This window comes from Haliotis rubra, unplaced genomic scaffold (genome assembly GCF_003918875.1).
Source record: "Haliotis rubra isolate DU_JTF1 unplaced genomic scaffold, ASM391887v1 Scf278, whole genome shotgun sequence".
In the NCBI taxonomy this organism is placed as follows: Eukaryota; Metazoa; Mollusca; class Gastropoda; order Lepetellida; family Haliotidae; genus Haliotis; species Haliotis rubra.
The window spans coordinates 46,815-188,478 of record NW_025766869.1 but is presented as its reverse complement, the minus strand read 5'-3'; the positions used below and the strand labels follow the sequence as shown (position 1 = coordinate 188,478).

Sequence of the window (141,664 nt, the reverse complement as noted above, 5' to 3'; positions counted from 1 at the left end):
TGTAAAATTGGTAATAAGCAAAACAATGGGCGAAGTTTAGGTAAAAACACAAGATTGAACAGTTGCAGAGCTCCTCAGAAAGAATGTACACCACCAAAGGCAGCAAATGGGTACAGGTAAACTACGCGACAGGGAGCTAAAGTGTTAGTTGTACGAGAAGTGAGCTGTAAGAGAGCTTCAACCAATCAGAGGCTGTTACATACTACACCCGCGTTATCATTGTTCCAAGGCTGTACTGAATATAGTAATTCTATCATTTATCAGAGGCAAGTATAGATAATCGGACAGTACATCTAAGGACGCCAGTCTGTTAGCGAAATATTTATTGTTTTTAGAAATTATCACATAAACTATTAATTATTACCTTGGAGACTTGTGCAAGTCTACACGGGAGGCTAAATGCTGGTTTGTTGTCTCAGAAAACCTGCAAATTCTCCAACCCAAAGTCCCATGCGGCCATCATTTGTCAAATCTTACAGTCCATACATTACTTTGTATGTGGTATTTTGAACTTCTTTGCTTTGAAAGGGCTACGTATCGAATAAAACACCTTTGATAAACCAGTTTGATTTTACTGAGAAAATACACTAAACACTATTCCGATTTGTGTAGCGATCCTTTGTTTACAGTGGTTGTCTGGCTTCTTGTGCTGTAATGGAAGACCTAAGAACAAGCTATACAGTCATTTGGATTTATAAATATGTATTGTCATCCACCTTATTGTCGCAGCTGTAGAAAAATATTTACTTAACTATGAAAACAGTCGGAAGAGAGCATCGGAAATATTGGTATAAGTTCAGTGTCCTCTAATACACTTATGCGCGTTTGTCTGCAAACAGGGGAAAGGTCTGGTCACGTGATATGCAAATTAGTCTGTGGTAGTAATGCTGTGCTAAGTCACCTCTGCGCCATTTGTATCTTTCACAAATATAATCCTTTCAATTCGAGCCAATTACAACCTAAAGCATTTTATAAAACATAGTTTATATCTACATCCAAATATATATCGTTTCATCTGGTCATAAAATAAAACCAGTGACAGAGGCGCCGTGGCACCTCCTACGGTCGGCAGAAATCGGCCCATGTGGGCACAGCCAGGCATCTTGATTGCATTCTCATGAGTGCTTTTTTGAAAATTTGTTGGCCATAATAGATGTTTTAGTAACTTCCATATTTATGCATCAGCGCGATTATCTACCCATGTAGTGAGTGCCATGTAGACGTTTCTCATTCTTACCACCTTATCATATGTTTTTGTTCAGTTCTTTATTTTGGTACCCAAATCTCCCCAAGCGAATTAATGGTAAGTGTGCTACTTGTGTTCACTACTCTTGTTTTCCTTATTTTAAAAAGAGGCGATTCTGGTTATTCCTGGGACATTTAGAAGACCTTGTCAATCGCAGATTGCTTTCTCAGATGTCCGTTCGCCGGGTGTAAGAACATTGGCACATTCATGGCGTATCTATGCCTCAACAATTCTACACGCTACCAGTCATATTGTTACTGACTGACTGAGTTTGGTCTTACGCCGCTTTTAGCAATATTCCAGCAACATCACGGCGGGGGACACCAGAAATGGGCTTCACACATTGTACCCATGTGGGGATTCGAACCCGGGTTTTCGGGGTGACGAGCCAACGCTTTAACCACTAGGCTACCTCACAGCCCCTCATATTGTTACTGTGTGGTCAGGTCGAAGTTTAGTTTCCCTTAGGAGATAAACATCATGTGTTGGCCAATTCCCGGGTGTTATTGAGTATTTGCAGCACGGGAATTCATTTGGAACCGACCGAAATTGGCCAACACATGATGTTTATCGACATTGTAAACACAAAAGTAAACCGAAAGGTCCACACACGTTTTTTTGTCTGCACTCATTGACATCGAGTACGAGTACAGCAGTTTCCCTAGTGAATAATTAATTGGAGCTTTTGATTTTGTACGGTAGCTGGCCTTTTTTTCTGTAAAAGATATATCCACATAACAGACTATTTGTGCACTGTATGTAATCTCTTCGAAGTTGAAGACGAGAATCATGTCTTTTTTTAATGTAAATGTTACGAGTATTGGCGTGAAAAATATTTGGTTCAACTTCGAAAAGTGTGTAGAGGTCCATTAACCTTAGAATCTATTTTCAAGTCAAGAAACAGTCAGGTAACATATTTTACTGCTTTGTTTCTGCATTATGTATTCCAAACAAGATCTGGATCCAGTTGACCACTGTACATCGATTTACACAACTGTATAACTGTATTATAGGCCACTAGGCCGATATTACGCAAATAAGTTGTCTGTCTGTCTTTTTTTCCACACTTCTCGTCGCTTTACTCTCATTTGCTGCCGTAAAATTATTGTCCCCCTTAGAAAAGGTATGTAAGACCACATCTTTCAAAGTAATTTAATCTCACTTCACTTTTCACCTTAGAATATATGTTCATTGAAATTAATTGCTAGAATTGGCCAAATTGCCAACAGCTGAAGGGGATGATGCAAACCCAGCTAGGGTCCATGCAGGTAGCAAAAGTACTGTAAGTCCCCATGGTCCCTAGTATGGTGATTTACTTCCAGTTGTTGGCGATTTTTTTATATTGTATTGTCCAAAAAATGCTATTTGTTTTAGCTTAACGTACTAGTTTTAATTCAACTGTGATAATCCATGTGTTTTACTCTCCTTTGACGTCAAGTTTCATAATACACACATATTCGTTATCAACGTCAAAATTGTTCTCGTCACGATATGGCTGAAACATTGCCGATGTGACGTTAAATATTATCTATCTCACTCACTCACTCACTCACTCACTCACTCATTCACTCACTCACTCAATCGCTCACTCATTCACTCAATCAATCATTTGCTGCCACGTTGGCTTCTGTTAGTCCGGACTTGCCATGTCGCAGTCTAGATAACAATTTCTTGCTTGATCCAATTCATGCGGACCATCATGCAGAGCAAAAACAAAAACCTTTTACACCTGTATGACGAGGGAATCGAACCGACGACTTTCCGCTTTGTTGGCAGACATTTTATTCACTGGGTCAAAGAGGGATTCTCTATGGTTTACAAACGTTTAATCGACAGTATCCTTTAACAAACATTTACCTGATTTTCAATTCCTGTATGCACTTGGTTGTTACTACATTAGTGAAGGCAATTTGTCTTTCAGCTTTAAACGCTACTGTCAGCAGTTTGTTAGATAAAAGACGGCGGCTAACTGATCGAGTCTGGATCAGATAAACCATTGCTTCTTTCTGGCTTCAGTATCTCAAAGATAAGCTTGCAAGTTTCATTTATGCAGCTTCGTGTAGTTTAAGGGCCGTAACGCTAAACAATATTTTACTGCTCCAATTTTCGTCAGTTTACAAGTATCTCTCAGAAGGAAATGCATTCATTCATTTATGCAACTTTGGTAGTTTTCGAGAAAAATTTGACACCATTTCACTCAGTATAACTTTCGGATTTTTAATTTAATCTTGTTCGCGTTTACAACAATCTCCTTCGATTCACGAATTTCATTAGCGGTATGCATTCTCCGGTGTACTGCAGCCGTGCTACTACTAGAATCTAATTCTATGAAGTCGACTGTCGACAGGAACTGAAATATATGAAGATGCTGAATTGACATTTATGACATGAAGTTTGAAACTAAGAAACCAATGACGAAAACATGAAACAAAGGTACCTAACTGTAAAGAATGAATTTAAGACACTGATTTACGATCGTGACGAGCAACATCTGTGTGTCAGATTTCATTTAAGTAAATACAACAGTTTTGTTTCCAAAGCATGGGGGGAGATAATGATAAATCAGCAATCTTTTATAGTCAAAATAGACCACTAACAGCAAGACACAAATTTTGATTCCACTTAACTACAGAGGTCGTAAATATCGGGCATAGTACAAATAAATACAGCAAAACACTTTCTTAACCATATGAAATCGTTGGCAATTCTGAGGTCAACGATTGATCATCACCGTCTCAGATTTTGCCGACTTTGTCTAACAGTGTCAGTTGAACGAAACCTGCACGTTGAGGTTAAAACTTATTTCACCTTGCATTTATATTTATCTAAGCTAGCATCGGAGATTGCAATTGGGCCGTTTGTATATTTTGTGAGTTTCTCATTTCCTGACTAACCGTCGGTTGGACAGATACGTGACGGCGGGCGAAAAATGTAGATTGCAATAACAAATATTTTTGAGTAATCGTGTAATTTATTTTAAGAAATCACAATAGATGTTTGTGTACTTCAATCGATTTGTTTTGAATATGATTGTGTAATAAATGTAGATTAAGACAGAAAGATCAAGTTGACCTTATTTTTATGAGCGTGCGAAGGGATAATAGTATGTTTATATTACAACAGGGGATAGATTCCCTGATGAGAATTGGAAATTGGGAAACGTTTAATTATTTGATGAACATTCGGGTCATGCGGGAGATGAGAAACGAAAATCATCCAGAGAGCCAGACGTACGGGATTTGCGCCTGGTTGTAAAATTTGAGTGCATAATAGTTCTTGCAAGTAAAAAGACGTCTGAGATGAACGTCTTCGTCGACTAATTGCTATCAACACATAATGCAAAACAGCAACACCACAGCGAAACAGAGAGAAAACACATAAAGAAACAGAGATCAATTCTTTAACAACAAAGACTGTTTGATCCAGCAAACCATAGCCTTTGTTGTGCTTTCCTTTATGTATAAGCCAGTTTACTGGTTAACGGGGAGGGATAAGTTACACATTGTATTACTGAAAACAAACGAGAAGCGATAGAGTCTGCTTGCTTTCATTGCTTAGTGAGATAGGAAATCAATTCATTTCGTGGAGGCATTCGTCCAACCTATTGCTTGGTACACGTTAGGATGACGCAGGCATAAGCTGCTGTAACATTCCGTGTGGAAGTATGGCTTTCTTCAGTTTGGTGTTGGTGTTTACAGGGATAGTTTGCAGGTGAGTGATATTTGTCAGACGTTGCGCTCTTCAATATCTAGTAATATGACTTTATTCTGTAAATAATCGATTCTGGAACAGGCAATCCAGTGATTGACATCGTGAGTATTGATCTTCGCATCTGGGATTAGATGACATTTGTCACCCAAGTCACAGAGCCGGACCACCCGATAACGTTTGTTGCGTCTTACGATCAGCAATGGTGGCTAAAGACCTTCAGTCTTTTCACGAAGCAACCTTTACTAAGGTTAACCTCAACTCCCATTCTTTAACATTGCACTAAGGTTACCTTAGTTACTTACGATCACCTTAGTGCTTTGTGAAAGGAGGCCCAATTCTGTTCTGGAATATCCCCGGTCTTTGGATAAGATGTGAAAATATAGCTATAGAATATGCCACAGTGTCATGTTAAAGTATTCTTGAACGTTATATTTTATTGAAACAAAACCAAAACAAAGATGACAAATAGAAAACCCACACTGTTGAATTATACCACAGTTTTATTAAGAATTGAATGTCAGTTTGTGTTTTTGCACTGAAAAATGAACGATGTCAAAGCGTTGTTCAAACTCGCGTGAACGAGCGAGTTTTAGAGCGAGTTCACACGAGAGTTTGTTATCCAACAAGCATTATCTTTTAGTGGATAGCCTAGTGGTTCAAGTGTTCACTTTTCATGTCGAAGACACGTGTTCGGTTCACGACAATGTACAAAGTGAAAAGCTCTTAAGGGTGCCCCTACACTGCACCTGCACTACAGATCGTACATCTTCATTTCACACTTTGGGATGCTGTTTTTTGTTAAGAGCTGCAGCTGACCAAAGAATTTGCCTTATGGTCGTATTCAGAAACTATTTTTATCATGCGAGATTTGAGCTGGTGCCAAAACAAGGTTCTTTTGCAGTCGACTTACAGAAGCGCATCTACACCAAACCACTGTCCGTCGATCGGCAGAGATCGCCATCTTCATTCTCATTGGGCGTCATTTGAGAATTGCCTTAATATATATTTAGCCTGCGACCTCGTTGCATCGCGGTACTTGACATATCCATAATCGTAAATAAAATTGTGAACTTATAAGGCCTATTTTATTATGAAATCCGATTAACATGACATTTAACCAAAACATTTGTGAAAAACATTATAATTAACTTTGATCGTGTTTCAGGGGGAGCCATTAAACGAACGAAGCCGGTTAATATTTACCAAAGGAGAGAACTCGATGCCATTGTGGTAAACAATACAATTTAATCCCCCGGGAGATAAAAATAGCTCATGGCTTCACTTCCGCTATCTTACATGGCAACAATGATATGCTGACAACCTAGTTCAGATGGCGTAGGGAGGGTCCTATATGAAACGTAAATATTATTGCAGGTACTTGCTGGATGGGGGTCATACTGATTCCAAAAGATTCCAGAGTTTAATGTTAATATTTCTGCTGGATAACACTTACGAAGATTCGATACATTCTGATGGTTTCCCAAACGAAAACAAGTGACTGACATCTAGCAGTCGATTTACATATGCAAATCACCTCTAGGAGGCATGTCTCGCTCGAAGAACCGGAAATACCACTTGCCACAATACCATGAATGCCGAGATACAACGTGGTCCGAGCGTTTTATTCGCATGTTTTCACCATGCATAGATTTGATGTGGTTATCTGGTGTGTACGCATACGTATCCATATTCTGAAGGTGTTTCAGTAATTTAGTCTTCCAAATAAAGTCAAGAGCTTGATATTGAATTTTATGACTTGCACCCCAAAAAGAGAAAAGATCCCAAACCACTCGAAAGAATGATTGGTTACTTTTACTGTAATTCACCACTCCCGTGCCTATTGTTATCCAAGTATCTCACCATTTTGTTAACATAGGTGATGACGGCCCTGTGTCTCACCATGTCTACCACTTGTTAAACCATGTGATAGGGCTCCCTGCTTGTCTTTCAGTTTCTCACGTTCCGTCAAGCCAAGTAATAGCAATTCCACTTTTCCTATCACCCAAGTGTAGGGGGCTCCAAACATTACAAACATTTACAGACATTTGTTGTTACAAACATTTACCTGATAACATCACCTGAATTTCAATTCCTCTATACACATTGCTATAACGGTATTAGCGAAGACAGGTTGTCTTTTTGGTTTAAGGCCACACTCAGTAGTGTGTGAGATACAGAGCGGAGGCTGTGTGGTCGAGTCTGGGTCAGATAAATCACTGATTTGTTCCGCCTCATGACCACAAAGACAAGTTTGCAAAGTTTCATTACTATAGCTTCTTGTGCATTCTGAAAAAGAGCCGTAAAACTGTCAACATGATTTATTGTTCTAATTATGTCAGTCTTGACAAGCATTTTCATTCGTTCATCTTTAGCAGTTTTTAAACAAATCGTGCCACCATCTTTTGCAGTATGAAAAGCAGGAAATGAGGTGCCAAACTGTCAAAGATTGACACCAATCTGCGATGGCAACAAAGAAAGTCAGTCTGTAAAATTTCATTTCTGTAGCTACAACAAAGTGTTTTTAATGGGGGACTAGGAATAACAAGTCCAGTGAATAGCCATCGTTTCGACCGATGTCACGTGAACCTGATGTTAATGATAAAGTGTTTGTAGTCAAAATCGACCACCAACCTCCAGAGACAGGCCATTGTACGAACAAGACTATGTTCTACGCATAAGGTGCGTAATTGTGCAGGTTGAGATTAAACCTCTTTTCGCATTTATGCTGGTCTATTCTAGCAATGGATCTTTTGATGTGGGAATGAACGTTCGCGGGAGATGCGAAACAGAAATTCAACAGAGAGCCTTACGTGATTCGGGTCTGGCAGTAGAATTTGAATGTATGGTAAACGTAATAGCTGAGGTGGTATATTTCATAGCCGTTATTTCTAGGAATTACTCAGTAACCAATTTTTCCGGAATTGCCGATTTTGGGCAGTAGCTCTGTATTGACGTGATTTAAGTTACAATTTTGGGTAAGTGCCTGTATGTTCTAGAAGTCTGGAATTCCTGGTTTAGTGGAAGCGCCTGAATTCTTTGGTAACAGCGGTTTTACCGTGTTAATTGGGGTATTGATCCCTTAGAACTTAGGATTTTTACATTCAGCTGCCAATGATAAAACTGATCACTTTTACTATGTTTCCTGGTATTACTTTCTGTTTATTTATTGAGTGAGTGAGTGAGTATAGCTTAACGATACTTTTAGCAATATTCCAGCAATATCAATGCGAGATAAATTGAATGGCATTCTGATCACATGTCGCATATCGTTCACACAATCATGTTGTTTGCTAAAGTGGACTTCACAAATCATGACATTCAATGGATTTTGTATTAGATTGCACAATTGAACGAGTGTTCCAAATATAGCTTTGTTGTTGAATGAGTCCAATAAGTTTGCTGCTGAGAATCTTCAGGCCAAGAACAGTTTTGGTGTGATATTCATTATGACAGTTAAATAAGAGACATGGGGATATCGACTGAGATGAAATGCACCTGAAGACATACAAATATTTTGATAAGCCGGTACTAGGGACATTGACTTTTGAGAAGCACACCGCATACTCTATTGACGTACAGGGCAGATGTCCCAGACTCGAGATGCAAGATGCACTCTGGTGAGTGCTGCAAACATTGTGTAGTCAAGTGCTTGATACTGAATTTTATGACTGTGGAGATTTTGATTGATCTAAAAGGCAAGTTCAATGGAGCTTTGAGTAGACAAAGTATACAGACTAGCGAAAAGATTTATTTGTGTAGTTTTCGAGAGGATGAATAACTTATGTCTTCATGGACTAATTGCGATGAACAAATAATACAAAACACAATCATATGGCACAACAGAGAGCAAACACAGAACGTTTTTAAAACAGTAATCAATTCTTTATCAGCTTTGACTATGTTATCAATAGAGACAGGACACGGATGACAGTTTTTTTAACGGTGCCGTGATCATAAGTTCCATATTGTGGGCCCCTAACAAACAAAAAGCAAAACAGAAGCGACTCAGCTCGTTGCATTCTTTCTTTAGTGAGATGGGAAATCAATTATTTACATCCTTGGATCTTAGAGGAAGTTAGGGTGGCGCATAAGTCACTACAACAGTCCGTTTGGAAGGATTCTGTGTGGAGAGATGGCTTTGTTCAGTTTTGGTTTGATGTTTGTCTGCCCCTACACTGTACCTGCACTATACATCGTACATATTCATTTCACACCTTTTGGATGCTGACTGAGTTTTTTGTTAAGAGTTGCAGTTGACCAAAGAATTTGCCTTATGGTCGTATTCAGAAACTTTTATTATCAAGCGAGATTTGAGTTGGTGCCAAGACAAGATTCTTTTGCAGTGGACTTACAGAAGCGCATCGACACCAAACCACTGTCGGTCGATCGGCAGAGATCGACATCTTCATTCTCATTAGGGCGTCATTTGAGAATTGCCTTAAAGGTCACATGCAACGTAAAACACAACTTTGCAGATTCTGATCCTTTACGGTATGACTTACCGAAACAAATCGACAAAAATGCAAATTCAACTTATAAAGTTAAAAAATAACGCGATGAAAAAAAACGCGCGAAATCGGAGTTCAAACGTTTCACTAATTTTCCCCCGACTTTTCTGGGGAAAACAGGTTTCAACAGCTGTGCTGCGCTCATAGCACGTGCGCAGTGAAATAGGTTCGCGCAGCTTGGAAGCGGGTTGTCGGGTGAATACTCGGTGAAGGCTTTGGTGTGAGCTATTTTTCTAATGTTTTGTTGATATCTCACAGGCGCGAGCTTTTTATATGTTATGACAGTAAATTAACTGTTTATATATTTTCATTTGTCTATTTCACCACACGTTCTTCTTACCGAGTCACTTTCTCAGTTCGATACTTCAAAGCAATGTCATTATTTAGCGTTGTACAGAATTTCTAACTGTGATATAGATATGTCATTGTCACAGACAAAACTCAATGTCTTGTTTTATTGACACCTGTGTGTCTGCCTGCCTGTCTGACAATATTCAATATACAGCTGACACACTGACTACATGCAATTTGAACTTAACACCAATCAGGCTATACACCATAAATAAAATGCATTGATTTATGGCCCGAGTTCGGTCTCTGTCACATTATGTAATTACACAGACAGGCAGGTGTGATACTTGAACACATGACATGTTATGATGTCTGTTGATTGCAAAATGTTATACACAAAAAATGAGCATGTATTTACAAAACCCAACATCTCTATATATTCACACACAATGAGCCGTGAAGACATCTGCAAATGAACCAGCCGTTACACTTGAGTGCACACCCACCCGCTCTGACTGGGTTCGGTATCCCGGCTGCTTCATTTCTTGGGAAGTAAACCGAAGTACACAATTTTGCACTTTTAATTTGCGATTGTACGCTCATAATTTTGTTTATATGTTTTTTCATTTCCAGCAATGTATATTCTATGTCATGAATAAGTGATAATTGTGTTTTAATTATGTTTGATTTTTTGGTTGCATGTGACCTTTAATATAGCTTTAGCCTGCGACCTCGTTGCATCGCGGTACTTGACATATCCATAATCGTAAATAAAATTGTGAACTTATAAGGCCTATTTTATTATGAAATCCGGTTAACATGACATTTAACCAAAACATTTGTGAAAAAAATTATAATGAACTTTGATCGTGTTTCAGGGGGAGCCATTAAACGAACGAAGCCGGTTAATATTTACCAAAGGCAAGAACTCGATGCCATTGTGGTAAACAATACAATTTAATCCCCCGGGAGATAAATATAGCTTATGGCTTCACTTCCGCTCTCTTACATGGCAACAATGATATGCTGACAACCTAGTTCAGATGGCGTAGGGAGGGTCCTATATGAAACGTAAATTGTATTGCAGGTACTTGATGGATGGGGGTCAGACAGATTCCAAAAGATTCCAGAGTTTAATGTTAATATTTCTGCTGGATAACACTTACGAAGATTCGATACATTCTGATGGTTTCCCAAACGAAAACAAGCGACTGACGTCTAGCAGTCGATTTACATATGCAAATCACCTCTAGGGGCATGTCTCGCTCGAAGAACCGGAAATACCACTTGCCACAATACCATGAATGCCGAGATACAACGTGGTCCGAGCGTTTTATTCGCATGTTTTCACCATGCATAGATTTGATGTGGTTATCTGGTGTGTACGCATACGTATCCATATTCTGAAGGTGTTTCAGTAATTTAGTCTTCCAAGTAAAGTCAAGAGCTTGATATTGAATTTTATGACTTGCACCCCAAAAAGAGAAAAGATCCCAAACCACTCGAAAGAAAAATTGGTTAGTTTTACTGTAATTTTCCACTCCCGGCCTATTGTTATCCAAGTATCTCACCATTTTGTTAACATAGGTGATGACGGCCCTGTGTCTCACCATGTCTACCACTTGTTGAACCATGTGATAGGGCTCCCTGCTTGTCTTTCAGTTTCTCACGTTCCGTCAAGCCAAGTAATAGCAATTCCACTTTTCCTATCACCCAAGTGTAGGGGGCTCCAAACATTACAAACATTTACAGACATTTGTTGTTACAAACATTTACCTGATAACAGCACCTGAATTTCAATTCCTTTATACACATTGCTAAAACGGTATTAGCGAAGACAGGTTGTCTTTTTGGTTTAAGGCCACACTCAGTAGTGTGTGAGATACAGAGCGGAGGCTGTGTGGTCGAGTCTGGGTCAGATAAATCACTGATTTATTCTGCCTCACGATCACATAGACACGTTTGCAAAGTTTCATTACTATAGCTTCTTGTGCATTCTGAAAAAGAGCCGTAAAACTGTCAACATGATTTATTGTTCTATTTATGTCAGTCTTGACAAGCATTTTCATTCGTTCATCTTTAGCAGTTTTTAAAACAAATCGTGCCACCATCTTTTGCAGTATGAAAAGCAGGAAATGAGGTGCCAAACTGTCAAAGATTGACACCAATCTGCGATGGCAACAAAGAAAGTCAGTCTGTAAAATTTCATTTCTGTAGCTACAACAAAGTGTTTTTAATGCGTGACTGGGAATAACAAGTCCAGTGAATAGCCATCGTTTCGACCGATGTCACGTGAACCTGATGTTAATGATAAAGTGTTTGTAGTCAAAATCGACCACCAACCTCCAGAGACGAAGATGACTATGTTCGTCGGTGCGTAATTTAACATCGTGAAGAAATTTTCAGGTTGAGATTTAACCTCTTTTCGCATTTATGCTGGTCTATTCTAGCAATAGATCTTTTGATGTGGGAATGAACGTTCGGGGGTCGCGGGAGATGCGAAACAGAAATCCAACAGAGAGCCTTACGTGATTTGGGTCTGGCAGTAGAATTTGAATGTATGGTAAACGTAATAGCTGAGGCGGTATATTTCATAGCCGTCATTTCTAGGAATTACTCAGTAACCAATTTTTTTCGGTATTGCCGATTTTGGGCAGTAGCTCTGTATTGACGTGATTTAAGTTACAATTTTGGGTAAGTGCCTGTATGTTCTAGAAGTCTGGAATTCCTGGTTTAGTGGAAGCGCCTGAATTCTTTGGTAACAGCGGTTTAATCGTGTTAATTGGGGTATTGATCCCTTAGAACTTAGGATGTTTACATTCAGCTGCCAATGATAAAACTGATCACTTTTACTATGTTTCCTGGTATTACTTTCTGTTTATTTATTTATTGAGTGAGTGAGTATGGCTTAACGATGCTTTTAGCAATATTCCAGCAATATCAATGCGAGATTCATTGAATGGCATTCTGATCACATGTCGCATATCGTTCACACAATCATGTTGTTTGCTAAAGTGGACTTCACAAATCATGACATTCAATGGATTTTGTATTAGATTGCACAATTGAACGAGTGTTCCAAATATAGCTTTGTTGTTGAATGAGTCCAATAAGTTTGCTGCTGAGAATCTTCAGGCCAACAATAGTTTTGGTTTGATATTCATTATGACAGTTAAATAAGAGACATGGGGATATCGACTGAGATGAAATGCACCTGAAGACATACAAATATTTTGATAAGCCGGTACTAGGGACATTGACTTTTGAGAAGCACACCGCATACTCTATTGACGTACAGGGCAGATGTCCCAGACTCGAGATGCAAGATCCACTCTGATGAGTGCTGCAAACATTGTGTAGTCAAGTGCTTGATACTGAATTTTATGACTGTGAAGATTTTAATTGATCTAAAAGGCAAGTTCTATGGAGCTTTGAGTAGACAAAGTATACAGACTAGCGAAAAGATTTATTTGTGTAGTTTTCGAGAGGATGAATAACTTATGTCTTCATGGACTAATTGCGATGAACAAATAATACAAAACACAATCATATGGCACAACAGAGAGCAAACACAGAACGTTTTAAAAACAGTAATCAATTCTTTATCAGTAACGTTGATCGAGCAAGTCATAGCTTTAACTATGTTATCCATAGAGGCAGGACAAGGATGACAGTTTTTTTAACGGTGCCGTGATCATAAGTTCCATATTGTGGGCTCCTAACAAACTAAAAGCAAAACAGAAGCGACTCAGCTCGTTGCATTCTTTCTTTAGTGAGATGGGAAATCAATTATTTACATCCTTGGATCTTAGAGGAAGTTAGGGTGGCGCATAAGTCACTACAACAGTCCGTTTGGAAGGATTCTGTGCGGAAGGATGGCTTTCTTCAGTTTGGTCTTGATGTTTGTTGGGATAGTTTGTAGGTAAGTATTTTTTTTTTGATGTCACACAATATCTTAGTAATGTGATGGTGGTCTGTAAAAATAGTCTGAACCAGACAATCCAGTGATAGAGCATTGATGTACTCAACTGCGATGCAATAGCATGTCAGCGAATCTGACTCCCAGATCCCGTTAGTCGCTTATACCAGGAAAGCATGGCAAGGATTCTAAGTTCACGAACCTGGCATGTGTCTTTGCATTAGATGCTAATTGCAAACAAAGCTTTTACAACTCCACAGTTCATGTACAAGTATCCTATTTCTGATCTCTTACCGTTCTCTGCCTGGCATATTGTGCATGAATGTCATGGGTTGTTTTAACAAGATGTTTCAATAGAAACAAAAACGAAAAGACACCAAAGTAAAACATGTGCCACAATTTAAAGTATCTATTTTATAAGATATATTGCGTCCATCCTGTGGAGATACTGGGCAGGATGTGTAGCAAGTGTCCAGTCAGACCCAACTGGATCTGGTAGAAGGCCATCCAACGTACTCGTCATAATGTCCGTCACTGGATAGCCGAATGTTGAGCAATGCTTGACTGGCTTGATGCATAGTATTGGTGGCGTTTCGTTATTCTTATACGAATCAAAACGTGTTTCCGCGTTCGATGGGGTTGTCATTAATCTATGCATGATCCTGAAAGAGCCTGGAGGTAAGGACCTTTAACGTGGATCATTGCTCTCAATGTCACTGGATTCTTTGGGTGAGTGAGTGAGTTTAATTTTACTCCGCACTCAGCAATATTCCGGCGGTCTGGATTTTGTGGTCCAAACGTGATTATTTATAGGTCTCCAAGTTATACCAAATTCCTATACTTTTACTGACTTTACGAATTGTTTGTATTATTCCTTTGATGATATAGGACAGGTTTCTTACAACAAGCACTTTCTTTAGTAACTTTATGGGGCAGGAGTGGTAGCCTAGTGTTTCAAGCGTCCGCTTGTCTCCTCGAAGACCCTGTTACGATTCACCATATGGGTTCAGAGTGTGAATCCCATTTGTGGTACCCCTTATGTGACTTCAGTGGGTCACTGATCATCGTGGGTGTGTCAGCGATCATTGTCTGACGTCAGTGAATCATATTGCATGACGCAAGTGACTCACTGATTATTGTGTGACGCTGGTGACTCATGGACGACTGTGACGTCAATACGTCACTCATGTTTGTGTGAAGTCAATTACTGATCCTTAATGTGACTGGGCAGTGAGTCGCTGAGTCGATTAACACCGGACGTCGCCTTTGACGCAACTGTCTAACGTTGCGTCAGCCATCTTGTTGGTGCTAATCACTGGGTCACATTCTGATCCTGCTGCTCTGTGATTGATTGCGCACAATTGCTGGCATTATCGCAAGTGGGGAAAGCTCTCTTGTACTGGGTTATGGTTGAGATATGTAACTACCCACCATAGCGCTACTCTTTTATGAAAACCTTCCCGGTGCGTGCACAATAATCATGATGTATCTTCACATCATCGGTTCGCCTATCATACTAAAATGACACTAATGGATATCTTGAGTTAATTAGCAATCTCACGAAGTGATTTTTCCAGCTGCAATTATGCGGAATTTGTTTTGCGAGCCCTTAGGAATGATAAAGAATAGCATTATGTGTAACCTGAACTCCAGAGAATACTCGGTGTTCCAAATATTCAGGAACACTTACGCTGAATGTGACCTCAAAGATTCATGTACCTGAACATGTTACGCTAGAGATAACACATGCTACACTATTATAAAACATAAAGACATACAGAACCACACCACCCACATCGTCAAATTTCCAGTGAAAATACACAACGGCGTTACCCCACGTGATGATATCCCACCCCACATGTAACATTTCGGGCTATGTTTAGTGTGTTGGTAGATAGGTTTCACGGTATCATTTGTCCACATTTTCACACAATTCGGAAATAGACAGACAGAACTTTCATCAGAAAATAAAAAACGTTTAAACGTTTTTCTTTTTGTGCATCTCTTATCAATGGTGAGGGAAAGTTAAAGTCTTTGTAGTTCTTGTCTAAGGATTTCATTACATACCTGAGGGCTTCCTCTATTAATCATCTCATTTCTGATATTCTTAACACTTTTCAATTTTCCCCTACCCACAATCTGACCAAGTCGCCGGTGATACGTACTTACTATATTTCCTTGGCCTCCCTGTCCCTGTATTGTGCTCAATCATAAGTTCTTGCTGAATATACTTCACAGTTCTGTATACTGTAATGTAATGTCATGTCTACCAGCAAAGTCTTTTGCATTACCCACACCCCTTTCGAAATCATCTAGAACCAGATTTTTCTCTGTGTCAAATCTGCCATGTAAACAAAGGAAGCCGTCTGCTACACCAGGGGAGATAATTCTTAATGTCGTAAGGTTCATTCGTAAGCCTACAAAAGTTGCCTCCCATATCGACAACCTTACTACATAATGTAACAAATATTTTAAATTCTAAGATCAGTATTGGGAAGCTAAGATTTTCTCAATACTTTCAGGGAAAACTGTACACATGTACAGAGACATACACACACTCATAATCACACGCTTTGCTATTATGTTATCTCATCAGTCATACAGCAATACATTTATTATTTACTGCAGTGTATATGATGTTCTGCATGTATCCATGCATATCATCGTATCCCAGCCGGTAGATCGATGCTCATGCTGTTGATCACTGGATTGTCTGGTCCAGATTCGATTATATACTGACCGTCACCATTTAGCTGGAATATTGCTGCTTGCGGTACTAAACAATAAATAAACAAACAAAACATTTAGTCTACTCTAGAATAGTTGTAAAATGGAAACACGACTACAAAATAAATGTATCTAAAATGATTTTTTCAATTAACATTAGGCATGTGACTAATTGTTCTCTGTGTTCGTTTCAGCCAGGCTTGTGATCCAAACTTTTGTGTTGGCCGGGTTCATGAACAGACGTACTGTGACCCTGCAGATAACACCTCCTTCTACGTGTGCGACAACGGCGTTGCGAAACACGCCACGTGTCAACCCGGTCTTGTTTACCGCATAGACTACTGTGCATGGCCTCATGAAGGGGCCTGTGTCCCAGATCCCGTGCCAGACACGTCGCAAGGAACAGTGGTAAATGGCGTGTGTGAACCTTCCGTTTCAACCGGAAGCAGCGCAACTACATCACAAAACACGGAAAGTAAGAGCTATGAAGTTATGGACGTGTCATTCATTTCGATCTAACCCTGTTCCCAACTAATGTCGTATTGTAAATTGACGTACAAAAGAAGGCACACACCTGGTGCTTTTGGATTACTTTCCAAAGAGCGACGATAATGTTTTGAAAAGAGTTTTTGCGGTGATATATATGTCACAGACTTTCCTAATATGTTGCACAAAACACCACTGATATCGTGCCTAATTGCGAAGTTGCCAGTCACATTCACAACACTTTTCAAATAATCCCAGGTGTGTACTTTCTTTTGTACGTCAGTATAGTACTGGTATTTCCGGGCGCTCTATCATTTCAGTGTCATTATTCACATTTTGTTTATTAACACCGCACTTAGCAACACCCGAGCTATAAAACGGCTGCCTGTAAATAATCAAGTCAGGGTCAGATCCAGTGTTTGAGGGAAAGACTTTTCATTGAGAAGCGGCTTTAGTTATTATCAGCCCGTTCCACTGAGTCTTACTTTTATGGTTTGTCAAGACAAACTTGTAAAGTTCATTCAGATAATGCCATAGATATTTTTTCTCTTCCACCACGAAACCGCATTTGCTGTATTGCGGCACAGTTGAATCGAGAGCATGCATAACCGTTTGTACACGTGGGACCTCCATAGCATGGGTTCTGAGCTAAGCCGATATAGGGTGTGTGACAATACAACAACTACTACTCCCTCCCTCCCTCCCTCCCTCCCTCCCTCCCTCACTCACTCACTCACTCACTCACTAAATGAAAATGAGAATAGTTCGTCTTTGTTAGGATGATCACTCCTGTCACAAAACTATAGCATCGATGTAAAGAAGATACTGTCAAGACTGTTCACTTTGTTCAAATAACCAAGTTGTAGTTCATTGTAACTTGTCCTGGAGGTTTGTGATGTCCGTTTTAAATAATTAATGAGCATTGCATTACTTTGGATTATTTTAGGAGAGATGTAAAGAGGTAGGTCCAAACCAAACTACAGAACTGTAATATATACTCTTCAAAAAAGTAGGGGAACTTCATTCTTAATTTACGATTGAAACAATTGGGATATATAACGGAGAAATCGCTCGTGAAAGATGATTGGTGCATGACGTAACATTTGCATGTGTACGATTTTCATTTTCAAAAAAACCAAACACACACTAACAACTGTGTGATGCAAGATGATTGTCAAAATTAATGGTGTACATTGATTTATCGACCTTCTTGAGAACCGTCAAAATCAAGAATGGCATATACAGCTAAACCGGCACTCTGTCAAAACCGGCATTTTTATTTGGTCCCGACTTATGCCGGTATTGACAGAGTACACTGTACGTGCATCCCCTACGTTGTATTTAGGGGTTGTGATGAAGAGAAATGGTGGTGCGTTCATAAGATGTCTGTCTTTGAAAAGTTTGTTAACGCTTATACTTCCTATCCAAATTGAAAGTTCAAGTTCCCCCTATTTTATTTACATTTCTAAATGGATACAACAAATATGATACATATTTGACTAAATTAAGTCATGCATCAAAAACACTGAGCATTCAATTCATATAAAGAGGTAGATATTCAAAGTGAAAATAAAATATGTATTAGCAAGTAGGAGACGCACGTTTAAAGCGAAAATGTGAATAAATCCGAAACTATCCGGGTTAAGTTGATCTTTAGCTACCTATGCTTGTCGTAACTGGCAAATAACGGAACCGAGTGGTCAGTTATACGACTATGTTGATGCACATTATCTCATCCCAATTGTGTTCGGCGATGCGCATGATGTCAATCACTGGATTATCGGATCCTGGCTTGATTATTTACAGAAAATTGGGATATTGCTGAGTGCGGTGTTCAACAATAAACAGAAAGCAAAATGTGAATAATGATACGAAAATTACAGAGCACCCAGCAATAGTACAATGCAATATTTATTAGTAACAGCTTCTAATGATGTTATAAGCTGTGAATCTGAGGTTTCAAATCACAATATCACCTCTCTCATTCGAATTCACTGTAAACGTCTTTAATGAGACACATGCCATCACTATTTGAAATCTTAGACAACACAAAATCAAGCCTCCTCAAACCATGATGGATATTTTGGTGACAAGAACATATGGATGATTATGATGATAATGATCATTTTGATGATGGCATAGAAACTGATAATTGTATCCACGGTAATGCTCAAGTTTCAGGTGCAGTTCGCTGGGATCTGTACAGAAGACATCGTCATCAGAAGAGTTCCTGCACGGTCCTCCAGACACTAAATACTGCCTCGGCTATATACTGTGGCTCAATCTGTTCACTAACCAGCGGCTGTACGGACTTCAACTTATCCATCCTCGGGGACAGTTTTGAATGTCAGCTGTTAAGATGCCTGCTAGACTTCCTTCTTAGTAGTTCCCCAGATCACGACTTTTACGAAGAGATATAATACTTGAGTGAATGAGCACTCCAAAACTACCCTTTTTGGTATAAAATATATTCCAAGGAAACAACTCACACTTCTTCGATACACCTAAAACAATGTCAATAAAATGACCCAAACTGTACATATATATTTGGTGTCGTGCTGGTGCGGTGCTCTCCGGGATTCGGGAAGGGAGATGTTCCGCAGAGACTGAGGATATTGTTTGTTTGTGTTTTAACGGTATTGTTGAGTTATATGACTATGAATAATCGAGTCTGGACCAGACAGTACAGTGGTCAACATCATAAGCATCAATCTACGTAGTTGGGAAAATATGACGTGTGTCAACCAAGTCAGCGAGCCTGACCACCCGATCCCGTTACTCGCCTCTTATGAAAAGCATGGGTTGCTGAAGACCATTTCAGGATTCTGGGTCTAAGCAAACCCTGTATCAGGTGCTAGGGTCAGTGACTTGCTGGTCGCTGTATTATCTCATTTAAACATGGTTATTTAAAGGCGGGCAAGATACAACAGGAATATTGCTGAGTACGTCGTTAAAAACCAACAGCGAAATCTGATGGGGCTGCTGCTAGGATACTGAACCCGTGCCTTTAACAGATTGACATACAGGAATGAATCTGAATTCAAGTCACTAGTTCTAAAGTCAGTCTCCTTCAGACACATATGCATTAGCCACGGTTCAGAAATTTCACACAGTCAAACGCTGAAGATGTCTACGGAAAGAAAACCCTTTAGTGAGTTCAATATTTTTATCGATCTGTCCACTGTGTGTGGGTGAAAGGGTAGGAGAGCACAAGACATGTTGTTATATGAATTAGTTACGTAGTTACGTACCTTGGGAATTAGCCAGTACATTGCATTAGCTGCCTTGTTCTAACGTTTATAACGGTGGAGCATGAAAGAGTCTCTTTGTCTGGATGTGCATCTCCCACAGAGAGTTACCTGTTCCACTTGAAGTGTTGTTGAAAATACTAATGATTGAAAACATACCGTGAGACTTGAAAACCAGGCCCCGATTTCTCGAAACAAACTTAAGTCTGAGTTTTGACTTAAGTAAGAGTTTTTACTCAAATTTGAGAAAAAGCAGGAAAATGCATTTCCCAGAATGAACTGAAATCGATATTACACTCAAACATAGTTGACAATTTGAATTGGGTAGATAGGTTACTTAAGTTGTTTGGGCTTTTTTATTTAAAAAAATGCAGTTGAGTTAAAAAATCAGCTGTTTCAAATTGTCAAACTAAGTTTGAAATTTGAGTAAAAACTTAAGTTTTTTCGAGAAATCGGGGCCAGATCTCCAGGCCCTCTTCAGATGCACTGTTTTTGGCTGAAAGTCATGTGAGAAAGGTTCATGTCGGTTTTGTGTTGTATAATGTGAGTGAGTTTAGTTTTACGCCCCAGTCAGCAATATTTCAGCTATATGGCGGCGGTCTGAAAATAATCGAGTCTGGACCAAACAATCAAGTGATCAACAGCATGAGCATCGATGGTGTTGTATAACGTTGTATTGGCCATTGTTGAAGCTCTATGACGTTTAATCGAATCTTAATCGAGTCTGTTTCGGTCTCAGTGGATCCGGTGGTCAGTTTCGGTGACGGCGACGGTGCCCTGCTTACAATATTGATCACTTGATTGTCAGTCCGGATGTCACGATTTTCAGGCCGCTGTCATGTTGTCGACATTGACAAACACACACACACACACACACAAAGATAATGAATGTTCCTCAGAAAGGGAGGTAACGCTGGGTAACCTATTGGTTAAAGTGTTCGCTCCTTACGTAGAAGACCCGGATTCAATTCCCCTCATGGATAAAATGTTTGAAGCCCATTTCTGGTGTCCCCGTCGTGATATTGCTGGAATATTGCTAAAAGCGGCGTAAAACTAAACTCACTCACTCACTCTTGTGAAACACTGCCTGTGAATGTATATTGACGCTCTATTCTGTAAAGACCATTTTCAGGTGTCCCCCGCCGTGAATTAGCTGGAATATTGCTTAAAGCGGCGTAAAACCACACTCACTTACTGTTTTGCAATAGTGATACATTTGCTGAATTTGTATTTATGTGTGAACTCAGTTAATTGTTAAATACAACACAATTCATGGTGAATCACACCTGGACTGCATATAATAACATACAGATAAAATATAACTGGAAACAGAAAACATTTACCATATTCCTCTTATGAGTTACAACTTTCTTTGAATCTTATAAGTTCTTACTGCACTGAAATCTCCCCAATTCTATTCTTGTTGTAGCGTCTTGTAGGCTCTGAAACAATATTGCACCTTTCACCTTCCACTTTTGGGGCGGTGGGGTAGCCTAGTGGTTAAAGCGTTGGCTCGTCACGCCGAAGACCCGGGTTCGATTCCCCACATGGGCACAATGTGTTAAGCCCATTTTCTGGTGTCCCCCGCCGGGATTTTGCTGGAATATTGCTAAAAGCAGCGTAAAACTAAACTCAGTCAGTCAGTCAGTCCACTTTTGACTATAAATGAAACGTCTATTCAACGTCAGGTTTCAACCTTGTTACAACGTTGGTGTTCATGCTGGGATTATACATGTGGATACAATGCGTAACTGATCATGACACTTGGCATTGTATACTCAGTTGCAAAAGTAATGACGTTATGTATAACTCACAGAATATTACTAGTACCTGTAACCTCATAATAATCACTGCTGAACCTCATAATAATCACTGCTGAACCTCATAATAATCACTGCTGACATGCAGTGATTCATATTGTTCAATAGATCAGTAATCAACAATGGAGAGCTGGTATCTGTGGTCTGTATTTACTCTACATTTATTAATTCCAACATAAACCAATGGATGTGCAAATAAAATAGTTTCAGACATTTGTGTTGTTTGTTAATAGATAATTTGTTTATGAGCTTTTCATGGCGTGCCAGCATGTCAGAATACAACGGAGAGTAATTTCTATTTCACTCTATGTATTTATTCATCATCTTTCTTTACAAGGAAGAGTAGGCAAACATTACATATTGGAGGTGTGTGGTCCTGCGCATAGAGCTTAGGTTACAAATCAGTTGAAGTTAAGCAACGTTGGGTGACTGAGTGTGACAATATGACTCCTGAGAGTTTCTAGGACGAAGCACATGTGACACATGTGGTCCCACCTTAGGCAAGTGAGTTTGTTGAAAATTGCCTCTGTTCAACCAGCAGAAAATGGGTACCCGGTGAAATAAGTCGTGAGACTATTAACCTTCTAGCGCGTCACAGGCAGCTTGGATTATCCGGAGTAATAGTCATCAGATTGTGCGCTTTGAGCAGGATATCTAGCCTGGAAAAGTAGCGTTATAATATTCTCATTATCCTCATTATTACATCTTGGGTAACAGTTTAGGGATACCCACCGGGTACACCATTTAAGCATGCTTGAGATCGCTCAATGACAAAACTGCAATAAAATTGAAAAACGTGTGACCAAACCTTCTTCTTGTCAGAAACATCATGCATAATTCCAACACTGTGATAATGTTGTAATACATACTGGACATAATAACTGAGACAGGTTCATTCTGAAAATGTATTCTGTATCACAATTTGCCATTTAGGCAATACCTAAATATTGCCTACTAATCACGGCGACTTTGACATTCATAATGATACCAGTAACACAGAAATCATTTCCACATTTAATGAGGTAGATATTGATTAGACATAAATTCACTTCATGTATCTCGACATAAATATAATCACACAAATAACAACTGTCAGCCGAAACGATCAATCAGGCCTCTGTTGTTAAACTGAGTGAGTTGTGATCGCCTTATTTGAGCAGCATTATATTGATATAACTGCGTGGCCGTTTAATTATTGTCAAAAATAACGACGACTGAGAAGGACGTAAACAGTCCTACTTTGATCGTTATCAGGAGGAAAGTGTGATTCGAACTCACAGCTGCTATGTAAGTCTCGGAGCCCCAATCTCAAGCCAGTTGCCATTAGGAGAGTTATAGGCCCTGATTGAAGATAACCTTTGAACACTTTGTTGTAATCTGAAATATTTCCAGGGCGTCAAGTAAAGATTCTTGACTATTTACGCATGAAATACATTTTACTGAGCAAATATAAATAAAGTCATAAAGAAAATATTTAAAAGAGTTAGTTCAATCCAGTTGAAGATAAAAACTAGTTGGTTTCCCCGAACCTTATCTGTTATCAAAACTCCTCCACGCTCAGATCGAAGTGCTATTTTCGTATGACCCAACATTTGGTGTGTCTGTGTTGTCCTCTGATCCTGTCGAGTGATTCAGTGTTCAGTGTTTGCACAGATTTAGATTGTGCATTATGTAACATAAGGTTATCTTGTTCTGAGAGGGTCTGTCAGCACCGGTCACCGCGAGTTGCGTCCCCTTGGCAGAGTTGCGTCCCCTTGCCATGCCCGATACCTGGCTTCGAATCACTGTTTTTTTCTCTGATATCTAGGTTGTGAGAGTGAGTAAGTGTTGTTTCACGCCGCTTTTAGCAATATTCCAGCAACATCACCAGAAATTGGCTTCACACATTGTACTCATGTGCGGCATCGAACCCGGGTCTTCAGCGTAACGAGCGGACGCTTTAACCATCAGACTACCCATTGCACCACTCTTACGTATGGCTTTCACGTGTGGTAAAATTTAATTGTACGACTAAAGATTGAAAGTAACATGTCGTCACATAATGGAAATATACCGACATGACTTTCAAACAGCTTGGGGGGCGGTGGGGTAGTAAAGTGGTTAATGGTTAAAGTGTTCGCTCGTCACGCCGGAGGCCTGGGTCCGATTCCCCACATGGGTGTAATGAGTGAAGCCCATTTCTGGTGTGCGTAAAACTAAAGTCACTCACTTACTTACCAAACTCAGTCACTCATGCGGGCGGTGGGGTAGCCCAGTAGTTAAAGCGTTCGCTCGTCACGCCGAAGGCCCGGGTTCGACATTGTGTGAAACCCATTTCTGTTGTCCCCAGCCGTTATATTTCTAGAATATTGGGTTAAAACCAACTCATTCACTCAAACACAGGTGAGCTACAGTCATCACTCACTCACTCACTTATTCATTCTAAGGTATATCATTATCAAGCAGAAATGTGTTCATAAGGAGGCGGGGCGCTGGAATCAACCTCTTCGTATCTCGGCGGTTGAGGCACCTCAGCCCTAGGTCGACCTGCTAACAACGATGTCCTCTCGTTCGGGAAACGAGATAATACGTGACGACGAGGAGCTCGGATTTGTCGGAGTCCGTTGTTCTGTGGGTCCTTGCAACATACACACACGAAAATAGTCAAAACACAACCTAAGAGGAGCGGACATGCGCAGAAGGCTAGAACGTAAACACTCGGCCTTGCGTTGCACGTAGTAGTAATGGAAAAATCATCAGGAAAACTGTCATCAGATATATGATACACGATGACCTGGTTTGAGTTCAGGTCAAGGTCAATGTCACAGTCTACGGTGTTCAAGCAACTGTATATGGATCCGTTAGTGTCATACAGCGTCCTCGTTAATGTGAATTCTGCCGTCACCCAAGTGTCGTAGATGTTGTTTTTGTAGACGAAGTAGTAGTCGTCGGACGTTGTAGCGTTCAACGTGTAATGATCCATGGAGTTCTTGCAGTCTTTAGTCACCAGTATCGCCTTGATAAAACAGTCGTTACAATTTTTGTGTTCTTTCCACGTGATAAAGTTGTCTTCACCTTTGATAACATAGAGATCTATGTTTGTGTCGGAGCACGACATCACATTTATCACAGATCCCTCCAGAAGATAAAACTTCCAGTAGTTGTAATCACCATTAACAATATAAATCGATTCTCGCTGATAGTAATTTTGTAACCTATCTGGATCAACGTATGGTTGCGTGTCGAAAAGATACGCCGAAAACTCAGAGTTCGAATCCAGAGTGAGACTGTCACAGAAAAGAGTTGATATCTTCCTGTCAACACTGCGCATGTCAGTGGGTGCAATGTCTTCTTCGTAAGGTCCAAAAATGCCCAGACCACACACAGCCGCCCCAACAATTGCCAGGAGAAAACAATATATCCATACAATCTGCGCACGTTTCGCACGTGTCATCGGTCGTACGCAGAACACGTAACCAAGGAAATAGCAAGCTCCGCAGCAACACTTCAAACAACACTCGTCACATTGCTCGGGGTTGCTGGTTGACCAGTGATACCTTTCGGTGAAGATGGCGTTGTATTCTCCACTGTAGGTGGCGCTGCTTCCGAGAAACATGGAGGAACTGTCCGAGTGGAGCCCGCCAGATTCATTTGAGCTGTTTGCCATGATTGGAAGTTTAACATCGGTGTATGTGTGTTCTGAAATGATAAGAGGGAATATCGAATAATCAGTGAAACATATTGCCATTACCTACTTCAATTTGTCCATACACTGCCCGTGAAGATCCGGGTTAGAATTGATCTTCAGCCACCCATACTTGTTGTAAGAGGCGACTAACGGGATCGGGTCGTCTTATCCCAATTGCGTAGATCGATGCTCATGCTGTTGATCACTGTAATGTCTGGTCCAAACTCGATTATTTACATACCGCCACCATATAGCTGGAATATTGCTGAGTGCGGCGTAAAAGTAACTCACTCACTCATACTCTGTTCTTCTCACGGGAATTTTAGACTAGAGTGGAACCTCAGCAACATGGGGATCGGGTGGTCAGGCTGGGTGTCTTTTGGATTGACCCAGGAGGCACCCGATCGCGGGTCACAATGTCAATCACTTGATTGTCTGGTACACTCTATTATTCTAAAGGACGCTATCATGGAGATTGATGTGTGGGACATAACCATAAATACATGACATATGCTGTGGCCAAAGGAGAGTACATAATCGTCTGTATGCAATGTTACCACAGTATAGAATCGACCCATGTATTAGTCTCGGTACAATATTTGCATGCACCAAATGTAAATTTGAACACGTGGTGAAAGCCCTACATTGTAAACCGTTTCACTGTACAGCGTAACTAGACTCCAGCACATCACCCCTGGATCCATGTATATATAATCTGTACTAGGGACGACACACCTATACCGCTGCACAAAAGGTATTTAAATACAACATGATATAAATCAAACCATGTGTACCGCATGATTGAAATAAAACACCTGTAACAAACACCTGTACCGCTTTGAAAACACTTATCAAATCTAAAACACCTAAGCCACACTTTATCACCTGTGCCTATCTCAAGTACACCTAGTACCGGTGCGATACAACTTGTACCACGATATAACCTGTGCCAAAACACGATCTGTAATAAAGTACAACTTGTGCCATGACACAAACTGCAACATAGCACAACCTGTGGCATGACACAACCTTTAAAATAGCACGACCTGTAACACAATACAACCTTTAATACAGCACAACCTGTGATGCGATAAACCTTTAAAATAGCACAACCTGTGACACGATACACCCTTTAACACAGCACAACCTGTGACACGATACAACCTTCAGTACAACACAACCTGTAACACGATACAACTTTTAATATGGCACAACCTGTGACACGATACAACCTTTCACATAGCACAACCTGTGACACGATACAACCTTTAATATAGCACAACCCGTAACACGATACAACCTGTAACATTGTACAACCTGTAACACGGTATAACCTGTAACATAGTACAACCTGTAACATAGTACAACCCGTGACACTGTACAACCTGTAAAATAGTACAACCTGTAACACGGTACGACGTGTAACATAGTACAACCCGTGACACGGTACAACCTGTAACAAAGTACAACCCGTGACACGGTACAACCTGTAACACGGTACAACCTGTAACAAAGTACAACCCGTGACACTGTACAACCTGTAAAATAGTACAGCCCGTGACACGGTACAACCTGTAACATAGTACAACCCGTGACGCGGTACAACCTGTAAAATAGTACAGCCCGTGACACTGTACAACCTGTAAAATAGTACAACCCGTGACGCGGTACAACCTGTAACACGGTACAACCTGTAACATAGTACAACCTGTAACACGGTACAATCTGTAACACGGTACAATCTGTAACATAGTAACATACAACCTGTAACACGGTACAATCTGTAACATAGTACAACCTGTAACACGGTAACATAGTACAACCTGTAACACGGTAATCTGTAACATAGTACAACCTGTAACATAGGTACAACCTGTAACACGGTACAACCTGTAACATAGTACAACCTGTAACACGGTACAACCTTTAATACAGCACAACCTGTAACACGGTACAATCTGTAACATAGGTACAACCTGTAACATAGTACAACCTGTAACACGGTACAACCTGTAACATAGTACAACCTGTAACACGGTACAATCTGTAACACGGTACAACCTGTAACATAGTACAACCTGTAACATGGTACAACCTGTGACACGGTACAATCTGTAACATATAGTACAACCTGTAACACGGTACAATCTGTAACATAGTACAACCTGTAACATGTTACAACCTGTAACACGGTACAAACCTGTAACACTGTACAGCCTGTAACATAGTACAACCTGTAACACGGTACAACCTGTAACATAGTACAACCTGTAACATAGTACAACCTGTAACATGGTACAACCTGTAACATGGTACAACCTGTAACACGGTACAATCTATAACATAGTACAACCTGTAACACGGTACAATCTGTAACATAGTACAACCTGTAACACGGTACAACCTGTATCGCGGTACACGGGGACCATAATATGAAAGCTGCACTAGGTCACAAAACACATAAACCTCGGAAACACATGACTCACCATCACCCATTGTACAACACACAGAACCCACCTGCACTACGATACAAAAAATCAGCTTGTCAACCACAATACTACAAACCCGTGGCGTAGTATAAAACGATCTGTAACTGTTCTAAGATTTGATGTACTGAATAAAGGACAGGTGTTCGATTAGAACGGGATTCGTCCTCATCTACCTATGTAGCATCTGTACCCTGTTATCTCTATATCAACTGAGATAAAGCAGGTTGCGATATACATATCTACACGTATGTACACGGTGATGGGGTAGCCTAGTGGTTAAAGCGTTCGCCCGTCACGTCGAATGTCCGGGATCGATTCCCCACATCTGTACAATGGTTGGGTTATTGTTAAAAGCAGCTCAAGTATATACAGAATTTCAGTGTCCCTATTATTAGCCTGTTAATATAGCAGTCTCTCACCCGGACACTAGAAAATATATTAAACAGGAATCCTAATCGTATCATTTGCGTAGATCGATGTTCATGCTGTTCACTAGATTGTCTGGTCCAGGTTTAATTATTTACAGATCGTTGCCACATAGCTGGAATATTGCTGAGTGCGGCGTAAAACCCAACTCACTCACTCAGGGAAAGGTTACCAAAACACGGATAGTGAATGTAAAAATTCCTTAGACAGAAAATATTGCAAATGATTAGAACGTGGCGCGACTTCCTAAACGTCAATGTGAACAATCACATCAAACCGAAGTCCATCGCTGAAATCAAAATCCGCTAATAACATACGTCTAAAAGTGAGCGAGTGAGTGTGGTTTTACGCCGCTTTTAGCAGTTGTCCAACAATATCACGGAGGAACATAAGAAATGGGCTTCACACATGTTACCCACGGGGTAATCGAACCCGGGCCTTCTGCGTGTTGAGGGAACGCTTTACCAACTAGGCTACCCCACTGCCCCACATCTAGAAGAAAATTATTATAGGATTGAATATCTCACACCTATAGGAGAGATACAAACAGACACAACAAAGACCAAACGCCGCAGTAGATTATATACAAAACGGTGTTCTGGACCACACGAACCGGTGATTGTTATTGTGACTCTGATTGTGAATAACCCTAAGTCTCTCGAAAACAAATCTATTTCCATTACAATTATCAAGTCGGATGTTTTATTCAGCATGTAGGCCCACATACAATATCTATATATTTACATAATGTAATTTCATGTGCCATTTGTTAGCATATTTGTGAACTGAGGCACAAGGGCTTGATGCGCTAAAACATAGCATCAAGGCTCATATTGTCAATATAGCGCTAACCAGATCCTGTGAACTAATGGACTATTCTCTCTTCTCATATGCATGCAACAAGTATTTAAACGCATTCTGACCATACACCTCTGGAAAATATTTGAATTTTAAATTGTTAGAAATCGCACAAATAATAGTAAAATGGCACTTGTCTCTGGCAAAGTTACACAGTGGAGATAGATGTTGTGACACATAAGGTAACCCCTCGCTTCGTTATTATGTTTTAGGGCGGAGGGGTAGCCTAGTGGTTAAAGCGTTGGCTCGTCACGCCGAAGACCCGGGTTCGAATACCCACATGGGCACAATGTTTGAAGCCCATTTCTGGTGTCCCCCGCCGTGATGTTGCTGGAATATTGCTAAAAGCGGCGTAAAACCAAACTCAGTCAGTCAGTCGTTATGTTTTAAGCAACAAAACACATCAAAATCGGATCCATGACACTCCCTTGATAACAAACATAGACCAATATGTCCGTGTGTGAATATCCTCTGCAGCGGAACGGAACTTTTACAACGAACTTGATTATATTACACGTTGTTAAAATTTGTCTGTAGAAATGAGTGAGTGAGTGAGTTAATATTTAACGTCATCGGCAATATCCCAGCCATATCGTGACGAAAACTGTAGAAATGAAACCGTGATACATACAGTTCACGATCTCGCCTCTATCAGGATGAAGTACGCAGCAGTAGACGAAGTTCCTGTCTCCTCCAATGTGATTAATGCGGCTCCGGTTTCTTCCGCTTGGCGATAACTCCAGGAGTATAGCTGTTACTCAAGGGCCGGTATAAGTGTTATTAATTACATACAGTGATCACGAGACGGTGTTCACGAGAACCGATAAACTCCAGCTGATATGTACACGTGATCAACTCGCTCTACTACTGATATGACGACCACTGAGTTTAATCGTGATATGAACCGCTTGATAACATGGTGTTCCGTATGTGTGTTTAAAACTCCGTATGACGACGTGATTCGACGAGTATAATTGTTACATCCAGTGCGCTGCTACGAAGTTTCTTAGGACATTGTCACGTATGGTCAGCAGTACAATGGGGATGTACTGGTAAATATCGGGCTGCCTAGTTTGAATGCTGGACTTGATCGTTGACAAATAACAATGCAATAGAATATACTGCCATAAGAAATATATAAGTATGTAACTGGTAATAGCTCAAGGCTGAAATATTCCTGCTGTGTCGGGTTGCCTTAAAATAACATTAGTGTGGAAAAACGTTTTCAGATTCTGAATGTATAATGAGTTAGTGAGTTAGTTTAGTTTTATGCCACGTTTAGCAATATTCCAGCAATATCATGGCAGGGATACAAGAAATGGGCTTAACACATTGAGTGAGTGGTTTTAGTTTTACGCCGCTTTTAGCAACATTCCAGCAATATCACGTCGGGGGACACCAGAAATGGGCTTCACACATTGTGCCCATGTGGAGAATCGAACCCGGGTCTTCGGAGTGACGAGCGAACGCTTTAACCACTAGGCTACCCCGCCGCCCCCTTAACACATTGAAGTCATGGGGGCAATCGAACCAGTGTTCAGCGTCTGAATATATAAACGTCTTTACACTGACGCAAAGACCTTGCCTCAAAACGAAATTACCCATTGAAAATTACATTCAAATTAAATTTTAAAAGATATGAAATTTAAATGCAGTCAAACACCGTTGTGTTGAAGTTGAGGATGTTTCAAAGTAAACGCTTGATCCCTGGTTATTCATGTTTTAGTCATTTTGCTGTTGTGTCGAAACTCGGATAACTCGAAGTATAGCTAGGGCCCTTCAAGTTCGATACAACCGTGTTTGATTGCATTCTTTCCGATATATTATGTTCTGTACAGACAAAATCTGCTTCCTGTACCCGTCCTGTCACATCTGAATAAAACAATGGTTCACTACTGATCTGGCAGCAAATTGAATAAACTATGTTTATAACGAACATGCTTATATCGATCTGATGGATATAACTAACCTTGCTTTCGCTCCTGACCTCTAACTGTAGATTTAGTCGAAATGCATATTATCAATATGACGAACTATAGCTTCAGGGAAATAGAGCTAGTGGTACCTTTGAATACGTTATAACCCTAGTTCATAGTATATGCAAAAATATATAAAACATGTGCCTGCAGGGTTGTACTGACTTCTAGCAGGGAGCGCACTCCACGGCGGTCGGCCAACACGCACTTCCTACTTCCTACGTCGCCCGGGACATGAACCAATCGTATAGACTCGTAATATGACGTCACAGGCGGACCTTACCTATAGTCTGTTTGCAGTGAAAACGAATCCTCATAATTCTACCTTGCCAATTAAAAATTAACTCTTAGATTTTTATTCAACTTAGGAAAAAAGTTGTTTAACAAACGATCATTGTTTTAAATCGCTTATATTGGTTTTTATTACAAGGGGGTGAACGCAGTAGTTGGAACAGTGAAACAAACGGTACGTACACGTGCGGTACGTGTTAACTTAGACCAACCCTCCTTGTTCTCGGCGTTTCATATAATGTGCATACTCCATTGTAATACAAACCAATAATACCGATTTGAAACTATGATCGTTTGTTAAACAACTTTTATCCTAAGTTGAATAAAAATCTGAGATTTAAATTTTGAAATGGCAAGGTAAAATTATGAGGATTCGCAATCTTATTTTCTCTTTATTTGATTTACATTTTTGTTTAAAGTAAAATTCATCGGTACGTTTTCACCGCGAACATACTATAAAGCTGATCATATTCGAATATCTGATCGTGTCTCTATTCAGTGGGGAGGGATTGATAGTATCAGGCGAGATTTGTTATTTACAGATTTAAAAAAATGAATGGAGCAAATGGGTTTCAGGTGATCTTTGTACAGAGGGGCTGGTTGGCTTTTGCCTCATTTGTAAACGCTGCCCAGACAGCATCTTGTACTCGCTGGCTGACCAAGAACGTTATCATCATCATCATCATCATCATCATCATCATCATCATCATCATCATCCCAATCACCCCAATCATCATCATCCCAATCATCATCATAATCATCATCATCATCATCATCATCATCATCATCATCATCATCATCATCATCATCATCATCCCAATCATCATCATACCAATCATCATCATACCAATCATCATCATCATCATCACAATCATCATAATCATCATCATCATCATTGGTATTGACGCGGTAAACCATCCATGACTATCAGATTTTCAATGGAAGTTGGTACAAACTATATCAGTTAACGACAAAATAGCAGTGATTGAGTCTATCTGTACGCCGCACTCAGCAGTATTGAAGCTTATTGGTGGCGGTCTGTAAATAATCGAGTCTGGACCAGACAATCCAGTGATCAAACGCATAAGCATCGAGCTATGCAACTGGGATGCGATGACATGTGTCAACCAAGTCAGCGAGCCTGACCACCCGATTCCTTTTATCGCCTCTTAGGGCATTATTGTTTTATGTGTTTCACGTAGCCACCAAATTCTGACCAAGGGACAGTCGGGGAAGAAAAATATATCTGAAAAATGTTCTTTATTCTCATTTATTGTAGTTCGAGTCGGCGGTGTTGGGAACGATCAGCTCTAACCCGGATCTTCACGGGTCTCACAAAACTTCAACAACACATACAACCCGTGTTAGTTAAATCAGAAAACCCGTCTTCCGGACAATGTTTGTTGAAGGCGCCCACGCATTAATACCGGTAAATCCGAATAACCCATGACTCGTTTATCCAGAAGTGTGTAAAGCCGGACTATTTCACGGTGAAAGTTGTGTGCGGATTAACGAGGTTCCAAAGTACGCGTTCTTAATACAAATTCGACAATACGTAAACAGCGTGTTTTTTGACGAGTTGATAGGTACGATTCTACGCCAAAATTAGCATTATTCCAGACTTGTCGGACCGGGGACAAAAGTAACAGGCTTCACTCAATGAGCCCGCGTGACGAATCAGGGGCGTAGCTGCCATTATACAAAAAGAAAGCCCGGGCTTACACATGATTGATGCTAAAACATTTTTTTTCTAATGCCAAAATACCTCAAATGCTTTCTAAATATAAAGCTTTGCAACCCAGTGTGCGAAATCCTGAGTAGCCGGCTACTGGCCCGCTAGGCCGTGGTTAGTAAAAATCCAGTCGGGCCAGTAAATCAGTCATCGGCACGACTGGCTAGTGAATTTTCAGGGGGTCATTTTGTAAATATATCACTCTCCCCGACTTGTTAAGTTATAATACAATTTTAAATCATGCAAGATTATGGCCTGATAAAAACTGTTCATCATATTAGCAGCTTAACGATGAAACCTAGGTCTCCATTCCAATTTCGGGCTAGTGAATTATTTTGTGCGCTAGCAACTTTCAGGCATAGCTCGCCCAACTGGCTAGCAAAATTCGGAAACTATTTCGCACACTGTTGCAACCTATCGGGCTTACACGAACAATTGGCCTGCTACGCGCCTGCGAATCGAACCCAAATCTCATACGTAGCCACCGTGTTCTCGAACATCATGTAGGCCGACTAACAATTTAGCAATGTTCGTTATGAAATTCATCACATGACAACGAATACACAATAAAAATGTAAAAAATATGTTGTAGACTGCCTTCAAGCAAGTAACCCAAACCATGTCTATGTCAATGTTGTCTGTGCCTCTGAACAAACTGACGAGCACAACTAAGTATCAGCAGTGTAATGTTCGGAATAAAAGGGTTATAAAATTCATCATACGGCAAAGAATACATATTAAAAAAAATAAAAACTACTTTTTTGTGCATTACCTTCAAGCAGGCAAGCCCAACTACGACCTATGCCAATATATTATGTACCTTTGAGCAAAACTGACGAACACTGCTAACCATTATCAATGTAATGTTCGCAACGAAAGAATTATGAAATTTATTATGCGGCGACGAATACATAATACATATATAAAAAGATATTTATAGATTGCATAAAAGCAAGCTCAACCATTTTGTCCTACGTCAGTTTTGTGTGTGGCTTTGTACACACAAACACTACTGATAGAGAGGAGTGTTCGCGTCTAAAAACAATGCTAACCTGAATATTGAGGACACGGTGAACTACTGCGATATAACGAACTGGAATCCCCCATTTCCCAGAAGTGAACAGTTCTCGGAAGGGGTTTGTATTTGAAGGATCTATGTACGTGAGCAATGACCCACTTATGGACACAAGCGCGTTCTGCGGCGGAGAATACTAACGGTGGTAATTACGCAGTATTATATATACTCTTAAAATACTCTTTAAAACATTAGGGGAACCTGACAAGCTTATCAAAGAAAGATATCTTATGAGCGTACAACCATTTCACTCCTAAACACAACGCATGAGATTCACGTGCACAACACACAAGCCCCATAAAATAGAGTGTAATTCTTGATTTTGACGGTTTTCAAGGACAATAAATCACCGTAGACTGCATCACACAGTTGTTGGTGTTTATTTCTATCCGTTGTTTCTTATGTTTGAAAATGAAAATGGTACACATGCAAATTTCACGTCATGCATCAATCATCCTTCAAGAGCGATTAGGGGGCGGTGGGGTAGCCTAGTGGTTAAAGCGTTGGCTCGTCACGCCGAAGACCCGGTTTCGATTCCCCACATGGGCACAATGTGTGAAGCCCATTTCTGGTGTCCCCCCGCCGTGATATTGCTGGAATATTGCTAAAAGCGGCGTAAAACTAAACTCAGTCAGTCAGTCAAGAGCGATTACTGTACAAACAACTATGGTCATAAGGAAGTGCAAGTGGTGATGGACTCTCAGCACATTCATCATATCAACATTAACCCGATATTAGACAATGTGGAGTATCTTGTCCAAGGATGCTACGCAAATGTACCCACCTCGAAACCCGAACCTAGGTGCCTCCAACGGGGATCGAACCCGGGCCTTCAGCGTGATAGGCAGACGCCTTACCACTGCACCACTGCGCTCCACAATAACAAAACCGAACAAAACCGCCATTCCAGAACATGATGTCGCTTACTGCCGTGCCGGCCTGTATATGGTCCGTATACAATGAACTACGGTTATCACGAACTCTAGGTGACCACTAATTACAGTTCGATATAACCGTAGTCTGATATAGATGAGCACAATGTCGTTTTATGATGTACAGGGGCACTTCATCACACTCTGATAAAATCACATACTGTACATAATATCTAGATGATAACTGAATGGGGCGGTGGGGTAGCTTAGTGGTTAAAGCGTTCGTTCCTCACGCAGAAGACCCGGGTTCGATTCCCCACATGGGTACAATGTGTGAAGCCCATTTCTGGTGTCCCCCGCTGTGAAATTGCTGGAATATTGCTAAAAGCGGCGTAAAAATGATCTCACTCTCTCACACTCACTCAGTTATGAAGTCCTAGAAACTCTCAGGAGTCAAGCTGCCAAACATGGTCACCCATCCAAGGTTTCTCCGTGCTCGACGTTGCTTAATTTCAAATGATTTGTAACTTGGGCTCTATGCACAGGACCACAGGTGTAGATGTATTTCGCTGGGACGTTGCTGAGGGGCGACGTTAAACAACAAACACACAAACAAGCAACATGGACTGTTCTCAAGAACAAACAAACGAACAAATAATCCCGTAGAACAGTTTCTTCAGGTAAATTTTCAAATTAAATTCTAAAATCATAACGTCATATGAACTCGTGTGGTACGGACAACCTTAACGTTAGCACCATCGATGTAAAATGTTTATCAAAATAATCGAATTATTTCTAGAATAAACAAAATAAATAATTTACCTTGTACCATCATATAGGCTCACCTTCAGCCATAGGAAACAGGTTCTGTGAACCCCGTCTGCGTGCTTTCGCTTTAATAACGATTTAGAATGTGCGCAGGAAGACCTCCGTTTAGCGCGACTTGTATTGTGACGTCACGGTAGGGGAATCCCCGTATCTGGGCTCGGATCGACATTGGACAGAAAGCACTGATTCACTCAATTGGTGACTGTATTATTCAAACCGTAATCCGCTCTGTGTATAAATAATTAATGTTGTTTTGTACTCAACACTTGTTTGATACTATGGTTCAGATATACGGGTTAACTGTGAAATCATAGACTGTTCAACTTAAAATTCTTAAAATTGATAATCATCTTGTAATCTTAAAGGCACAAAGTCAAAATACATTTCTCTTATAATACATAATGCTCATGCTGATGATCACTGGATTGTCCGGTCCATATTCGATTATTTACAGACCGCCGCCAAATAACTGGAATATTGCTGAGTGCGGCGTAAAACAACAAACCAACCAAACATTTACAGCTGGGAAAGTGACACGTATTGTCAAATGTTGGTGTAGATTATTTCAACTTCCCACCCGTGAAAGTCCAGGTTAGAATCAACCTTCAGTAACCCATGCTTGTCGTAAGAGGCGACTAACGGGATCGGGTGGTCAGGCTCGCTGGCTTGGTTGACACATGACATCGGTTCCCAATTGCGCAGATCGATGCACATGCTGTTGATCACTGAATTGTCTGGTCCAGACTCGAATATTTACAAACCGCCGCCATATAGCTGGAACATTGCTGAGTGCGGCTTAAAACTAAACTCACTCACTCACTATTTCAACTTCCACATCATACATTACCATACCAAGCTAACATTATACTAACAGCTCTAGACAGTGGTGGTGTTGGAATTGGGTTTAACGTCGTGCTTGAGAATATTTCGCTCATATGACGACTTGCATGCGTGTGTATGTGTATGTGTGTACGTATGTGCGGCTGCTTGTACTAGCCCAGACTGAAGCTGGTTTTATAGAGCTAGCCCACTGAGATACCAGGCCGCAGTGAGGCATTAATATCCCACTCAGACACATTATACTGAATCCGAGCCGACCAGTCTTTGTTGTACCCATGAATGCCGAGCGCCAGGCAGGGATCAACAAGTACCATATTTTAACGTCTTTTGGTATGACGCTGTCGGGGACTGAAGCGGCGACCTTCCGCACTCCGGGCGGACGCTCTAACCACTACACCACGGAGGCGGTAGTGGGGGCACAGTAGTGGGGGCACAGCATGAGTAACAATGATGTAAACAGATTATATTTTCTCATGTTTTTTGGTTTGTTTGCCAATGGCAAGATGTAAATATGTTTATCGACCTGTTGAAATAAAGGTTGTCTGATACTTTGCAACATTCCTCTGTAACTGAATATTCGAAATGTTATTGTGAAGGGCGATGTAGTAAGCTAGTGGTTAAAGCGTTCGCTCGTCACACTGAAGATACAGGTTCGATACCCAACATGGGTACATTTCTGGTGCCCCCCTCTGTGATATTGCTGGAATATTGCTAACAGTGGCGTACAACCATACTCACTCACCCACGTTATTGCATACATTTAAATTAACGTTTTGATGCTGAAAGGTATCTGGCTAAAGATGTTTCTGGCCAGTTTAGGACAATTCATTCACAATTTAGATGTTTCAATTGAAACTAGTCGTTATAATAACACCGCATATAGTCAGAAACTGTGAACGGTTCGCTAAGGGATCAGGTCGTATAAAGGATGAAATTCGTGTACTTTTTATCTGCGAATTGTAATCAACATTAGGAGACAATATATTACTAAGTATGCCGAGAAACCATACACCATTTACACTTATTCACGCACGCACACTCACATATATGTGGCATAGATAGACACATACATATCCCCATCCCTCTACACATATATATACATACAAATACGCACGAACGCACTCACGCACGCGCGCACACACACACATACATACATACATACATACATACATACATACATACATACATGCATAAGTGAGGCTATATATGTTCAGCAATGACCCTGCCACATCACAAAGTCGTTTTAGTACCGTTGTTCACCTATTCGACGACTCCGACGAGGGTATTTGAAGTGAAGGGTTGTCGATTCACACACCTGAGCAGTGAAGTGTCAAAAACAGATCAATGCACGTTAGAAAAGATTCAAAATACCCTCGATCTAACAATTCTATCATTAAGGATTCCCCATGTTTTGAACAATGTCTTTTATTGAATGAAAACGTTTCTAAACCAATAGTATATTTTAGAACAAGCAACCACAATTTATCAGTAGAAAAAGGACGATATTATAATATCCCTCGTCAAGATAGATTATTTACTAAGTGTAACTCAAGACTTATCAGAGATGAATTCCTCTATCTATTTCATTATACTACTTTATCAACTCAACGTACAAGTTATCACCAATGTCCATCTTTAGTAAATTATAAGAAACTGTGTAATGGGAGTATCAAGATTATTAAGAATTGGTCACATTTAGAAAACAAAATCTTTGCCATCTTGTTGTAAATATTATGTTTGTTCTATGTAACGCCTGTACAGCTGTTGGCGGTAACTCTGAGTGAAGAAAGATTGATTGGTTACGATTCATGCGGTAATGTAACCGATATCAACATGAATCCGCCGTGACGCATTGTCCTGATTGTCAACAGAAGATCCTGTTTCTCTTAATCTTAGTTTTGACAACGCATGTTCTTCAGCCAGTGGTATACTTCCTTGTTGTCACAAATATCGCATCTCATCTCATCGTATCGAATAGCACCGTGTCGTTTCTTATCGTTTTGCATCGTATCGCATCGTTTGTTATCGGTTTCTTATAGTTTAGTATCGTATTGTAATGTAAATACATTAATTTTGAATTCCTGTGTTATTTTAGTATACCGGACAGGTTGCCCCTTTACTAGACAGAGTGATTGAGGTTTTACGTCGCCTTTTGCAATATTCCAGCAATATCACGACGGGGGACACCAGAAATGGGCTTCAAACATTTTATCCATGAGGGGAATTGAATTCGGGTCTTCTACGTAAGGAGCGAACACTTTAACCAATAGGCTACCGATCGTTACCCCCCTTTCTGAGGAACATTCATTATAGTTTTAATCGAATACCTCGTCAAAACCAGGACAACTGAATACAGGCTAATGAACGTTTGTAAACACACCGGCAGTCACGTGTCACGGACGGATCTCAGGACAGGGAAGTAGAACTACACAAAAACTTCCTCAACAACCCACAGAATCTATTGCAGGGACTGAAATGATAGGACTGACTACATAGCAATGTTACAAGGTCGTGTCGTCCTGTTTCTGTACCGTTACGTACTATTGATAACGTTATTCGCGGGGGGTGTGCTTGTTGGGCCAGGAAGTAACACAACTTGAAGCACTCAGTCTGTAATCACAAACATTGTTTGTACAAGTAGAGGTCACCTGGTAAAACAATGGGAACCAGTCCAAAGTACGTCATGTCAATCTCAAGTCAAAGTACGTCATGTCAGTCTCAAGTCAAAGTACGTCATGTCAGTTTCAAGTCAAAGTACGTCATGTCAGTCTCAAGTCAAAGTACGTCATGTCAGCCTCAAGTCAAAGTACGTCATGTCAGTTTCAAGTCAAAGTACGTCATGTCAATCTCAAGTCAAAGTACGTCATGTCAGCCTCAAGTCAAAGTACGTCATGTCAGTTTCAAGTCAAAGTACGTCATGTCAGTCTCAAGTCAAAGTACGTCATGTCAATCTCAAGTCCAAAGTACGTCATGTCCTTCTCAAGTCCAAAGTACGTCATGTCCTTCTCAAGACCAGAGTACGTCATGTCAGTCTCAAGTCAAAGTACGTCATGTCAGTCTCAAGTCAAAGTACGTCATGTCAGCCTCAAGTCAAAGTACGTCATGTCAGTCTCAAGTCAAAGTACGTCATGTCAACCTCAAGTCCAAAGTACGTCATATCAGTCTCAAGTCCAAAGTACGTCATGTCAATCTCAAGTCCAAAGTACGTCATGTCAGTCTCAAGTCCAAAGTACGTCATGTCAATCTCAAGTTCAAAGTACGTCATGTCAGTCTCAAGTCCAAAGTACGTCATGTCAGTCTCAAGTCCAGAGTACGTCATGTCAGTCTCAAGTCAAAGTACGTCATGTCAGTCTCAAGTCAAAGTACGTCATGTCAGCCTCAAGTCAAAGTACGTCATGTCAGCCTCAAGTCAAAGTACGTCATGTCAGTCTCAAGTCAAACTACGTAATGTCAGTCTCAAGTCAAAGTACGTCATGTCAGTCTCAAGTCAAAGTACGTCATGTCAGCCTCAAGTCAAAGTACGTCATGTCAGTCTCAAGTCAAAGTACGTCATGTCAACCTCAAGTCAAAGTACGTCATGTCAGTCTCAAGTCAAAGTACGTCATGTCAGTCTTAAGTCAAAGTACGTCATGTCAGTCTCAAGTCAAAGTACGTCATGTCAGTCTCAAGTTCACTATCCATTACTGAAATTGGCGTTACATAACAACTTCTGGCAAAGGACGGCTGATTTGTTGTCCAAAACATATTTTTGAGATTCACAAGTTGCATTTTAATATTAAAAATACAACAACGTTTTAATGTAAGTTACAAAAAAGTGAAGATCAACATATTTCGTTTCATATTTGCGATATCCTAAATATAAAGTAAATTATCTGACAATGATCGAAACCGATTTTTGAATGCTAATCTCAACGGCTACATTGAAAAAGCTAAGTGTGGTAACTGAATACTTTGGTACATAACTATATAGTATGAGAGCTAAACATGCCTGTACTATTGTTGTATAAAGTGTTGTCAATAATGAACGTAGAAAAAATCAATGCCAACAACAACTACGTTTTTAACGGCTTGTCTTTTCCGACATTTAAAAATGTTGCCTGCCAACACAGGTGAGCAATGGCGATGGGGTAGCCTAGTGGCTCAAGCGCCCTCACGTCACGCTTAAAGCCCATGTTCAATTCACCCTATATATAATTACAATGTGTGAAGCCCATTTCTGGTATCCCCTGACATGATCTGGATGGAATATTGCTAATAGCTACGTAAAACCCAACTCACTCACTCATTCACTCTATTAACCGCACCCTGGAATCTTACATTCGTGCTCTTAACAAAATGCCAGTTCTCACACTAAGTCTTGACGGCGTGTGTCTGATACACTTCGGAAATTTGTAATTGATTATATATTTTCCTTATAGCAATTAAACGAGCGGTCTCCCAATAAACATTTGTCTTCGCTAACAGTAAACAAAGGTTATAGCTAACCCAAAGTAACCGGTTATTTCTAGTGATACCTACAAGGGAACATAGCTACAGGGAATAACAGCTACAAAGTTTGTTGCGACAGCGATAAAAATACCTGAACACAAGTGGACTGTTTTAATAAGTGTGGACTAATGCCTACAGGTGAAGTGAGGTGAAATTGGGTTTAACGTCGTGCTTGAGAACATTTCGCTCATATGACGACGTGCATGCATGTGTATGTGCGGCTGCTTGTACTAGCCCAGACTGAAGCTGGTTTTATAGTGCTAGCCCACTGATATACCATGCCGCAGTGAAGCATGAATACCCCACTCAGACACATTATACTGAATCCGAGCCGACCAGTCCTTGTTGTACCAATTGATGCCAAGCGCCAGGCAGGGACCAACAAGTACCATATTTTAACGTCTTTTGGTATGACGCGGTCGGGCATCGAACCGGCGACCTTCCGCTCTCCGGGCGGACGCTCTAACCACTACACCACGGAGACGGTCGTTAATGCCTACAATGGGATTAGGGAAGGAAAGAGTAAAGGGCAAACAGCAATTGTCCAGTTAGGTTTTGAAAACTTTACATGCATTTATTTCTTTAGCAAAATGTTTCCTCAATCTCAAACAAGGAGATTGAAGAGTAGAATAATTTATTGAAAGAGATTATTCAATGCGAGAAGGAAAAGCATTGCTTTAAAGTGGTTGTTACCAAATTTGTCGTTGCAATTCATGGCAAATCCATTTGAAGTCGCTGCCATCAACGCTGATGAGACCGTCTTCCCTAACTGTGACGTCCGACGATTTTACTTCCACTACACTCCGGCTCTCTGGATGAAGGTTCAGAACCTCGGCTTCAGTGAAGCCTACCAGCAGGATCCTGAGGTACACGGATGGGTACGAAGAGCAGAAGCACATCCCCTCCTCCCAGAGGCCATGGTGCAAGGAGCTTGGATAGAGGTCATGGGCGACTGCCCTGCTATTGGACAGAGGAATGAATCAACGACTACGCCACCAGCACTTGGATGGACGATCATGCCAAGTTCCGGGCAGGATTATGGAATCACCATGAGACCAACGGCCCAAGGACGAACAACCATATCGAGGGATGGCATTTACACCTCAACAAGATCATTCAGAGAGCACCCCTTAAAGTGCTGCAGAAGATGTAGAAGGCTGAGAGGAACAAGCTGGTGCAGATGGCACATGGCGCCCGCCCCCCACCCAGGAAGAAGACATACACAGAAATCGACCAGAGAAGGCCCAGCTGACATTTGGAATGAACACACCAATAGAGTTCCTCTCAGTTGCTCGACGCTTAATCAAGTTAGCTTGAAAACCCATGTCAAAAGTGACTTTTGGTGACTACAGTGGACTCTGTCAATACCGGCCTCTGTAAACACCGGCACTCTGTCTACATCGACACAAAGTTTCAGTCCCGGCAGAAATGCACGTTATTATCATTTAGAAACTTCTGTAAACATCGGCATCTGTCTATTCAGGATATCGGCATTGTTTTTCAGCCCCAACAAACAAGTTGTTATGAAAACGAATCTGTAAAAACCGGCACATGAAAGACGGCGTAACCCTTTGATGCAATTGGGTCCAAATGATGTAACAACACAATTCGCTGTGACTCCCGAGATTATTCAGAAACGGGAAGTGTTAATCAGTATCTTGTTAATCAGTGAGTGGTACGTAACACTTACCCTGAGTAATTAATACATGTAGTGGGCAGTTTGACTGTATAAACAAGCAAGTGTTTACATTTTGTTGATTCGCGGGTATTGACTCCCGAGATTATTCAGAAACGGGAAGTGTCAATCAGTTTCTTGTTAATTAGTGAGTGGCACGTGTCACTTACATAGAGGCGAATCGTTTGATGGTGGGTATCGTTCGAAAGCTCTGAACATCAACAATATCACTGTACTCTTGCCGAGAGTATTTTCACATTTGTAAGAAGCGATTTTATTGGATAAAGATTGGTTTCTAACGACGCTTTTTCACTACACTCTGCTTATAAGGGTCGTGATTGGTCAAATCAGACACGTGACCTAAGCAGCCAATCATATTATGGACATGGATACCGTCCCCGTAAACGAAAACTTTTAGATTAAGACGAAAGGTTTTGGGTAAAATAAGGCTATTCTGAACATATTAAGAAAGACATCGCTACCTATACGTAAATTATGGAACGTATTGGACATATCGTGCTAGGTAATGGCCTATGACAAAAATGCTTCATGCATATATTTTCACATGTATGTGAAAAGTGTGTAAAAATTATGTTTTATTTCATAACCATCATGTAAGAAAAGTAAGAAATTCGTATTTTGTATTATATAATCATGAATTAAAGGAATGTTCGATTCAATCTCAATATAAGAAAATGAACAGTGTACGCGAATGAACAATGAAATGGGACATACCACTTTAATAAAAGGTTGAAGGCAGTAAAATTCAAACCAGTGTCCGTCAGTTCATTATAAACGTGTTTTCTTCCAAACGGACAGGACTGTACTTGCTGCAACTATACTGGTCTTGAAAGAGGAAATTTCAAATTTGCACTTTTACTTCTATAACAGTACGTTTTGTGATAGACAACAATTATGCCCAATGTGAAGGCTACATTATCCTGACTCCGAGCGGAATACTTCTTGTTTATCCAGATAATGCCAAACGCCAGGGTAACAATAAGTACCATATCTTAATATTTCTAGCGGGGACCTTTGGCTTCCATGTAAGACTCAACCACTGGCGTGTTTAAATGGTAAATGACATTCTTCTCAAGTCGGTATATGATCAAGCTCACTCACTCGACATATGGGGTTGTGGAATAGCCTAGTGGTTCAAGCGTTCGCTCGTCACGCCGAAAGCACGGGTTCAGTTCCCCACAAGGGCTCAAAGCCCATTTCTGGTGTCCCGAGCCGAGATATTGCTGGAATATTGCTAAAAGCGGCGTAAAATCATATTCATTTACTCACCCAACAGTTTCCGAACCTTCCAGGGAGATGGCTTACACAGAACTATACTACCCACCAAAAGTTTAGACTCACTTAAAGCACTCACTATATATCATGTATATGTATATGGTTACATCGAAGATGAATTTCTCTGCTAACTTGGGGAACCAACTGCAAACATTTATTTATGCAGATGAATGGCACGAGGATCATGCATCAAATTGCTGAAAAGCTTGTGCAAACATCGTGCATGTGCACAGCTGCTTGTAGGTGTAAAGTTTTGTTAAGAATTCGCCACTTTTCACTGAGTTTCATCATTTATTCAACTCATGACAATAATCTTTTCAACGTTGCGAATTTGTTTTACAATACATCAGTTCATGTGTAAACAGTATCTTTAATCAGTATGGAATAGTTTGCAAAATCTAGTTTAGAACAGTTGACTGAAGTGAGCGGCTACATTTACACTAGTGAGTCTAAACTTTTGATGGGTAGTATATAAAACGTCAGGCACAGTATTTGTATTGATTAGTCAGTGCACACATCAATTAGTTATGAGCACAGAACGCACACAGTGTAATGCTGCATTGAACTGGATACAATGCGCCTCGGAGATTGCTCCACATACAGACATTTTCTATTGTGTAAATTATAGTGCCGGTAGTAAGGTGATACTAAAGCTACTCTGTTCAAATATGACTCGCAAAAAACCCAATGTCGTACAACTGAAAGTATTCTGCCTCGATGCATATCCAGAGGTGTTGTAGCCTAGTGGTTAAAGCGTTCGCTCGTCACGCAGAAGACCCGTGTTCAATTCTCCACATGGGTACAATGTGTGAAGCCCATTCCCGGTGTCCCCCGCCGTGATATTGCTGTAATTCACTAAACGCGCGTAAAACTAATCCTACTCACGAAACCTAAACTTATGTTAGGTTTAACATGAACGCCTAATTCAAGTGCCGAAAATGGGTAATGAAGTCTCAAATGTCCACAATATGCAAATCAGTCTCGCTGCCGTTCCATTAGAATAGATTACATTATATTTGGTATTATTATTAGCGCGTGGTTATGCTAGTAAGTTGTTTTATGCCGCACTTAGGCGTATTTCAGCTGTACGTCATCAGTCGAGTGACTGATATCATGAGCATCGTTCCAACTAGTTTGGATTCGGCGATATGCCATTAACCGAGTCAACGAACATGATCATATTCAGTTTAAGTCCTATAGTTTAAGACTTGTGTGAAGGTCTGTATATTTCGCTTGCCTTAAGAGGGAGGAAAGGTTTTAGAAAAGGCGACTAAGTGAATCAGGTGACGCTGCCATGAATATACAGAAGTATCCATCAAGAACAAACATAGTATGAGTTTCAGCAACCTGACTGTAATAGGCGACGAACAGTTTGGGTAGTCAAGCCCGCTGATTTCATCGGAACATGCCATCGTATCTCAATGGATGTTCATAGTTATAGTCACTGGGTTATCTGGTCCAGATCTGGTCCACCATCATAGCCGCACTGTCGATGAGGCCTCCGATCAACAACACATATATCTAGTCTATGCTCATGATGTTAATCACTGGTTTATCATGTCCAGACTCTAATATTCACATGTACTATTGCTGAGTGCGACGTTACACAACAAAGAAACAATCAAACATATCTTGCTGAAGACATCATGCACATAAGGTCATTAACTGGTACACCGTTTACATACATACAGTTATAGGGTCGTTACCTCGGCCACGTGCATCCCACTTTCAAAGAGCATGACCCATGATTGAACAAAGAAGTCGAGGTGCGGTCGACCAATATGTGAACGTGAAACATCCTTGCACTGTGATTTTTGAGACGCTTCCGTGACCTTGTTCGCAATGGCGTGGAGTACGACATAATGACGATTTTGTTGTAATCAGTTCCACTTCGCCCGTACCATTACGAATACGTATAATTGAACAGCAACCGCAGGATCAATCCGTACCCGAATATATATCCATATAAGGAATCATCAGGGAGATCTACTCAACCGAGGAGTGAGTGATTGAGTGAGTTTAGAATGACGCCGCTTTTAGCAATATTCCAGCAATATCACGGCGGGGGACACCAGAAATGAGTGAGTGAGTTTAGTTTTATGCCGCACTCAGGAATATTCCAGCTATATGGCGGTGGTCTGTAAATAATCGAGTCTGGACCAGACAATCCAGTGATCAACAGCATGAGCATCGATCTGCGGAATTTGGAACCGTGTCAACCAAGTCAGCGAGCCGGACCACTCGAACCCGTTAGTCGCCTCTAACGACAAGCATGGGTTACTGAAGATCAATATTCTAACCCGGACCTTCACGGGTAGACACCAGAAATGTTCTTCAAACATTGTACCCATGTGGGAAGTCTAACCCGGGTTTTTGGTGTGACGAGCGAAAGCTTTAACCACTTGGCTACCCAGCCGCCCCCAGTCTGAGAAGGAAGATTTTGACTGGTGTTGGTGCTAAAAGGTTTAGTTTGGTTGTCGTTTAAAGTTACACTCAGCAATGCTAAATCCAATGGCGGTAGTCTGTAAGTACTCGAGTCTGGACCAGACAATCCAATGATCAACAGCATGAAGTTCGATCTTTGCAATTATGATACGATGACATGTGTCAACCAAGTCAGCGAGCCTGACCACAGAACCCGGAAGTCTCCTATTACGACAAGCATGGGTTGTTGAAGACCATTTCCCGTTACCTCCACATGTCATATGGAATCCACCAAGCAGTGTGTGTTGAAATTAGGCTTGTTGATCCAGGAGTATAGTCTCGAGATAAAGCACAGTTTATTTATCATATAAATGATATATCGCAATACGCAACTTTTGGCAATACCCAACCCTATTACAGGTAGACGTACATCAGACCGCATTACGCGAGGGAAAAGCATACAACGTATTTATCTTACTGCCATGTTAAATGTACAAAATATCATTTAATTTTATTGGGAAGATCGCTACCGACTATGTGACTAAAGCAGTGAAAGTCGGTGAAATAAATGTCTACATAGTAAACTCAAAAACCCGAACTCCGGGCACTGCATGCGTCATATTATGACGTCATACGACTGTTAGCGATACAAATTTCGGCGGAGATTTGGCGGTTACCACGGCAGCGGGTAACTTTTTTTCCAGTTCTCACCCTCCTAGGAGGGGTGACACGGGGTCAAGCGTCATTGACCAATGGAATGAAATTATTTTACATGAAGGTAAGATACACAACAGCTGTCTTTATTGTGTTTCTGTTTACTTGAGTCCACAAGATGGCGTCAACGTCAGTACCATTAGCAGCAATTCCTGCTCGGCACCGTCTCGGCCCAGACTGGATAAGTCGACGAAGTCGCTTTTGCGGGTTTCTTCCCCACTCTTCCTGCAATGCGATGGTCAATTGTGGAAGTGTTTGGGGTGTTTTTCGACGTTGACGTACACGTAGATCGAGTTCATCCCATAGGTGTTCTATCGGGTTTAGATCTGGTGCTTGGGAAGACCATGGCAATGAAGACACTGACGTTAGAATTAATACAATAGATACAATTAACGAACCATAGGCAGTGTTTAGACGAGGTTACAACCAAACTGATAACATGTCTTTATCGCAGAGTACTTATGGGTCTATTTTGGTTTTGATTTGGTTAACACAGCACTAAGCAATTATTTAGCTGTATGAGTCTTGACCAGACAATTCAGTGATTGACGTGGTATTGATCAACGCAACTGGGATGCAATGTGTTAACGAACCTGACCACCCGATCCTGTTAGTCGCCTCCTATGACAAGCATGGGTTGCTGGAGACCTATTCTAACCTCGATCTGCACGGGTAATTTACCAAATTAAGAAACCTGAATAAATTATGTACCCTCTCAGAGACTAATACGCATAACGTGTCAGACACCTTTGATATAAACTGGTGTAAGATGGGGTTCAGAACTGCGGCCCTGTATTTTTTTAGCCATTTGAAGATGATGTTGGCGGTCTGCAAAAAAAAATAAATCAAGGAACTGGAAAATTGTTCCTTAAAATGGAAATTCACGTTTCCTGTGAACAAACAAGTGTAATTGTTTCTGTAATGGTGCGGTCCCAGTGCCGACCTCACGCTACTCGACCTTCTCGACCTGAAGGTCGAATGAGGGGTCGAGTTGGTCGAGTTTCAGAACGAGTTAGGTCGAGTCAGGTCGAGTCAGATCGAATCAGGTCTACCAAGTTTTTGAATTTTTTTTGACATGTCAAAGATTTTCCCCGACTTCCTCCTCGACCTTCGGTCCGAGATGGGGTCGAGAATAGGTCGAGGTAGGTCGAAAAAAGGTCGAGTTTAGGTCGACATTAGGTCGAGTTGGTCGAGTTGAAGGTCGAGCTGGCCTGACATGCCGATCTGTGTTCGTCTTAGAGTCGATCTGTACTCGGCCTCGACTCGACCTCGACTCGACCTTGAGTCGACCAACTCGAACTGGACTCGACTTGGACTCAACCTGGAGTCGACCGAGTCGACCTGAAGTCAACCTATCTCGACCTCAACACGACCTAATCGAGTCCGCGCCGACCGCATAAATGGTCGCCATCTTCCCAGATGCTTCATAAAAGCCAAACGGCAGCCAGTGGTAGCACATCATCTCCACACCAACCTGCTGCCACCCAGAGGTCCACCCTGAGCACACCACCCTCTCCAACACGCCGCAAAGCAGCGAAACAGGCTGGTATCTTCCCCAGCTTTGACTCCAGTGCTGCAGCAGGTATATCTCTGTACCTACCAAGCGGTCTCTTGGACCCTACACACACCTCAGAGGATCAGTCACATGTTCAGGACTCTCAGCAAAGACAGTGAAACTGATAAGTAGAACTTGGTACTCATATATTGTCATGAGCACTTTATACTGATGTGAAATGTTACCTTCAGATTATTTAAATGAGTTTCCAATACAAGATTTAAAAGCTTTTTTATCGGATATTTTTTTGTATTTTCCATCCATTGCTAAGTGTAAATGTAAATGCATCTTGTACGATTGTAATAAAGTTTGTTCTTTTCATCATGTATATAGTTAGTTTTCATTGTGTGTTTTTTTCGCATTTACCAATTGTAAATAGTGTAAATAAAATACAAACAAGAGTTCCTTTGTAAATGAAGTAGTCCTAAATAATAGAGTACACTTTAGAGTCATTTGGATATCATCTTCTCTTGCCAATGAACAGCTCCTGGGCCCATGAAATAGTCCTTCAAATAGTTTCTTTGGTTGGCGCCATCTAGTTGGGTAACGTTCCTCGTACCCCGGTTATCCCCATCAAGCAGCTGTGTGTAGGAGCGCCACTTGCCTGGGGTGAGTGAACAGTCCCCATTCCCCGGTCTATTAGGTTCATCTGACTGTTCCGGTTCCTCGTTCTCAGCATGTTGTGTAAAGTGACGCAGGCCTGGGATATCTGTTTAGGGAGCCGAGGAAGATCTGGAACCTCATAGCCAGAATCCCGAAGGTATTCTCCACCACTCGTCTGGCCCTAGACAGTCTGTAAAAGTCACAAATCAAACATTTTTTAAGTCAAATGCACTCAAAATTCAAAACCTTTGAGATAATATTGCAGACACCCAAAGATGCTAAGTTATAATTTGATTTAGGTATTTATGGAAAAGAATAATTACCTGCAGTTGAAGATCTGCTGATCGGGGTCCATCTGACGCATGGAAAAGGACCTCATCATCCAGGGGCGGAGTGGAAAGGCATCGTCTCCGATGATGAAGTATGGCACACCATACGGGGAATACAAGGTCATCGCCCTCCATCCGATCTCGTGAATGGTTGAACACCATCAGCGTATGATGCTGATCCCTTGGCCCCGACGTTGACCCACGGGAACTTGTAGTCGGCATCCGCGAGTGCCAGCAAGACAATAGAAAAGAAGTTCTTGTAGTGGTAGAAGAGGGACCCGCTTTTGGGGGGGCTTCTTGATGCGTATGTGCTTGCCATCAAACGCACCGGTGCAATATGGAAATTGCCACCTTTCCTTGAAAGCACGGGCTACGGTATTCCATCTACTCTGATCCCACTCATCTGACCAATACTCAGCTTTGAAGGCTTCAATGATAGGATTGATGTGCTTACGGCTGAGGCTTTGGCTTTGGAGGAGGGTTGGCATTCTTCAGGTCATCCACCAGTTCAAGCAGGTGCCAGGCTATCTGCACCCAAATGGTAAGCAGTCTTCACTTCTCGGGGCTCACCAGGTATACGTCAAGGTTCCTGATGGTGATGTTACTACTTTGCAGTCCTCTAATTGAATGGGTACCTGGTGACAATGCACCCTGTAATTTATACAGTTTGGAAACCAAGGGTCTACTCGGCCGAAAAACGGAATTTCCTTCGAGAACCAGTCGCTCCCGTTGAACACAGGTCGCGGTGAAGTCGGGCCGGTCTACTTAGGACGAAATTAATTCGAAATTAGGTCGATATACGGGTCTAGCTGGTCGAGTATAGGTCTTCTCAACTTAGCCGACCTAAGTCGAGAAAGGTCGACTGAAGTCGAACTAAAATCGAACTAAGGTCGTAAAGGTCCTTGCGAGGTCGTTATGAGGTCGTTTTTGGGTCGTTTTGAGGTTGAGATAACCCCCAGGTCGAGAATGGTCGAGCTCCCGAGGTCGCCACTGGGACCGCACCATTAAGTAAACGGTCTGAAAGCATCCAAGGGCAATATTCTTCATGTACTGAATAGAAGATTAAACCGTTTTGAGTTCACATGTCTGCAAGTAGTGTCATTACTGATACAACGGATTTCTGATCGGGTTGTCTGTTTTTTATCTCAAGGAATAACTGTCTCAATTTTTCATCCTTAAAGGATAAATTTGATATTTAGAGAATAACCAACGAGGTACGAGTGATTACGGGAAATATGCCCGAGTTGAAATAATGTTCACAGTGCCAAGCCTTGGCCAGGCACTGATCATTATTTTAACGAGGGTATATTTCCCGTAATCACTTGTACCGAGTTAGTTATTCTATTTATTACCCATAATGCAATTTTACGGAAGCGCTGAAGGGACCTGATGGAATATAATTTATCTTGAGCGTACAAGTTAGAATATTGAGCGCACAAGTTAGTATATTGAGCGCACAAGTTAGTATATTGAGCGCACAATTAAAAAGCTGAAGGGACCTCATGAAATAAAAATTATCTTGAGCGCACAAGTTAATATCTTGAGCGCTCAAGTTAGTTATCTTGAGCGCACAAGTTAGTATCTTGAGCGCACAAGTTAATATCTTGAGCGCTCAAGTTAATATCTTGAGCACACAAGTTACTTATCTTGAGCGCTCAAGTTAATATCTTGAGCACACAAGTTACTTATCTTGAGCGCACAAGTTAGTTATCTTGAGCGCACAAGTTAGTATCTTGAGCGCACAAGTTAATATCTTGAGCGCTCAAGTTAATATCTTGAGCGCACAAGTTAATATCTTGAGCGCACAAGTTAGTATCTTGAGCGCACAAGTTAGTATCTTGAGCGCACAAGTTAGTATCTTGTGCGCACAAGTTAATATCTTGAGCGCTCAACTTCGTGTTTAGCATCTAATGGCATTAATGGAACGCACATTTGTTTGACTGCTGGCTAAAATGTACAAACTTATATCCTTTTGGAAGATTTCAAACGATGCAAAGTCGGAGTTAACTATAGGTGTTTATGATGAGACTATGTAAAAGTATGCAATTGTATCATGAACATTGATAATGTTTATCATGTAAACGTTCATCGTCTTTATGCTTGTCAATACTATTCTTTGTATCTGATTTTACCACTTTTTGCTTTATTACATAAAGCAGGCCTAGGTTTGTGTAATGTCATAATAAGAATTAAAACATAAACATGAGTAGGAGTTTATTGCAGGGATGAATAGTGGTTTTACTTACTTCTTATATTGGTACATAGTATTATGAACACTAGCGTAAAGCTTGGATAACTTGTTTTTTGCTACGGCTTTATTATGTATATATAGTATTACATGACCATGAAAAATGTAAACATGGAGTGTTATACTTAATTATGTTAATTATAAAACTAATGTCTGATGTATTGGAAGTAAAGTCGACCACTTTCAGGGAACTATAGTCTGTAGTCTTGGTTTGCATGTATCAGTAATGTTTCCTAACGTGAGTACAATGGCAGTTTAACTCTGTACAATATCATATAAAACCCGCCTGATTTATTTGATCCATTAGTATGTGCACGTATAGCATATATACCGACTTTATTTCTTACTAAAATACCGTGTTCCCCGTTTCACTTCTTCCGTATCAATCCCTTATGTATACGTATGTGTGTTGTAGTTTATTTAACATGTTTTAACAACACAGGAAGTTGAAGAATAAATACGTCGATGAAGACAGTGTCCTGGGCGAAATTGAACACCATTCGGGTCCAACAACGACCGTACAGTATCCTGTTTCACGATTAAACCGCATAGGGTACATTTTGATGCATCAACGATAACCATGTCTTTGTTCAGATCGTCGAAGTTGTCCGCAATAAAGTATGTAACATAAGCGGGGCGGTGGGTAGCCTCGTGGTTAAAGCGTCCGATCGTCACGCCTGGGTTCGATTTCCCATATGGGTACAATGTGTGCAGTCCATTTCTCGTGTTCCCCACCGTGATATTGCTGGAATATTGCCAAAAGCGGTGTAAACCGTACTCACTCACTCACTCACTGTAACATCAGCAAATCTGGTATCTGGTGCGAAAGAGGGACATACACCTCAGAATACGCTTCGTATGGCGTACTATACTATACCATGATTTTTGACAAGAAGATGTGTTATGTGTTTGTATTGGAACCCAAGACCGAAATAAGCATGAATCAGCTCGCCTTTCCACTCCTCCTTGCTTCCACATGAACTGCTTATAAAGCAGTGTATCTCAATATACTAAGTTGAGCGCTCAACATACTAACGTGTGCGCTCAAGATACTAACTTGTGTGCTCAAGATAACTAACTTGTGAGCTCAATATATTAACTTGTGCACTCAAGATAACTAACTTGTGCGCTCAAGATATTAACTTGTGCGCTCAAGATACTAACTTGAGCGCTCAATATACTAACTTGTGCGCTCAAGATAAATTATATTTCATGAGGTCCCTTCAGCGCTTCCGTACTTGTGACCTCAAACAGTTGATTCGTATTCCTGCCCGTATTAAACTCCAGCGGTATTAACATAACTACGCTATTGTCAAATAGTACCACGTAAAATCGCTTTAAAATACAACAAAATATTTTTTTTGTGGAATAATTTTTTAACATTTGTTAATATGATAAAATTGATCTTTTAAATTAAATGCAACATCATTGAACGTAATAACAGCTAAAACGATATTTGATGAAGTCAGTGCGCCGGAACATCCTTCATTCACGACTGGCGTGTGTCTAGTGACAGGGTGACGGTGTAGTGTTGAAACACACTTTGGCAAAAACCTGTCAATTTTGGGGAAAGTCAACGGTTAATGCAACACGCACCCAATCACCTGTACATACAATCAACCTCCCACATCTCACTCACTCACTCACTCACTCAGAGGAATACAATATGCACCTCGGTATTCCCTTGCTACACAGATTCATTGTGTCTGTGTTATTCCTGTTTAACGATGTACTATGCGACACAGCGTTCCTGCTGTATGACACCGGTCTGTCAATAATCGAGTCTGGACCAGTCAGTCCAGTGACTGACATTTCCAGCATCCATCACAGCAGTCGGTATATGTTGGCAAACATCAATAAGTCAACGAAAATGACCACACTATCCCGTTAGTCGCCTCTTAGAACAGTGACAGAGTGAGTATGGTTTTACGTCGCTTTTAGCAATTCTAGTATTCCAGGAAATCACTTCGGGGCACACCAGAAATCGGCTCCACACATTGAACCCATGCCATGTGGGTAATCGAGCCTGGGTCTCCGACGTGACGAGCGAACGCTTTAACCACAAGGCTACCCCACCGCCCCTGAACAGTAATAAGAAAGGTATGACACTTCATGGATGACATCTTCTGTATTATACAGCGATGCGACGTTTCGGTATAGATTCGCGGGGACGGGGAAAAGAAGTGAGAAGGTTAATATCTTATTCATAATATGCGTGAAGCAAGAGTATAGCTTATGAATTTAGTAGTACAGTTAAGCTGTAGCTGATTAACACGGAGAAGCACCTTGCCGACACACAAACTTGACCTAGTAGTTCTCGTTATAAGTCACAGGAGGTTCTTGGAAAACCTGCGTCTTGCCTTGTCTGATAACAACGTGGCTCGCTACTACTGAGCAAAACGTTTCCAGCCGCCAGAACCAACTCGCCAGAACACAACCCTGACTTCCTTGTTGTTATCAGTCAAAGGGGGCCCTTTTCTGACAGCTAAAGTAAAATTTATTATCTTTGGTTACCAGTGGTAACACGTATTAACTGATTTCTGTTGACCTTAGTTGCTGATACCAACACGGTACAGAATACCAAGCTATCCACATAGTCTCTTCACTGTGGTAAAAGTGATGCAGAGTATTCAGCCTGGTCTCCGAACAATATGATTGTAAACTGTTAACTGCACTCACATGAGGAAGTTATTATGCCTTTCCAGGTTCAGAATTAAATTAACATTAAGCAGGTTATTGTGTGTTTGAGTATTCACTATTTTGTCATTATGTAGATTACTTTATATGATGATAACGTGCACTGAAGTATACAGGCTGAAAACGTACAGTATAGTATACATGTTGATAACGTACAGTAAAGAAAACAGGCTGATAACGTACAGTAAAGTATACAGCCCGATAACGTACACTGAGGTATACAGGCTGATAACGTAAACTGAAATATACAGGCTGATAACGTACAGTAAAGTATACAGGCTGATAACTTACAGTAAAGTATACAAGCCGATAACGTAGAGTAAAGTATACAGGCTGATAACGAACAGTAAAATATGCAGAGTGATAACGTAGTGGTAAAGTATACAGGCTGATAACGTACAGTAAAGTATACAGGTCGATAACGTGCAGTAAAGTATACAGGCTGATAACGTACTGACGTATACAACCTGATAAAGTACAGTAAAGTATACAGGTTGATAATGTACACTGAAGTATACAAGCTGATAACGTACAGTAAAGTATACAGGTTGGTAACGCACACTGAAGTATAAAAGCTGATAACGTACACTGAAGTATACAAGTTGATAACGTACAGTAAAGAATACAGGCTGATAACGTACAGTAAAGTATACAGGCTGATAACGAGCAGTAAAATATGCAGGGTGATAACGTACACTGATGTATGCAACCTGATAACGTACAGTAAAGTATACAGGCTGATAAAGTACAGTAAAGTATACAGGTTGATAACGTACACTGAAGTATACAAGCTGAAAACGTACAGTAAAGTATACAGGCTGATAACGAACAGTAAAATATGCATGGTGATAACGTAGTGGTTAAGTATACAGGCTGATAACGTACACTGAAGTATACAGGCCGATAACGTACAGTAAAGTATACAGGCTGATAACGTACACTGACGTATACAGGGTGATAACGTACAATAAAATATACATGCTGATATCGTACAGTAAAGTTTACAGGCTGATAACGTACAGTAAAGTATACAGGCTGATAACGTGCAGTAAAGTATACAGGCTGACAACGTACACTGATGTATACAACCTGATAACGTACAGTAAAGTATACAGGCTCATAAAGTACAGTAAAGTATACAGGTTGATAACGTACACTGAAGTATACAAGCTGATAACGTACAGTAAAGTATACAGGCTGATAACGAACAGTAAAATATGCATGGTGATAACGTAGTGGTAAAGTATACAGGCTGATAACGTACACTGAAGTATACAGGTCGATAACGTGCAGTAAAGTATACAGGCTGATAACGTACACTGAGGTATACAACCTGATAAAGTACAGTAAAGTATACAGGTTGATAAAGTACAGTAAAGTATACAGGCTGATAACGTACAGTAAAGTATACAGGTCGATAACGTGCAGTAAAGTATACAGGCTGATAACGTACACTGACGTATACAACCTGATAAAGTACAGTAAAGTATACAGGTTGATAACGAACAGTAAAATATGCAGGTTGATAACGTAGTGGTAAAGTATACAGTCTGATAACGTACACTGAAGTATACAGGGTGATAACGTGCAATAAAATATACATGCTGATATCGTACAGTAAAGTATACAGGCTTATAACGTACACTGACGTATACAGGGTGATAATGTACAGTAAAGTATACAGGTTGATAAAGTACAGTAAAGTATACAGGTTGATAACGTACACTGAAGTATACAAGCTGATAACGTACAGTAAAGTATACAGGTTGGTAACGTACACTGACGTATACAACCTGATAACGTACAGTAAAGTATACAGGTTGATAAAGTACAGTAAAGTATACAGCCTGATAACGTACACTGAAGTATACAAGCTGATAACGTACAGTAAAGTATACAGGTTGATAACGTACACTGAAGTATAAAAGCTGATAACGTACACTGAAGTATACAAGCTGATAACGTACAGTAAAGTATACAGGCTGATAACGTAGAGTAAAGTATACAGGTTGATAATGTACATTAAAGTATATAGGTTAATAACGTACACTGAAGTACACAGGCTCATAGCGTACACTGAAGTACACAAGCTGATAACGTACAGTAAAGTATACAGGCTGGTAACGTACACTGACGTATACAGGCTGATAACATACAGTTAAGTATACAGGTTGATGAAGTACAGTACAATATACAGGCTGATGACGTACAATAAAGTATACAGGCTGATATCGTAGAGTAAAGTATACAGGCTGATAATGTACATTAAAGTATACAGGCTGATAACGTACACTGAAGTATACAGGCTGATAACGTACAGTAAAGTATGCAGGTTGATAACGTACACTGACGTATACAGGCTGATAACATACAGTAAAGTATACAGGTTGATAAAGTACAGTACAATATACAGGCTGATAACGTACAGTAAAGTATGTGTGCTGATAACGTACAGTAAAGTATGTGTGCTGATAACGTACAGTAAAGTATACAGGCTGATAAAGTACAGTAAAGTATAGAGGCTTATAACGTACACTGAAGTATATAGTCTGATAACGTACTCTGAAGTATAGGGGCTGATAACGCACAGTATAGTATACAGGTTGATAACGTACACTGAAGTAAACAAGCTGATAACGTACAGTAAAGTATACAGGCTGATAACGTACACTGAAGAATACAAGCTGATAACGTACACTCAAGTATACAAGCTGATAGCGTACAGTAAAGTATGCAGGCTGATAACGTGGAGTAAAGTATACAGACTGACAACGTACAGTAAATTATAGAGGCTGATAATGTACACTGAAGTATACAGGCTGATATCGTACACTAAAGTATACAGTATAGAACAAACTTTATGGATAACAACTTCTTTTTATTCGTGAGTGCGACGTTTCGATACAGATTCTTGTACCGTTGTCAAGCATGTACAAGAATCTGTATCGAAACGTCGCACTCACGAATAAAAAGTTGTTATCCATAAAGTTTGTTCTATATTGTACTTCCCAACTTCTAAAATGCCACTCAAAGAAGTTAAAGTATACAGGCTGATAACGTACAGTTAAGTATACAGGCTGATAACGTACACTGAAATATACAGGCTGATAACGTACAGTAACGTATACTGGCATGACACTCTCGTACTTCATGATACTTGACATCCCTGGCATTGAAATGACACAAGTGAGCAGTGCTTGATTCACAAACATACTGGCATATATGTATGTGTGTGTGTGTGTGTGTGTGTGTGTGTGTGTGTGTGTGTGTGTGTAATGTATATATATATAATATATAATCGTATAATCGTGCAATCTGCATTGAATGTAATATGGTGTCTGTGATGAGTCAATCGACAGTGTCAGGTTCGTGCAACTGAATTACTTGCCTGTACGTCAAGATAGATAAAGAACTCCTGAGAGAACGTTATCAGCTTCGTTTCACTGTTTGTTCCTGTAGCAATAGGTTAAGATCTTGATAGTGTTCTGACACTCGTTCTTTATCTATTACTTCGCAGGTTATGTGGCATTGCCAGGCTACAGTGTGTACATATCTTATTATCTTATCAGCTCACTCACAAATAGCAGGTTATTATGACATAACTTTGTGTCGTACCACATCAGGCTGTGCATTTATGTTGATTGGCGTCGTACAACCATATAATCTGTGATGCTATAATTCCGTTAATCGTAGGTTTGAATCCAATATTATGATACTCAGTTTGTCACCAGTATAGACAAGCCTATGGGTTTCACAAAACTATGTAAGACCTGGCTGTCCTTCCTTCCACACTGACCTAGCATACTGTGATATAAGTGAACATGAATAACAACGCAGCATTATATCCACTCCCTTCATTCCTCTCACAACCACCATGACTATATTGCTGATATCAATGTGCGAACCTTTCTCGGTTGTGAATGTATGCTGGCCATAATACGATAGTGACTACCATTGTATACGGGAGATAGTAGATGGGATGACGATATCAGATGTTAAGAACACCTTGCCACGTCAACGTCAGTGTGTCAAGCATGGAGACTGCAAAAAATAAGGCTGTCGGTGTTGGCAATGTCAGATATACACACATGAAGACTGCAAAACACAAGCACAGTTTATCGGTATTGTCAAAATAAGTGTTTTATTCAGGACTATATAGGTGTTGTCATAGTTATTGCTTCACACAGGAAGACTGGACAAAACAGGCTTTAGGCTATAGGTGCTGTTAAAGTACATTGTAAGTGTTTCAGACAAGAATACTGGACAAAACAGGCTTTAGGCTATAGGTGTTGTCATAGTAAGTGTTTCACGCAAGAAGAGACACAACAAGCTTTAGGCTATAGATGTTGCCAAGGTAATTGTTTCACACAGGAAGAACAGACCCAACAAGCTTTAGGCTATAGATGTTGCCAAGGTAAGTGTTTCACACAGGAAGAACAGATCCAACAAGCTTTAGGCTATAGATGTTGCCGAGGTAAGTGTTTCACACAGGAAGAACAGACAGAACAAGCTTTAGGCTATAGATGTTGTCATAGTAAGTGTTTCACACAGGAAGAACAGATCCAACAAGCTTTAGGCTATAGATGTTGCCGAGGTAAGTGTTTCACACAGGAAGAACAGACAGAACAAGCTTTAGGCTATAGATGTTGCCAAGGTAAGTGTTTCAGACAGGAAGAACAGACACAGCAAGCTTTAGGCTATAGGTGTTGTTATAGTAAGTGTTTCAGACAGGAAGAACAGACACAACAAGCTTTAGGCTATAGGTGTTGTCATACAGGAAGAACAGACACAAGAAGCTTTAGGCTATAGGTGTTGTCATGCAGGAAGAAGAGACACAAAAAGCTTTAGGCTATGGATGTTGTCATACAGGAAGAACAGACACAAGAAGCTTTAGGCTATAGGTGTTGTCAAAGTAAGTGTTTCAGACAGGAAGAACAAACACAACAAGCTTTAGGCTATAGGTGTTGTCATACAGGAAGAACAGACACAAGAAGCTTTAGGCTATAGGTGTTGTCAAAGTAAGTGTATCAGACAGGAAGAACAGACACAACAAGCTTTAGGCTATGGATGTTGTCATACAGGAAGAACAGATCCAACAAGCTTTAGGCTATAAGTGTTGTCAAAGTAAGTGTATCAGACAGGAAGAACAAACACAGCAAGCTTTAGGCTATAGGTGTTGTCATACAGGAAGAACAGACCCAACAAGCTTTAGGCTATAAGTGTTGTCAAAGTAAGTGTTTCAGACAGGAAGAACAGACACAAGAAGCTTTAGGCTATAGGTGTTGTCAAACTAAGTGTTTCAGACAGGAAGAACAGACCCAACAAGCTTTAGGCTATAGGTGTTGTCAAAGTAAGTGTTTCAGACAGGAAGAACAGACACAACAAGCTTTAGGCTATAGGTGTTGTCAAAGTAGGTGTTTCAGACAGGAAGAACAGACACAACAAGCTTTAGGCTATAGGTGTTGTCACAGTAAGTGTTTCAGACAGGAAGAACAGACACAACAAGCTTTAGGCTATAGGTGTTGTCAAAGTAGGTGTTTCACACAAGAAGAACAGACCCAACAAGCTTTAGGCTATAGGTGTTGTCAAAGTGAGTGTTTCAGACAGGAAGAACAGACACAACAAGCTTTAGGCTATAGGTGTTGTCAAAGTAAGTGTTTCAGACAGGAAGAACAGACCCAAAAAGCTTTAGGTTATAGGTGTTGTCAAAGTAAGTGTTTCAGACAGGAAGAACAGACACAACAAGCTTTAGGCTATGGGTGTTGTCAAAGTAAGTGTTTCAGACAGGAAGAACAGACACAACAAGCTTTAGGCTATAGGTGTTGTCACAGTAAGTGTTTCAGACAGGAAGAACAGACACAGCAAGCTTTAGGCTATAGGTGTTGTCAAAGTAAGTGTTTCACACAGGAAGAACAGACACAACAAGCTTTAGGCTATAGGTGTTGTCAAAGTAAGTGTTTCACACAGGAAGAACAGACCCAACAAGCTTTAGGCTATAGGTGTTGTCATAGTAAGTGTTTCACATAGGAAAACTGCACTAAACCCAATCATTGGGCTCACGGTAGGGTCAAAGTCAGAGTCTCAGACATGGAGAAAGCAAAACACAAGCATTAAAAGTCGGTTTCTCGCATGGTGAACGCAAAACTTAAGCATAAGGCTCTCGGCGTTGTCAACGTCAGTATTTCGCACATGAAGACTTGATACACTAGCAAACTGCATTTCATATTGATTACGCTGACCTACTCCCTTATACAACTGATAACAACTGCAAACTGTAAAGCATGTCTGGCTGCACGGAGGCGGTATATTTCCCAGAAATGTAATGCGCTGTCACGTGGCATGTATTAAGAGTTCACCTTCAAACAGGATATTTCATTCTGGCTGGACTCAGAGGACCTGAAGACATTACCGACAAACACCGTCTCCCATTCTTGCTGGACACAGAGGACCAGAAGGCCTTACCGACAAACACCGTCTCCCATTCTGGCTGGACACAGAGGACCAGAAGGCCTGATCTCCCATTCTTGAGAAATCAACTAGCCTGAAGAACGATTCAACTGAGTGAACCTGCCGCACACGACAAACATAGATCAGGTGGGACTCGGTTGACTATTTATTTTCTCATTTATTTTTGTTAATTGGTTAAGCTAGAGTTAAGTAATTTGCTTAGGACTGTTCCCTCTGTGTAATGATGCGCCATGAACTATACGTTGTTGTACATACAGCTTACATGTGGAGTTCACTGCTGTGAAGCATGCTGACTGTGTGGTGGTGTCCTCTTGTGCCATATCCCAAGCTCCAGGGCAGGGCGATACAGATATGTGCGTCCTGTACAAACGTAATGAATAGGCACGGAAAAGATATGCAGACCACGAACCTACTAACTGGAAAGAGTCTGACAAACACTCCCTGGGGAGCATCTCCAGAAGCAAACCCTGGATTTCTTACATGTGCAGTTTGCGCATGTGCCACAAGTCAGTATTTCGTGGTTCAATCGTTTTTCTGTCTCTATGGTAAGAAAAGATTATCAGATGACCAGTGATGACATAGTGTGGTGTACATAACTCCGGTATGTCCTTTAAAGCAATTGGTTGGGAGACCGGTGACAAACAACGTACACTTGGTTCGGTCTAGTAAAGTCATATTTGGAGGTGGCGCAATTTGGAACCAGAACTGGTTCTTGAATATACGCTTGTCACCGGAAATCTTTTACCGGAAGTAAGCTAGGACCCGTCTCGCGTATCGCCGGGAACCAGCTTAGTACCGGAAGTAGCGCCTCGCGAGACTTGCCGAGCCTATATCCATTAATATAATGTTGAAGGAAACTGTCTGCGGTTATTTGTGTTTTCTTGTTGTCAAGACATAATTTTACAGAAAACATGCAGTTTTACCAACGTAATTTGCACACCACTGATGTTAGCTGAAATGTACAACTTTGTGAAAGGATTTTCTTTAGTTGTATATGTTGTGTTCCGTGCAAACAAATATCTGATATAAATGGAGGATATTATATATGTGCCCATGTCATACTATGTTTACGACACGAGTGCCTAAATGTTGATATTTCTCGAGCGATATACCGATATTTAGGCACGGGGGTCGTAAACATAATATTGTATGGACACAAATATAATGTTCTATCTGTTACCAAAGTTGTCAAATTGAGGAAAATGAATAGAGATTATTACACGAGCAGGTGTGTCATATGATTTATACGAAACGAGCGTGAAAGTTCCTGATTTGCACGAGTTTCGTATAAGTCATATGGCATACTTGCTCGAGTGTAATAACTTCTTTATTATCTAATTTATTGATGTACATTTGTGCAGTAAAACACTGTAGGCAAGTGTGACAGCCCTCTTCATTGGCCTCACGTTAAGTTGTTTGATGACGTCATATACGTCGAAATACAGAAACAGTGGTTGCTAGGCAAAGGTGATATGTGCACATATGATATATATGACACTGGTTATGTTTCACCATATGGGTAATATAAATAGTTATTAAATCTCAGTGTGCAGTACACTACGCTAAATCATTACTCCTATAGGTATCCTTGAAATTAGTTATTAGTGCTCCTCTGGACTCCTAGTATTGTAGGGCATGTTTGACCTCTTCAAGAACTAAGCCATGGATGTATTCACAGACAGAACACAATTACTCTGCCCATGTGTCTTACACACCCGTGAGTGAGAAACCCATGTGAGAAAACTGGTATCACACATATGTGTGAGATCGATTTCTAATCCCGTGATTTGCTACTCCATGGTGATGACCCAGGGTCAGATTATGGCGGACTACTTCCCTTACTACAATTCATTGGTAAGTTACTCGTGCTTCAGTCGAACGGAAACCTGTTACTCGTGACAAACACCTTAACACCTACCTGTTATTTTCTCTATTGCAACATAAACAGGTATTTATACAATAAAACACAATAAGAATAAGAATAAATATAACACGAATGTTTGTTTTTTAATTCGTTTATTAAAACTTTTGATTCTAGTTATGGCTTCAAAGTGGCTTGAACATGCAGTCAGTGATACCCGCGTAAACAACTATGTGGCCGTTAGAGATACAGGCTGCGATTCCCTTCGAATATTCCAAATGTACAACATTGGTAATTTTACTGGAGAGATGCAACAAGTGTCATGCATTGTCTTACAAAAATATCCGACAGGATGACTTGAGTCCATTGTGAGATCGATTTGCCCCGTGGTTTCTCTGATGACGAAGATGACATGTTTCACTGAAACACACGATGATTCTTTCAATAAAGATCCACTTCCAGCTCCTATGTGATTCATGACAATGAGAACCAAAATCTCGTTGAAACAGTGTACAACATAAAGCGTTTGCAAGGGTTCATGAGTGCAAGTTGCGACACACGTCCTTTCGATTCCATCGAACATGCACAGTGAACGGTTGATCAATGTTCAACATAAGTCATTGCTTAGATATTCCTCCGACGCATGATAATGCAAAGTTCATGGCTTAATAACATTATATGATGTTATCAACTCACATTTCATACTGACAACTCCGTAAATTCTGTAATATTCCAAGTGGCAGTTTGTGGCTCGGGATAACGGGAAGGCTGTGGCGAAGAAGGGTAGTCCCCCATTCATAGTGAACGTAACCTCAGCAATGTCAGGCTACAAGTAATTACACACACTCAATAATTTTGGCTCCAGTCGATAGGAGAACATTGAACGTAAACTGGTACACAAGTACAAGTCCCCAATGTGCAGAGATATCCAAACTATCTTCCGATGACGATAATGATGACGTCACACGTTCAAATATTTTATGCTCGCAAGAATTAAAATCATCTACATTTACATTGTAACATTATCGTTACAGAGTGTTTAATCAATTTTCTGTGATGTTATTTAGTTTGCATTGCCATTATCGCCTTGATGACGACAAGATGTGGCAGAAACCTCTTCTGTGGAGGGTCACCTTGGGAATGAGTAGTGATTAGGAAGCCAAGTGACGTCACTCATTCATAAACGTTGCATTGTGTATTATTGCGCAACTACGATGAGAAAATATGAAAATTAAATCTATTCGACCATAAAATGGTGCGATTGTATGGTGTGATAGAAACAGATTACTGTACTCGTGTCTGTCAGATACCATTTATCTTACAACTCGTTGTTTCAAAACGTATTTAACTCGCTTTCGCTCGTTAAATACGTTCGTAAGATAAATGGTATCTGACAGACACTCGTTAAGTAATCTCTATAGATACAAGGAATTGTAATGGGAGGGGTAATTGTCACCGATCGTCTCTTTTTGGGGATGTGAGCGTTTGGCAAGCTGAGTTCGAACTCAAAAATTCCAAGGCACCAATTTGTTTTGAATGAACTCGATTTCTGGTAACTGATTTGAGTGAACGCGGACTATATTGTGCCTGTATATAAAGAATGTAGAAATGGTTCCCTCATTGCAAAATGCCAAAAGCACAAGTTAACATTCAGTTCTTTCCACATTCAAGGGGAGGTAGACACCTTATCTATCTAGGTCACACGTTTAGGGGTATGACCACGAAAAGGGACCGAGTTCATTGGAAATGTTGTAAGACAGGTTGTATCGAGCCATTGATGATCGTATTGCAGTGTTGAAGGTGAATCTCTTGAATTGGGCGTACACCTATGAGGCAATTGGGGATCTTGTCTCAGACCTGGTTAATGTCCCTGTGTTGGAATAATTTATGTATATTCATGTATATTTATTAAAATATAATGTATGTATATTTATTTATGTCCTCAGTTACCAAGTGTCTATTTATGAATTTTATCATGAAGAGAAAATATATCATATTGCTGAGATACAAAAAGTCGAGATGAAGTTATAGTTTGTACTTTGTTAGTCTCATTAAGACCATAAGTTAATCCCCTATTGTGTAAGGGATTAACGCACATCAGTGAAGTTTTGTCGACTGTTTATTTTGAAAAAAGCGTCCGGCAAACACAATGTACCCATGTAGGGAATTGAACCCGAGCCTCAATTGTGCTGAGCAAAGTTTGCTGGTTTATCGCAAATATAAATTAAATATTATTGCTTATATATATTTTATCCTTCCCAACAGGAGCTTAGCCCGCCACAATTTGTACATGGGAGGACCTTTGCCCACAACATAAAGTTTTGTCAACCTTAATACTCACCTAACTAATCACACTGCTTAGGGTATATTGTTTTATACCAGATCAAACATTTATACTTACCTTTTTTCTCGCCCACTTTAAAACCCTGTACAGGTTATGTTGTGTTACAAGAGATCAAATATTAATATTTACCTTTCTTCTCGCCCACTTTAAAACCCTGCCCAGGTTATGTTGTGTTACAAGAGATCAAACATTTATACTTACCTTTCTTCTCACCCACCGTAATACCCTGCCCAGGTTATGTTGTGTTACAAGAGATCAAACATTAATACTTACATTTCTTCTCACCCACCTTAATACCCTGCCCAGGTTATGTTGTGTTACAAAAGATCAAATATTAATACTTACATTTCTTCTCACCCACCGTAATACCCTGCCCAGGTTATGTTGTGTTACAAGAGATCAAACATTAATACTTACCTTTCTTCTCACCCACCTTAATACCCTGCCCAGGTTATGTTGTCTTACAAGAGATCAAACATTAATGCTTACCTTTCTTCTCGCCCACCGTAATACCCTGCCCAGGTTATGTTGTGTTACAAGAGATCAAACATTAATACTTACATTTCTTCTCACCCACCGTAATACCCTGCTCAGGTTATGTTGTGTTACAAGAGATCAAACATTAATACTTATCTCTCTTCTCGCCCACCGTAAAACCCTGCCCAGGTTATGTTGTGTTACAAGAGATCAAACATTTATACTTACCTTTCTTCTCACCCACCGTAATACCCTGCCCAGGTTATGTTGTCTTACAAGAGATCAAACATTAATGCTTACCTTTCTTCTCGCCCACCGTAATACCCTGCCCAGGTTATGTTGTGTTACAAGAGATCAAACATTAATACTTACATTTCTTCTCGCCCACCGTAATACCCTGCTCAGGTTATGTTGTGTTACAAGAGATCAAACATTAATACTTATCTTTCTTCTCGCCCACCGTAATACCCTGCCCAGGTTATGTTGTGTTACAAGAGATCAAACATTAATACTTACATTTCTTCTCACCCATCTTAATACCCTGCCCAGGTTATGTTGTGTTACAAGAGATCAAATATTAATACTTACCTTTCTTCTCACCCACCGTAATACCCTGCCCAGGTTATGTTGTGTTACAAGAGATCAAACATTAATACTTACCTTTCTTCTCACCCACCTTAATACCCTGCCCAGGTTATGTTGTCTAACAAGAGATCAAACATTAATGCTTACCTTTCTTCTCGCCCACCGTAATACCCTGCCCAGGTTATGTTGTGTTACAAGAGATCAAACATTAATACTTAAATTTCTTCTCGCCCACCGTAATACCCTGCTCAGGTTATGTTGTGTTACAAGAGATCAAACATTAATGCATATCTTTCTTCTCGCCCACCGTAATACCCTGCCCAGGTTATGTTGTGTTACAAGAGATCAAACATTAATACTCACTTTTCTTCTCGCCCACCGTAATACCCTGCTCAGGTTATGTTGTGTTACAAGAGATCAAACATTAATACTTATCTTTCTTCTCGCCCACCGTAATACCCTGCCCAGGTTATGTTGTGTTACAAGAGATCAAACATAAATACTTACCTTACTTCTCGACCACCGTAATACCCTGCCCAGGTTATGTTGTGTTACAAGAAATCAAACATTAATACTTACCTTTCTTCTCGCCCACCTTAATACCCTGCCCAGGTTATATTGTGTTACAAGAGATCAAATACTAATGCTTACCTTTCTTCTCACCCACCGTAATACCCTGCCCAGGTTATGTTGTGTTAAAAGAGATCAAACATAAATACTTACCTTTCTTCTCACCCACCGTAATACCCTGCTCAGGTTATGTTGTGTTAAAAGAGATCAAACATGAATTGCATCTCACCCAAGCTTCTCGGCTGCTTTGTATTTCTTTTTCTAATTACAGTTAATACTTACCTGATTGCTGGTGCCACTATGAGACTGAACTAAATTGGTTAGGTGTATTAGAATATGCTAACAGTGTTAAAGTGCTATTCAAGTTGTACTCTATCAATGTGCTATATTGTATGCTGTTTCTGTGTAGTTCAATAAACCCTATTCATTTTTCACTCTACCAATGTGCTATAACATATGTGTAGTTCGGTGAGACTTCAGCCCGTATCCCCCCTAAATTTTAACGATGAGAAACAAATTCTTTGAGTAGCAATTTTAGAAGTTAGATATGTCTTTCAGTATGTTCAGATACATTTAAAGAAACATTTTAAAATTCATCCTTATCAGATGAGGAATATATTCAGGTGATATGATTTGACTAGAATGACATTTAAGGGGGGGGGGGGGATACGGGCGAACGTCTTTCCCGTAGTTCAATAAAATAATGCATAAGTAGATTATATAATGTTGTATTATTATGGTGGGCAATGTCTTTTCCCCTGTCAAAATTATTGTGGGCAAAGTTCTTCCCCTGTCAAAATTGTGGTGGGCAAAGTTCTTCCCCTGTCAAAATTGGACAAAGTTCACAGTACAACAACACATTCAACCAGCTTGTGTATGTTATCATCCAATCCCAAGGATTGAGCAGACGTTAACACTGCTCACTCCCTGGAATTAGATCGCCAATCAGCGAGATTAAGCAAGCCACCGGCCATTAACGGGGATTGGGCAACACTCTTACCCGAGCCCTGGAAATGAGCAATTCCGGGAGTTGGGCACGTCATGTATACTACAACCAAAAACGTATGGGAACACCCTAAAATTTGATAGTCAAATGTAAACTTAAACATGGTGAGGTCATTTATACTGTAAGAAAACGCAACTTTTTTGTGCTTAAGGGGCACTTTAAACGACACGTTAGAACATGCAGTGAAGCAACAGATTCAATATTCGTTGAGTTTGAGTGCAATGAAAAATTGTCAAAAACAGCGAAGATCAAGGGTGCTGAAACACATCAGCACCATGTTGTATTCAAACACCCAAACACAACAGCTTAGTGCATGTGGAAGACAGACTTTCCATGGAGCCTGTGGCAACGTTTCAATCCAACATGGTGCTGGTGTGTTTGATTTCACTCAAACTCAACGAATATTGAATCGGTTGCTTCACTGCATGTTCCACATATATGTGTTACTGACGACATGTGATTTTCCTGTTACAGACATACAAACCACCTGACATAACAGAATGGACCTTTCCCACGTTGCTGTCCTTCAGAAGAACCACACATTTCTGAAGGAGAACCTTCAGGTCGACCCTGTGCTGGACGCCTTGTATGAGAAATGTATCTTCACACAGGCAGACTATCATAGGTGTAGACAAGCTGGGTCAGAGAAATGTGAGCTGGTGTTGGAGACGCTTAAAAAGAAGGGAGTAGAAGGTTACAAGACGCTCTGTGCTGTCCTCGACACTACACAGCCTTTCATCAAGGAGAGACTCGATAAGACCTCAAATGAAAAAGGTAGGCAATCCTTCTAAGGGTTTCTTGATGTACATACAAATATTTGCTAATCATTTAAGCATCATAGACAAGGAATTGCTAGCTCATCAAGTGAAGTAAGGCATGGAATTTGATAACTACATATATATACTTAACACTTGTGCATTAATATGGTTGTGAAATTAATGTAGTTTACTTCATTACATAAGGCCTATTTCTGCTAAATGCTACCATCCATATGTGATTATCCAGAGTTATCACAATAATTTCAGTCACGTTCTTTCCCTCCTCTTCATGTCGGTTCAATAGCAACAGACAAAATACGTGTCATGTGATATGCATAAAATGGATACCTTAGGTCTGTCAGTCTGCAAATTAAGACCTGTTGTTATGACCCCTGCCCTGTCCTAAATACACGCGGATTGGTGACAATGGCGTCTTCATTATTGACTGCTTCTTCTATACATTTGAGCATTTGGGCATCAACGTGTCATCCACAAGCATTTCCCTTCGTGTTTTGTCGCGCCGCCTGCTTTCTATATAAATACTTGTGAAATCCTGCATGCAACAACCCGTTTGTGACCTGCGATCCACCAACGATTACCTCTTCACTGTTGATCAGTGTGTTTCCTGGGACAGGCGGTTGCTCATTAATTGGCGTTGCTGACCTGCTTGGAGAGGCGGTTCACTACGTATGACTATAATGCATACCAACCGTTCCTTTTGTCTTCCTGCATTGTTGGGGCTGTGGGATAGCCTAGTGGTTAAAACTTTCGCTCGTCACGCCGAAGACCCGGGTTCGATTCACCACATGGGTACAATGTGTGAAGCCCATTTCTGATGTCCCCCTACGTGATATTGATGGAATATTGCTAAAAGCGGCGTAAAACCCAACTCACTCATTCACTCACTCCTGCAATCGTCAAAGGATGAGATAAAGCACATCAACGGTCTTGAAAATGCTGGCTGTATCTGGGTTTTTTAGCGATGCTTCACTTTATGTACACAAAGAATACAAATGTCAAAGATCTTCTGTCAAGGCGACAACAGTCCACCCCAACAGAATGACAATGCCAGTCGGGTTTCCTGCCCTGGGCCACAAGTGCACCCGCCCAACATCCTCAATGGCTGCATCAAGCAGTATTTCATAATCGCTGGCTGAAGCTACCAGAAGAGGTCATAATGTCAGCATCATGTGCAGCCACTACACACTGGGATGACTGATTGAAATGCCATGTCACAGACAGAATCAGACACTGTTTCTGTATTTCAGGCTGTCTGTTTCACTCCATCGAGCGCTTGTTCCTTATCAGCATGACCCCGTACAGCGTAACTCTCTGACGTAAACAACGTCCTGAAATGTTCCAAACATACCCAGTAAGATTCTGGTCTTGACTTTGTGTTGGCCATGGTAGAGATGTCATTGACTCCAGACGTAGGCAACCCATCACTGCACTTCTCTGGATCCTAGTGCTCTCATGTAAACCGGCCTTGTGAGCACAGGATATTCTATTTTACAGGTAGCCCAGGTCTCGTCTATGTTAACAAGGACAAACTGGCAGCTCAGTACAAAAAGGAACTTGCTAAAAAAGATGGAGAGATAACTGACTTGAAAGATGTAAGTTGTCATGATACATTGCAATTTGGCATTCTTATAAGGCTTAAATGTCATTTGTCTTGCGAATAATTGATAAGATTATGACTGGACACACGTTTAGTGTTTCCCAACGGTAGTAAACCTAAATTTTACCATGACTTCAGTAAACACTGGATTGTGATTGGTTAATTAAAGTCATTCAGAGGTATATAATCACGTTATACAGGTCTCTGTTTTCCGTGCGCAATCATACATAGTTTACGGTAATGCACTATTTTTGTCAGCCCACTAACATGGCTGACACCAAACAACCTACCGATGCATCGATAAACTACGGCGAGTTTACTGTCGGAAATTACACATATGTCTTTAAAGATGGATTTAGCGATGACGGGCTCGACTCACTACTTGCGTAAATCACAGCAATAGGTGTTTATACATACAAATGTACTTCGAAAGCATGGAAACAAATATTCAGTCGAACAAGATCAAAACATCGTCTACTTTCCGAATAAAATTTCAGCAAAAACAAATATGTTTGCGTTGATTCTATGTTATGTCAGAATAGATCCAGCAATAGACTGCTACATAATTTCCGTGTTAAATTTATTATCAGCTTTCGTCAACGATATCGCCACTGATCTTGATCCGGTAACGGAGGATGCATTAATATCGAACGCCGAAGAAATTTTAATGCCTTCCGTCCACATAAATAAACAGTTGGGTTATCAATTCAAACAAAATGATATTTTGAAATTTGTACTGTTTCAAATTTAGCGGTAGTAAAACACAATTACAGAATCTGCAAACCGTTCTGTTTAGCCCAACATATTTTTTTTCTAAATGTATAATATCGTTGAAAAAGTTATTTAGCTTAGTCATGATCCCTCTTATCCATTACACTGCTTGATCTAAAGTAGTCTATTAAAGTATGCCTTACCGTGTTTATGCCAGAGGTACACCCTCGTGTCCTGATCCATCCTTTCGGAAATATCACCACAAATCTGGCTCTTTGTCAACAGACTCGCGAACGTGCCAGCGAATCCAATTCAATTTGAATTCACTACACTTTGAAGCCACTAGGTCACAAAAAAAATTCCCAAATGTAGAAAATAATATCCGTAGAATCGAATTTGAGCACAAAGTACACAAATGAGTGTGTAAGAGTCACCACAGCTGTCGCACGCAGACGTAGAGGTGCGTGAAATCGTCAAGTTGACAGGGCGCAAAATTCAACAGTATCTAAAATCGGTACAACACGGACTTCTCGTTACAGCAAAAGCGCCCCTACTCTTAAATTGTGTACCAGTACCAGTAATTAGAAATTAAAAAGACTATCTCAGTCATACAATCAGGTTAACCTTGCGCAAACTGTCAGAGGCTCGCCTGTCGCATCTTTCCAAATTTCAACGTAAATGTAAACAATGACTTCGAGAAAAGGTCAAGGCCATGAGGTTGCTGCCACTATTCTGGTGGGGAAAGGGTCTACGGTGGAATTTTCAAGTGTGGACCAAGCTTTTAAAACTTATTTGATATGTGTTTTCCAACTTATCAGTTAATGATTGGTGACTGATGCATTGAAAAAACAAAACGTGATTTGTTATTACTGGATCTGGAGTTTGTTAGTCATTGACGGCTTGCCACCAAACACCCCGTTTCGGGCGATGCCACTTGAGATTGGAATGCGAGGCCGATTCACGTCTTGACTCGTAACCAAAGAAAGAGCTCCACCTGAAATTGTTCATAAAATTGTCATGGTAGAATGGAGATAAACCTACTGTGTTGGAAAATCAGAGGTATATAACGAAATTATAATAGCTCTAAATTGTTCATTTAAAACCTCACGCTACGCGTTCGGTTTTAAATGAAATTTAGAGCTATTATAATTTCGTTATATACCTCTGATAATAGCTCTAAATTGTTCATTTAAAACCTCACGCTACGCGTTCGGTTTTAAATGAAATTTAGAGCTATTATAATTTCGTTATATACCTCTGATTTTCCCACACAGTAGGTTTATCTCCTAAACATACTCTGTCAGCAACTTTGAAGGTTATATATTATGACGTCTAATCTGATAAAATGTCAGGTGGTTTGTTTACAAGAAGTCATTTTTTGCTTACAATGCTTTCATGTTTGTTTTCAGGCAATAGAAGGACTTGAGCAACAAATTGAACAAAACAACATTGATCACGCTGAACTGGAGGAAAGAATGAAGAAAGAAGGTGATGAACACATGACAGAGATAGAAAAGAAGAACGGGGAAATTGAAAATCGTAAGCTGATATATAATATCTATATATATAATTTATAATATATATAATAATATATATTTCCAACAAACAGATATGAAAAATAATTACCTGGATGTACATGTAGTTGACATGTATATTTACCTTATCAAAGTAGTGTATCTGAACGCAGCTTATGAAGTGTGTGCACTCAGAAGCCAAAATATGTGCTCCCAGAGAGAAACTCACAATCCTAAAACGCAGGTTAAGCGAATCAGAGACATGACCAGTCACAATCGCGAATTGTGAGAAGGCCTGTGCTAGAATGACTTTAAATGTTTAATACGAAAATGCCTGGCTTTCACCACTGGCAGAAAAACGTTAGCGACGTAGCGAATATGTCACCACGCTATAACCAATTCTTGTCCATGATCTTTATGGGATGTTTAGAGTAATGGAGTGCGGTGATAACCCACATGACAGTCCAACTGAGTTGGCTTTTGTGAATAGAGATTTGTTTCGCTGGGAATATGTTGTCAGAAGAATACATCGACGACGATGTCAAACCTAATCGTTTGTATGTCGATACCCATTATCTCTGACGATATTGGATACTGATTTACCACTGGCCGACTCTCGTGATGTCACCTTTACTATGATCTCAACATTTACCTTTTTTCGTCTATATAATAAAGTAAATAATGTTTAACATAATTGTTATTAGCCATTTCGATAATATAGTTTATATTGTCGATGGGATACCTGTTATATTGCTGTTTGTCATATTTGGGGAAGATATGACGACTATATTTACATGACAATCAATATCTGGAATGTGAAGAACTGATATCTAGTTCAATCCTCGCATCTTTGTCGTTTCAGTGAAGACAGCATTGTCAAAGTCAAATGACGAGTTGCAGCAGTCTCAAGCAAAATGTGAGAACGTGGAGAAGGTGGGTAGATGTAATGCTATGTGTTGTAAGTCTTAATCTGGACAACACCTGAAACAAAGAGGAACAATTACATGCACAGCATAATAATAAAACGACAAATGAGATGCAGCGATATCTGTCGTTTCAGACCCTGCTGGAAGAACAGGAGGCATACGATGCTTTAGTGGGTGTTCCAAGGTCACAGTCTCAAGACAGGATAGACAATACAGAGCAAGTCCAACATGGAGTGTAAATTAGACAGACCAAGAATCCTTCATGTATGCATGAGATCTGGCAGAAACCTTTACGTGACAGTGTTTTGTCACTTTACTCAAAAACTACAAGTACAATCGTTTTCTAATTTAGCACATTTGCATGGCCAGGTGGCTGTTCCGATTAGTCGCCTTACACCCTTGACAGTTAAGATGTTATTGTGTCTTGACACAATGATAGCTTATATAGACAACTGTTTTATTACAAAATCATAGTTCATGAAATTCAAAATTCACTAGAGTAGAGCAATTATAATGCATCATGCTAAATTAAAAAACGATTGTACCTGTAGTTTTTGAGTAAAGTGACCAAACCCCGTCACGAAAAGTTTTTTTGCCAAATTATAACATAATTTTAACAAAAGTTTGAGTGGATGTGTCTAACTTCGTTTCGTGATATTTTTATGCTGTTAGGTTCCACTGAGACAGTGTGCCAGTTTTCAACTCAGTCCTGTTGTGATGAGAGTCAGCTTCGTCTTCTTCCATGCCTTCATTCTGCCTGCAAGCCATGCCTTGATCACCAAGCTACACAGGCGGAAGAGACCTACATACACTGTCCTTCCTGTGGTCCTGACTTCACCATGGAGCAGACAACAGTAGATCATGTCAGACGGAATGAAGCTGCCTATAAAGTCAACGCTGATGGTGAGATGAAATGCAGCTACATCGATGAGGATCATGATGCAAAGGCTGTGGTCTACTGTCACGAATGTGATGACAAGCTCTGCTCTGACTGTCATAAACTCCACGACAAACCGAAACGGAATCGAAATCACAGAGTAACTGAGGTCAACCAGTCAAAGAATATCCCCATGAAGCAGTGGCTGAAGGAACATAATTGCAGAGACCACCCTGCCAACAAACTGCAGCTGTATGACCACACCTGTAAGAAGGCAGTCTGTCGTGTATGTGAACTTGGGGCCCACAACAAGCACAAGAATGAAGACTTGAATCAGGCCTATGACGTAGCGAAGGGTCAGCTGGAGAAGCAGGTGAAGAAGCAGCAACATAAACTGAAAGATGTCACTAGCAGGATGAAAACTGTCACAAGTCACCAAACTGAACTGGGAACTACTCAGAGAAGACTGGAACAAGTTGCTACTAAAGTCTGTAAAAGTGTTGCTGCAAGGTTCCTTCATCGACAGAGACAACTCATGGAGGACATTCAGGTGAGTCTACAGTCCCCATACAGACTGGTTCAAGAGAAACTTGACACCTTACATAACGTCCATACTTCAATAGTATCTGCGATAGACTACACCCAGAGAACACTTGAATTAACAAGACGAGAGGAGCTCATTACTCTCACAGATGTACTTCAGACGAAATGCGATGACAATCTGAAGAGGGGGCTTCCAGAAGATGACACACAAGATACGAAGATCCTTCTTACCTTTCAAGGTCAGAAAGCTCTCACGGAACTCATCGACACATTTGGTGGACTTGTCCCCAGCCTCAACGTGGATCACATACCAGATAAACAACCTACTTTACAGGGTAACGAGACTTTTCGAAAAATGTAACATACAAAGCACTTTTCCTAATCTTAAGAAGTCTCTTCTAAAAGTTCTGCTAAGAGTTCATTACATACAGATAAAATATAACTGGAAATTGAAAACATTTACCATATTCCTCGCATGAATTACAACTTTATTTTAATATTATGGGTTCCTACTGCACTGACAATCGGCGTGCGTCGTGTACAACACCCTAAGACGTTAGTTTGAAAGCAACTCCTGTGTCATTCCCCACAAGCAAAGATAGTATCTTCTCACAGTCGAAAAGCAAAAGAAAATGAGTTACATGATCATGTGTGCAATTCTTACATCACGTTAAGTTATTATATCTTTCATGTTTTAATATTATTGCTTATCGTTTTTGGAAATCTCTTGTAATTACATGTTTAGTGGCCTTCATAAAATGGTATTGTATTTGACTTGACGAGATTCTAATCAACATGTGTTTGTATTTTCCTCTTCAGAACTCCAAAAATGGAATATGCAATTGACCGTAAAAGAGGAAGACACCAGGAAGGTAATGTTCTGCTTTTATAAAAGAATATATCTAAGACACTGATGAAAAAAAGGTTACTGAGAAAGTGTTTTTAAAGGCTCTTAACACTGAGCACATTTATGATTTGTATTGTGAGATACATTCAATATACACAGCTACTGTATGAAGTCGAAGGTTATATTCTGATATTTATGATGCAATCATCGTTGTTTCAGGTGCATGAAGGGGTGGTGGCATCAGCTTGGGAGATCATTCATCGTTTCACAGGTACAAGATAATAAATGAATAAAGGTCGGGAAAAGCAGATCAAATGTCGAATGAACCACATCATCTTTCTACTTCCATTTGAAATATCAGAGCAGTCGTTGATATGAAAATAAGAACTAATGAGACGTTATTGACTTTAAATTTTGAAATTCAGTTCAAATATTTGTTTCAGCAGGAACCGTTCCCCCGATATCGGGATCACAAAGACTCCGACCTGAACAGCTGGCGTCACAGGAAGTCGCACCTGAACCGCTGACATCACAGGACGTTTTTGAAGCTGCTAAACATGTACGCTGAATGTCATACAAATGCCCCGAAATCAGAATATAAGCTCCATATTATAAAATGAAGTGGGATTCAGTTCAGTTCTTCTTTCCATTTAGATTTATGCATATCACTAATACAATCTGACAATCTTTCATCGTTCATTTTCAGTTCATAATCGGGAGCAATCATCCCTTCAGAGTCACCTGAGCGTAGTCTATACCTGAAAGGTTTGTACATGGGGATTTGTTGTTTAGTTGTTGGAATCTTCTCCAAGTAAAGGTTACAGATACTAACATTTTCAGAAGTTTCGTAGGATGTCATCAGTTAATTCCATTGACAGATAACAGATGCTCCTATAACTGTTATTTTCAATTGGAATTATTTCGACTTTGGAATTATCACGCATTATCACGTTAGCTATCACGTAGTTAAAAGCGTACTCTGATATGTAACAGTGTAGCAAGGACTCAGAAAAGACTTTTGTGTTATTCGGGATGCATAACAATTTAACACCCATGGTGTCTACCTTCTGGCGTGTGAGATAATGTGAAAAGAAACAGAGTTGAAAACATTGAATAAAACAGTAAATGTAGTTGACTGCACTGTATAAGACAATATGATCTGTGCAGTTCATTTAATTTTGTGTTTCCTAATTTTCTGTTTTAACATGGGTTGCCAATGTCGACTACAGCACCTCCACTGCTTGAGTAGAGTTGCGACCCTTATATGTGTCATATTCCTGTGATCCTACCCCAACAATGTTCAAAGCGACGATAATCAAAACTCGCTGATTCGCTAACACTTTATACTGTGGAGTATATGTGATATCAGTCTACAGAAACAAAGCCATGTGTTACCTTGACAACTATGTTTCAGGGTATTCAGGCACGATGCACATCATCAGCGGGAAAAAAGGTTCTAGACTCATCACATGTAAGTAAACTTTATTCTTTTATGCAGTTGTTGTTTTTTTTTGGTGGCGAATTCTAGGCGTGGCAGTATTGTTCATCTGACGGGACCACAGCATATAAAACATCATCAGTGGTCTTATTTGGAGTTACAATGTATTTGTAGTTCGTGTCATCAGCAACTGATAGGCTGACTTCACAATTATCACACCGCCAAGATGAAGATGGAACGCTGCTGCAAATGTCCATGCCTAAGTTAAGGAACGTACCTCCAATTTGACTACCCTTCCAATACACAATCTGTTCCAGTCAAATAGTTTTTAATTACTACTCACTTCCCTCCATCAGGTAGACTATTCCACCATAATAATAAATGTATAATAACAATTACAATATTGTACCAGATTTATGCAATATTTATTCAGCTAATTACATAACACTGTATACTTCAACTACTAAATCATATGAATATGATCACAACAATAGGAGGTAATCATGTCTTCATGACAATAACATGTCCAGCTACGTTAGGTCAAGGTGGAAGAGTTCAAGGGAATTTACAAACACTGTTTTGCCAAACAACTTGTAGCCTGTATCCCTAAACTGTACCATTCATTCTCATTGATCAGTTTAAGCAGCTATGGTGTCGCTCTGCTGCTGGCTCATCGAAGGGTTATTACTGTATAATGTATAAGCATTCACTATTTTCAGAACCTTAGTTGTTACAATTACCTTATTACTATAGACGCAGGTTTAGTATATTTAGAAGAGATCTGATTGCATGGAATGCAGTATACTCCAGTGAGACTCGAGCCGTTGTATTTTTTTAATTATTATTTTTTACTTTAATGCCGCACTCAGCAATAATCCAGCTATATGACGGCCGTCTGTAAATAATCAGTTCTGGACCAGTGTTCAACAGCTTGAAAATCAGTTGAGGCAAAAGAGATACAATGGCATGTGTCCACCAAGTGAGCGAGCCTGACCATTCGATCCCGTAAGTCGTCCCTTACTGAAGATCAATTCTAACCCGGATCGACACGGATACCCAAGCCCTTTTACTATTCAGTTAGACATGTATGGTGGCGTGGACAATTGTTATGCTTTATGCATTCTGCATACATTCAGGTAGCACAAGTACTGTGTGTCTCCAATGTGATCCAAGCCGTTGTTCTATCCAGGTACATTAACACCTAGGCCGATCTGTGACATTAATGAAAAGGGTTAAATGGAATAGGTTCACGATGGCCTGAAATTTCATTATTCAGTATATTTATTCATATACTAAGCACTGTCCAGTATGGAAAACGTTAGAGAATAAGTAAAAGTCGAGTCACTATATTTCGATCAAGACGATGATAGTATGTTTCAACATAGTGCAAATCATCATTAAATATCAGGTGGGATTATTGTGGATTATTGTTAGAATGAGTTATTTCAAATTTCTTAAGAATAATAATAACGTAGCGGTTATACATACGCAGTTCGTTTACAAATATCTGTCCCCCTCGAGACACGACACTACCTCCCCACACAGCGAGTGTCATGAAACTGTGTTCAGTGATTGAAGTGGACGTAGAAGTTCCCGGTTCACGTTATGACTCTTTAACACTTAAATGTAAAAACATCGTCAAACAGCAATACTATCTGTCTCACTCTTTACTATGTTGTATAACAAGAGGTTAGAATACCCATGATGACAGTTTTATTGTGATAGGATGCTGAAATATTTCCGTAATAAGCTGTCATGGTGTCATTTTCTGTGATTGCAGTCACAGCAAACAAAGTCAAATGTAACTTTGTAAAAAGTATGTCAGACAGAGTTTATGTGTTTACCAATGCGTGTAGAAATGTATGGCAAACAATTTAAATACCCATCTGGATAGTATCATGTCGTTATTATTACTATCTAGGGCACGAGTATCGTTGTATTTACAGACGGACGAAAATGGCAGCCGATCATTTAGTGCGCTGTTTTGGAATCACTGACACGGGACAAACAATACAATGATATATTGTAGGAAATACAGATGCTAAACTCAATAAAATAACAATTGTATATTTCCAGGTCCTAAACTCCAACTGGACGCTGGTCGAGCCAACCCACTCCGGTGCCATGTTACTACAGACGGTGAGCTCGTCAACTCGCCGCTCGCCACACAACACACGGACAGAGGCAGACTACGGGAATTGTTTGGCACGTGTAGCTCCACCCCCATCCCCCTTCCTCCATCCCCCTCTAGTGTCACCCCTGTCCCCCACACAACACGATACTGGGAGACCAACACCAGGGTGGGTGTGGTGGATAGAGTGTGGTGGCCTGTCCTGGAGGTGGGTGTGGGGGAGCAGAGCCAGATAGACAGTGAGGTGTATGTTTGTGACCAGCCCCGCTCCTGGTGTGTCAGTGTAGGGAGCTGTTACACACACCGGGGGAGTGTCTGTACCATGGTGAGTCTGGCGGGGAAGTGGGGGAAGTGTTACAGAAACACAATGTCTGACACACCCGGCACACAGGCCACCCTCCACTATGGCGTTGTGTTGGATGTCGGGAGGGGTAGAATAGGATTTATTGACGTAGACAGGTCGGTTGTTTTAGGGAAAGTTGATGTGGAGTTCAACGAGGATCTTCTCCCTGTGTTTGCTGCCGATCCGTTCAGTGACTGCACAGTAAACATGAAGGTGGTCAGTGGGGAGGAGATCCTCATGTCTGACATCAAGAAATCACTCATTAATGAAGTCCTGGCCTAAGAAATAAACTACACATGACCCAGTGTAAACCTGTAAATATCACACATCAACTTTATCAGAAAAATTCAATACAACAGAACTGAAAGAAGCGGACATAGAAGTTACCTGTTCATGTGTTGTATGTTGTGTACAACAATGTTAGCTAAATATTAGCTAAATATGTCCGTTTTCTACAGGACAGTTTTCATTTGTGTACTAGAAGCATTTTACATCCACACAAGAGTATTGTTATGATTATTATTATGCGATACCTGATCAGTTTATGAAACATTTCATACATTTCTGGGGCATATCACAACTAACAACTAAGTTGATGATTGTGTAAAAAGTTGTTTCAAATCATGAATATCTTGACATATTTTGTTTCCACTCTGTGAAATAAATAATTTAAATACCCATATGTTGAGGCTATAGATTGAAATATAATATTTGTAGCTGTAAAATAGACATGTTGATGTCAGTTCAGTTAGACAATGAAAGTGATTGAAGCGGACATATAATGTCCCAGTTTTAATGTGCCATAGTACTTGTGTCAGGAGAGAAATGAAGCTACGAAACTGTCCGTTTCTTTATTCTATCAGTCCTGTTGTGTTTGGAAATAATTTCAATTTCCCACAGGGTTTACTTTGTGTTTTTTTTCTTGGTCCGTGTATCTACACAAATAATGTCAAAAGTACAATCCTGCCATGTTACAGAGTTGATTACAACATGGCTCCCGATGTACATTTACATGTGTGTATAAAATTGAAAACTGAAAGTTGTGTGTGAGTTACTGTCTAATTGAAACACTGGGTCTACCTCTGACAATGGGGTGTGTAGAGATGGATGTGCCACTCTAAGAGTTCCACGCCAATTTTAAAATATCAGGCTTTAGTTTTGGTCAGTATGACATGAGTTGATATAAAACATCTACCGTCTGTACCTGTTGTGATTGACTCCGATCTGTCTACTCCTCCAGTAAATTACAAGGTTTAACTAGGGGATAAATTATCACCAGAACCCCGCTTTAGAGAACTGTTTTTATCATCCAAAACTGTGTTCCGCAGGAGATATCGCTTGTGTGAGATCAAACGATATCTCCTAGATTTTGTACAATGCCCTGACAATGCTATGACGTCATGTACTTGATAACGTCACAATGCTATGACATCGCTGCACTGCAAGTGTAATGGCAGTACCATGTTCAGAGATGCACTCGTTGATAAAGTAAAAATATCCTCGGCAAGCCTCGGATATTTGTAACTTTATCAACTCGTGTTGATATAATTGATATCAGAAGACACTTGGGTGAGATTCTCTATGTATTCAACTACTTTGCGATGTCATGTGGACTGGTTGACTTATCTGATAAATGCATGCATTGACTTTCTATATTTCTATATTGTATGTATATGATAACATGTCTGATGTTCATTGTGTAAGATATGCTAGGTATTAGCTGATGTTATTTAATATGCATTGGAATAAATACTGGTATCAATCCTGTCAGGTTTTGCTGTTTACTGTGCACAGAAAACTGCCCACCTGAACAATTCTGTTGTAAATTAGCTTTATCAATTAGGTTTTGTGGTTGCCAGAAATATGTCAACTAGGTGATTCAAATATATTTTATCTAAGTCCGCCGAGAAGCTAGATAGTACTGTTCTTTGTAGGACAGTAGTGATATTGACATTCTTTTTAATGTGAGTTTATAAATATCAAAACATCTAGGCGGACCTGTCACAAATGTAATCTACCTTATCGATTTGGTTTTGGTGTGCCTGCCTTTAGTTTTGTGTCAGCTGTAGGTGACCCGGAAGTAAAACTGTTGCGAGGTTCAGTAAGAGTTTTTTTTCTGGGACTACGTAGGATCTATATATTTCATTTGATTGTCATTTATATATCTAAACCAAATCTAATTTACCTGTGATAAAATATGCTCTATTTAACATAGATTTTCAATATAGATGGCTGTTAACAACGTTTAGGGGTGGTAGTAATAATCGAGGTATATAGTTAGTTGCAAGCAGTTTTACCACTTACACTGATGAAGTTATTCTATGCAATCACAATGATGCTATTGAAAATGACGTGCACGTCGTGTATCATGAAATGAGGATGAATTATTAATGACACTTTAAACATGGTCATTAATGTTCACTTAAGATGTTTCCGCATATCTCCAGGTGTTAATGAAATTGCAAATTGTAACCTGTTCTGTAACGGGTATTTTCTTACTATATGTTACTGTAACTGCCACTTCATTCCTTATGCAAGCAGCAAACAGACTTTGTACCATGGGTCTTGAAGCCTTTATACAAAATAAAACACCATCTGTCTGTCCGTGTGACTGTCTGTCATTACTATATCATGTCAAAATATCCCAGTCAGAATAATAATGTGCAGTTGGATGCATAATTATACGTATGACAAACTCATAATGCCCGTTCTTATTCCCCGCAACGCTTTTCCGGGGATATTTATATGCACTCCGTCCGTCCGTCCGTGCACATTTGCATTTCCCGGAGCTGAACTTTAAAACCGTTCAATATTTCTTCACCAAACTTGGCACTTAATTGACTTGGTCAGTCTACAAAACACTTACACACATGACGTAGTGGGTCAGTCTACAGTACACACTTACATACATCAGGTAGTGGGTCAGTCTACAATACACACTTACATACATGACGTAGTGGGTCAGTCTACATTACACACTTACATACATGACGTAGTTGGTCAGTCTACAGTAGACATTTACACACATCAGGTAGTGGGTCAGTCTACAGCACACATTAACATACATGACGTAGTGGGTCAGTCTACATTACACACTTACATACATGACGTAGTGGGTCAGTCTACAGTATACACTTACCTTACATGATGTAGTGGGTCAGTCTACAGTACACACTTACATACATGAGGTAGTGGGTCAGTCTACAGTACACATTAACATACATGACGTAGTGGGTCAGTCTACATTACACACTTACATACATGACGTAGTGGGTCAGTCTACAGTACACACTTACACACATGAGGTAGTGGGTCAGTCTACAGCACACACTAACATACATGACGTAGTGGGTCAGTCTACAGTACACACTTACATACATGACGTAGTGGGTCAGTCTACAGTACACAGTTACATACATGACGTAGTGGGTCAGTCTACAGTACACACTAACATACATGACGTAGTGGGTCAGTCTACAGTACACACTAACATACATGACGTAGTGGGTCAGTCTACAGTACACACTAACATACATGACGTAGTGGGTCAGTCTACAGTACACACTAACATACATGACGTTGTGGGTCAGTCTACAGTACACACTAACATACATGACGTAGTGGGTCAGTCTACAGTATACACTTACCCTTACATGATGTAGTGGGTCAGTCTACAGTACACACTTACATACATGACGTCGTGGGTCAGTCTACAGTACACACTTACATACATGACGTAGTGGGTCAGTCTACAGTACACACTAACATACATGACGTAGTGGGTCAGTCTACAGTACACACTTACATACATGACGTAGTGGGTCAGTCTACAGTACACACTAACATACATGACGTAGTGGGTCAGTCTACAGCACACACTAACATACATGACGTAGTGGGTCAGTCTACAGTACACACTTACATACATGACGTAGTGGGTCAGTCTACAGTACACACTAACATACATGACGTAGTGGGTCAGTCTACAGTACACACTAACATACATGACGTAGTGAGTCAGTCTACAGTACACACTAACATACATGACGTAGTGGGTCAGTCTACAGTACACACTAACATACATTACGTAGTGGGTCAGTCTACAGTACACACTAACATACATGACGTAGTGGGTCAGTCTACAGTACACACTTACATACATGACGTAGTGGGTCAGTCTACAGTACACACTTACATACATGACGTAGTGGGTCAGTCTACAGTACACACTTACATACATGACGTAGTGGGTCAGTCTACAGTACACTTACATACATGACGTAGTGGGTCAGTCTACAGTACACACTAACATACATGACGTAGTGGGTCAGTCTACAGTACACACTAACATACATGACGTAGTGGGTCAGTCTACAGTACACACTTACATACATGACGTAGTGGGTCAGTCTACAGTACACACTAACATACATGACGTAGTGGGTCAGTCTACAGTACACACTAACATACATGACGTAGTGGGTCAGTCTACAGTACACACTAACATACATGACGTAGTGGGTCAGTCTACAGTACACACTTACATACATGACGTAGTGAGTCAGTCTACAGTACACACTAACATACATGACGTAGTGGGTCAGTCTACAGTACACACTAACATACATGACGTAGTGGGTCAGTCTACAGTACACACTAACATACATGACGTAGTGGTCAGTCTACAGTACACACTAACATACATGACGTAGTGGGTCAGTCTACTGTAGTACACACACTACATACATGACGTAGTGGGTCAGTCTGCAGTACACACTTACATACATGACGTAGTGGGTCAGTCTACAGTACACACTTACATACATGACGTAGTGGGTCAGTCTACAGTACACACTTACATACATGACGTAGTGGGTTAGTCTACAGTACACACTTACATACATGGCGTAGTGGGTCAGTCTACAGTACACACTCACATACATGACGTAGTGGGTTAGTCTACAGTACACACTTACATATATGGCGTATATAAGACAAAATCTTATGGATGTCAACGTTTTCTTTTTTTTATACACAACGTTTCTTGGCTATTCGTTTCCCTTTTGTCAGGTGGATACTAACTAACAGTTATACAGGATATATATACTAGTAAAGTACATTACGCCAGAGTGATGATTTTAATCAAGTATATATACTAAACATCAGATCATAAGATAAAAGAGAATGAAATATACAAAAGCAGGTATGGTGTTGTTACAGCTGATTAAGTGGGTAAGTGATAGAAGCCAATGATATACAGAAGATGGGATAAGATACAAAAGGTAGGGATGAAGCTGTTACAGAGGATTAAGAGATGAAATATTGGACTGTTACTCACTATATATTAAGGCCAAATAGTCATTATGCAAGTGCGCTTTCCAAGAAGTGTCAGTTTTGTTAAATTGGTAAACTGATAATAGCGCATTAGATAGTATGTTGGTTTGTTTGGTTTATGCCACACTCAGTATTTTTCCAGCTGACGGCTGTCTGAAATCAATCGAGACTGGAACAGACAGTCCAGTGATTGACCACATGGATATCTATCTGTGCAACTGGGATACCATGACATGCATGAAGCCGCGTCTGAGCCTGGCTACCCGATCCCATCAGTCGCTTCTTGACAAAAGCATGAGCTGCTTAAAACCTATACTGGCTGGGATCTTCACTGATGCTTTAATGTTACATTTGCACGGGTTTTGTTTCTTTCACCTATTCTGGTAATGTTCTTATGTGACACACGTTTCTACGCAACCACCCATCCACCGATTCTTACCCGAATTGTAAACATGTGATTAGAACTTAACGATGATGGTTTGTCATTAGGAAACGATTCCTTTGGATTCTTTACCTCAAATAAGTAGTTTTGCTGTGAACAAGTAAGGTTAAGAGAGAGCGAGAGTTTTTTATCGCCCATTTGAACAGTATTTGAGCTATTTCAGGCGTGTCAGCTTAATGTGGGAATAAAGCCCGAGGTAGTACAGGTCTCTGACGTTGACCGCTTCCATGATATCTGCGAGAGTGTATGGTACTGGTACTGGCAGAACTTGAAACATAATCGGATGAACAGGGATTTACATAATAGAAACGTGGCATGTTCAACTCTCTTTCTTTCTTAAAATATTGACATTCAAAGAGGTAATGAAATTCATGAGCAACATGTTGTGTATCACACAATTCACATAGTCTGTTTTCAAAAGGAATATTTGAACATATATTTCCAAAGGCAAATGATGATTACTGGTACGGAATTTAATGGGACAATATTTATGAAAGAAATAGGTATTCCTCTAAAGCGAACATAGGTTTTATACAGGTAACCTTTATGCGAAGCTGACCGATCAGCCCGCTATTTCTGTATGAACTGATCAGACAATCGTTTAAAGCTGTGGAAATCAACCATTGGTGTTCGACAATATGTGGGTTAAACCATACATACGATAGACCACAATCATCTTGAACAGATTTGACAAAAACAATCCATGGCGATAGGAATATATTGTAAGAAAACTTATGTATAATTGTGTCGTAGATAATGGCTGTCACTTTATTTCTATTTGTATTTGTAGCAGCTTTGAACCAATATGATTCCAATCATTTTAATATATATAGAAATAGGTAGTCGTCCTGTTTCACCATAGAGTATATAAGCTGGGGTGCTTTCCGTAATTTCAAAATAGTTTTTAAAAATAATCGATGTACATTTTCAAAAATATCGACGTTTGTGTAACCCAATACTTCGCAGCTATACAACATCACTGGTAAAACCATACCATCAAAACAGTTAAACATACAGTCAGTTGGTAGATGAATATTTCTGGACTTTGATAATAAAGCGAACATAGCTTTTAAAGCTTGGCCATGTAATGTCTTAATAGCAAAATTAAATTTACCATTTATTTGAAATTTAATACCTAAACATATATAGTCGTCAACAATATCAAGCTGCTTGTCATATAGTGTAAAAACATATTTAGTCTTTTTGCTGGTCCTGATCCAAAAATAATGACCTTATTCTTTTAAACATTTACTGTCAATTTCCATTTTTTGCAATATTCATGAAAACATTTATACAATGCTGTACATTTTAAGAACTGTCGGACAACAAAGCTGTAACATCAGCATACAACAGCAGTAATATATTAATAATACCTACTGTCGGACAACAAAGCTGTACCATCAGCATACAACAGCAGTAATATATTAATAATACCAATTGTTGTTTCAGTGGTGAGTCCTTCACAATGAGAAAAAGACATATGTGTTTCAACATCATGTAAAAGTAAAGAAAATAAAAGTGGTGAGAGACTTTCGCCTTGACGGACACCTTTTTCACAGCGAAAATATCCGGAAATATCATTATTGTATTTGATGCATGATTTAATAGTATCGTACATATGAAATATCCTGAAAAACTTTCCGTTGATGCCATAGGACAGAAGCTTTTGCCACAAACCTATTCTCCAAATGTTTTCGAATGCCTTTTGAAAATCGATAAAGACACATTATAATTTTCTTTAAGCCGATTTAAGAATATTCACTAAGTTGCTTAGGACAAAGATATGATCCACTGTCGAATAACCTTTTTCTGAACCCAGCCTGTATTTCAGAGAGAATGCTATTTCCTTCAACATACTTACTAAGTGTTGCATTGAGTACAGGGGTAAACAGCACAACTTTACGGTATGGTAAGTAATATTTCTTATCCTTGGAATGTCTTGCTGACACTTGAAAATTATCAGAACACATTAAGGTAGATATGGCCGAGGTATACTTTCTGTAGCTCCTCCGTTCAATATGTATGTAGCTAGTGAGAGTTTAGAGAGAGTTTATTGACAGTATGGGGGGCCACTGGCCCATTATACATACAGAAGATACAGTGCATTACACCACCCAGCGCCTGCGACATATACATATATACACATACACATATATAAATTATATATATATATATATATATATATATATATATATATATATATACATACATATACATACATACATACATACACATATACACACATATATATCATTTATGCAATGACAGGAAACGTGCTCGTAGTTTGAACGCTAAGAATACATACTTTGCAAGCAATGATAACACATGGACATTTTACTTGCTATCAACTGTTTAAATTTGTTTTCCGAAGGGAATGTATGATAATAAGCAGGAATAATAGCTCGTCTCAGTCCATCATAAAATGGGCATACTAAACAAAAAGTGATATTCTGATTCAATATTTCTAACCACACACAAAGGACATAACCTTTCTTCCCTAAGCTAAACCTAGTTTCCTACCTTGTTCAATTAATAATATATGACTGGAGCAGCGGAGTGATGAAAGGGCAATACAGTAAACTTTCACTGGTAAACACGAGAGGTAAAGTTCAAAATTTGCGTCATGTTTTATAGAACGGTACAGAGTTAGTTTATTATACTTACGGAGGGCTTCGAACCAACGTTGTTTATCGATATCTATACATCTTTGTTTGAAACACGAAATAAAATGGTTTATAATGCCTACATCCTGATTTATCCACACTTCCCCGAATCCATAGTGAAACAATAATGATTTGACTTCTAATGCCCAACAACTCAAGCCCTTGTTTGCTAGAGACAGCTGGTAAGAATATGCTTTCTTTAGAATAACATTATCTTCTTGATACAACAGTCTTACCCAAAACTTTACAATCCTTATGTAACAATTGACTTTAATTGAATGCCGTCCTAGTTCACCACGTGCCACAATATTTGGTACTGATCTATGTAAAAATAGCATGTCCTTACAGAAACGATCATGAACTCTTTCCACATCGGGTATTGAGTGAAAACCCCACACCTCGCAACCATAGATAAGAACTGGCATGATTTTGGCATCAAATATGTGGCATAGCATATGAATTGGTAAGTTACGGTAGTTATTTACTTTAGACTTCAAACACTGAATAACCTTGGTGGCTTGGAGAGCTAATGTTTTCTGAGCAACGTACCACGACCCAGAACTTGCGAAATGCACTCCGAGGTATTTATAAGTAGGGACAATGTCTAGGGTTCGACCACTGAAAAAAAAAATTTCATAAAGCTTAAGTCTTCCTTTTTTCTGAACACAATGACTTTACTTTTGTCTATATTAACCAATAGCTGCCACTTGTCACAATACTTTGACAACTTATCTAATCTCTTTTGAAGACCTATAACTGTACTATCCATCATCACTATATCATCTGCGAACAGAAGCATAAACACTTGCAGCATACCGATACTAATAGACCATTGATTGTCCTGTCCTACAAACTCGGCTATGTCATTTATAAAAAACGAAAACAAAAAGGGAGACAACTGACAACCTTGCCGGACTCCAAAGTTGCAATCAAAGAACTCAGTACAACCATTCCCAACAAGGACACAAGATTTTATATTAGCATACATATTTCTTATAAATTTGAAAATACGACCCTTAATGTTACCAATCCATAATTTGTACAAAAGACCAGTATGTGTAACCGAGTCAAACGCAGATTTTAAATCTATAAAAGCACAGTATAGTCTGCCCTTATACAATGACAAGTATTTGTTTATTACAGTATTCAAAATGAAAATATTATCTGTAGTTTGAAAACCTTTTCTGAATCCAGCCTGCTCCGGAGCTAAAATATTTTCTTGAGTGGCCCAAAGTGTTAACCTATTGCAAATAATTTTAGAAAATATCTTTCCTGACACCTCAAGGAGTGTAATTGGTCTATAATTACCCGGCTCATTGGGATCACCCTTCTTATATATAGGGAAGTATAACTCCCAACGTCCACTCTGTAGGGTAAACACCTGTCTGGAGAATTGAATTAAACAACAATCTTAGCATTTCATAACACTCAGGTGGAGCATATTTGTAAAACTCCAGGGGTATTCCACTAAACCCTGGGGATTTCCCTAGCTGCATATCATTTATAGCTGTAACGATTTCTTCAAACGCAATGTCCTTATCCAGATAGTCATTATCAACTGTACTGTCCATGAGTTCATCATCAATAGAATCGATAAATTCAAACACAGAAGCATAAAATTCTTTTTCACAATCTGCCATGTTCGTTCCTTGAAATAAAGAATAAAAATGTTCAGTCCAGCCTGAGGGTGAAATACTATTACGCTTGAAATTATAGGACTTAAAATGTGACCAGAACAGTTTACTGTCTTTGGAGGTTAAGGCATCATTCAAAGTTTGTACAAAGTGTCTAAACACATTCGCTGACTTCTGCTTACACGTTTCCTTATATAACTTAAATGATTCACGGTATTTATGTCTGTTCATTTCAGTGTTAGAGTTACGTAGTTCACGAAGTGATCGTCTCGCTGCTGCACGTGCAGCACGGCACTCGTTGTCATACCAGCTGTTGTTATTGTCCCTACTGACAGCAGGCTGGGTAGAAATACCGTTACCCGGCCTCTTAAACGGGTACGCACAATGTTGAATCACTTCCTGAAAACATAAAGAAGCGTTATGAGTGTTATTACAGTTTATATGGTGTTTGAAGGTATCCAGAAGAAGCGTTGTACTTTGGTGTTTCCAATTGTCTAAGTATAATCCCTGTTGCTTGTGGTTCCATGAATATCTTGAGCGTGGTTGCAGTTCTCCCCGAGCAATGTTTACATCTCCAAGAGGCTTTGACAGTCTCAATGAATAGGCCAAGGGCATATGGGTGCTTTCTACCTCGTTGTAAATAACATCAAAATTATCAAATAACAAAAATGTTTTTTCTAAGCATAACACATAATCTACAACACTACTACCATTATTTGCAAAGCATGTAAAGCGTCCACAGTCGTCATGTAGCTAGTCGTCATGCGAGAGACCGACTGAATTGAAATTTCAACAGAAAGACATTTATGGTCGCACTTACCAGATGTTTCAAGTTTCTAGTTATGTCAGTTGGGCTATGGGCTTTAATTGGAAATAAAGTTTTCAGGACCATTTCAAATGAAATTGAAATATCCTTGTCCAATAGAAATCGTACTTCAGTCATCATAATGCTACCATTTGAAAGAAGAATGTATTCCGAGCTGACTTGCCCCAGTGGTACAACCAGCATTATCTTTCTTGACATTGGGGAACACACTGAATTTCGTACCATGCTCTTTGAAATGTAGCATGGTCTCAACTATACACATGTTGAGGCTATTCAAACACTTCATGAAAGTAGACAGTATTGCCAGTAGACGTTGATAATGGGTTTTGAATACTCAGTGTCATTTTGTTGTTAGCGTCACTTTGGCTGCTGTGACCTGCCCACTTTTACAGTATAATGTTAAGAATAGCCATGTTTGAATGTTTTAGGCCATCATGCGGGATCGTCTTGTTATTACACTGTCCATTGTTGACAGGTTTACAGTTATGTTAAGTATACATATTATTCATATAAAAATACACTGACGTGACAACCTGGCCCACTTATATATTTAGCAAAGGTAGGGAATTGTTTGAGTTATCGATCCCTTTCCTGCATACCATCGTGTTGTTTTTGTTAAATCCAACTTAATATATTAGTCTGTCCTGTGCTGTAGTATTTCACTCTTGTAGCACTGCAACGTCTCATCATAATATTCTTGTTACTGACCAACTTCTAAAATGCCAATTGAACGGATCGTGTCAGCTCTTGATCAGGTGATTTCCGTTTATAAATAACTTCTAAGGACTTGTCCTCCCGTTCACATGGCTTCACACTGCAGACCAGTCATGTTTGTTTTGTGATTATTGCAAGTGAAGGTCAGGGTGACAAAACTGTCTAATGCTTGTGTGTAGTTGAATTGTGTCCACAAAAAAACAAACAAACCCCAAAACACCTCTCTTGTCTTCCATAACAGGCTGAAAAAACAAACACATTAACAACTTAACCTACTTAAACTTAACCTATTTTGTCAGGCTGCACAACTGCAGCTTTATATTCACGCAATGGATACAATTGAACCTGTGGCAACATACTTCCCTTCACAGGATGGCTTGGTGCGCTTGTGCGCATTCATACTAGTCATCTTGTGGATATTTTCAGAATAACGAGGTGTGTTTTCTTTTAGTTGCTATGTTATCATTTGACTGCTGTCTCTCCAACATGAAACATGGCATCCTATGATAGCTTTACTTCAGAATGCATCAATTCCAAGATCACTTCACTCTAGAGAGATTCTGCCCCAGAACAGTACTTGAAGTCGTCGTGGACCCATATGTAGTATTATGTGGTTGTTGATATACAATTTATGATCGTTTGAGTTTGAGTCAACCCGGTGATTTACCTATTCTGCATGTACTGACGGACACATATTTGTTTGTTGTTAATGCTGCTCTCGGCTACATTCCAGCTATATGGCGACGGTCTGTAAATAATGTGGACCAGACAACCTAGTGATCAACATCATGAGCATCGATCTACGCAACTGGGATACGATGACAAGTGTCAACCTAGTAAGCAAGCCTGATCACCCGATTTCGTTAGTCGCCTCATACGACAAGCATCAGTTACTGAAGACGCATTCTAACCCGGATCTTTACGCATTTGAAGTCGATTGGGACACACCCCATTGCAATATTATGTGGTTGATGGTAAACGAGTTAAAACATAACACCCCTCAGTATCATAACACTCTGCCTTTCAAGAATGACAACGCCCCGCAAAACAGAGGCACTCCTCTTATACATCCTGCATATTGTATTATTTCTAGTTGTAGTTTAAATATCGTTTCTTCTGTTAATTATATTTTATAGACACATTTCCCGTCACATAGTATCTAGTCTTTCGATAAGAAACTACCGATTTCAAAAGGACTATTACGTTATAGGCTTATGTATTGCAAAACAGTATTGTAATATTGTTAGGATTGTATTGATATGTGTTCTTTAAGATTCCGTCGAGGGCAATGGGGAGCTGTCTGCTATACTGAGACTTGGAGTCAAGTGTAAATGTGAACTCGTACGTGTATACCACTAATGTTTAACCAACCCACACGGCGTTCCAGTTATATGTCTACCCCCTGACACATACTGTGTAGATCTGGTCCAGCATGTATCAGCTGTCAAACTACGACATTGGCATATTTCTCAGTCACTCAGCAGTTTATGAAATAAGGCCCGTCCGACCGCCCGAGACGGTCTAGATTTCTGACGCACGGTCTAAATTTACAGATAGCCAGCCCGAGGGTCTCGTAAAAAAATTAGATTTTCCATGCATCTTCACCATATGTGGTCTGGTTGATTCCATTTTGGGCTGGAAACATTTTAAAGTTACCAGCCCTGATGTCTGGTTGGATTTTGGCTTATTTCATACACTGTACTCACTCAGTCAGTTACTCGCTCAGTTACTCAGTCACTCAGTCAGTTACGAAATCAATGACCCAGTCACTCGCTCAGTCACTCAGCCACTCAGTCAATCACTCGCTCAGTCACCCAGTCACTCAGTCAGTCAGTCAGTCAGTCAGTCAGTCAGTCAGTCAGTCAGTCAGTCAGTCAATCAGTCAGTCAGTCAGTCAGTCACTCACTCACTCACTCACTCACTCAGTCAGTAACTCACTCACTCACTCACTCAATTGCTTAGTCACTCAGTCAGTCACTCAATCAGTCAGTAACTCACTCACTCACTCACTCAATTGCTTAGTCACTCAGTCAGTCACTCAATCAGTCATCCAGTTACTCAGTTAGTCACTCGCGCAGTCACTCAATCACTCAGTCACTAAGTCACTCACTCAGTTACTCAGTCACCCAGTCACTCAGTCAATCAGTCAATCACTCAGTCAGTCACTCAATCAATCACTCAGTCAGTTACTCGCTCAGTCACTAAGTTACTCACACACTCACTCACTCGCACAGTAACTCCGTCACTCGGTCAATAACTGATACTCGGTCAGTCACTCACTCACGCATGCACGAACGCACTCCTACTCAATCATGCACGCACGCACTCCCGCACGCACTCTCTGGACTACAACACACACATCGATATTCCCTGCTATACGTATACAATGCTCTATGCGACACTAAATTCCAACTTTATGACACCGGTATGCCTATAATTGAATTTGGACCAGTCAGTCCATTGACTGACATCTCCAGCGTCCACCAAAGCAGTCAGTATATGTTGACAAACATCAATCAAATTTGCGAAAATGACCACAATATCCGGTTAGTCGATTCTTAGAATATTGAGTGTGTGAGTAAGTGAGTCTGGTTTTATGTCGTTTTTGCTAGTAATATTCTAGCAATGTCACACCAGAAATGGGCTTCACGCATTGTACCCATGTGGGGAATGGAACCCGGGTCTTCCTCAGCATTCACCACCAGGATACCCCGTCGCCCGTAGTAGAACAGAAGTTCATAGGCTAGGTGGCGAAACGTATTTCAAGTTAAGTTTCTGTCTGTGAATATAGGGTGTATTCACAATTCTTGTAAAACTTGCAGCCATTACCATTTCAGTGTTTTGTCCAGTTACGTAACGTGACCCATAAAATTAGTTAGGGTTGAAAGTTAATGGTGGTGACGATGATTTTTGCTTGTTTGTTCGAAAATAATCGAGCCTAAACAAAGCAATTCAGTGATCAACAGCAATTAATAAATGAGGGCATGAGATAATTGTAAGTATGACTAAACTGACAGCAAGAAGTATAAATAAATAATGGTTAATGTTTGTAGTTAAAAAGAAAGGCAATAGGTGGGGTCGGGGTGTGGGGAAGGGGAGACAGGGGAAAAAGTGAGAAGGTTATCTTCTCCATTATATGCATGCATTTGGAGTAAGAGTAGAACTATGAATTTGGTAGTACAGTTAAAGGCCAGGGTTCACACCTATACAAAGATAGGTGTGGCCTCATTGCCTTGTTAAAGATGTCTTTCAATGCACAGCAATGCAGTATTCAAGTACATTCCATGAAGTATCACAAAATTGACTTACCTGTTCATAATGAAATTAAGCCATAGTGTAAAGAAGTATGTTATGAAGGTTCACTGTAAAATGTATGTATGCAGACAGACTAAAAGAGATATAGTTTGATTTTTTCTTTTCAAATCCAGATTTGAATTTCCCACTGTATCAATGAGGTGGCCAGGGGAGGTGCGTTTCCATAGAAACAAGCCTGTGAGTTGGCTGAAAGTTTCATTCAGGGTTTCATATTTCAGGGAGACTGATAAAATTATCCCCTCCCCACTCCTCTGACTCCATGCTGTGCTAGGTTAGGCCGTACACCTATTTTATGCTGACATCACCATGTTGAAGATTTTACTTACAGATGTCTTAACAACGCAACTCCATCATATCTCTCTAGTCTTGTAAGGGAGTATGTTCCAACCAGGACTCTGAGATCAGCCAATCAGTCGCTGCTCATCATCCCAAATGCACGTCTGAAGACATATGGTCACCGACGTTTTTCCTACTTGTCAGCTATCCTCTGGAACAATCTGCACGTGTCTCTCAAAGAATCCCCCTCAATAGCCAGCTTCCAGTCTAACCTAAAAACTTTCCTGTTCAAGAAGCACTATGACTTCTAAATGAACTCCTATTGTAAATATGTATATAGTTAGCGCCATGGGCAACCAGTTGGTGATTGGATATAGGGCGCTATACAAATGGACTTATTATTATTATCATTATTATTATTTTCAGAAAATAAGTAAATATTGAAATTCCATACATGCTAATCAAATTATTCTCTTTATACATCAAAATATGTTGTGAAAGGGTTGTCGGACGTTAACTATAAGGCACATGTTCATTTAGTAGTAAATTCATAGGTTAATCTTTGACATCGCCAGGCTCTTGCCAGACACCCATAGTCGGTACAGTCCTGTTACTCATGGGCAGATAACATCTACACTGCTGATGGGTAGCCAATGGGAAACTAATTGGAAACCCATGTGGGTTTGTTTAGGTTTGCAACCCGGCCTTGTCTTGCCTTGTCTGAAAACGCGACTCGCTACTGAGCAACACGCTTCCAGACTCGTTGTTGTTATCAGTCAAAGAGGCACTTCCCCGAATCCGTATCTCCCTGCTGAACAAAACGTTTCCAGATTTTACCACCACCTCACACTAATACAACCCTGTCCTGGTTGTCGTTAGTAGGCCCTCGAACAATGTGCGTCTTACCTTGCTCGACTTCCCACTGAATTAATTCTCTTCTTTGTCCCTGATAAGTGCAGACAGCCTCCCTAAAGTCAAAGAATATTTCACGATAACACAAGAGCCCCATGGGAAGTTTTTGTAATGTATTTGTATACATTATTTGGCAGTCCAAATTATTCGTTCCTTCAGGCTCTTGCTCAGGTTCTACACAAACTCCAGTCAACCAAACGAATTCATCCGATCTTGGTCGTGCCCTTCGGGATGTGTTTCGTAAATCACACATGTCCCACAATCCTCTGTCTTTACCATCAAGTGACTATCAGTTGATCCAGCCATAATCCAACCTCCTCGACTGACATCCAAAGACTCTGCATACATGGTTGGTGTATCTTCAGAAATCTCTCATAGCCATGGAGTTAGTCCAAGATTGTTGCTAAACCTATTCACTTCGCACATCCTTTATACGCTCTATCAAGACGTTCAAGGAGTACTGCAAGTGCGGGTATTTCCCCTGCCTACCGACTACACTTTCGGTACCCATTTTTGCTAATTACTTACACCTTCGTCATATTTTCAGGAAAACTTGTCTTCTTTCTGATTATCTCTCAACCATCAACTCTGTCCTGGCTGCGGCCAAAGAAAACATAATTCCTGCAGTTCCTGAACTTCAGTGTCAACTTCGATCCAACAAGCCTACTGACCAGTCTGCCAAATTTAGAACTCCAGCTCGGGACCTTTTAGACTGTCTCACAGTCCCTGAAACACATTATTTTCCCAACTACTTAGCCCTCGCTGCAATGCTAAATTCTTAAACGAAGCAAGTCTAGATTTCCCCAGGTTCTGAGTATCTGGTGTCCCTTGGGATCTTTTCAATTTAAATGGGTTTTGTTTGTAACTAATTTTGAACCAGAAGAAAACCTTCTGATGCCAAGGCTTTCTGAAAATGAACGGTGGCAAGCACTTGGTATGCTCCAAGCCGGAACCGCACAACGGGAAGTTGCTCGTTGATTTAATGTCCATGGGAACACTGTACGGGACTTCTGGCATCGGGATCAGCAAACCAATCACGTCAGAGACAATCCCCGCAGTGGCCGTCCACCACTGGTGGTCATACCCAGTATTAGAGTGTAAACTGAGTTTTTAGCCTGACAACATTCACATGGCCATCTTATCATTTACAAACGTGTCTAATGCAAGAGTATGATTAACATTCACAGGCCAGATGTCTGTTCTGTACATTAAATGTATTTGTCTTGCATTTGGTTTCGTATTATTCTGCTAGATCACTTTGAATGGCCTCTTACGACAAGCATGGGTTACAAGAAGCATGGGCAAGCATGGGCAACAAGAACGTTTGTTGCTGAGTGTATATAAATTCAGAGACTATGCCTTAGTCTAGGCACCTTTCTGTGGTTCTCAGTCACCTGATCTCCCCTGGAAAAAAGTTCTCGCTTCAGTTTCACGCATCTCTGAGATTCAGGCCTCGGATCTGAACTAGACGCGCCTTGAAAGAAAGCGTCATTGGCATTCCACTGCTTTCATCTACCCATTCTTGGCCCAGGCGATTTGGAAGATATCTCTCTCTGTATGGCATTATGCAAGAGTCAGACCGCATGCCTGATTTCTTTTTCACCCGTGAAGATCCGGGTTAGAATTCATCTTCAGTAACCCATGCTTGTCGTAAGAGGCGACTAACGGTATCGGCAGGTCAGGTTCGCTGACTTGGTCATCGTATCCCAATTGCGTAGATCGATGCTCATGCTGGTGATCACTGAATTGTCTGATCCAGACTCGATAATTTACAGACCACCCGCCATATACCTGGAATATTATGAGTTCGGCGTAAAACTAAACTCACTCCCCCGATTTTAGCTATGTTTTTAGAAGGCAGGAACTTTAAAGTCAAAGTCAAAGTCCAAAATGTCTAATGTAGCCAAAAATGTTTAAATGGGAATCCCTTAAACTAACGTTTTATCAGTTACTCGTCTTAGGGATTGAATAAATAGCCTTCAAAACGTTTATTGAAAATATTGTTGGGTCATTTGGTGTTGGCCATAGTACAAAATTGTATGGTCACAGTATGATCTTACCTGCCACTATGCCAGACTCTGACAGTGTGGATCTGTACTTCGGCAGTCAATATTCTACTTACGATTCCAAATTCAAGACGAATCTTTGCTGACCCAAGTAAAACTCTCTAAACTGAGAGTTAAGTTTATTACCTTGGTTGGCCAGTGGTAATACATATTAACTGATTTCTGTTGACTTAAGTTGCCGATACCAAAACGGTACAGAATGCCAAGGCTATCAACACTGTCTCCTCGCTGTGGTAAAAATGATGCAGAGTTCTCAGCCTGGTCTCCGAGTAATATGAATGCATAATGTTATATGCACTCACATGAAGAACTTATTATGCCTTTCCAGATTCATAATTAGATTAATGTTAAGCACGTTAGTGTGTGTTTGAGCACAAGCAAACACTATGGACTTATGGGTGGTCTCTATTTTGTCATCATGTGAACTACTGTATATGCTGATAACGTATATAGGCACAACATTCTCATACTTCATGATACTTGAGAACCCTGACAGTCACATGACAAGTGAGAAGCGCTTGATACAGAATGATACGGGCATGTTGGAGTAGTTACAGATATAATATACAGTTATAGATGAAATCGTGTAATCTGCTGTGGATGTAATTGGGCGTCTGTGATGGGTCAATCGGCAGTTTTTAGTTCGTGCAACTTGATTACTTGATATACATAAATAAACTCGTGTAAGAACGTTATCAGCTTCGTTCGCCCTTTGTTCCTGTAACAATACGTTACGATCTTGATAGTGTTCTGACGCTCGTCCTGTATCTATTACTTGGCAGGTCATGTGGTATTTCCAGGCTACAGTGTGCACACATATCTTATCAGCTCACTTACAAATAGCAGGTTTTTATGACATAACCTTGTGTCGTACCACATCAGGCTGTGTATTTATGTTGATTGGCGTCGTACACCCATCTAATCTGTGATGCTACAATTTCTCTAATCATAGGTTTGAATCTAACATTATGATTCTCAGTTTGTCACCAAAATACCCAAGCTTATGGGTTTTTCCAAAATGTGTAAGACTAAGCTAGCATACTGTGATATAAGTGAACATGAACAACTTTTCAAAGCAGCATTATATCCAGTCCTTCATTTTCTTTCAACAACCATGATTCTGTCGCTGATATGAATGTGTGAACCTTTCCAGATCGTAAATGTATGCTGGCCAGTAACTACGAATGAATACTCTTCACAATAGGAAACGCATAAGCCATTTTAGAAGAATTTATTGCGTTAGTTTAAGAGCAATTATTCCATGTAATTTCAATAGTAAAAAGGTGAAAAACACAGCAGCAGCTTTTATTGTTGTGTTTCAGTCCACCAGATGTCGTCAAAGTCAGTATTTTGTATAGTCACCATTGGCAGCAATTACTGCTCGGCACTGTCCCGGCATAGACTGGATAAGTCGTAAAAGCCACTCTTGCGGAATTCTTCCACACTCGTCCGGCATTGCGATGGCCAGTTGTGGAAGTGTTTTGATGTTGACGTTCACGTCAATCGAGTTCATCCCGTAGGTGTTCTATCGGGTTTAGTTTTGGAGATCGGGAACCCATGGCAAGACATTGACGTTAGAATTGGCAAGGTAGAGGACTGTGACGAGTGATGTATGTCGGTCCATAAATGGAAGCATGTGACGTGCAAGGACTTCATTGATATACCCATTTGCTGTCAAATTCCCCTGAACCACCACTAAATCAGATGTTTGTGCGCTGGGTATCGTACGCTACACCGTGACACTGCCTCCACCGAATCTGTCGATGTGTCGAATGCAATTAGGGGCAAAATGTTCATTTCTCCGACGTTAAAACCTGCTGCCTCATCTGGCCAGTGAAGAAGAAATCGTGATTCATCACTGAACCTGACTCGCCTCTAGTTTTTAAGGTTCCAGTTCCAGACTCGACGACACCACCACAAGCGATTGCTCAGGTGGAAGTCTCTGAAAACAGGGGCGACATCTGGCCTCCTTGGTTAAATCCCATCTTAACGCAATCGATTCCTGATATTTTTGCCGGAAATTCTTCTCAAACCAGGGATGCGTTGTGCAGTCTCCATGGCTGTGGCAAGACGATGACAACAAATGAGCAGCCCGGATGTAGCAATCCTGGGCTTGGGTGGTAACCCTGGGAGGGCCGCTTCTCAGGCGATTTGGGGCGGAATTGGTGTGCAGAAAACGACCCCAAAGGTGAGATACGGTACTTTGATGAACGTTGAAATGTCGAATAATAGCAGATTGTGACTCCCCAGCTTCAAGGCGGCCAAAGGCGATGTTTCGATTATCGTGGCATGAAGATTTCCTCTTTTCCAGGTAAAAACAAAAGATAAAAATTAAACACAACATTTGACTTTTTATACTGATCGATACGGCATACTTTTCCGTTTATTTGCACGTATATAGTAGTAGTAGGTGACATTGCAGAGCATGACTTCGAGCTGACCCAACATGTTATCAATCACGTGCAGCAGTTGAACTGACTCTCCGCTCGGTATTCCCGGAAGCGTCAGGTACAGATTGAAAATATATGTATACAAAATAATAATAATTCAATATGTAACAAACCGGGAATGTTTTATTCTAAAAGCGATAACGTAAACGCTTTAGATTTCACGCAAATGAAAATTTCGTGGTCGATGCAAGCTCGGTTCATCATTATGTTTAAAAATTACAGGTTTTCGGTGGCGAATGTGAAAACGGTGCACGCTTGGTTTAACAACCCGATGCAGTTCTGGCAGAATCAATTTAATTTCACCGTGTGGTGCGCGATGACGGGATATGGCATGACCTTGAACGACCCTCGTCGTGATCAGCTGAGTTAGTCCATATTCTTGTTTCACGTGTACTATCAGATCAGACGCATTTTGATCAGCGCTCCGATTCCGCAGGACAAGGCGTGGAATGCAGTAAACAATCCGCACGGTTGGCGTGCGTATGAATTTGGGTGAATTCAAGCTAGATCCGAAGCGAGGATGCCATCGCTTCTCTGGTCGATCTGCGAAGTGCCATCGAGCGCTATGAAAACGCACTGGAATACACTCCGAACATCACGATTTGGCCATGGAGAAACTGCAGGCAGCTCAAGCCGATTACGCCAAAAAACGTGTGCAGAGAACCGATTTCATCCACAACCAACTCGCGCCGTGAAAACGTTTAAGAACGTCGACGACGCCATGCTAGAATTCTACCTGCTCACCGGAAATCAAAATCAAACTAAACATGGATTTACGCTGGCCACCAGCGATTTTGAGAAAAACTTGTACAAGCTCATGTACAACTCGGTGTTTGCCAAGATGATGGTGACTTTGAGAAAACATGTTAACGTGAAGCTAGTAAGATCGAGCGAGGAAGAAAAACAGGAAACTTATAGCCAGCCCAGCATTCAACCGAAGCAAGCTATTTGATAATGGCTTGGCAGCGCTGCACATGAACAAAAGCCACATCAAATTCAACCGGCCCGTTTTCTTAAGAATTGAATGTCAGTTTGTGTGTTTGCACTGAAAAATGAACGATGTCAAAGCGGTGTTCAAACTTCAAGGATGCTCATTCCCACATAATTTCGTGCTTTCAAGTTTACACAGATTCCCGAACGTTGGTTGGTTGAGAGAGCGGTCATGTGATCTAAATTTCAAGGTTCATTACTCTTGAACCCCTCTATTCGTTCATACTTGTGTAAACAAAGTTCATACGTGTGTGAACGTTTTTCGCTTCGGTTTCAAGGACCCCCAATAATTGGTGATGCAAATTTCGCGAACGAACCTGTTTCAAGTCACCCCAAGTTTGGCAATGTCACTACCAAACGGATTGCCGAACATTATTCCTTTTCACAGGAGTTTAACGTCTCGCAGTTTGAGGGTTCATCCGGCGGTTTTCTGTCACGGGTTCCGTTTAACAACTGCTCAATAAATTTCACAATAAACAATAACAAATAAATAGAATACAACAAGATTTGTTACCTATTCGCCACGCCGCACAACTTCGAAGTCGATCAGTGTATTATTACGCGGTCAAACAAGGTATTTACAAGTGAAAAGGTACAATGCCAGTTTGTTAAAATGGAATTGTTATTGCTTCTGATGTTTGTTTCTGTTTGATACTGTTACTGATTATACGTATTAAAGCAGTTTCAAACCTCATAACGAATTTGTTGTTATATTTTAAAGATCGAATACTTTGAGAACTATTTCTTCAAGGGTTTTGGGATACATGTGTAAAACAAAATCGCTGTGTATACAAACATTTCTGCAATACGTACGTTCTTGAACCAAATGGCATTACAACATTTTACAGGTATTAAAACACACTAAACAATGATCATCTACAAGTGGGTGGAAAACGTATGTGTAAACTTCAAAGTGCGAAATTATAAGAATTGAAACTCGCTCGTTCACACGAGTTTGAACACCGCTTTGACATCGTTCATTTTTCAGTGCAAACACACAAACTGACATTCAATTCTTAAATATACAAACGCAGTTGCTTGACCTGGCCTGACGTATTGCAAATCGTTCCCGGACGCGAGTGCATGGGAGCCGTGTCACAGCTGCTGGCCACGCACAATAAAACAAGCTTTTGGCTACAAGTATTGTCAATGTTACAGTGTCACATGTGAAGTTTAGACAAAACAAGCTTTTGTCTATAGGTGTTGCCAAAGTAAGTGTCTCACAAAGGAAGACTAGATAAAACAAGCTTTTGGCTACAGGTATTGTCAATGTTACGGTGTCACATGTGAAGTTTAGACAAAACAAGCTTTTGTCTATAGGTGTTGCCAAAGTAAGTGTCTCACAAAGGAAGACTAGATAAAACAAGCTTTTGGCTACAGGTATTGTCAATGTTACGGTGTCACATGTGAAGTTTAGACAAAGCAATCTTTTGGCTATAGGTGCTGCCAAAGTAAGATTTTCACACAGGAAGACTAGATAAAACAAGCCTTTGGCTATAGGTATTGTCAAAGTCGCTGTGTCACATGTGAAGTTTAGACAAAACAAGCTTTAAGCTATCGCTATTGTCAAAGTCACTGTGTCACATGTGAAGTGTGTACAAAACACGCTTTTGGCTATAGGTGCTGCCAAAGTAAGTGTTTCACACAGGAAGACTAGATAAAACAAGCCTTTGGCTATAGGTATTGTCAAAGTCACTGTATCACATGAGAAGTCTGGACAAAACAAGCTTTAAGCTATCGGTATTTTCAAAGTCTCTGTGTCACATGTGAAGGGTAGACAAAACACGCTTTAGGCTATAGGTCTTGTCAAAGTTACTGTGTCACACAGGAGGACTGCACAAAACACAAGCGTCAGACTCTCAGTGATTTTTATTGTAGCGCCATGAGCTTGCACACGTGCGTGGATACAGGAGCATTATACATGTCCATTATTATACAGATTGTGGTGGTGTGTGGTCCTGTCCTTAGAACTCAGGTCACAAATCAGTTGACGTTAAGCAACGTTGGACACGGACTGGTCTATGATGGTGACCGTGTTTGGCAGCTTGACTCCTGGGATTTTCTAGGACTTCAGTCCTGCCCACACTGAAACATGAGATGAGAGACTTGTGGTGTCACCTTGGGTAAGGGGCTAGTTCGAAATGTGCCTCTGTCCACCCAGCTGTAAATTAGGAACCTGTGGCTCTTTTCACTAAGGTTAACCTAAACTCCCATTCTTTAACATTGCACTAAAGTTACCTTCGTGACCTACGACCACCTTAGTGTTGTGAAAGGTGGCACTGGTATGATACGATGGTTGTCTGAAGTTTAACCTTGAGCGCCTAATAGGCGACTGGTTGTATTCTCCACAGGGAGTGTTCTGTACACGTTGACCAGGGTAATATGCCAGCGCTGCGAGCATGCAGTGTGCATGGATAAATGCGCAATATATATGGACTGTTATTATAATTATTATTGTATACAGATCAAGATGAAAATGCAGCAGAGAGGTTTCGGGTGATTCTAGCACAGTCAGGCTGGTAAGGCTCATCGTCAGCTCAGGGCCCTTGTCTATCTACATGCAGCCCAGACAGCGAATAGGACTTCTCCCAGTTGAACCCATCAATAACTTTCCGGAGAATATGTAGACTCCCCAACACTGCAGCCTTCTGGATTACCCAGATTGTCAGAAGGGTTGTGCTCGGAGAACCCGGGCACTCTCCTGATCTTTGCCAAGACTTCAGGAGGTAGCAAACCAAGGGCATCGAGAACTGTTGGGAGTCTGACGACAGTGTACTTGGGGTGTAAGCAAGACATTTCAAAGGCGAGGTCCGCATTTTTAGCATGCTTTTCCTGAATCTCGCCAATCACGTTGCTGTGAATAGGGAAAGAAAATTCAATGAAATAAATAAATTCATTAGCTTTATCAAATAGGACAAGGTCAGGTTTGCTGGCTGGAATTCGTCTGAGGTTTTATATGGGCCTATTCCACAGAAGTTTGAAAGCTTCATTTTCAATGACACCTGGGATATGTTCAGGGTCGTACCTTGGATGCACCTCAGGGTCAAAGCCACAGGCATGTCTCAGACGATAGTAGAAGCAACGAACCATGCCATCATGTCTTTTGGCCGTTTGTGCCAAGGAAGGGCATCCACTGACAAGGTGTTGGACAGTCACAGTAAATTCAGTACACAGTCGACACATTTTCTTTTAGAATCCCATTTAGGCGATTGCGAGTGGGAAGTGACTGGTCCCGAGCAGATAAAAGGTAGCCCTCAGTTTCACATTTAAAACCATCCGTCTTCATCCAAACGAAGGAGTCGGTTGAATTGCTATTCTGTTCCACATACTGCATGTACACACGATGCAATAGTTTCTCAGAAAGCTTCTCCACAAATGGCCGACTCTGTGCAGAATTGGTGAATGATTTCACCTGGTTTCCTCCCACCGCTGTACTATCCAGCAGTACATCACCGTCAACAAAATCAACCTCACATTTCAGATTCTGTCCAACAGCCTTGGCACGCTTACAATAGGTGTGAAATTCCTTGCTTTCATTATGAGTGTTGACATGCATCACCGATAAATAAATGCGGTGATGTGCTTGAGCCACTTCTAATCACAAGAAGGTGATCCTTGACTTCTTCTGCTCTCTGAAAAGTATGTCATTAGAAGAGTTGTAAGATGACACGAGGTTTGTCAAACACCCTTTGAATATTTTTTATTGAGTATTCAAACATGTGATAGGCGGATGTTTTAGGGATCACTCAAATCTCCTTTTGGGGGGAAAGAGTAGTGTATTATTATGATTATTTTTACCATTAAAAGTCCGTGCATATGACCAGCATTAGGCTCATGTTTGCCTCATGGAGAATCCAAAACCTAAGCATAAAGTCCTCGGTGTTGTCAAGGTTAGTAATTCGCACATGAAGACTGGATGACACAAGCGCTAGGCTGTCTGTATTGTCAAGTTTAGTGTGATGTACTAGCAAACTGCATTTCATACTGATAACGCTGATCTACTTTGGCTCCCTAATATAACTGATAACTGTAACCTGAAAATCATGTCTGGCTGCACCGAGACGATAGATTTCAGGGAAATGTGATGTGTTGTTTGTAACTACGTCGCATGTATTTAGACTTTGTACTATGAGTTAATCTTCATATTCGATATTTCATTCTGGCTGGACACAGAGGACCAGAAGGCCGTACCGACAACACCGTTCCCCATTCTACAGAAAGCAACTAGCCTGAGTATGAAGTATATTCAGTGTACCTGCAGCAAACGACGACCATAGATCAGGTGGGATGCGGTTGGCTAATAATGTTCTTTTTTATTTTCTTTAATTTGCCAAGCTAGAGTAAAAAGAGAATACTAACGTAATTTAATTTTGGATGTTTGGAAAATAACATTCTAAAAGTCACCTTCCGTTACTAAAATTTCACAAAAGTTTGTAAAATGGCAGTAAACAAAAAACGTACTCATATTTCCGCCTATTATGGAAACACCCGACAGTTAATGAGCACAGGGGTTATCACGTGACATGACGTCATATGTGCCTATTGCTGATAGCTTCCTCTTTGATTTTGCCTCGCAAATTAACAGTGAGTGAGTGAGTTCTGAAGCAATAAAAGGTGTTCCTTATGTCATTTTTGAAATGGATGTTACACCGTATCAATACGATCCGATTTTACATCTTGCATGACAATATTCTCGTGAAGATGAAAAAGAAGAATCAAGTGAAACGGAGCCAGAGCCACCCACTTGATGTCAAGATAATTTTAAGAATAGATCATATAATATTTCAGGAATATTACTTCAGTCTGTTATTTAGTTAGCAAAATGTGATACTGTCCAACCAGCACGCCCACCCCTATAAATATACGACCAATCCCTAAGAAACCATTTTAAAAAAAATGTGATTGCAGTTCTTTCTGTGTTAAATAGGTGACTGTAGGGTGTCTACAATATAAAGAAATGATAGTGCTTCAGAGGGGGGAAAATAGAAATGATCTGCTATAAAAATTACATTGGAAGTATTTTGTTGAAACAAATTAGGATCTTGTCATCATTAATAACGTATCAAGTTTCCATACAATATCATAGCCTGGTCGAGCAGAGATAATATAAGAGACGCAGTTAAATTATTCCCCGAAAACTAGTGAATTATAAAATACTAGTCAAGACAATGTATATTTCACTAGTTTTTGCTTATGTAAATAGTTATGGTGCTCGGTCATAACCTTAGAATGACATCTTGTCAGCCAATGAGAATACAGAACAACTTTCACGACACACACTATTTTGACATATAGCGAGTCTGATGCCGACGTGCGTAATTGAACAAAATGGAAAACAATATTACATGTACTTCATGATATTCCGTTGTATCCTCAATTTTTCAGATACACTATAGCATTTAAGGCTCAAAACCGGAACAAACGTTAGAGCGAAACTTTTCAAGGTCATGTGAAATCTCTTACTGATTTTGACAATATATATCTCTTGGGTACCATTCGAACTGCCCTAGCTACAAAATCCTCTGCAAATTTGGTCATTGACCTTATTTTGGCCAAATTTATTTAAATATGTTAAAAAATATACCATAAATGCATAGTTTTTGACAACCTTGATATTATGTACTTCATATAAAAGTTTATAGGAAATAATATTTTTCATAAATGTTCCATTAGTAAACCTATAACTATATATATAGCTTATATACTGAGTCAAAAAAGAAACTTCTCATTCTTTCTTCAGGGCACTATAAAAGAACAAGAGATGGTAAGATGGTTAAATTGTTATTATTTCATTGCTGAGATCTGTGTGATGTACTCAATACACTGACAGTGCCATAATCAGTTCCATTAGGCTACACAGCCGTTCCAAAACATGGGTATAAAGAATGTCAAATCACAAGAATAGAAATGTGAAATTTCTCAGTTCAATATCGTGTATGGCCGTCCCGCGCATTCACCACTGCCACCACAGCTCCTCATCAACTGCCTGATGCTTGTGAACACGTGGTTGGGGATTCTGCGCCATTGCTCTTGCAAGGCAGCGCCAAGTTCCTGCAAATTCTAAGGTTGGTTCCTAAGACCACGAAGCCTTCTCCCAAGTGCATCCAAAACGTGCTCTATTGGATTAAGGTCAGGGGACCTCGATGGCCAGTCCATGACGTTGATTGCAGCGTTTTGAAGGAAATTTTGTGTCAACATCGCGGTATGCGGCCGAGCATTATCATGCTGGAACTGTAGACCTGGGCCATGAGCCGCCATGAAAGGAACGAGTTCAGGGGTGAGCGCCTGGTCGGGGTAAGCAGCAGCTGTGAGGTTTCCACGGATGACCAGAAGTCAGGAACGGTTGTCCCCACAGACAGCACCCCCTCACCATGCAACTTCCACCTCCGAATCTGTCGACTTCCTGTACACAACATTGGGCATACCGTTCACGACGTCGTCTCCAGACTCTATGCCTGCCGTCCGCGAATCTGAGGGTAAACCTGGGGATTCATCGCTAAAGACGACTCAATTCCAGTCTCTCTGGGTCCATCGGAGGTGACGTTGGCCCCACAGCAGACGTTGACGTTGATGAAACGGCGTCAATATTGGCCCACGATATGGACGTCGAGAATGGAGATTGGCAGCCCGCAACCGATTTCGAATGGTCTGTGAGGGCAGTCGACCTCTAAACATCTAAGCCCTGGTTCGTGTAGCTGGCAGAAATCTGTCACGTAGGTGACGTAGGACGATTTGACGTCACACGTGGACGACCCGACCCGATGCCACCCGATCAGAAGTGGTGCCAGTTTGCTGTAGACGACCTCGCAAGTCATACACAGTACGACGTCAATAACTAATCTTCCTGCTTGCAACATGCTAACGGCACGTTCACGTTGCACGTTTGACAATCGTGGCATTTCAAGTACCGTTAGAACTGTGGTTTAAAAGTGTGTTTTTCAATTCTTGAGGCCAATGCAAACACGTGCATATGAAGAAAACTTCAATGCAAAGATCACGTGATCGACAAAATTGCTGGGGCAATTCGACTCGTAGATTGCGCCTTGACTGGCAGCATGTGTTTTGGGCTCTCTCACATTTTTCAAAATAAGTCAGTTTCTAATTGGACTACTATCACAAGTTTCTGTCAGTATTGACACAGTATTATCAGAATCATCATGTGAAAGTTTCATGTGTGGATTATATCTAAAATGCTGACTTTTGAACGTTTAAACTTCACATATTTTGTGATTTTCACATTTGTGCTTGTGAATGGTGAGCTTGTACTCACTCCTAGGACTCCCAGAGCAATCAGCGATGACAATCACCTCTACAAAATACCAGCTTCTCAGCCTAGTCAGGCCTGGTGTCCCTGACAAGATTCCTTTACAATTATTGCGTAATTTTCGTCGAGCTGGTATATGCAGTAGAAAGGCTACCAAGCGGGGCAAGCGAAGTGGGAAAAGGAAACAAAGAAAAACAAGACTTAATACTGAAGATTTTTCAGCTGATGATAACAAAGAAAACAGCAAACCAAGTGCCAATACTAACAAGAAAAATATCAAACCAGTTCACCAGAAACCAAACTATTTGAAAGCTGCGCTGTGGAATGCCCAGTCTGTCAGGAACAAGGCGTTGGAAATCTCAGATACTGTGCTTGACGACGACTTGGACCTCTTGTTTTTGACTGAAACCTGGTTAAAACCAGCTGGTGATGAAACTGTCTTAGTTGATCTAGTTCCAAAGGGCTACGAACTCAAACAGGTACCACGGCTATTAGCCATGGGAGGAGGTGTTGCAGTTATAGCTAAACAGAGTCTGAATATTGAACTCTGTACTCCTACCACTGTTTCAAGTTCATTGGAACAGATAGAGATGGTTATTACAGCTGAAAGCAGATCTACCAGGATGGTGTGTATTTACAGACCCCCACCATCGAAGACAAATAGGCTTACCATGTCTCAGTTCCATAATGCCTTTTTACTTCTAATAGAGACATTGAACACTAAAAAAGGTTCAATCATTGTATTGGGTGATTTCAATACTCATTTTGATGAGCCGAATAAGCCAGATGTCAAGAAATGTATTTTAACTCTTAAGGCAAATGGCTTTAAACAGCATGTGTCACAAGGTACTCATAAAAGTGGTCGAAATATTGATTGGATTATCACTCGGGACTCGGAAAATATTGTAGTCGAAAATCGCCTCATGTCAGACCATTTTTGGATTGGATTTAATGTTTGTTTAATGCAACTCCCAGCATTAAGGAAATCTGTATTGTGCCGCAATGTCAAGGCTATTAACATGGATGCCTTCAAGAAGGATCTCCGTGACAGTGAGCTTGTGACAAATACTCCAAAAGATGTACATTTATTGACGGACATGTACAACTCTATACTTGCAGACCTTCTGGACAAACATGCACCTCCAGTCATGAAGACAGTTCGCTGTAGGTCCACTAACCCATGGTCCTGTGAGGAAATACGAGAAGCTAAACAGTCACGGCGGATCGCTGAAAGAAGATGGCGAAAGTCAAGACTCAGTGTTCACAGAGAACTATACAAGCAGGAGCGTGATAATGTAAACATAGCAATTCGCTGCTGTAAGCAAAAGTATCACAATGAAACCATTCTGTCAAATCTTAACAAGCCAAAAGCTCTGTGGACCCATATGTCCAAGCTTCTTGGGAAAGAAAAAGACTTTACACTTCCTGATGCCGATAGTGATGAATCCTTGGCAGAGGATTTCAATGAATTTTTCACTGAGAAGGTAACTACTATTAGAAAAGCCTTCGTTCCAAGTGATCAGAATATATCGGGAGAGCAGATATCTACTGGATGCAGGATGTGCAAATTTCAACCCTTAAGTGAAAACCAGGATCTGAGTCTATCTAATAACAGACTCCAAGAATACTACTTGCGAGTTGGACCCAGTCCCGACAAATGTGCTCCTGGGGCTCCTGGATGTCCTCCTCCCTGTCATTACCAGGATCATAAACATTAGTGTTGATGTGTGAAATGCTTTCAAACAGGCAGCAGTGAAACCTCTGATTAAAAAAGCTAACCTGGACAAAAATACTTTGAAACATTATCGACCAGTTTCTAGTTTGTCCTTCCTGTCGAAAATCCTCGAAAAAGCTGTGAATGCACAGCTTTTGGATTTCCTGGAGCAAAACAATCTTATAGCAAAGTTTCAGTCAACCTATCGAAAAGTCCACACCACGGAAACTGCCCTCCGCAGAGTACTGGATGATCTTCAGCAAGCAGTGGATAACGGCAAAGTTGCAGTATTAGTTCTGCGAGATCTCTCAGCAGCGTTTGATACTGTTGATCACCAGAAACTGCTACAGTGGCTATCAGATGAGTATGGAATTGGAGAGACCGTTTTGTCCTGGTTTCGGTCCTATGTGACTGACCGAAAACAGTCATTAGTCATCAAGACGTCTCATTCCTCCACTGTCACAGTTGACTACGGAGTACCGCAGGGCTCTGTGCTGGGACCGTTACTTTTCACCCTTTATACCAGGTAGCTGGAGCAGGTTATGAGCAATCACCAGGTACTGCATCACCTATATGCTGACGACACCCAGATGGTTGACAGCTTTCTCTCAGCCAGTGACACATCACCATTGACCAATCTTGAGGATTGCTGCTCTTCAGTAAAGTCATGGATGAATGACAACATGCCTAAACTAAATGAGGACCAGACAGAGGCTATGCCTGTAGGCCCTGAAGCCCGTGCGTCAAAGGTGAACATCAGCCATCTCACTATTGGGGAAACAGAGATTTACTTCTCAACCTCTGTTAAAGATCTAGGAGTATACTTACAGTCAGACCTTTCAATGGAAAGACAAGTATCGGAGATCTGCAAGTCATGTTATCATCATATCCGGACCAACGGAAAAATACGACATCTACTGACTGAATGTTCTACAGCTGCCCTTATTCCTTCCTTCATTCTTTCCAGAATAGACTATTGTAATAGCTTGCTTTTAAACATCTCACAAGAGCTCTTAAGCCGTCTGCAACGCATAGCAAATATTGCAGCACGTATTGTGAACAAAGCACCAAAATTCTCAAGCATGACCCCTATTCTAAAACAGTTACACTGGTTGCCCATAAGAGCTAGAGTGAACTTTAAAGTTTTAACCCGTGTCTACCAGTGCATACTAGGCACTGCTCCAGCCTATCTCAAAGAACTGTTCAAACCATTCCTTCCATGCAGACAGCTTCTCTCCAGTGACAAAAACTTACTTCACATTCAAAAATGGAAGTTGAAATCCTATGGTTTTCGTTCCTTTCAAGTGGCGGCCGCGATGAACTTGAATGAGCTACCAGCTCACCTTAGAACAAGCCCAACAGTCACATGTTTCAAATCAAACCTAAAGACATACCTTTTCTCTGTGTTTTAAAAGTGACTCCTAAATTCTATCTTGTCTGCGCTATGAGCATGCTGTCGGTGTGGATTTAGCGCAATATAAATTGACTAATTATTATTATTATTAATTATTATTACCCTATTTCATCACAATCGGACTTGTTTTTATCTATGTTAAAAATACCACTGACAATAAGTTGTAACATGGAATGATGTAGTGTAATGAATCTCGTGGGTAATGCTTCCTTCAGCATAGCTTTTGAATTTTCAAACCGCATGTGTGCATATCACTGTCAGTGTCATGTGCACCCCACTCGAAAAGATAGGAACTACGGCCTAAATCTTGATTTTTCCGTAAAAACAGAAGAAAAGGTGGCTCTTTCCATAGTTCAATGATGCCGTCCATCCCAATGCAACTATACACCATCGTACCATTGAAAAAAACGATTTGTATTACTGAAGCGCTTGGTCTTCGGCAATATGGCGCCCTCCAGTCACATATGACATCACGAGCGGAAAGGTCACGTAAATTCAAGAGGAATATGCTTAATCGCCGAAGCTAAGATAACAAACTATTTTCACTATTAAAACATTAATATTCATATTTTTTTAATTGAAAATTTGGGCATATGTTTCTGATGACGCTATCTTTAACCCAGCAAATTATTGCAAATGTCTCGTATTCTCCCTTAAGCAATTTTGTTAGGACTGTTCCCTCTGTGTAAGGACTGACTGACTGAGTTTGGTTTGACGCCGCTTTTAGCAACATTCCAGCAACATCACGACAGGGGACACCAGAAATGGGCTTCACACATTGTACCCATGTGGGGATTCGAACCCGGGTTTTCGGCGTGACGAGCCAACGCTTTAACCACTTGGCTACCCCACCGCCCCCTGTGTAAGGATGCCGCATGTCGTACATAGAGGGTTATTGTACAGTCATCCACAGGATGTACATATACGCTTGGTCCAGGATCCCTAATTAGAGAAACATACATTTGTCAAATGCAGCTCTTCAACTGGGTTTACTGTTGGCGACCCCACCATACATATACCTTACATGTGGAGTTCACTGCATATCAATATGCAACTGTCAGTGCACATGAAGGTTGAGCAATGGGTAACTCGAACATGTCACTGAACTATAACTCGCTGTGTGGTGGTGTCCTCCTGTGTCATATCCAAGCTCCAGGGCACGGTTTTAGAAAGGATAGGTTTTTCAAATCGCTACGGTTTGGACGTTCACCATCAAATTTGATGTAAATGTGCTTGATAATGATTGCCATTGTTTGTGATGCACGAAACAAATCGCCAAAGCGCAGTTTGTGGCCCCTAATCTCAGAAACACGAAACACGTGCAAAACACATGCATTGGTCGGATCGTGCGAAAAATCAGTATATATGAGCTTGTCGAACACTTCAATATCACTGCATATAAAATCACACAGAAAAAATGCCAAGATTAACCCAGGAAGAAAGAGAACGAGCAGTAGGGATGGCCCAGATGGGCGAAACGCACGTCCACATAGCGAGGACACCACTGACAGTGTCCAGATTTCTCTATCGTTACAGACGGACTGGGTTGCACGTCCACATAGCGAGGACGTTCCACTGCACACCACTGACAGTGTTCAGACTTATCCATCGTCTCAGACAGACTGGGAGGACAGGCCCCGAAGTGAAAAAACACGGGTGAAGTGAAAAAACACGATTTATCTCAGAAACCCAAACGGCACTTGGTCACCGCATCAGTGGACGTTCAGTGTCAAGGAGATTACGTGCAGCGGGAATTTGTGCTTACCGTCCCTTTCGTGGCATTTCTTTGACCCCTCAGCATCGCAGTAACAGACTGCAGCGGACACGACGAGTGAACAGGTGACCAGTCCGTAATTGGCAGAGGGTGTTGTTCACAGATGAAAGCCGCTTCAGTCTGTATCGAACAGATGGCAGGGAACATTTATACAGGCGTCGTGGTGAGCGTATAACACCCCAGTGTATACGGGAGGTCCATCCTTAAGGTGGCGATGGCGTCTTGGTATGGGGTGTCATCGTTGATGATGTAAAAACACATCTGGTCATCATAAATGGAAATCTGAACGCTCGTCAGTATATTCATCAAGTTTTTCAACACGACAAGGCGAGGCCTCACACTGCAAGAGCAACGCGGCACTTTTTACAACAGAACAACGCTGACGTTTTACCCTGGCCAGCTTGCTCACCAGACATGAATCCGATTGGACGCTTGTGGGACCACCTGGACAGACAAATCAGATGTCGTCGACCAATTCCACAAGACCGACAAGAGCTGGGACGTGCACATAGACAAGAATGGCAACCTGCTAATTTTATTAAACGTTTTACTACGTCAATGATAAGCCGTATCCAGGTATGTATTGACATGGGAGGATGTCATACACGTTATTGACTCATACCGTCCTCCACGGTATTGTGCTATCGACATTAATTGTCGACACACAATTTAACAATCTGTCACAATTCCACCCCTACCGTGTTTAATTGTTTTGTTGATAATGAAAGTGGACCTACACTTTCTTCTACCCGGGAGTTTATTTTAACCGCTAACCGCGAACTATGTTCAAGTTGAGATTGTGTAAATGTTCATTTACGAAAATATTGCCAGTGTACTTGTATTCTGACAGATACACCCTGTGGAGCATGTCCAGAAGAAAAACCCAGCATATTTCATAAGAGCTGTTTGTGCACGTGCCACAAGTCAGTATTTCATGGTTCAATCGTTTTTCTGCCTCTATGGTAAGAAAAGATTATCAGATGACCAGTGATGGCAAATTGTGGAATACATAACTTCCAGTATGACGTTTAAAGTAAATGGTCGGGAGACCGGTGACAAACAACGTACACTTGGTTCGGTCTAGTAAAGTCATATTTGGCGGTCGCGCAATTTGTAACCAAAACTGGTTCTTGAATATACGCGTGTCACCGGGAATATAGTACCGCAAGTAACCTGGGCCCCGTCTCGCATATCGCCGGATACTACCGGAAGTAGCACCTCGCGAGACATACAGACCCTATATCCATTAATATGTTAAAGGTCACATGCAACCAAAAAATCAAACATAGTTAAAACACAATTATCACTTCTTCATGACATATAATATGCATTGCTGATTATGAAAAAAACAAATAAACACAATTATAAGCGTATAATCGCAAATCAAAAGTGCAATATTTTGTACTTGGGTTTACCGCCCTCGAAACGAAGCAGCCGGGATACCAAACCCAATCAGAGCGGGTGGGTGTGCACTCAAGTGTAACGGCTGGTTCATTAGCAGATGCCTCCTGCACGGCTCATTGTGTGTGTATATATAGAGATGTTGGGTTTTGTAAATACATGCTCATTTTTTGTGTATAACATTTTGCAATCAACAGACATCATAACATGTCATGTGTTCAAGTATCACACCTGCCTGTCTGTGTAATTACATAATGTGACAGAGACCTTATGCCCAAAGACCTGGGTGTCTTAGGGTTACCACACAAAGACAACACCGTTACCTCGTCAACCTTGATTTCTGAGGTCACGCCAGTTGAGTGATGAACTCTTTAACGCCACCAACGTGTCAGACAACAGTAAGAAGCAGGTTACGTTCAGCTGGTCTCCGTTTCAGTGTTCCAGCTGTTCGTCCACCACTGACAGCACGTCACCGCCAAGCACGTTTACTATGGTACTATGTCAGTAGTTCTCAGTGTTGTTTACAGATGAAAGCCGGTTTAATCTTTCATTTCATGATGTGCGAAGGAAAATCTACAGACGACGTCGGGAACGTTTTGCAGATGCTGCTGTTGCGGCCAATAACCGATTCGGTGTAGTTTACATAGTTGTCTGGGGTGGAATTACAGCTACAGCAAGGACACGATTACACGTTATTGTGGGAAACCTCACTGCACTGAGCTATAGAGATGAGATAGTGGCTCTAATTGTGGTACCATTCATGAGGACCAAACGTCACTACATAGGTGCCCCAATCCTCCAGAATGATAACGCTCGACCGTACCGTGGACACGTCGTCAACGGCTTCGTTCACCAAAAGGGGCATTAGGAGAATGGACTGGCCTTCTTGCTCCCCCGACCTTAATTCCTTGCGCCGAGTATATAAATAGCGTATAAAAGCAGCTGAAACACACCAGCACTATGTTTGATTCAAACGCCCAAACACAACAGCCTTGTCCATGTTGAAGACAGACTTTCCATGCAGCTTTAGGCAACGTTTGAATGAAACATGGTGCTGGTGTGTTTCAGCAACCATGTTTTTCGTTGATGTTGACAATGTTTCATTTCGAACTCAAGCCCAACGAATATTGAATCAGTTGCTTCACTGCATGCTCCACACATAAGTGTTATTGATAACATGTGATTTTCCTGTCACAGATACAAACCACCTGGAATACAGAATGGACCTTTCCCACATCGTTATCCTGCAGAAGAATCATAAGTATCTGGAGGAGAACCTTCAGGTCGGCCCTGTACTGGATGCCTTGTATGAGAAGTGTGTCTTAACACAGGCAGACTATGATAGATGTAGACAAGCTGGAACAGAGAAATGTGAGATGGTGTTGGAGACGCTTAAAAAGAAGGGAGTAGAAGGTTACAAGACACTCTGTGCTGTCCTCGACACAAATCAGCCATTCATCAAGGAAAGACTTGATAAGACCTCAACTGAAGCAGGTAGGCAAACCTTCCAAGGGTTTCTTGATGTAGATACAAATATTGCTAATTATCTAAGCATCATAGACAAGGAATTGCCGGCTCATCAAGTGAAGTAAGACATTGGATGTGACAACTGTATATATATCCTAAACAATTGTGTATTATTATGGTTGTAAAATTAATGTGGTTTATTTCATTACAAAAGGCCTTTATATGCGAACTACTTCCATCCATATATAATTATCCAGAGCTATAACAATAATTCCAGCCACATTCCTCTTCATGACGGTCCAATGTCAACAGTCAAAAATACGTATCGTGTGATAAGTATGCAATGGTATGTCAGTCTGCAAATTAAGACCCGCAGTTCTCCGTCTTGAATACAAGCGGATTGGCGACAATGGCGGCTTCATTATTGACTGCTTCTTCTATACATTTGAACATTTCGGCACATTCAGTGTCACCCACAAGCAGTTCCCCTCGTCTTCTGTCACACCGCCTGCCTTCTATATACATGCTGGTGAAATCCTGCATCCAACAACCTGTTTGTGACCTATCCACCAATGATTACCTCTCCACTGTTGGTCAGTGTGCTTCCTGGGACTGGCGGTTGCTTATTGACTGACATTGCTGACAACTGCAAGACTATAATATCCCACCATCCGCCCTTCTTTTCTTCCTGCAATTATCAAGGAATGAGCGGCAGCTCATCAACGGTCCTGAAATGCTGGATGTAGCTGGTTATTTTAGCGACGCTACACTTTAAGCGCTAGAAGAATACAAATGACACATGTTTTCTGTCAAGGCGACAACAGTCCAAGTGCACCTGCCCAATATCTGCCCAACATTGACTCGTTTAATAGATATGGTATTACACGGAAGGTCGTTTATTAGCCTCTATATCATGTGCTGCCACTACTCACTGCAATGACGGTTTGGATTGAAGATGTCTTCTCTAAGACAGAATCAGACATTGTTTCTGTCCTTCATTCAGTCTGTTTTGCACCGTCGAGCACATGTTCCTAATCAGCAAGGTTCTCTACAGCGTAACTCTCTGAAGTACACAGTGTCCTGAAATATTCCAAACATACCCAATAAGATTCTGGTCTTGAGTTTGTGCTGGCCATGGGAGAGTTGTGATTGACTCTAGACGTAGGAAATACATCACTGCACCTCTCTGGGGACAGTGTTCGCATGTAAACTGGCCTTGTTGAAACAGGATGGTGTCAAAATGTGGTATCTCTCCAAGATGTCCACTAGATGTTTCTGGCAATCAAAAATGCTTCTCACAGGACAAATTTAAGTTTCAGTCATAAGATAATCGCACACCATAACAGACCTACAACAAAATACAAACTGCTCCATAATATTTTATTGTGCTCTACATATGATCGACCCGTGAAGGTCTGGGTTAGAATATTGGCCTTCAGTAATCCATGCTTGTCGTAAGAGACGACTAACGTGATCGGGTGGTCTGGCTCGCTGACTTGGTTCACACATGTCATCGGTTCCCAGTTTGCACAGATTGATGTCCATGCTGTTGATCACTGGATTGTGTGGTCCAGACTCGATTATTTACAGACCGCCGCCATACAGCTAGAATATAGATGAGTGCGGTGTAAAAGTAAACTCACTCACTCTTCATATGATAAATCATGTGACACCGTTATCTTAAAAATAAAATAAAATATTTTTCAGGCACCCCAGATCTCGTCTATGTTAACAAGGGCAAACTGGAAGCTCAGTACAAAAAGGAACTTGCTAAAAAAGATGGAGAGGTAGCTGACTTGAAATCTGTAAGTTGTGATTATGCATTGCAATTTGGCATTCTTATAAGGCTAAATGCCCTTTGTCTTGTGAATAGTTGAAAATTGATAAGATTATTACTGGACACACGTTTAGTGTTTCCCAACGGTAGAAAACCTAAAACATACTTTGTCAGCAACTTTGAAGGTTGTATATTATGACGTGTAATGTGATAAAGGGTCAGGTGGTTTGTCTTCAAGAACCGTTATTTACTTCTTTACCGGCCTTTCATGTTTGTTCCCAGTCAATAGAAGGACTTGAGCAGCAAATTGAACAGAACCACTTTGTTCATGCTGAAGTGGAGGAAAGATTGAAGAAAGAAATTGATGAACACATCACAGAGATAGAAAAGAAGAACGAGCAAATTGAAACTCGTAAGTTGATACTTATATATTTCAATATACATTACTAACAAACAAAGAACAAATGCCCTGTTGTACATGTTGTTGACTTGTACATGTCCAATATGAAAATATTGCATCTGAACTCAGCATCAGAAACGTGTGCTCTCAGAAGCCAAAATGTGTGCGCCCTAAGAGAAACTCACAATCCTAAAACCTAACACAAATGACCAGACAAAATCACGAATTGTACATGTGGGAACGATAGAGGGCAGGATGTAGAGAGGTAGCGCCAGGCAACACGGACGGCCTGTGCGCGAATGAAGTTAAATGTTTACCGACAAATTACGATTTTGCCTGGGTTTCACCGCTGGCAGAAAAACGTCAGCGACGTAGCGAGTACATCACAGCGTCAACCATTCTTGACCATGATCTTTATGGGACCATTAGTCATGGAGTGGGGTGGGGATGGGTTGGGTGATAACCCACATGACAGGCAAACTGATTTGGCTTTTGTGAACAGAGATTTGTCTCGCTAGGAATATGTTGACGGAAGTATACGTCGATGACAATGTCACACCTAATCATTCGCATGTCGATACCGATTATCCCTGATGCTTTTGGATACTGATATGCAACTGGCCGACTCTCGGGATGTCACCTTCACTATGATGTCATCAGTGACCTTATTGTCATCAATGTATTGTAGTAAATAATTTATCCGATAATTTTCATTCACCATTTCGATAATACAGTTTGTCAGCGTCGATGGTGATACCTGTAATATTGCAGGTAGTAATATTTCGGAAAAGAAAGGAATTTACTTGCAATTAAACATGACAACGAATACCTGTAATGTGAAAACTGTTATTTGCTTCAGTTCTTCCATTTTTGTCGTTTCAGTAAAAACAGCACTGTCAAAGTCAAAAGAAGAGTTGCAGCAGTCTCAAGCAAAATGTGACAAAATGGAGATGGTGGGTAATTGATGATAATTTTATGTGTTGTAAGTCTTAATCTAAGAAAACTTCTAAAATAAGGAAGAACAAATCCATGCACAACATCATAATAAAACGTCAAATGAGATGCAGTGATATCTGTGATTTCAGACACTGCGGGAAGAACAGGAGGCATACGATGCTCTAGTGGGTGTTCCAAGGTCACAGTCTCCAGACAGGGTGGACAATACAGAGAAAGTCCAGCATGGAGGTACATTAAGCAGACCGATAATCCGTCATGCATATGAGTAGTCTGGCAGAAAACGTTTCGTGACGTTATTTTGGTCACTTTACTCAAAAGCTATAAATACAATCGTTTTCTAATTTGGCACATTTGCATGGCCAGGTGGCTGTTCCGATTAGTCGCCTAACTCCCTTGGCATTTAAGATGTAATTGTATCTTGACACAATGATAGGTTATATAGACCACTTTTTAATTATTAAATCATAATTCATGAAATTCAATATTCACAGTGGTGGAACAATTATCATGCATCATGCTAAATTAGAAAATGACTGTACTAGTAGATTTTGAGTAAAGTGACAAAACACCGTTACGAAGAGTTTTCTGTAAGAGAATAACATTAAGAAAGTAAGAATATTTATGGATAACAACTTCTTTATTATATATGATGCGACGTTTCGGTATGGATTCTTATAACGTTGTCAAGCAAGAGTGAAGTACTACAGCACAGGACAGGCTTATATACATGAACAGGGATTAAGTAATAACAACATGTAGGACTGAATGAGGGGGATTAACAATAACAACAAGGCACGGTGGCAATAATGTAGTGACAATAGGAAGCCAATGGTGGTTGATGTAAAAAACAAAATATACATGCTGATGAGATTAATTAACAATGATGGCTGAGGTGCTCTAATCTGTTGTTTTTATGAGGTCATTGTATGCAGAAGGGATGAGATATCCCTGGTCTCTGCTGATTGAGGGCTTGTGTCTCCGGATTTGAACTGCTTCTGCAAGTTTCCTTTGGTGAAGTCCTGGTGGTTTTGGATAATATGTCCACATTGTCCCAAATTATGTTGTGATTGGGGCAGTTGATGATGTGGTCTGATAATGCCGATTTTCTATCAGATTTAGTGGTAGATGATAAGTGTTCTTTGATTCGGATGTTGATGGGCCGGGAGGTTTCGCCTACATAGGCCTCCGCCACAGTCACAGTTGATTTTATAGACAACACCTTTGGGTTGATGTTGTCGTTTAGAGGTGTTCTTGCCATTCGCTTTCAGTAGGGTTTTAGTGGTGTAGAGCTGGTAAAGTAGGTTTCGATGCCTGCTTCTCGCTTGAGGAGACGGCTGATGTGGTGAGAGGTTTTCCCTATGAAGGAGGGAGATACGAATAGGTGCTGGTTCAGGTTTGTTGGAGGCCGGTTTTCTTGTTGGGTGGAGTGTGGTGCTGATAATTTTATCGACTAGTTTCGACGGGTAGTGGTTGAACTTGGTGAAAACATGGCGGAGGTGCTGTATTTCTGTAGTGGACTGGTGGAGGAAAGGTTGATGGCTCGTCTGGTGAGGGTGGAGATAATGCCAGTTTTGGTTCTCAAAGGGTGGTTGGAGTCAAAATGAGTGTATTGGTCGGAGTGGGTTGGCTTTCTATAGACACTGGTACGGATCTTGTTGGCTGGAGTTCTGGTTACAAGGACATCTAGAAAGGGAAGTTGACCACTGGATTCTGTTTCTAAGGTGAATTGGACCCGGGGGTGCTGTTGGTTGAGGTGTTGCAGGAGGGCTGCTGGGTCTTGGTCTTGCCGAAGGATGACAAACGTGTCATCGACCTTCCTGTACCAGCAGTAGTACTTCACTCTTGCTTGACAACGGTATAAGAATCCATACCGAAACGTCGCATCATATATAATAAAGAAGTTGTTATCCATAAATATTCTTACTTTCTTATTAGTCACCAACTTCTAAATGCCAATCAAACAGAATAACATTAATTACAACAAAAGTGTGTGTGAATGTGTCATTTTTATGCTGTTTGATTCCACTGAGACAGTGTGCCAGCTATCAACTGAGTCCTGTTGTGATGAGAGTCAGCTTCGTCTTCTTCCATGCCTTCATTCTGCCTGCAAGCCATGCCTTGATCACCTAGCTACACAGGCGGAAGGGAACTGCATACACTGTCCTTCCTGTGGTCGTGACTTCACCATGGAGCAGACAACAGTACATCATGTCAGACGCAATGAAACTGCCTATAAAGTCAACGTTGATGGTTACACGAAATGCAACTACACCGAACACGATCATGATGTAAAGCATGTGATGTACTGTAGCGAATGTGATAAAAGTTCTGCTCTGACTGTCATAAACTTAACGACAAAAGAAAACGGAATCGAAATCACAGAGTAACTGCGATCAACCGGGCAGAGAATATCCCTTTGAAGCAGTGCCTGAAGGAACGTAATTGCAGGGACCATCCTGCCAACACACTGCAGCTGTATGACTACACGTGTAAGAAGGCAATCTGTCGTGTATGTGAACTTGGGGCCCACAACAAGCACAAGAATGAAGACTTGAATCAGGCCTATGACGTAGCAAAGGGTCAGCTGGAGGAGCAAGTGAAGAAGCAGCAACATAAACTGAAAGATGTGACCAGCAGGATGCAAACTGTCACAAGTCACCAAACTGAAGTGAAAACTACGCAGAGAAGACTAGAACAAATTGCGACTAAAGTTTGCAAAAGTGTTGCTGTAAAGCTTCTTCATCGACAGAGACAACTCATGGAGGAAATTCAAGCGAGTCTACAATCCCCATACAGAATGGTTCAAGAGAAACATGACACTTTACATGACGTCCATACTTCAATAGTATCGGCGATAGACTACACCCAGAGAACACTTGCATCTACAAGACGAGAGGAGCTCATTACTCTCACAGATGTACAGCATACGAAAAGTGATGAAAATCTGAAGATGAAGCTTCCAGAAGATGACACACAAGATACGAAAATCCTTCTTTCCTTTCAAGGCCAGAGAGATCTGGAGGAACTTATCGACACATTTGGTGGACTTGCCTCCTGTCTCGACGTGGATGACATACCAGACAAACAACCTACTTTACAGGATAACGAGATTTTTCCAAAAATGTTAAAAACAGAACACTTCTCCTAATCTTAAGAACTTCCTTCTAAGATTTCATTTTATCATCCAAAACTGTGTTCCACAGGAGATATCGCTTGTGTGAGATCAAACGATATCTCCTAGGAGATATCGTTTTGACAGTAGATTTTGTACAATGCCCTGACAATGCAATGACGTCATGTACTTGATGACGTCACAATGCTATGACATCGCTGCACTGCAAGTCTAATGGCAGTACCATGTTCAGAGATGTACATTTTGCATTGAAAATTAATGAAGAGTGATTTTGGATGATAAATAGAATCTCACCCTCGTGTCTTCTGATATCAAATATATCAAAACTCGTTGATAAAGGTAAAAATATCCTCGGCAAGCCTCGGATATTTGTAACTTTATCAACTCGTCTTGATATAATTGATATCAGAAGACACTTGGGTGAGATTCTCTATGTACTCGGGAGATAGAATATAACTCAAATACATATTTTACATATTCCTCACACGAGTTACATCTTTAATTGAATCTTATAAGTTCCATCTGCACTGATAATCTCTCAAAATCTATTGTTTTTGTAGTGTCTTGTAGCCTCTGAAACAAGCTGTGTGTATCGTGTGTACACACTGAGGAGTTTGAAACCAACTCCTGTGTCACAAACGCCATTCCCCCACAAGCGAAGAGAGTATCTTCTCTCTGTCGAAAAGCACAAGAAAATGAGTTACGCGTGTTGGTAATTTGTGCCTTAGAACCCAATTCTTACATCACGGTTCGGTGTTCAATATACACGTTAAGTTATTATATTGCATGTCTTGCATGTCTTATTATTATTATTGCTGATCGTGTTAGATATCTCTTGTTATTACATGCTGACTTACCTTCATCAAATGGTATAGTATCATATTTTATTTGGCTTGATTCTTATCAACATGTGTTTGTATTTTCCTCTTCAGATCTCCAGAAATGGAATATGCAATTGACCTTAAAAGAGGAAAACACCAGGAAGGTAATGTATTGCTTTTGTGAAAAGAACATATCTAACACACTGATGAAAATGTTTTCTGAGAAAAAGTTTTACAGGCTGTTTATGCTGAAAGTCATTCATGGCTTGTATTGTAAGAAAGAAGATATGTCATTAGATATAGGCGTGATACACACAGCTACTCAGTAAGTCGAATGTTATAATCTAGTATTTATGATGTGGGCGTTGTTGTTTCAGGTACATGAAGGACGGTGGCATCAGCTTGGGGAGATCATTCATCGTATCACAGGTACAAGATAATAACTGGGTTAGGTCGTGAAAAGCAGATCAAATACCAAATTGATTACCTCATATTTCTACTTTCAACTGAATTATCGCACCACTCGTTGATATATCATTAAGTAATAAGTAATGAGACATTATTGCCTTTATGTATTGAAATACAGTTGAAACGGGGTTTTTTTTCAGCAGGAACTGTCTCCCGTACATCTAAATCACAAGGACTCCGACCTGAACAGCTAACATCACAGGAAGTCGCATCTGAACAGCTGACACCACAGGAAGTGGAACCTGAAAAGTTGAAGTCACAGGACGTTTTTCAAGCGGCTAAACATGTAAGTTGAATGTCATACAAATATCCCTAAATGACAATGTAAGCTCCATATTATAGAACAAATCGAAATTCAATTTAGCTCTGATTCTTCATTTCCACAAACGTATTTAGGTTCATGCATGTCACTCATACAATCTGACGATCTTTCATCGTTTATTTTCAGTTCATACTCGGAGCGTTCGCCCCTTTAGAGACACCTGAGCGTGGTTTGTGCCTGAAAGGTAAGTACATGGGGAGTTGTTTTGTTGTTGTAATCTTCTCTGAGTCATACGTATAGTAACTAAGTTTCGTTATGTGTCATCCGTGCATTACATTGACAGGTAACAGATGCTATACAACTGTTATGTTCAGTAGAATACTGCGTCTCTTTAATGGGCTACCAATTTGCGACACGTCACAACCAGTTGCCTCAAACCTACTTTATATTGTGAAAAAATAAATATGTTACCCCGAAGGCCTGTTCTTTTTAATTGGCATTATTTCGACTTTGTAATATCTGGTTCCCACGCAGTTTAAAACGTACTGTGACATGTAACAGTGTAGCAAGTACTCAGAATGACATAATATACTTTACTGCATTCTAAAGGACAATATGAGATGTGCAGTTCACCTAATTATGTGCTTCTTAATTTCATGTTTTGACATGGGTTGTCAATGTCGACTACAGCACCTCCGCTACTTGAGTAGAATTGCGCCCCTTACGCGTGTCATATTCCTGTGATCCTAACCAAACAATGTTCAAAGCGACCATAATCAAAACTCACTGACTCACCAACCCTTTTCACTGTAGAGCACATGTGATAGCAGTCTACAAAAACACATTCATGTGTTACCATGGAAACTATGTTGCAGGGTATTCAGGCACAGTGCACATCCGAAGGAGGAGAGGACGTTCTAAATTCATCACTTGTAAGTAAATTCTATTTTTATGCAGTTTGTTTATGTGGCGAATACTAGGCGTGGCAATAGTGTTCTGTTGATGGGAACCTCAACATATAAAACACTAGTCTGTCTCACGGTCCCTGAACCACATTATTCTTCCTACTGCCTTGCCCTCCCTACAAAACTAAGGCCCTAAATGAAGCAAGGCTCCGTCACTGAGGCTTCTTTTCATTTTAAATGGGTTTATTTGTTACTATCAAAATTATATATATTCACTGACTAAGCTTTAGTCTAATAAAACACCAACAGGGGCTTCTTTGGAGTTAATTTGTTGTTCGTGTCACCAGCATCCGATAGGCTGACTAGACAATAATCATACCACCACGATGCAGATGGAACGCTGCTGAAAATGTAAATGCTTCAGTTATTTGACCCCTGCAAATGCAGCAGTAGAAGTGAGTGGTAAGGAAGATATCATTGCACGGGACACATTATACTTCAGTGTGACCCAAGCCGTTGTTTTGTTTGTTTAACGTCGCACTAAGCAACATTCCAACTATATGGCGGCAGTCTGTAAATAATCGAGTTTTGGACCAATGATCAACAACAGGAACTTCACTTTACGCAGCAACCACCCGACCCCGTAAGTCGCCTCTTACAACAAGCATGGGTTGCTAAAGACCCATTCTAACTCATACCCAAGCCGTTATACTTTTCGGTTATACTTGTATGATGGTGTGGACAATTGTTATGCTTCTGTATATGACTAAACTTGTCCACCACTGAAGGATGTCTGGTAGCAGCAGTAGTATATCTCCAATGTGACCCAAGTCGTTGTACTACGCAGGTGTATTCATGTATGAAAAGAACTTGAAGTTCCCGTGGTCGCTGTGTTACTAAACTTAGACCCGTATCTAATGTTCTATTATGTATCTTCGTCATAACCTGCTTACTTTATATTGATTTTACAAAAGGTATCTAGGGTATAAATCGTTTTCTCCCCACACACTCTATCTCACACCTCCTCTATCTCTTCTCTTTCTTTCTTGCTCCTCTGTATATACATATATACATACCTAATGTCTTACACAATGTGAGCTTACAATTGAAAACGTTTTCAGTATAGCCAATGACTAGCTGAAAATCAGCAATGGCACCATATGCAATATGTGATGATCATGTTCAGCACTATCAGTAGCACCCGCCATCGCACATTTATTTTTAAAATGGGCACTGAGAAATAATCATACCCTTTGAAGGCGGCCTGGACCAGATAATCCAGTGATCAGTAAACTGAACAGTGACCAACGTCATGGGGTTATGATCACCAAGGAGATGGCGTAATGTGTGGTAATGTGTGAAAACTTGTTGACTGACAAAATGCCATATTTAGTAAATTACTCTGAATGTCTATCATAACATATATGGAATGACTTGACCAGACCGGTAGTGGAAAATCCTTGACTAAAAAACAAGTTATTAGGACAATGTGTTTTTCTGTAAAATGTGAATGATATGTCCATCATCTCTAATGCACCTAAGCAAATGGAAAATGTCCTCTGCTGACTGCATTTCGCTTAACATTAAAGAGTAACATATGTTATATTTGGGATTACACTTTCTTAGTAAAGTACAAATTCTAGTACTTTTTAGAGTTAAGCCCCATCCGGGATTCAAACTGACATCCTCAGAGTCAGGCACCTAATCGCCAGCACACAAAGTCAGCTGACTAACCCGCTCAGCTGCCGCGACTTCCACCAAAATGGAAGTCGGACAACTGGTAGTCTAGACTTTGGGCTCTTTGTACCCCTCTGATAACTGTTAATTGGCCGAAAGCTATGATTACACATTTAGACATTTAGAAAGTGGTCAAATGTAACATATGGTATATTTGGGATTTTGGGATTACACTTTCTTAGTGAAGAGGTTGGATACCTTTGTTTGTGCGCATACCGTATGCGACGGGATGTGACAGTAGGAGCGCGTATCTGTTAGTTTTTACCCGCCGTGATGTTGCTGGAATATTGCTAAAAGCGGCGTAAAACCAAACTCAGTCAGTCAGTGTTAGTTTTTATGTTACGCAGTTATTTCCCTTTATCTTTCTTCTGATCATACTTTATGATATTTTGGCCACACAAGCATTTATACTGAGGTAAACATGGGCAAGAGTTATCTCCCCTTATCACATTAATTTGGGTATGCTGTTCTAATTGGCGATAATGTTGATACCCTCTGGTAACATATTTTTATATTTTTTTAAATATCAATCTAGTGTGAATTTACTATATAAAATTCATTTCATAAAAAATCATGTTTTCATTAATGAATCAATGTTATTTTTTAATTCCTGTTTTTTGGGAAGTTAAATAATGTGTCAAATCCTACATACTGCCTTGAAAATTGATTTTCCTGCTTCATTTCATATCAATACTGAAATATCTTTATAAAAAAACCACATACTGAATAAAAAAAGTAAACAATGTACTTTTAAGAGAACTTTTATTGACATATTAGTTTTTACAGATGGTGCCACAAGGGGTCGCCACTTGTCAAACAAATGCCGTGGTGACTTGTTACTTTTATTACATAATTAGATTCGGGACACATTTGTCTACAACGTGATATCAAATCTAGCAAGTTCTTGACATTTTGTATACAACCTCCTTAAGGTGAAAATTTAGGATGGGAAATCATACATGAAGAATGAAGGTTTATTGATTCATGCAAAAAAACCACGTTCATGTCTGTTTAGGACTTTTGACAAGAATGGGCTAACCCGTCTCTGGTGTTAATGAAAGGAACTACATGGAACAGGTTCCCGATGTTCTGAAATTTCATCATCCAATATATTTAAACACATGAGGAGTATTTAAAACACTGTTCCGTATGAAAAAGTGGAGAATGGTGGCTTTACTTTGATCATCAAGATGATCCTATGCTTGAACATAGTGCAAATCATCTTTACTATACATCAGGTGGAATCATTGTGGATTATTGTCAGAATGGATGCATTTCATATGTCTTGATAAGAATAATAGCGTAGCGATTTACGCACTTCGTTCACAAATATCCGTCCCCCTCGAGACACGAGACAACCTTCCCCACACAGCCAGTGTCTTGAAACTGTGTTCAGTGATTGAAGCGGACGTAGAAGTTACCTGTTTACGTTCTCTCTGTGAACACATAAATGTAAACATATCGCCAAACAAAGCTTCTGTCTGTCTCACTCTTTACTGTTTTGTGTGATATGAGTTTAGAATACCTATAGTGATAACTTGTTTGAGTGGCATTTTAGAAGTTGAGACGTACAATATATAACAAGTTTTATGGATAACAACTTCTTTATTTTCGTGAGTGCGACGTTTCGATACAGATTCTTGTACCGTTGTCAAGCAAGAGTGGTACATGAAGTGTAGGAGCTGCATATATATACTGTATATAACAATGAAACAACATAATAGACAAAGGAAACAACATAATTGCCATGATTGGCTAAGCAGTAAGCTGATGAAGCCAGTAAGTACATAAAGGATAGTGAGTGGAAGCCAGAGATGTAGTTACAATGAGATGTTTATACAATGGATGCGATGTTTATACAATAGACTGGGCTTGGTGGAGGAGTGGATCATAAGCAGATGGAATGAAGTATCCTTGGTCACGGTTGATGGTAGGCTTGTGGCGTTTGATGTGAATGGCTTCTGTGAGCTTGCGTTTAGTGAAGTCCGTTTGGTTGTTGGCGAGAATGGTGATGTCGGACCACTCTATTTGATGATTGGGGTTGGCTTTGATGTGGTCAGAGATAGCTGATTTGGTGTCGGAATTAGCAACAGAGGTGCGATGTTCTTTGACTCGGGTGTTGATGGGTCGGGATGTAATAGCGATTTGAATCTACGATCGTTTGTTAAACAACTTTTATCCTCAGTTGAATAAAAAATTTAGATTGAAATTTTCACTTAAAATTTTTTTGAGGATTCTCAATCTTAATTTCACTTTACTTGGTTTAGTTTTTGTTTAAAGTGAAATTCATCGGTACATTTTCACTCCAAACAAAGTTTACGCGGCTTTTGTTGACTTCAAAAAATCGTTTGGCTTTATCCCAAGGAAGAAATTACTCTATCTTCTGCCATGGTAAACTATATAACAGCATTAAGAGTATGTACAGTCATGTTATAGCTTGCGTCAAAGTGGATGGCCAGAAAACCCCTGCATTTCCAACGTCATCTAGTGTTAGGCAAGGATGTATATTATGTCCCTTATTGTTCATATTTTTCATCAACGAACTGGTACGTGATATTAATTCTACTTGTGAACATGGAGTGTTTGTTTCCTCGTTTGTTGAAGACATTATGCTACTATTGTTTGCTGACGACATTATTACATTCTCGTATACTGTTGTTGGACTACATAGACAGCTTACCTTTATAACAGAGTATTGTGCTAAATGGGGACTGGTGATTAACATGGACAAAACTTACATTATCGTATTTAGGAAAGATGGAATTGTTGCAAAGAATGAATCATGGACAGTATGTGGGAAATCTATAAAGATTGTAACCTATTACAAATATCTTGGTTTGTCATTCTCCTGCGTATTAAAATGGTCCAAAGCTTGCCAAACACTGGTGTCGCAGGCGAGAAAAGCTGTCTTACCTTTATATCAGCTATTCAGACAGTGTAAAGACTTACCATTCTCCATAGCGTACAAATTGTTTGACACCAAGATATCTCCAATACTACTGTACTCATCTGAGGTACGGGGTTCTGCTTACCAGGAATCTATCGAGAAATTTTATACATCGTACTTCAAGAGAATTTTAGGAGTTGGGAAGATTGCGGCAAATAAAGCGATCCTTGGATAAACTGGGTGTTACACCATGCATGTTTGTGTCCAATGTAAAGTAATTAAATATTGGCTTCGTCTTCTAAGACAAGACACACGGAGATATCGACACAGTTGTTATTTATTGTTGAAACAACTGGACGAGGATGGAAGACACACCTAATGTACGAAGTTTATTGTTTGTGATTGGATATTCCTATGTTTTGCCGGCTCAAGATGTTGGTGATCCGAAACAGTTTCTCTACATCTTCAAGCAGCGCCTAATTGATATGTTCTTACAAGACTGGCATTATTAAATCAATAATTCATCTTTTCTTGAGCACTATAAACAAGTGAAGTTATCCCTTCTACTACCGGAAATTTATATAACATAGCTAAAGGATAGAGACTGGAGAAGAGCTTTTTATAAAATGAGAAAATCACTCCATGATTTTGTTATAATCAGGAAAAGGTGTGAGAATGGTGTAATTCACTTAGATATAATTTGTCCTCATTGTTATTGTGGTAGGGAAGATGAGCTTCATGTATTACTTGTTTGTAGTAAATATTCATCTCTAAGGACTAGATTTTTGCCAAACAATTCTGCCATTGGTACTCAAAGTATGATAAACTTGTTAAATAGTACAAATATGAACGTTATTAAATCTGTTGCATTATATCTAAAAAATGTATTTAATACCAGGTCCCACTTGTAACCCAATTGTATTCTATCGTGTTGTAAAAAAAGGGCATGTGGACAAAGTACTGAATAAACTACATGATTTACTTGATTTACTATTATTGTATCTTGGAAAATATTCTAGTCAGAATAATAGTATGCAGTTCAATGCATAATTATACGTATGACAAACTCATAATTTTGCCATTGCGGGGAATATTGATTACTTTGTCTTCTTGCTATACCTTATTTATGTCCTAATATATTATATTCCAATTTTTATCAGCTTTAGTTAATTCTATTCCATTCAGTAAATTTTCTTCACCGAGGAACGTATACTTCACATAGTGGGTGAGTCTACAGTACACTTACATACATGACATATTTGGTCAGTCTACAGTACACACTTACATCTATGACGAAGTGGGTCAGTGTACAGTACTAGTCTTGGGAATTGGTTAAAATCTCATAATTGATGATTGGTTCATAACATCAGATCAATCATCGAAAATAATTGGTTATCGTCATTTGTGAAATGTTCCTGGTTATTTTTGTTAATGCTCAAATAAGGAAAAACAACATGTAGTTCTTTGGGTGTTTTTGGTGCAAAATGTCATATCTTTAAAGGATGACAAGTATGTAAGGAACATATATTTCTTAGAGTCTTTAAGATATATTCAATCATGTCTTGGAACGAGCTTGTAGTGCTTATGAAATGTAACAGTCAAAACCAACCTTGTGAAATATATTGTTAATGAAAACAAGTGTTCCAGAATTGTTTTTGCTCGGTCGTAAAGTCATTGCGACCAATCTCCGATTATTTGAATTAATCGGGCCACCACTATACAGTACACACTTACATACATGACGTAGTTGGTCAGACTACAGTACACATTTACATACATGAGGTAGTGGGTCGGTCTACAGTACACACTTACATACATGACGTAGTGGGTCGATCTACAGTACACACATGCATGACGTAGTGGGTCAGTCTACAGTACACACTTACATACACGACGTAATGGGTCAGTCTACAGTACACACTTACATACATGACGTAAGAGTCAGTCTACAGTACACACTTACATACATGACGTAGTGGGTCAGTCTACAGTACACACATGCATGACGTAGAGGGTCAGTCTACAGTACACACATACGTGTTGTAGTGTGTCAGTCTACAGTACACACCTACATACATGACGTAGTGGGTCAGTGTATAGTACACACTCACATACAAGACGTAGTGGGTCAGTCTTCAGTACACACTTACATCCATAAAGTAGTGGGTCAGTCTACAGTACACACTAACATACATGACGTAGTGGGTCAGTCTACAGTACACACTTACATACATGACGTAGTGGGTCAGTCTAGAGTACACACTTACATACATGACGTAGTGGGTGACTCTACATTACACACTTACATACATGACGTAGTGGGTCAGTTTACAGTACACACTTACATACATGACGTAGTGGGTCAGTCTACAGCACACACTAATATACATGACGTAGTGAATCAGTGAACAGTACACAATTACAAACATGACGTAGTAGGTCAAACTACAGTACACACTTACATACATGACGTAGTGAGTGAGTTTACAGTACACACTTACATACATGACGTAGTGGGTCAGTCTACAGTACACACTTACATACATGACGTAGTGAGTCAGTCTGCAGTACACACTAACATACGTGCCGTAGTGGGTCAGTCTACAGTACACACTAACATACATCACGTAGTGGGTCAACCTACTGTACACACTTACATACATGAGGTAGCGGGTCAGTCGACAGTACACACTTACATACATAACGTAGTGGGTCAGTCTACAGTACACACTTACATACATGAAGCAATGGATCAGCCTACAGTACACACTTACATACATGATACAGTGGATCAGTCTAAACTACACACTTACATACATAACGTAGTGGGTCAGTCTACAGTACTCACTAACTTACATGAAGTAGTGGGTCAGTCAACAGTACACACTTACATACATAACGTAGTGGGTCAGTCTACAGTACGCACTTACATACATGACGTAGTGGGTCAGTTTACAGTACAGACTAACTTACATAACGTAGTGGGTCAGTCTACAGTACACACTTACATACATGAAGCAGTGGATCAGCCTACAGTACACACTTACATACATGATACAGTGGATCAGTCTAAACTACACACTTACATACATAACGTAGTGGGTCAGTCTACAGTACTCGCTAACATACATGAAGTAGTGGATCAGTCTACAGTACACGCACACACTTACATACATAACGTAGTGGTCAGTCTACAGTACACACTTACATACATAACGTAGTCGGTCAGTCTACAGTACACACTAACATACATGATGTAGTGGGTCAGTCTACAGTACACACTTACATACATAACGTAGTGGGTCAGTCTACAGTACACACTTACATACATGACGTAGTGTGTCAGTCTACAGTACACACTTACATTCAGAACGTAGTGGGTCAGCCTACAGTCTATAATTACATACCAGAGACAGTGGATTAGTATACGGTACACAGTTACATCCATAACGTAGTGGGTCAGTCTGCAGTACACACTAACATACATGACGTAGTCGGTCAGTCTAAAGTACAAACTAACATACTCTGACGTAGTGGGTCTGTCTTCAGTACACACTCACATACATGTCGTAGTGGGCCCTGTCTGCAGTATAGACGTAAACATATGACGTAGTGTGTCACTCTACAGTACTTACTAACAAACAAGGCGTAGTGGGTCAGCCTACAGTAGACACTTACATACATGAGGCAGTGGATCAGCCTATAGTACACACTTACATACATGATGCAGTGGGTCAGTGTACAGTACACACTTACATTCATGACTTAGTGGGTCAATTTAGAGTACACACTTGCGTACATAACGTAGTGGGTCAGTCTACAGTATAGACTTGCATACATGACGTAGTGGGTCAGTCTAAAGGACACACTCGCAAACGTGAGGTAGTGGGTCAGTCAAAAGTACACACGTACATACATGACGTAGTAGGTCAAACTACAGTACACACTTACATACATGACGTAGTGAGTGAGTTTACAGTACACACTTACATACATGACGTAGTGAGTGAGTTTACAGTACACACTTACATACATCACGTAGTGGGTCAGTCTACAGTACACACTTACATACATGACGTAGTGAGTCAGTCTGCAGTACACACTAACATACGTGCCGTAGTGGGTCAGTCTACAGTACACACTAACATACATCACGTAGTGGGTCAACCTACTGTACACACTTACATACATGAGGTAGCGGGTCAGTCGACAGTACACACTTACATACATAACGTAATGGGTCAGTCTACAGTATACACTTACATACATAACGTAGTGGGTCAGTCTACAGTACTCACTAACTTACATGAAGTAGTGGGTCAGTCAACAGTACACACTTACATACATAACGTAGTGGGTCAGTCTACAGTACGCACTTACATACATGACGTAGTGGGTCAGTTTACAGTACTGACTAACTTACATAACGTAGTGGGTCAGTCTACAGTACACACTTACATACATGAAGCAATGGATCAGCCTACAGTACACACTTACATACATGATACAGTGGATCAGTCTAAACTACACACTTACATACATAACGTAGTGGGTCAGTCTACAGTACTCACTAACTTACATGAAGTAGTGGGTCAGTCTACACTACACACTTACATACATAACGTAGTGTGTCAGTCTACAGTACGCACTTACATACATAACGTAGTCGGTCAGTCTACAGTACTCACTAACATACATGATGTAGTGGGTCAGTCTACAGTACACACTTACATACATAACGTAGTGGGTCAGTCTACAATACACACTTACGTACATGACGTAGTGTGTCAGTCTACAGTACACACTTACATTCAGAACGTAGTGGGTCAGCCTACAGTCTATAATTACATACTAGAGACAGTGGATTAGTATACGGTACACAGTTACATCCATAACGTAGTGGGTCAGTCTGCAGTACACAATAACATACATGATGTAGTCGTTCAGTCTAAAGTACAAACTAACATACTTGACGTAGTGGGTCTGTCTTCAGTACACACTCACATACAAGTCGTAGTGAGCCTGTCTGCAGTATAGACGTAAACATATGACGTAGTGTGTCACTCTACAGTACTTACTAACAAACAAGGCGTAGTGGGTCAGCCTACAGTAGACACTTACATACATGAGGCAGTGGATCAGCCTATAGTACACACTTACATACATGATGCAGTGGGTCAGTGTACAGTACACACTTACATTCATGACTTAGTGGGTCAATTTAGAGTACACACTTGCGTACATAACGTAGTGGGTCAGTCTACAGTATAGACTTGCATACATGACGTAGTGGGTCAGTCTAAAGGACACACTCGCAAACGTGAGGTAGTGGGTCAGTCAAAAGTACACACGTACATACATGACGTAGTGGGTCACTCTACAGTACACACTAACATACATGACGTAATGGTCAGTTTTCAATACAAGCTTACATACATGACGTAGTGGATCACTCTACAGTACTCACTAACATACATGACGTAGTAGGTCAGTTTGCAGTACACACTAAAATACATGACGTTGTGGGTCAGTCTTCGGTACACACTTACATACATGACGTAGTGGGTCAGTCTCCAGTACTCACTAACATAAATGACGCAGTGGGTCAGTCTACAGTACACACTTACCTACATAACGTAACGGGTCAGTCTACACTACAAACTAACATACATGAGGTAGTTTGTCAGCGTACACTACACACTTACAAACATGAAGCAGTCGATCAGCCAACAGAACACACTTGCAACACACATGATGTAATGTATCAGTCTAAACTGCACACTTACATACGTGACGCAGTGGGTCAGTCTACAGTACACACTAACATACATGACGTAGTGGGTCAGTCTACAGTACACACTAACATCCAGAACGTAGTGGGTCAGCCTACAGTCCACACTTACATACACGAGGCAGCGGAGCAGTCTACAGTACAGAGTTATTTCCTTAACGTAGTGTGTCAGTCTACAGTCCAGACTTACATACATGACGTAGCTGGTCAGTCTAGAACACACACTTACACACATGACATACAAGGTCAGTCTTCAGTACTAACTCACATGCATGACGTAGTTGGTCAGTCTACAGTACACACTTACATACATGACGTAGTGGGTCAGTCTACAGTGCACACTAACATACATGACGTAGTGGGTGAGTCTAGAGTACACACTTACATAAATGACATAGTCGGTGACTCTACAGTACACACTTACATACATGACGTAGTGGGTCAGTTTACAGTACACACTTACATACATGACATAGTGGGTCAGTCTACAGTACACACTTACATACATGACGTAGTGAGTCAGTCTGCAGTACACACCAACATACGTGCCGTAGTGGGTCAGTCTACAGTACACACTAACATACATCACGTAGTGGGTCAACCTACTGTACACACTTACATACATGAGGTAGCGGGTCAGTCGACAGTACACACTTACATACATAACGTAATGGGTCAGTCTACAGTATACACTTACATACATAACGTAGTGGGTCAGTCTACAGTACTCACTAACTTACATGAAGTAGTGGGTCAGTCTACAGTACACACTTACATACATGACGTAGTGTGTCATTCTACAGTACACACTTACATACATGAAGCAATGGATCAGCCTACAGTACACACTTACATACATGATACAGTGGATCAGTCTAAACTACACACTTACATACATAACGTAGTGGGTCAGTCTACAGTACTCGCTAACTTACATGAAGTAGTGGGTCAGTCTACACTACACACTTACATACATAACGTAGTGTGTCGGTCTACAGTACGCACTTACATACATAACGTAGTCGGTCAGTCTACAGTACACACTAACATACATAATGTAGTGGGTCAGTCTACAGTACACACTTACATACATAACGTAGTGGGTCAGTCTACAATACACACTTACATACATGACGTAGTGTGTCAGTCTACAGTACACACTTACATTCAGAACGTAGTGGGTCAGCCTACAGTCTATAATTACATACTAGAGACAGTGGATTAGTATACGGTACACAGTTACATCCATAACGTAGTGGGTCAGTCTGCAGTACACACTAACATACATGATGTAGTCGTTCAGTCTACAGCACACACTAATATACATGACGTAGTGAATCAGTGTACAGTACACACTTACACACATGACGTAGTAGGTCAAACTACAGTACACACTTACATACATGACGTAGTGGGTGAGTTTACAGTACACACTTACATACATGACGTAGTGGGTCAGTCTACAGTACACACTTACATACGTGACGTAGTGAGTCAGTCTGCAGTACACACTAACATACGTGCCGTAGTGGGTCAGTCTACAGTACACACTAATATACATCACGTAGTGGGTCAACCTACTGTACACACTTACATACATGAGGTAGCGGGTCAGTCGACAGTACACACTTACATACATAACGTAATGGGTCAGTCTACAGTATACACTTACATACATAACGTAGTGGGTCAGTCTACAGTACTCACTAACTTACATGAAGTAGTGGGTCAGTCTACAGTACACACTTACATACATAACGTAGTGGGTCAGTCTACAGTACACACTTACATACATGATACAGTGGATCAGTCTAAACTACACACTTACATACATAACGTAGTGGGTCAGTCTACAGTACTCGCTAACTTACATGAAGTAGTGGGTCAGTCTACACAACACACTTACATACATAACGTAGTGTGTCGGTCTACAGTACGCACTTACATACATAACGTAGTGAGTCAGTCTGCAGTACACACTAACATACGTGCCGTAGTGGGTCAGTCTACAGTACACACTAACATACATCACGTAGTGGGTCAACCTACTGTACACACTTACATACATGAGGTAGCGGGTCAGTCGACAGTACACACTTACATACATAACGTAATGGGTCAGTCTACAGTATACACTTACATACATAACGTAGTGGGTCAGTCTACAGTACTCACTAACTTACATGAAGTAGTGGGTCAGTCTACAGTACACACTTACATACATAACGTAGTGGGTCAGTCTACAGTACACACTTACATACATGATACAGTGGATCAGTCTAAACTACACACTTACATACATAACGTAGTGGGTCAGTCTACAGTACTCACTAACTTACATGAAGTAGTGGGTCAGTCTACACAACACACTTACATACATAACGTAGTGTGTCGGTCTACAGTACGCACTTACATACATAACGTAGTCGGTCAGTCTACAGTACACACTTACATACATGAGGTAGAGGGTCATTCTACAGTACACACTTACATACATGACTTAGTGGGTCAGTCTACAGTACACACTTACATACAAGACGTAGTGGCTCATCCTACAGTATAGACTTACATACAAGACGTAGTGAGCCAGTTTACAGTACACACTTACATACATGACATAGTTGGTCAGTTTACAGTACACACCTACATACATGAGGTAAAGGGTCATTGTACAGTACACACTTACATACATGAAGCAGTGAGTGAGTCTACAGTACACACTTACATACATGTCTTAATGAGTGAGTTTACAGTATACACTTACATACATGACGTAGCGGGTAAGTTTACAGTACACACTTACATACATGACGTAGTGTGTCAGTCTACAGTACATACGTACATACATGACTTAGTGTGTGAGTTTACAGTACATACTGACATACACGACGTAGTGAGTGAGTTTACAGTACACACTTACATAAATGACGTAGTGAATGAGTTTACAGTACATACTTACATACATGACCTAGGGAGTGAGTTTACAGTACACACTTACATAAATGACTTTGTGGGTCAGTGAACAGTACACACTTACATACATGACGTAGTTGGTCAGTCTAGAACACACACTTACACACATGACATAGAAGGTCACTCTATAGTACTAACTCACATGCATGACGTAGTGGGTCAGTCTACAGTACACACTTACATACATGACGTAGTGGGTCAGTCTACAGTGCACACTAACATACATGACGTAGTGGGTGAGTCTAGAGTACACACTTACATAAATGACATAGTCGGTGACTCTACAGTACACACTTACATACATGACATAGTGGGTCAGTTTACAGTACACACTTACATACATGATTTAGAGGGTCATTCTACAGTACACACTTACATACATGACTTAGTGGGTCAGTCTACAGTACACACTTACATACAAGACGTTGTGAGCGAGTCTATAGTACACACTTACATACATGACGTAGTGGCTCATCCTACAGTATAGACTTACAGACAAGACGTAATGAACCAGTTTACAGTACACACTTACATACAAGAGGTAGAGGGTCATTCTACAGTACACACTTACATACATGACGGAGTGAGTGAGTTTACATACACACTTACATACATGTCTTAATGAGTGAGTTTACAGTACACACTTACATATATGACGTAGTGTGTCAGTCTACAGTACATACGTACATACAGGACCTAGTGAGTGAGTTTACAGTACACACTTACATACATGACGTAGTGAGTGAGTTTACAGTACATACTTACATACACGACGTAGTGAGTGAGTTTACAGTACACACTTACATAAATGACGTAGTGAGTGAGTTTACAGTACATACTTACATACATGACCTAGTGAGTGAGTTTACAGTACATACGAACGTTTTCCTGAAACCTTGTTCTGGTTGGTTTGTTTGTTGTTTAACGCTGCACACAGCAATCTCCCAGCCATTTGGGGCAACCGAAAAGGAAACGTAGTGTCTGCAAATAGGAGTAGATTAAGTGGGAATAAAAGTGAGAAAACATGATGGATTGCTTGTTCGTTTAGTCATTGCGACCAATCTTCAATTATTTCAATTAATCGGACCACCACTAATGAGCAGCAGGAGTAAGAATACATAAAAACAATAAATATTGTTCAGTGATACAACATACTAGTCTAAGACCAATGGATTTTAAATAGCATCATCAATATATGTGATACATGGGGTAAACTTACATTACCCAAAGGAAGTCTCATGAGTTAATGTATTCGTCACCACTCTCCCCTTTCCTGAAACTACCACGAGACTCACCCCATGTCTCTGAATATTCTTTACGATAATGCGACATACCAAACAGACTGCGTGTAATGATTGAGTATTTTGGTCACAATAATCATGATTATTTGAATCAAGTATAGCAGCAGGTGATCGTTTTGACATCGACAACAGACTCGTGTTGCATGAATTAAAGTTGTTAAACACACATGCTCTCATTGACGATGCTATAATTTAGATCCGCACACGTGCGTTTTGACATAAAATGGTTCCCAGGGTGTTCTATCGATCATTTCCATGTACAATTTTTTCTTGCATAATTTGATTCTTGTGATTTGAATACCCTTCAGTTTTCAGAACAGTATACCGTGTACCATAATAAAATAGTATGCTTACACTGTTTAACCCCGCACTCAGCTGTATGACGGGAGGTGAGATGACGTGAGGTGAGGTGATATACCATATCACTTCCCGTTCAAGGTCATTCACAACGATGAACATGTGTTTGCCTGTACTACTTCTATGCTGAATGAAATAGGGCGTGACTCTATATGACACTGGGTTTGTGAGTCAGGAGAGCAGGTGCTTTATGGTGTCACCACTGTTGCCGACTGACGGCGCACGTTCAACCGTGGCGACAGAAGACGCCTCCAGCAGAACCGTCATACACTCGAGCAGAACCGTCATACACTCAAGGCGGCCTCATTCTGATGCCTGTGAAGAAAGATGTATTGATGGTTTTCTTACCAACTCAGTTCACTCAGGATGAAGACTGTGAAAATTGTTAGTTTTGTGTTTTGCTTTCACCCTACACACAATACTTTTCCAGTAATATGGCGTGTCTATTACCGAATCGAGCTGGACGTGTACGGATATTTATAAAGTGAAAGTAAGACATTCAGGAATTATTGGAATGTTACACAGTTAACATTAAGAACAAAAGTGAAAGTTCTCTTCTCGAGAAGTCATATGAGTGTGAACGGTTATAAAATCAGCAGTAAACTTGCTCACACATGATCAGTAGCGAATTAAATAGCATGTTTGTTTGTTTGATTTGCGCCACAGTCAGCAATCTTCCACCCGGCGGCTGTCTGAAATCAATCGAGTCTGGACCAGACAGTCTAATGATTGACCGCATGATTATCAATCTATGCAACTGGGATACCATGACATACATCAAGCAGCGTCTGAGCCTGGCCACCCGATCCCCTCAGTCGCTTCTTGACACAAGCATGACCTGCTGGAAGACCAGTTCTACCTGGGATCTCCACTGATGCTTTAAATGTTTCATTTGCACGTGTTTTCGTTTCTTTCACCTATTCTTGTAATGTACTTACGCAACCACCTATCCACCGATTCCTACCTGGATTGTAGTCAAGTGATGAGAACTTAACGATGATGGTTTGTGATTTGGTACCGATTTCTTTGGACTTCTTTGCCAGAAATAAGTAGTTTTGCTGTGAAGAAGTGAGTTTAAAAGTAAATGAGAGGTTTTTTTATCACCCATTTAAAGAGTATTTGAGCTTTTAAACTTGTATTCAGCATGACGCCACGCGAGAGACCGAACTGATTTTCTTTTTAT

General features: G+C 40.4%; 3 protein-coding genes and 3 long non-coding RNA genes across 12 annotated transcripts; 3 read left to right on the top strand and 3 right to left on the bottom strand.

Moving 5' to 3' along the window:
• Positions 1-4,740: 4,740 nt before the first annotated feature.
• On the top strand, positions 4,741-19,589 carry LOC124281037. The gene is made up of 3 exons (XM_046717049.1): positions 4,741-4,957; positions 16,597-16,877; positions 19,064-19,589. Exons 1-3 carry the CDS (start codon positions 4,911-4,913, stop codon positions 19,306-19,308), a joined length of 573 nt encoding a protein of 190 aa, XP_046573005.1. The 5' UTR covers positions 4,741-4,910; the 3' UTR covers positions 19,309-19,589.
• A 4,692-nt stretch (positions 19,590-24,281) lies between these two features.
• LOC124281002 lies at positions 24,282-36,242 on the bottom strand. Of its 2 annotated transcripts, none has more exons than XM_046717011.1 (2): positions 36,165-36,242; positions 24,282-25,634 (listed from the first exon to the last, which is right to left on the bottom strand). In XM_046717011.1, the coding sequence occupies exons 1-2, from the start codon at positions 36,175-36,177 to the stop codon at positions 24,394-24,396; spliced, it is 1,254 nt and encodes a 417-aa protein (XP_046572967.1). In that variant the 5' UTR covers positions 36,178-36,242; the 3' UTR covers positions 24,282-24,393. The 2 variants fall into 2 exon arrangements, with proteins under 2 accessions (XP_046572967.1, XP_046572968.1); XM_046717012.1 differs by lacking the exon at positions 36,165-36,242 and adding an exon at positions 30,028-30,259.
• A 13,479-nt stretch (positions 36,243-49,721) lies between these two features.
• LOC124281035 lies at positions 49,722-51,006 on the bottom strand. The gene is made up of 2 exons (XR_006899830.1): positions 50,089-51,006; positions 49,722-49,955 (listed from the first exon to the last, which is right to left on the bottom strand). It is a non-coding gene; the product is annotated as an uncharacterized LOC124281035 (long non-coding RNA).
• A 7,160-nt stretch (positions 51,007-58,166) lies between these two features.
• Positions 58,167-76,703, bottom strand: LOC124281001. The gene is made up of 4 exons (XR_006899814.1): positions 76,630-76,703; positions 72,768-72,774; positions 67,652-67,655; positions 58,167-58,177 (listed from the first exon to the last, which is right to left on the bottom strand). It is a non-coding gene; the product is annotated as an uncharacterized LOC124281001 (long non-coding RNA).
• Positions 61,304-125,557, top strand: LOC124280998 (transcription intermediary factor 1-beta-like). Of its 6 annotated transcripts, XM_046717008.1 has the most exons (11): positions 61,304-61,633; positions 68,825-69,124; positions 70,624-70,721; positions 72,847-72,976; positions 73,814-73,884; positions 119,975-120,074; positions 123,912-123,964; positions 124,178-124,229; positions 124,409-124,554; positions 124,717-124,774; positions 125,406-125,557. In XM_046717008.1, exons 2-11 carry the CDS (start codon positions 68,851-68,853, stop codon positions 125,468-125,470), a joined length of 1,047 nt encoding a protein of 348 aa, XP_046572964.1. In that variant the 5' UTR covers positions 61,304-61,633; positions 68,825-68,850; the 3' UTR covers positions 125,471-125,557. The 6 variants fall into 6 exon arrangements, with proteins under 6 accessions (XP_046572964.1, XP_046572963.1, XP_046572962.1 ...); XM_046717010.1 differs by lacking the exons at positions 61,304-61,633; positions 68,825-69,124; positions 70,624-70,721; positions 72,847-72,976; positions 73,814-73,884 and adding exons at positions 116,449-116,739; positions 118,420-118,517; positions 118,772-118,901; positions 119,772-119,842; XM_046717007.1 differs by lacking the exons at positions 61,304-61,633; positions 68,825-69,124; positions 70,624-70,721; ... (1 more) ...; positions 73,814-73,884; positions 119,975-120,074 and adding an exon at positions 74,333-75,632 and having other exon boundaries at positions 124,412-124,554.
• Positions 94,293-113,995, top strand: LOC124281000. Its single transcript, XR_006899813.1, has 3 exons — positions 94,293-94,389; positions 107,479-107,484; positions 113,985-113,995. It is a non-coding gene; the product is annotated as an uncharacterized LOC124281000 (long non-coding RNA).
• Positions 125,558-141,664: the final 16,107 nt, after the last annotated feature.

Bases quoted from the DNA above. Each gene is read 5' to 3' on its own strand.
- LOC124281037 (XM_046717049.1), top strand. From the start codon at position 4,911: ATGGCTTTCTTCAGTTTGGTGTTGGTGTTTACAGGGATAGTTTGCAG. The intron at 4,958-16,596 runs GTGAGTGATATT...TGTTCGTTTCAG, and splicing joins TTTACAGGGATAGTTTGCAG to CCAGGCTTGTGATCCAAACT. The intron at 16,878-19,063 runs GTAAGAGCTATG...GTAATGCTCAAG, and splicing joins TACATCACAAAACACGGAAA to TTTCAGGTGCAGTTCGCTGG.
- LOC124280998 (XM_046717005.1), top strand. From the start codon at position 74,510: ATGTGTCTAACTTCGTTTCGTGATATTTTTATGCTGTTAGGTTCCACT. The intron at 75,633-123,911 runs GTAACGAGACTT...TTTCCTCTTCAG, and splicing joins TAAACAACCTACTTTACAGG to ATCTCCAGAAATGGAATATG. The intron at 124,230-124,408 runs GTACAAGATAAT...GTTTTTTTTCAG, and splicing joins GATCATTCATCGTATCACAG to CAGGAACTGTCTCCCGTACA.